Here is a 144,179-nt window from a genome sequence, read left to right as displayed (position 1 = left end):
CCAAATAGTCATTAACGTCAGTAACAGGTATCACTTCTACACAAACACAATATTCATCCTTGTGCAGATTTTGCCCTCTGGTTCATTGTTCAAATATGCACTTTATTTTTTCTTTCTATCAGAAAACAGTTTTTTTCCAGATCGTGTTACTCACTTGTCACTGTAAACTAGCATCTGTAAGGGCTTATAACTTCTTTTTTCATGGAGAAAGAGTACCTGACAACATGGTCACAAATGACACATTACAAACAGAGTGAAATCCCACAGCAAATTACCTAAATATTGAGTGTATGCAGTGTTTTCAAATAACTTTTATCTTTTTCCATTAAATGTACATTTTTTTTATCCAAGCAATTTTGCTTTCATTTTGTACCCATGTGGTTGCTGATGATGTCTTTCAATACTTGAGTTGTTCATGCAGTGACCACATTGCACCGCTCTTTCTTGACCAAAATATGTTTTACTCCCATGACAGTCATCCAGAGAAAACTTCCAGACCTTTTGTATAAAAATACAAAACTCCCCATGTTTCCCATTGATACCAAGGTTATATAAGAATATGAGAATTAAAACAACTTCATTAGAATTTTGTTCTTGTTGTTGATATTTTCCTTCTTTGGCATTTATTAAACTGATCACTTTGAAATTCTAAGAATGCTTCATATACTCTATGAGATGCATGAAAAACAAGTTTTACAGAGTTAACTGACTGTTGGTTCAGCACAGCCTGGTTTATGGTAGCCGGGGGGAGGCACAGGGTACCTTCTGTGAGAAACTGCTAGAATTTTCCATCATGTCTGACAGAGCCAATCTGATAGCTCTAAAGATGGACATGCTGCTGGCCCAGTTAAAGAGGCTGGTAATGCCTCTGTGATGACATATTTAAGAAGAAAATCAAAACAGAGCACAAAGAGTTTTTTCCAGAAGTCAAGAAGTGCCACCATGAGGAGGCATCCCCAGCGCAGTAATGGCAATGCGCTGCTGCAGCCACCACCATCTCAGTGCAGTCTGTGGCTTCTCCTTGCCTGCCTGGCTGCCCCTAGCCAACTGTGCTGTGGGCGAAAGAGGAGGGGTGGTGGCAGTCACTTCCCCTCCCCGGTGCCCCACATTGAAGAGAGGTGTTAAATAGCACCAACACCACAGCAGCCACCACTGCCTGTGCAATGGCAACAGGGCTGCCTGGCCAGCAGCAGAAGGATAACAAGTGATTGCCTGACAAGGAACCTAGACAAAATCAACTTCTCTGCACCGCAAGATCTTGTGAGAATCCTTGAATTAGTGGAACTTGTTGACAATGGTGCCTATAAGCAGCCATTTTTCCTCTAGTCAGAGAAGAGGAGGAAGCGAGGACATGCGAAGGAAAAAACATGGCAACACCAAGGTCAGTGGAAAAGAAAGAGGAGGAGGTGCTTCAAGCATCAGAGCCGAGTCCTCTGCAGGCCATGATGAGGACCATCAAACTAAACTATAAAACAAACTATTCCCTTGTAATGCACAAAGTCTACAGGGGATGCAGAGATCCACTCGCAGCCTGTGAGAAAAGTGCTCCCACCAGAGCAGGTGGATGTTAAGAGAAAGCTGTGGTCTAGTGGGAGACCTGAAGAGAGAGAGAAAGAGCTCCTGCTTCCAGAGATAGAGAGCACCCTTGCTTTCAAACTAGAGCAGCCTATTCTTTGAGGACCGTACCCGGTCCTCAACAGTTTTGAAAGGACTGTTCACCAGAGGGAGGAACTCCACAGCGTAGCAAAGACTTGTCTCCCTGAGTGAACAGAAAAAGATCTCAACTGATGAACTGCCCCAACCAACCACAACCTGTCTCCCTGCACTGTCAGTAGGAAAGAGGGAGGGGCTGACAGAAAAAAAAATGTTTTAAAGGCTTATTTTACTTCTTATCCTCTGACTCTGTTAATGATAAATGGACTTTATACCTTTAAATTTGAACCTGTTTTGCCCTGAGTGTTTTTTCTCCTAATCCTTATCTCAATGCATGAGCCCTTCATTAATCTTTTTTCTCTCCTCTGCCCAACTATAGCAAAAGAGGGTGAATGAATGACTTTCATGGATACCCGGTGTTTGGCCAATATCAAACCACAACAATGACTTAACAGAACCCTTGCAACACAATAAACTGCTATATTTACTTTGGAATTGAGGTAGGAACCCTGACATAAAGATACTTGAGATAATGGGAATAGAGACAGAACCACTCTACTTTTCAAAATGTTTTGTAAGAAGCTTTAGAGAATCGTAGATTCCTAGAATGGCTAGGGTTGGAATGCACCTTAGAGGTCTCCTAGTTCCAGCCTCCCTGCCCTCGAGAGGGATGCTTTCCACTAGATCAGGTTGCTCAGAGCCCCATCCAGTCTGGTCTTGAACATTTTCAGAAATGGGGCATCCACAGCTTCTCTGGGAAAACAGTGTCTAACTACCCTCACAGTAAAGAATTTCTTCCTACCATCTGTGCTAAGTCTATCCTTTCTCAGTTCATTCCCCCTTGTCCTGTCACTATATGCTCTGGTAAATAGTCTCTCTCCATCTTTCAAGTTCCCTTCAGATAGGCCACAATTAGAAAGCCAAAGCCTTCTCTTCTCCAGGCCGAACAATCCAAATCCTCTCAGCCTTTCCTCATACGAGAGGTGCCCCATCCCCCTGATCAATTTGTTGACCCTTCTCTGTAAATGCTCTAACAGGTTCATGTCCCTCCTGTGCTGGGGACCCAAGAGCTGGACACAGAACTCCAGGTCAGTATCGGAGACTGAAATGTTACAATTCATGGCTCAAACATTGTTATAAAGATTTTTGCCCATTATGGCAAAACTGTATAATGAAGCTGCACCACCAAAGCTGACCCTGAACAGGTCTCCTGACTGAAACCCTGAACTATGAGTTAAATCGCCTAAGGCTATTCAAGATAAGAAAATAGATACTTTTGTTCAAAGCACCTCAGGCTTAGGAAGTAATGGATAAGGCTGAGAAAGCATTCACAGAAACACCAAGCCCAGCAGCTTCGGAGTGGAGGTCATAGCTCCAGGCTGACTTGTTGCCAGGTTTGCACAGACACCCCACCTGGAGGGGAGAAGGAGGGGTTTGGGTGCATGCAAAGACCTCTGGTCAGAGGTAGTGAACACCCAACCTCTCTGTGCAGACTAACTCAGCTGTGGGACCCCTCATCCCAGGAAAGTCATGTGAGGGGTAGCTGAGGGGAGGTCAAGGCCCGTCAACAGCCCCCCTGAAGGATTCCCCACACCCTGCACCAGAGCACTGCATGTGATGCAAATTACTGCAACTGATCCGAAGTTGAACCTGGCCATGTCTCTTTTTGATAGACCTCTTCACACCTGATCCACCTACTGATGCAGAGGGAAACACCTCTGCCACGCCTTCCTCCCCTGTACCTTCTGAACAGCCCCTAGGCATCCACAGCTGCACTCCAGTCACAGGATTCATCCCACCGAGTTTCAGTAAGAGCAACAAGGCCCTAACTTTCTACAGTACAGTAGCTTCAACTCCTACTTATTGCCCATGCTGTGAGGATTGGTGTAAAGGCACCTCACCTGAGCTGTCAGCAGTGCCACCTTCCTAGAGGCGCAGCCCTTAACTCTTTTGAGGTATTTCCCTGTTTTTTCTCTGTTGGCTCCTCTTACCTCAGGAGTCTCTGGCTCGTATCCGTAAGATGGCAGGTGTGCTCCAGCTGAGGGCCCTTGCCAGCACCCTGTCCCTCTAACATTTGCCTCTCATCCCACAGCTTGCCAGGACAAGCCTGATATTGTCCCCCTCCCCCATCACAGCTAGTTTAAAGCTCTGCCAGTGAGCCCTGATAGTCGCCAAGCCAACTCTCCTCCTTTGCCAGGGAAAGTGAGTCCTATCTGATGTCAGCATATCCAATGCTGTGTGGACTTTTCCATTTTTAAGAATTAGCTCAGTTAGAGGATAGTGTTAATAACACTATGGTCAAGGGTTTGACCCCCATATAGGCCATTTGCTTAAGAGCCGGACTCAATACTTGTGAATCCCCTTCTAGTCAGAATATTCTGTGTAATTTTGTGTATTCTGCGCTCTCCAAACAGACTGGGCTTTGTAAAGTATCAGTGTCACAGCGGATTTCCCATAAGCATGATCATGGCTTACCTTTGTGTTCCTGGATTCTTTCTAACCTAAGAATCTAAACAAATTTCAATGACAATTACTTTCCAGTAATGCCTACAGTTATGCTCTACAACCAGGCCAAGCACTCGTCTTTACCTCTGCCCACAATTCATTCTGTCCAGCCCATGTGCACAGCAACAAGAGGAAAAAAAAAAAAATAATAACAGTGTCTGAGACTCCAGACTGTTACCAACTACTCCATATACCTCCCAAGGCAGGATCAGCAGTGTCCATGTCCTATACCAATGCCTACAGCTTCTCCAATTGCTCCCTAAATACCTTTCATGAAGAGATAGATACTGACCCTCCACAGTCTACTCCTATGTTTCCTGCACCTACCCTTTCCTAATGCCATGTATCTTTGCACACTTCCTTCTACATACTTGCATCATGTTCATATTTATCTCAAACTGTTTTTTAAGGTAAGTCTCTTTCTCCATACACACCATTTGTTTTTTCCAGCTGCTGGTAATCCTCATTGGTACTCTCTGAAGGAAAGGATTTCTTTCTGTTTTACAGGATTTTTCAGTATGATTTTGGGTTTTTTCTTTTTAATGAGGTGATGTCTTATTGTATCGTATTTGGCTCCTAATGCACACTCATCCTTCAGTTCTTGTACTAAGAATTTCTCCTTTTCTAGTTATTCTGCATCCAGCATCATCAAAAGTAACTATATAGGTTTAACACATTCTTACTCAATTTTGTTCTTGGCTTTTTTTTTTACAATTCAGCCAACTACCTTCAGATTTTAGACTTCTTTCTCAAGGTACCACAAATCTTCCCAAACTTTTATCAGCAACTTTTATGTGGGCACTGCTGGGCAATTCAACAGAAGGCAACCCAGGAAGGACTTTCTGCTAAGGTCTACTTTTTTCTGATTTTAAAATGGATCACCTAGAACAGCTCAGGAACAACTTTTATGTGGGCACTGCTGGGCAATTCAACAGAAGGCAACCCAGGAAGGACTTTCTGCTAAGGTCCACCTTTTTCTGATTTTATAATGGATCACCTAGGACAGCTCAGGAACAACTATCCAAACAATTTTACACAAATCCACAGGCAGAACTTCTATCAAACACAGATTTTCTAGCACTTTTATAACAATGCCCTGTCAAACCAAGCTAGATTGTTTATGTGTCAAAATCTAATAGCAGAGTTTCTTCTACAGCCACAGGGACAGCAAATACCATGTTGCAGAAGAAAACTAAATTAGGTATACACAACTTGGTTTTAACCAACACCTACTAACCTCCTCACTACATGAGAGAAATTTACGAACAGGTTCTTATGGTGTCTTCGTTTTGAAAGACAGTTGTCTGCCAGGGAAAGCTAGAGCCTGCCTTAGTATGCAGAATGTAAACCCCCCTTCCCTCCAATTTATTATAATTTTGCAATTAGGGGCTTTCAGGCAAAGATATTGGAATAAGACTAACAATTCTTTACTAGGAGTATTAAAAAAGGAAAATAAAAATGTAGTAGTACAAAACAAACAAACAAACAAAAACAACAAACCCCCCCCCCCCCCCCCCCCCCCACACACACACAAAAAAAAAAAAAAAAAAAAAAAAAAAAAAAAAAAAAAAAAAAAAAGGCAAGGAAGCAAACAAAAATCCCAGAAAAAACCCTGACAGTCAGGGATATGACCTGGCACCCTCTTCGTCAGGGTATTGGAAGCAGTCCAAATAAGTCCTCCTGGAGTAACAGATGTGGTTCTGTGGAGTAGAGATGGACCTGTAGAAAGTCCAGTGGTGACAAGATGGGTCTGGTCTTCCTCCAGGATTCCAGTGGAAAACCCAGATACCTTGTGTCCTTCAGTCCCAGTTTTTATCTAGCTAGGAACAGTGACTCCTCCCCCACTGTGTGGAGCATCTCACAATGGGGTGATGGAATGTGCCATGTCATTGGTGGGCCCTAATGGCCCATTATCAGAAGATGTCCCCCTGGAGGACGGAGGGGTGGTGAAAGAGATAAGAAACACTGTCCCACCTGGTTTTAATGGCTGGGCCATTATCAGAAGGCATCCGCCCCTCTCCCCACTGGAGTTACAAGAGAAGGAAAAAACATCTCCCAAAAAACAGCTTTCAGCAGATGAAATAGAATACAAATTTTTTTAGGTTACACAATCCAAGACATATGGTTCTTGAGTTTGAGGCATGCAAGTCACCTCCTTCAAACTGCAGTCTTTCTCAGCATCCACTGTGTTCAACCAACACCCTGGAGTACAGCAATACAAGACATTGCCAACCAACATCTCGGGGGAATTTCTGCCTTGTGAGTTTGGAGAAAACATTGTTGATCTTTGCTACACAAGAAAGTAATTCCTCTATTTCTGGAACAGAAGCATGTGAAATTCCTTCCATGTGTAAGGATCTCCGGATGCTGTAGCTGGTACAAGCCACAGGGAAAGTGAATGCAGAATCTGAGCACTGCTTTGATTTCCTTCCTGGTTAAGTTCCCTATTATTTTAACAACAGCTTGTCTCAGAGGCCTGGCTTTTCTACCTGACCATCTTTTGCACAGTTTGTAGAAAATTACCTCCAAGGCTCTTGACTCTTGTCAGATTTAGACAAAATAAGCATGGAGCATCAGGGAAATGCAGTGGTATGATGATGCTCTTCTTGTTGCCATGGGAAACCATGTCCATAAATTCCAGAGAAGAGCAGACTGAGTGACACAACAATAAATGAGCCAACCCACCAGCTGTTTTTTAATTTTTAGCAGCTACAGACATTAATTCTGAGTGAGTAACATACTTGAATTATAGCTATGCTTTCACACAACAGCTATTTCCAGCTTGATTATAATTGCTTATGAAGATCCATGAATGTCTCAAAAATGGTCTTTTACATAAAGTGAGAGGAATCATGGTAAAAGGGAAGCAGGAGGCGAAGGGCAGGTGCAAGGCTACTATATAGCCACAATCTCACTCTCTTACATTGGAAGCACAGTCTTAGATAACATACACTGAAGATCCCCACTTTGTTCTCTCAGATGTACTCACTCTGACGCAGTTTTGTCTATTTGTGGAAATACAGGCCACTCATTTTTAACCATTCTTGCTACTTGTCTTTGTTGATTCACAGGCTTGCACTTTTCAAATATTTGTTATAGTTGTAAAAACAGTTTGAAATGCAAAGTACTCACTATCTCATTAATTAATTGTATTCTCTCTAATGCAGTCTCCCTCCTCCTAAGAATCAGAATTGCTGATAACTGTGTAAGGAAAAAAATATCCTTATAGTTCAAGACATTATACTCGCAGCTGCATTCTTCTCCACAAACATGATGTATGCAAAATCAAACAGTATTTATTCTAAATACAGTTTAATGCTGCAAAGTATTACATGTTTTCCACAAACATTTAGTATACACTTAAATAGAGAAGGAAGAAACCCCCAATCCTACACAACTCCTTACACAGTACATCTTGAGTTGCTAGTGACTGTGAATTGGGTGTCTGCTACCACTGAAAACTAACCATCCTTTCTTAAAACCCCTGAAGTTTAACATTAAAGAAATTATGAATATCGCATGTCAGTATTTACATGCCAATGTTTACCATGCCACTAAACAGACTAAAATACTAACTGAACCTAAACACTAGGAACTAACTCGCTTCCTGCTGGCAGGGAAAGCAAGCATTCTGGGGCTTTAAAACCTGCAGGTGCATATAAATAACTTTATACTGCAGTGTAATATAGGTCCTTGTGCATACTCTTATCAATCTGTATGATTCAGAGCACAAACCCTTCTGCCATTCATATACTTCTTTGGGTACTAATATTATTGTGTAGGTGCAATCTGTAAAACTGTGAATCTTGTAAAAAATGCATGGTTTTTTTATTTTTTAAATAAGTGTATCTATTTTCAGTTATGTAAGTTAATACTAATTTAATGTAAAGTGCAATAGCTAAATCTAAAAGTGATGAGCTGCTGCTACAGAGGAATACTCCAACCAGTTCCCCAGAGAAGCTTTGAACACATAGTGATCTTTGTTCACAAAATCTCTCACTAAGGGTAACAAGGCTAGAGATTGGATAATAAAAATACAGGAGACTATTCTTGGCCTGTTATCTGCATTAATTTACTTCTTCAATAGCTGAATGACCTACTGAGATTTTTAAAATTACAAAGTTACTACTTCATGCGCAGTCAGACTCCGCAGAGTAGAAGATGGCAACTGACAGCAGATTTACTAGAGCCATTTGAGTCACAGGTTGCTTTCAAGCAAAGTATTAAGTAGAAAGGCTCCAGTCATTTTAAACAGTACATTATGTCTGCAGTTATTAGGTTCCCAAGCAATACTGAAAATAACTTACTTACCATAACATAATAATTTAGCAAACACTATTAAAAAGTCTTACTCAAAGTAGGGCTATGTTAGGCATCAAAAAACTTAGCTGGGTTCCAGCCAGCAATCCTCTCTGTAAAAGGATCTAATAACAGAACTTTTAATACCTGAGAAGCGTTTGAAGATGAGAATTTCATAAGCAGGGGGAGAGGAAGGAAAAGGAAAAAGCACTTTGTTTCAAAGAGTAACAAACATCACTACATAAATTTTTACAAACAGGTCTCATACAAAAAATTGTATCACTTTGTGTCCAAAAAAAAAGATGTTTCAAACCTACTAACAAGTGTAAAATATGTAGTGTTCCATTGGAAATGTTTTATAATGCTTTTATGATTTGGCAGTCATCTGACAGTAGTCTACTCACCTGTTTTGAAGGTCTCATGAAAAAGTCATATCTCCCACTAACAATCTGCTTCAAGAGTATCAGCATACACCTTACTTCTTGCTTTCTAAGCATAAATTTTAATATACAAGTAATAAAGGTTTTTAAATGCTTGAAAATTAATTCAACCCAAAGTTCTTGCTAAAAACCACTTTCATAGAGATGGTACTTTACAGAGTACATTTTTGAATGGATAAAAAACAAGTACAACATAATATGTGAGCAAAAGAGAAAAACATATTTCATGGTCTAATACTAAAAAAGGACATAACACTTATTAATAAAAGTGTACATTCAAAGCCTTATCCTGCTTAGAGTTCTGAGGAATGTGAGAACTTTTTCCTCCAAAACTGCAGCTATTAGCAGCTACAATTGTTCATACTTGAAAAACATGCCTGCACTTTGGACCAGTTTTTTAAACAGACCTTATATTAAATGCTTGCAAGAACTTTAGCCATTCCTGAACCTCAACACCATTCCTGAACCTCAAAGCCAATAATCTTAAAACTAAATGGATCTAGACATCCTTTATCTTTACAAAATGGAGAAAAAAAACCTGAAAATTGAAATCTGTTGCAAGAGTGCACGACTCAATATCACATCTCTTTGCTCACTGAAATCTAAGTCTTCAGCTTGGTTTTTAAGCAGTTATCTGCTTTTTTCCTAAGTATAAAGAGTGGAGCACTGGACTATTGTTTGTATCACTTTGTAATGCGTTAGTGAGAAGTCAGCTCTCAGATTAGACATGCAGCTAGGCACCTATGAGTTTTTATAGTTTAATCACACTGTCGATCAATTGCTGACCTGAGATCTTACTGAAGGCAATGTTCTCACTTCTGTGAGCACTTCAATGCCAAATTCAAGACCAAACATGTCTCAAGAGGTAGAGAGGGATTTCTGTGACATTTCTGCAAGAAGGAAATGTTCAGCATACAAGTATGCACAGGACAGTGGAAATAAAATAAAATTCTTGAACTCCTACCTAGTTTTAGGGACCTCTGTCAGCTCCCTCTGCATTTACACTGCCTAAGTGCACTTACAGAGTAATCCAGCTGCAAACACTCAATTCCTGTTGTACCTAGGAAAGCAACCATGTATTCTGTGATCCAAAGCAATGCACAGCCTGGGTGCCACACCAGGCTGGGAATAGCATAGGCTTCGAGCACACTCTTGTGGCCGTGCATAAGCACAGCAAAATCAGAGCTAAGAAGGACACAGATGGCATGTAGGCATCTCGGACTGCCTTCTTTCACAAAGAAAGTTGCAAAAGAAGTGAATCAACCACCAGTAGATCCCTACTACAAAAAGATCATTCCTTGATCCTGGTATTTGAAAAGAGCTTTTATCAAGAGAAATGCTGCATAAAAAACAATGCAAAAACCAAAGAAGCTATTTTGTTACTTTAGTGTTCAAGTGCCCCCATGCTTCTGCTTCCTTTTCTTCATAGAGGAATGAACACACTTCCCTCCTCTTCCTATGACACTTGAAGTGCTGCCTATCTTAGGAAGAAGAGAAAACACAATACTAATCATTTATCATTATATAAATATTGTTGGTGCTGGAATATAACTTGAAAATCCATCCCCATTCCATGGCTTCCAACTTCATGTAATCTTCACAGATGTTTTTTTGTGTGCGCAGAGGAGGGTGACGTAGGGAACTCCAATGAATGCCCACCTTTCACTGGGCCAGAACTTTATGACAGGGCCCTGCTCAGGGATCTCAGAGGCAGCATCAAAGTAAGCAAAGCAGACACATCCCAGATACGCCGCAAGGCAAATTAAAATGTGCCTGAGAATAGCCACCCACACACCAAGAAAGAAACAAAAAAGGAAAGAAAAAAATCATCAGTAACACAAATTCAGTAAAGAATCAACTGCATCACCATAGTTTAAAATCAGTCTGTCTTTCACTATCTTCTCACAAGCTCCCCATAGGACTGCTGTCTGTCCTTTGTATGGAGGCAAAGAATATAAGGGACAAGGAAAATTGCAAAACTGTAGTTTATCCCTGGTCTAAACGGACTCCAGCTTTTTGGCTTCTCCACATCTGGGAGATTTGTGCACAAAAGCCTGAGATATGGCACCTCAGGTAAGCAACCATGATTTGCTCGGTGGTAAAAGAGAAAAGTCATAAAAGCCCTTCACTTCTCCTCCACTTAACCATCATTAATTAACCACTAATCCTCATCCATCACAAGGATTATCATCATTATCAATGGCAGTTTAAGTTTTCATAGTCACAGCTATGGTCTTCAGTAACCAGTATGGCAAGGAATTCAGTTACAGTTAATGAACCTAGTGGCTTAAGAATACAATCAGACCAAAGAGACTTCTAAATCTGCCACCCTGAATGGCACAAGACTTGTTATAAGCTTATAAAATATTACCATTAACTCTGTCTAGAACTAACCAGAAAGAGCCACCAAGCAGCAGAGAAGGGTAGTGTGGTGAGGATGGATTACATTTGAATCAAACTCTTGACTTTATACACAACACTTACCATACACAGTGCAAATAGGGAAAGTTAAATGAGGACCAGATCTCACAAAACACTTTGTCACTGATCCAGCAGAAAAGTGCTAATGTCCACCAAAGACCTGAAAAGAGACCCAGTTTGTACACACGCAAGTTTTCACACCTAAGGAGAAAAACATAAATAAATAGTTATAAAACAATGCCAGATACATATCATTAAAATGACTCCACCATAAATGTACTTAAAAGATGAACTTCACTTACAGCGAGTCTGGCTCTGATGCAAGGCAGAGGTGAGGTAACAAAACAAATCTTTTTACCAGTTGCTGTGTTTTGGGTATCATCTTAAATACTAGTGTACCAATGGTGGGCAAATGTCAAATTATTCCTATACCTAGGGCCAGGTTTAACTACTGATTAGTTACATATGCTGTTCATTAACAACCAGCCATGCAGCAAATGCTCAGATTTGCTCATATTTGTTACTGTATAAAGACTTCTGTTAATGCTAAGGCATTTATATTCCTCAGTGAGAGGTACTACTACTCCTTAACAGCACTAAACCATGTATCTAAGCAGATACGCATATGAATCTATTTTGTTTATTTGACGGCTCAAACTAGACTACTGAGATGAGTACTTGTGTGTTCTGACAAAGGAAAGGATGTGTGTATTGAGAATATGAGGCTTTCCTTTATTTCTCAACAGACATGGACACTGATAAGAACTAAACCAGAACTTGTTAGCTGAGGGTCTAAGAGCCACCCCGATCCTATCCTACTCTATTCTGAAAGAAACTGGATCCCACAAATCATGCACTTCTATATTCCCCTTTCATCTATACAATGTACAATGTTTTCTGTTTAACAAAAACCAATTATTCAAGTATTAGCATTTCTGCAAACAGCTGAGACCTCCAGTCATTTGCTATTTAAGGAACACTTTAAATACACACTTCCAGCAGCATTCTCTTCTAAAGTCTTGAAACCCTCGAAAAAGCATTCCAGCTTTTCTTTAATCCAGTGCAATGCTGACTGATTGAATTTTACACAGGTATCTCCCTTTCTATCCTAAGAAATATTTTGAACTTTTAATTAGCTTAACCTTTTAGTCAAGGGAATAAAGGAACCTGCAATAGTGAAGCAAGACTCCCCCCACAATCAGATTTCTAGTAAAAGAATCTAATAATAATGGTCAGACCAGAAACTAGGGTAAACTTTCACTGCCCAAGGCTCAGAAGTCAGCTAAGCAACAATATTCTAGCATCTATCTGCACATGGAGGAAGTTTTATGCCTGATGGTAACTCCCTAAATACCTACTAATTTGATGACATTATAATCTCAATGGCTTGGACTACTAGGCAAATCAAAGTATACACATCCATCTTCCCACTGATATTATCTTCTAGTAGAGCTGAGGGGGGGGGGCGTTGCTGGTTTGGTTTGTTTTGGTTTTTTTAAGAAACACAGGAAGGGATTTGGTGTGACAGAAATGAGAATAAAGTTTAACAATTTCTTTGTCTTTCAAGGACATTTGACTACCTTCTGTTCTTTTGATCACCTGCAATACTTCCCAGCCATACACTTGACCTTACCAGATCCACATCTAAGGATGTAATACTCTTTTGTGACAACATTTTCTCCTCATCAAAGACAAACACAAAGCAGAAAACTTTTGTTTAAAAACACAGTAGTTCTGATTCCCCAGAATTCTGTACAAAATTGACACAGCCTAGAATAGAAACAACAACAAGGAGTTTTGGTCTAAAATATCAAAAACTTCAGCAGGGAACAGAAGCAACTTTTCCCTTCTTCCCCAAATACCTATTTCACAGAAAAGTTTCCACTGCAGGCTGCCAGATTTGGATATGAAGTCCTCTCCTGGCTATGGTTGCATAGAATGGAAAAATAGTAAACCTTTTAAATAATGCTTGGATTAATCTTCCCCCCGCAAAAGGGGATGAGATGACTCCTTACCTCTCAGTTTACAAGAATGTAACCCTTTATATTTCAAAAGGATCAGCACAGCTTAAAACAAAATCTTCTTATTTGTCTTTTCCACTTAGGACTTAATCCACAAATATCAGCAGTATTAAACCACCCAACGCACAACCAGAGAGGTCCCTATGTCACTTCTGGTCCCTTTTTATTCACCAGTTGAAAAATAAGATCTAACTGTGACCTTAATTCTCTCTCTCTAAAAAAAAAAAAAAAAAATCAGAAAACTCTAGACATTTTAGTAGCAAATGTTACTAAACAGTCAGTAGTTCCTTCACGCTGTCATCAAAATGAAACACCACCAATATTGTTCCACTACTGACCTTGTCCGCAACTAATCTGTGTGCTGTTTCCAAGTGTCTTTGACCACAAAAATACATAGAAGGCTGTCTAATGAGAAGACGCATTAACACCTTTACAAAACATTGTTTGGATAGGCTTCGATTGTATAGCAGTGGCAGATCAGGGTAATGTAGCAAACAGAAAAATTTCTATTCTAACAGATGCAATCAGAATTAAGACATTTTGTTCTAACTTGTTTTGATGGACATATGCAACATATAAGAGCAAGCGTAAGTTGTAAAATCTTTCTCAGACACTGGAGAAGAGGTGAAAAAGGACAAGTTCAAATGCTAGTACTCCTCTGATCCTTTTTGCAGTGGGTGAAGAGATGAAAAAAGTGTATGGACTGCTGCTGGCATCACTGTAACAGAAGAACTCTGTAAAATGGGGAAATCAGTCTCAGGTTCTTCTCTATTTGCATTATGGTTTTATGATTTCTATGGCCTTGACTGACACCTATCCTCCAAAATGTATTGATTAACCTTACCAGTGTCACTCTGACTCCATCATATTTTTCATATCAGATCAAATGAAATCAATTCAGACAACTTTCATATCAAAGTCATGCAAAACTCATAGTACAACTTTGGGAGTTGGAATATCGTCCACGTGAGCTCGGGCCTTGCTCCGCATTCCCACTAGCATCCAGACTGCAACCATACTATCACCTCACCCTTATGCACATTACACAGAAAAAATGTTTTCCATAAAGTGAAACCCGGGCCCTAATTTTGCAATAAATAAACAAATTTGAGTTAAATCAGGTTGTAGCAAGAGGTATGTTGCCAAGAACCCAGAAAATAGCTGACCTACTATAAAGTCCTAGGGAAAAGAAATCCTTGTCAAAAAATGTTTGAACTGCCAAGCAAATTTATACTAACTAGATTTGCTCTTGCATGTGGTAGAAGCATTTCTGATCTGCTGTCACAAGCACTGAAGCCCGATCTATTGTATCATCTCATGGTGTCCTAAGGATCCGAGAAGGCAATGCTGCCTGCATTCAGGAAAATTGTACTTACCTCTTCAATTCAGCAATGAGCAAAGCTGTGCAGGGAACTCCCAGCGTCATTAGCGAGATGTTGTTAATGGCAGGCTTTATGAAGGCCAGGCAGGTAGTAACTCCAGACAAAACACCCACAGCAGCTTTAAATCGGGTCCTGAATAGAGTTTATATGAGCAGAAAAACTGCTTTTAATCAAAACCTTTTAATTACTAAACCCATAAATTTCAACATTATTTTTAAAATGTAGCAAAATTGACATCTACCTCTGCACACAGCACTGTACTTCCTCAAAAATGTTTTGTCTCATCATTCTTCAAGCTTTTAACATGAATTTTTAGGATATTTTCTTCTTATTAATGTCCCAACTTCTACAGCTATGTTACTTAAGTCTGCTTTACTTTCCTTTATCTCTTTAGAGCCTCCAAAGATACTGAACCTTACATGCTAAGTTAAAATATTTCCTTAATCAAAGTCAACAGTAGGTGAGAAATTCCCAGACTTTTTTAGAAGGCTAAGATTTGGCATACTCTTAGCAAATATAAAATCACTATTGTGCCCTATGTAGACAGCCTGACTACTTTTAAATTAAATATATGTTAATTGTTGTTTAAACTTCAGGTTTGCACTTCAAACAATCCACATCCAGTCTATGGCTGGGCTATGGCAGGAGGAGGATCACCATGCTGCCTTTTAACTACTGGCCCATAGCTTTTTAAAACAATTGTTGTCCAAGGATGGCTTCTGTGTTTGAAGGAGGGTCTCAATATATTTGTACAGTACTATTCCAAGGCCACAAGTGTCATTACCCTCACCTAGGCTCAATCCATTTGCCTTTTGCTTTAAAGTTTTTCTTTCTGCTGGAAAGCAACAAATAACTTAAGTAGGAAGTTCTGATCTTACATGAATGTCTTAATGAATAAATACATCATAAATTGGTTATGACAGATCATAACATTTTCAGCATCATGAGGATGAAAAAAGTGAAGAGTACAGCTGTGAGCACACAATAGACGTAATACTAGATAGTCAGGCAAAGCAAAAAACTTAGAAGTATTAACCAAACCTATTCTAGGTTAGGGTTTTATCTCAGATTACAATTGCATTCTATCACCACCTATGGCACCTTCTGGCTGTTAATGGTCAGTCATTTGCAACAGCTGCCCAACGTGCACTCAGCCTGAAGCAGGGCCATCTCTGCTCATGGGACATCAAGGACACCCCAGAATGAATCACAGAATGACATAATCCCATTGTGAGATGCCCCACCCTGGGGCGAGGTATTTAACATTCTTACCTGTATATAATCTGGGGATTGGAACATCATGATAACACCACTTGATTTCCAGAGGACAGGAGCTCCCAATAACCACCACTGGACCTCCAGAGAAGGACCTGACCTTTCTACAGGATCACTGCTTTGACAAGACCACATCCATCACTCCAGTGGTACTGCTGCCATCACTCTACCAACGGGGTGTCTGGTCATATTCAGACTCTGTCAGTTTAAACCAGTGTTCCTCTACTATTGCCTTTATTGCAAACTTTTCCTTTAAATTGTAATTCTGACTTGGAATCCCTCTCCAGGTATTTGTGCGGAGTTAATTTCTTCTGCTGGTTTGCCTTCAAACCAGCAGAGGTTTGCTACCCAAAGTGTCTGCATACTTCAAAAAGAAATCAAAACCTACTCTAAAAAGTATTTGTCTTGACACATTCTTTGAGAAGTGGAAGGACACAATAAGATCTTTCATTTCAGTATTTATAGTTTAAACACAAAGTTGAACAGAAACAGTATTTCACCCCAAAAGTGTTCCTTTACAACCCAATAGTTTAACATCTGGGACCATACTATGAACCTACCCTGCAATATCAGAAGACACTAGCTGATAAAATATAACATAGCCTTCTGGGGGCTCATTTACAGAGTTTACATACATTTCACATTAATTTGGGACTCTGAATTCTTCTCTTGAACTGGACATCTAAGAGTCACACAATAAACCAGAAGATACCAGTAAAGCTTGTTGATGATGTTCTATAATAACAGTATATTGTTATTTATATTGTTATTAAATGCAGAAATACTAAATTTACACCAATGCAACAAAGCCATTAAACCACATAGAATCATAAAACATGCTGAGTTGGAAGGCACCCAGCAGCATCAACATCTCCAATTCCTGCATAGCACTATCCACAAAAGTCACACCATGCACCTGTGTCATGGGTTAGTACAGTTCGGTTTTTTAGTTATAGAGGAATGTAGAATCATTTTTCAGGTCAGGACCTGGGAATTGCTTTAGAAAGGACAGGGACCTAACAGAGAGTTAGTTGGAATATTAGCATCTGTTTTGACCACTGAAAATTGTTGGCTACGACTTTGGGAAGTACCATATAAAACCTGTTGATTTCCTGTAGGTGGGCCTTTACCTTTTTCATTTAGCCAGAGAGAGACAGGTAACATCGAGTTGGGCCTACACTGCTCCCCCCTTTTGGGGGTGAGCTGGCCTGAGGCCTGGCCGGATTCCATCGGCTCCTGGAGTGGGGGGAAGGAGAGGTTGCTGCTTTACAGCAACTACTTTCTCTAAACTTCCCTGGAGCAGGGAGAGATCTCTGCTGGGCCCCTAATAAGAGCTATGGACACCATTTAGGCTGAGGCCACCCTGATTTACACTGAGAGGTGGGCCAAAAAGGCATTTATGATCCTGCCTGCTTTTTTTGTAATTCCAGACTGCCCAGGTGCTCTGATCGCTGGTGTTTCTGTGTGAGTTCTTCCTCCCTCACCAGCGCGGCCTTGAACATCTAATATCTACCGCAGGAGACAAAGACTCTGGGCAGATTTAACCCTTTCCTAGCAACATGAAGCTTCCAGAGCTTGGCCCTTCTCTGAGAGAGAAAAGAAAGAGACTGAGTGAACATAAAGAAGAAACAGCATGAAGTCAGTAGAGTAAAAGACTATCGGGACAGAGGTTGGAGAGTTGGTTGTTCCATTCTTCCTTGAGCCATGGAAATGAACTCTGTATTTAGATTATTCCTTTAAATCATGGGAAAGATAAGCATTTGGGGAGATGATTGTTTAGATTTGTGTGTGCATTTGAGCAAAGGTGTTTGTGATGGACTAAGTAATATTAATCCTACAAGATGCTTGAACAGAGGTAGAGATGAGAAGCCCTCTGCACCAGTGAAGAAGTGAGAAGATATCTCTGTACTTTGAGATGAAGAATCCTTTGCTTTGGAGTTATTCATCTTTAAAAGGTGACACCCCAGTATGCAAAAGTCTAAGACCCATGACCCATAAGCAGCTTGGGAACCTGCTCCTGGGAGGGTCACAAAGGCAGGTTTCTCTGGGCGGTTGTTTTTGTGACAGTTTAAAACCCACAAGAGAACTGTCCTAAGTTGTCAGTGGGATCCATGACTCTAAGAGAGACTCTTTTCCTAAAGAACTGATGAAAGACTATTGTCAGATGGTGAAACTGACTAAAAAGTACAAGTTTTGTCTCTTTACGTTGTTTCATAGGAAAGTTAACAGTTTGTAAGGGGAGGGAAGGGTGTTTTTGGAGTTTCATTCTGTTTTGTTTTAGTTTTTTTCCCAACTTTCTTTTTTCCATTCTTTTAGAGTGTGTTAATAAAACTATTTTTTAATTTTTAAGGTTGAGCCTGCTTTGTTTTTCTCCTAGTCTCTCTCCCACAGAAAAAGAGTGAGTACTAAGACCAGAATTTAGTGAATGTGAAACCACTACAACCTGAGAACACTGTCTGAATGCTTCTTGAATTCTGTCAGGCTGGTGCTGTGACCTCTTCCCTGGAGAGCTGTTCTGGTGCCCAACAACCCTCTGAGTGAAGAATTTTTCTGTAACATCGAACATAAACCTCTCCTGATTCAGCTTCAAGCCATTCCCTCAGGTCCTGTCACTGGTCAGCACAGAGAAGAGACTGGTTCCTTCCCCTTTTCTTCCCCTCATTTTAGGGCATTTCAACGCACAGCAGAGCAGTGAAGTCTCCCTTCAACCTCCTCTTCACCAAATTTAACAAACCAAGTGACCACAGCCACTTCACACATAGCTTCCCCTCCAGACCCATCACCATGTTTGTTACCCACCTTTGGATGCTCTCTAACAAGTTTCATGTCTTTCTTATATTGCAGTGCCCAAACTGCTCCCAGCACTCGAGGTGAGGCTGCCCCAGCTCAGAGCAGAGCAGGACAAACCCCTCCCTTGCCCAGCTGGCGATGCTGTCCCTGATGCACCCCAGGACAGGGTTGGCCCTCCTGGCTGCCAGGGCACTGCTGTCCCATGTTCAGCCTGCCACTGACCAGGACCTCCAGGTCCTTTTCCAAGCACCTAGTTTCCCAATCTGTCCCTACAACTAGGGTTGCCCCATCTCAGAATCCAGCGCTCTCCCTTGTTGAACTTCACCTGATTTATGATTGCTTTCATTTATGGAGGCCTCTCTGCCCTCCAAGGGATTTAACAGCTCCTCCCAATTCAGTGCGGTCATCAAACTTACTTAGTATTCCCTCCAGTCCTGTGTCCAAGTAATTTATGAAGATGTTGAAGAGAAAGGGGCCATGCACATGGACTATATACAGTAACTGAAGTACATTCTACCCAGTGTAAGCTACTTTGAGGTATGGTGAGTCTAGGCACCAAACTTCTCTCTATGCATTAGCAACTTCTAATGTGGTATACTGTCTAGAAAAAAACAAATAAACCCTCCAACAATCAAATAGACGAACTCAAAAAACTCCTGCAGAAAGTAACACTGTAAGAGGACAAAAGGCAGCAGTGTTAGGTTTCTTTAGAAATTTAGAAATTTAGAAATTTTTCAACCACTGCCTTAAAAATTCAGTTGAACGTTCAACTGACTCCCATAGGTTCACTTGTATATACACTCCAGGTTATACAAAAGGAAGAGTGAAACATGGCTTCTCCTACGTTAGCCATAAGTTGTAAAAACTACTCAACATGAAAGTCTCCCTAGAATCAAACAATTCCAGAGGCAAGTAATCTCATCTAATCACCTGAAGTTACAGGACACATTTCCCACTACCAGCAGCTGCTGACTCAGGAATTTGGAACAAACTGGGCTGAAAGCAGCTGGAAGAGAATGGAATAAGAAAAAATAGCAGTGATAGTGGAAACATTGATAACTTGGCGCTATTATGTGCAGTTTTCGGTGTTAGCGCCAGAAGTTTCAAAAAACAAGAAAGCATACATGTACCATTGTGTGATTACCTGTCATTTCGAAAAACTCTGGGCAAGTATCTCCTAGGGAACCACATAGCAAGAGCACACATCAGAACCCAGAGAATAGCCAGCTCATCCAGCATCTGGCCCAAGAAACTGAGGGTGGCATGAAAATAAACAGATCCAATCCCTGGAAGAATGAATCAAGAGACAGTATTATAAACAGTTGCAGTACTGTAATAGACTGAAACACTCTGCTCATTCTCAGGACTTCACAGGAAATGGTAGCTACTCTTTGGTCTAGAAAAGGTCATAAAAACCACCAACTTTATTAAGAGGCAATCCAAGTCATCCTACCCTCGTTAGTCATGAAGAAAAGTACATTATAAAAGTATATTACAAAAGTTGCAGCTAAAAATGTTAGCTCCTATAAAAGATGTGCATGAAGAAACATCAGGGGGAAAAGTATAAAGCAAAACCAATTAAGAAAGAAACACCAAATGCTGCTTTGGAATTTTCTCAATAGCACAAGAATGGGTAAGACAAAGAGAAAAAGCAGCATCTGATGACTACTCCAGGATATAGATTTACAGGTGGAAAGTGTCACACTACCCCAGAGGGCTCTGATTATCCCCTTGTAAGTGCCTCCAGAAATGAACAAACTTCAGAATCTCACACCTACATGTTTGGGCCTTCTCAGTAAATGAACACCCTGCTCTGGTCTTGAGTTGCACTAGCACTTCGGCTCTCATTTAGGCAGAGGGTCAGCACTGCTGTAGAGTAAACCCAAAACACACACACAAAAAAGAAAGTGTGCAAGGAAGGATTGGAAGGGAACAGAACTATGGTGAAATTTCCCACCAACCTCAGTTTGCAAAAGCCATTTTCCCTCCAGAAACCATGGCTGCTTCAGCTTTAAGCAAATATAAGCAAATTCTTCTCTAGATGCCAGGATTTAAAAAACAGTCAAGCACGAGCAGGAAAAACTGATGTCCTCTCTCAGTTCACATATGAGCTGGCAAATACAGACTTACCAACCACGACTAGAAGAATCCATATTAAATATATTCCACTGTTGAAGCAGATTGCATATTGACGGAACAAGCACATACATATGGGCGGTAAGACGAAAAACAAGACGTTGCTTATCTAGGGAAAAAAAACCAAACAGTCTCACAAACACAGAAAATAAACAAATCTTAAATATCCACAGGCTTTCTATAGTAACGTTTTGTAATTCAGTGAAGCCCCAGTTCAACAAATTATGACCCCCTGTTTCTGCCTATGCTGAACTGTTTTTGCAAAAGCATCAACTTTTTTTAACATCATTAAATTAGTAACAGCATAAAAACTTCTGTCAATGTAAAATGTGGTTAGTCACAATTCAAGTCAATCCCCAAAAGAGTTTTATTGAGAATCTGCATTCAAGACTGTGGCAATTCAGAAGGTGCACAAGATCAAGCTACTGCGGACCAGTGACCTGTCCCCTAAATGGCTATCAAGCCTAGCATGGAAAAAAGCACTAGAAGTACTGGCACCAGGCAGAGCCAGACAAGCTTTGAGGAAGTCAATTTATTGAGCAATAGTAATTGTCTGGAAGGTCTGAAATACAACTCTAAAAGAGTTAGAACCCTTTTTGTGAAGGGTAAAGAGAGCTTGGAGCTTCATATCCTTTTACACTTCAATTTTTTCCCTTGGTTCTCCATACAGAACATGATTGAAAACTAGTTATAGGAAGATGGAAAGGCTGTAATTCAGACCACTGCTAGTGGTTTTTTAAAATTTAATATGTATTATTTGAATGAAAGCATGGTTTCAGTTTTTTCTTGCTTATAAACAGCCTAAAACATGATTCTGTAAATACTGAAAACACTTTACTATCAATTAGCAGGAACTGTCATGGTAGCAGTGATCACCTGGTTCTTCCCAGGAGCCGCCAGTGCTGAGGGCCAGCCATGGCACAGTAACTGAGCAGTTATGAAAAGAGACTATCGCTGCTTCACAATGGGTCAAAGGACAGGAGGAGTCTCCAGCCTCAGCTTTTCATGTTTGCCTGCTTAGCCCAAGCACAAGAGAAAATCACCCCCAGCAGTACTCCTCTCAAGCTGATGTAGAAAACAACTCTGGGTCAAGAACTTTCCTTTGGGACAAGATCGCCTCTTCACAGAGACTTACAAACTTGAACTGACAATAATGAAAATTTAGTGGAGAAATAATTCAAGAGTAACATAGGAATTTTTTCATTCAGCTGCTGTTGTCAACCTCTTAACATGGTCTGAGAACAGATTTCATGAGGCAGAACAATTTGTTTTAACTCATGTAAAGCAATCTACGCATTCAACAAAACAGGTTCCCCTGAGCAACTTTCATTAACAAAACCCCACCCGGTCTCCACGCTGCAGAGACTGTCAGCAAAGTTGGGAATACAGTCATGGACTGGGATCCCAGTGCAAGATATGCTGGTACATATGCAGAACAGGAAGACTTCCCTCACTCCAAAGCAGGTAGGATGTATATACAGTGATAGTGACGATGATGGAATATGAATAAGTCCTCTGGGGGCTGGGGAATGCTCTATGCATTTTAGGCTTTTAGACACAGTTAGGCCAAAAGGAAGTGTCCAGGGGTGAAAATAAGTGGTTATAAACCAAGTGGTTTGGAAGTAAACTTTTTCCATCTCCACAGCTAAAACCAACCAATGAAGAAAATCAGAACAGGCAATCACAGCCTATCAGAATTCAGCTAGAAAGTCCTTATTCCACCTAGGAACAAGATGGCAAAGGACACACTAGGTCTACTTACCACAAGTGTAGCAATGTAGACTTATACAAGTGACTAGCCAACAAGGGAGCAGTTCTGTACTATGGTAGTACTTCTCTGGCAATGAACTCCCACTCATGCTAAGGTCCTGCCTGCAAATGCAAGAAACCCCTTGGAACCTGACTTGTCCTCTTTGCAGTGGCCATCAGGAGGATTTCCTAACATATCAGAAGCTGAAATAACTGTAGTACTAAAAATTTCAATTAAAGTATGGCTTCAGAAAATACGGCTTCAGAAAGTATGCTGCATGTGCATTTTTTATATTAATACACAACTGGCCTCCATGATTTGGTAATGTACAATTCAAATACTTTAACAGTTAATTGAGTTGAGTGCAAAAATTTACATCACTAGTACGGAAGATTTCCTTCAGCATCTGCAAAAGGCAATGATTAAATGTTACAGTTCTGGAAAATAGGCAAGCGGCCTTTCAGTAACAGTCCATTCTTTTGGCTTTATACAATTCTGAACCTTTACTATTAATTTTCAACTAATTAATTATATGATAGAAATTCAGGACATAGCTCTGTAGGACAGAGAGAATGGGCTTGCTTAGATCATGATCACACAACTTCGCTCATATCTGGCCACTGTCTTGATATAGTATGTCTCCTGCAGTCCTACCAAAGCTCATGTATCCATCATTATTGATTATATCTCCTAGAGAGCAGCTTCAGCATCCCACTACCACAAGAAAACCTACTGCACCATGTCTTTTTGAGCAGAAAAAACTGAACTAAACTAGCTCTCAGTAACATCAGAGGGTGCATATCCTCCATATCCTGGTACCTAAACATGAAATTCACATACACTGTAACTCTTCAGTGGTAAAAAAAGATGCTGTAGAAAGAGTACAAAGCATTCTCTCACACTTTTAAGACTACCTCATAACTTTTTAGAACTTTTATTTCCATGCCACTGGGGAACAAAAGAAGAAGAATAAAACCCTGGCAATTCCCTTCATAAATATAAATTTCAAGTACAACTAAATGCAACATATTGAACTGCTAAGTACTGACTTTCCCAGCCAACAGGAAAAGAAAATACACTGTTTTCAGGTATTTAAAACAACAACAAAAAATCTTTCACTTTATAAATACCTCTTCACAGAGAAAATTATTGTGATCATGTGGAGGCATTTGTTGTGGTCTGGAGTCAGGTTACACTGCATCACAACACATTACTTTATTCATTTCAGAAAAAAAAAAATATACATATATATATTGGGGCAGCCAGTGAGCCTGCCTCTAAGATTACATATGTTGACCCTGGAGGGGTAAGAATAAGTAAAGAGATGTGCTTTTATTTTAAAGTGAGAAAGGCTTCTCTCCCATGGATCCTTACAGCAGTATCTCCTAAGTGCTGCTGCTTCATTGTTTTATTAAAATGATGTAATCTTATGTCACTTCTGTTCAGCCCCCGATTTTCCAAATAGGTTCATTCCCCAGAATGTTCTCCATTTCTTGTACCCTCATTGGTTTCTATAACCCCGCCTATCTACCCTGGCACCCTCTATTGGTTGTTACCCCTTACCCCACCCATGTACTACCCCTGTACCCTCAGACCATTGGTTCTGATGCTCTGCTCCATCCCCACTTCCCCTGTACTTAAACCTGTACCCTCTGTTGTTCTTTGTATTTCTGTCCCTGGAACTCTTTGGTGCAACTCCAATAAACTCCACCAGAACCCCACACAGAAGACCCTTCCCGCCTCTCATTCGCCAGCTTCTCTGCATTGTGTATGACTGTGTGGATAGGGTGATTGCTTGTGTGCCTGCCCAAGTGGCTTCGTGTAAGGAGACGCTTCTGGGGAAGGTTGCAGCATTTACCATCTGCACTTGCAGTCCACAATATAGATATATAATCTATTTTTAATATATATATTTATTTTTTTTTTTTTCACAAAAAATATACTTTTTAAACTACTATTCCTTCAATTTGAGCTACAGAGTTTTGTGGCCTCTTTACTGGAAAAGTGTAAGACCTGAATCCCTTTAGCTAGACAAAAATCATGTTAAGTCTAACCTGTGTATGTTTTAAAAAATTAGTTTGATCAATTTATATAAAACCTCTGAACAGATTTCTCCTACTGATTTAATCTTGTTGAGTGCTTTGGTTTAAGTCCCACCAGAATAAATATTTTTTTAAAAAGTACATTTCAGATAAGCTGCTCCAGTTTAGTGCTTACATGAATATTGCGTGAGACCTCAACCGCAACTCTGACCTCAGCCAAGGCAGTTTAAAATGTGGATTAACAAGGTTTTAATCTAAAGCTTAATGACCCAGACGCCAGATTCAGGTCTGCTAAAGAGTGCTTCCTGGAACTTCAAGGGAGTTTGAATCAGTCAGAACAAACTCTCCCTAGAAGGAATAAAATTTAGAAAATCAGAATAAAAATATTTAAATAAATGCCACATAAGGTACTTTTTAGAGTAGGGCTGAAACTCCACAACTGTCCTGTGATCATCTGTGGGTTTTTTTGAGGATACAGTAGCACAACCCCATCAATCCACTGCAACTCACTGTTTTAGTTTTCCAAAGTTGCTAATACAGAAATCAAGCCCTAACGATGACTTTGTGTAACGAAAGAGAGCATAAACATGACTGCCCTCAACACTGCTTCTTTTTCTCTGTTCCCTTTCAATGTACAGCTTACTGCTTTTTTACATAGCTGCCACAACACAGCAGGCTTCGAGGCAAACTTTCTTCTGTGTCTGTCCACCTGTCTGAAGCCTCAGCTATTCATCTGGACGCAAGTGCAGCTTCTAGCATTTTGGCAAGCTTCATATCACTGCTAATCAGCTCAGTACAGTGTTGTGATTTAATCCCACACAGCAACTAAGCACAGCCCAGCTGCTTGCTCACGCCCTTCACAGCAGGATGGAGGAGAAAATCAGAAGGGTATATGTGTGTGAGAAAACTTGTGGTGGTTGAGATAAGAACAATTCAAGCTGTTCACACAAGCAAAGTGAAATAAGGAATTCATTCAGCACTCCTCATGGACAGGTAGATAGATGTTCTCCATTTTCCATCCCCAGGAAAGCAGGATGGAATTGTGACGTGGGAAGACAAATGCTACCACCCTAAAGGCCTCAATTGCTTCCTTCTCCTTCCTCCAGCTCTATATACTGATCATGATGCCATATGGCCTGGGAAATTCACTGAGTCAGCTGGAATCATCTGTCCCAGCTGTGTTCTCTCCAGAAGCTTTCTGCACCCCCAGCCCACTTGCTAGCTGGGTGAGGTGAGGAGCAGAAAAGGACGGAGTTCGCCCTGCTCAGAAGTAATGAAAACATGCCTGAGTTATCAACACTGTTTCCAGCACAGAACATCACCCCATACCTATGAGGAAAATTCAGTGTACCCCAGACTGAGCCAGCACATACAGTAGGAGGATACCCATCCCCCTGCACAGCTGGCTAAAAACCACATTTGCTGTCTTTGATAACTTGTTTATCCTGACCTTTTCCTCCCTTTGTTTTTGGTTCTTGCACAGTGACATCAGACACACAAAAAAAGCTGACAGTTTCCCTCACACACCCTCAAAATTTGTCAGTGGCAAGGACCAGCCACTGTCTTTAGGACTTTGGCAGCTAAGTACAAGAAAAAAACCAAGTTAGCAATGTGTACAGCACACCATGGAATTACTTGCTGTGTATGCAAAACCTCCCATGATACAAACTCCAGCAGGGGAAACTCACCTACTTCTTCTTCCACTATGTGTTGGCAGCCAAAGAAACTTGGCTTGAAAGGGAAAGACAGTTCAGACAAGGATGGAATTTGGGAAAAAAAACCCTGCCCCCTTTAAAGCATAAAAATGACAAAGCAGAAGCTCCAGCTACTCATTTGTGCACACATCACCTCCTATAGAACAGAAAACAGACAGCGTTTGCAGGTTTGTCCCTGGACAGATGGTTTTCATGGAAGGGCAAACAACCCAAAAGCCCACTGGATTATCTTACTCTGTGGATCTGTCACTCTGATTCTTTACATCAACAGAATGTCAGGAGCACTGCTCCCTTTCCAAGGTGCATTGTACAGGGCAGTCCGGCTTTTCTGCTGTGGCTGTTTATTTAAGGTCTCTCCAGCAGCTGAAAGGTATTGGAAAGCTGCGAGAGGACTCGGGGGTAACCCATGACTAACTGGAAGGAAGCAACAACTACATTATTCCTCTTCCCTCCCCTTCCATTCTTCAGTTGCTTTCTTAAACAGGTATTTCCTCCTCTTCCAAAAATACACTCCTCACTTCATCCTGCAACCTAAAGGCAAACTCAGACTCTCCATGAAAGCTTTGCCTTCTTGGAGGAAAACACGTTGGGGACAAACCCAGTTTTGCCTCCGAAGATCAAGGTATTTCTTAATCTTGACCCATCACTGCCGTGCACACCCATTAAGGCGCTGACACCTGTTTATACAAATGATAATAGATCAGGGCAAACTAGCATCAAAAATTCGGTGCTTGGCCACCACAAGTCTTGACAAAGACGAGGACAAGGGCCTGCTGCACACTACCTGCCGGTAGCAGCATGACTAGTAAACCTCCCCATTTTATACCTTAAAAACTAGGTAAAAAATCCTTAATTTTAGGCATGCCAACAACGGGAGAAGGAAAAGAAGTCGACAGTCACATAAGGGCATGCTACAGTCCCACGAAAACCCCGCAGGAGGTGGAGCTGGCAGGCAACAGCAGCCTCCCCTGCCCACCGCCGCACGCTCACACACCCCCAGCCCCCCGGTGCCAAGCCAGCCGCAGCCCCCGCTCCGCCGGGCACCGCCACCGCTACCCACCGTGTTGTAGAACTCGGCGATGGCGGGCACGATGGTGTAGTTGTCCTCGCACCAGTCCACCTCCGAGCTGCCGGCCCGCAGCGGGTCCCACCACAGCACCGCACCCATCGCGCCCGCCCAGCCGCCGCTCCGGCCCTGCCCGGCGGCGCTGCGGGCGGTGACCGCGCCGCCGCCGCTGGCTCTCCTCCGCGGCCCCCGCAAGGGGCGGGGCGGTCCCGGGTCGGCCCTCCACGGGCAGAGGGCAGGGGGTTCTGCATGTTTTGGGGTTCTTGCGCCTGTCCCGAAGGTCCCGGGCAGTGGGCGCGGTAGTTCCCTGCTCCCCGGCGGCTTTGAGCAGCCAGCTGCTTCACAAGCGTGGACAGCACGCCCGTCTCCCTTGTACGCTTAGAGATAATCTCACACAGAATCACAGAACTGTTATGTGCGGAGTGGACCTCTGGAGATAATCTAGGCCAAACTCTCTGCCAAAACACCTAAAGCAGGGACACAGGTGCACGTCCACGTGTGTTTTGAATGTCTCCAGAGAGGGAGACATTCAGAAGCTCCCCAGGCAGTCTGTTCCAGTGCTCTGCCACCCTCGCTGTAAAGAAACTCTTCATGTTAAGGGGAAACTTCCTGTGTTTTTGTTTACGGCCATTACTCTATGCTGTGCCACCGGGCACTACTGAAATTTATCTGGCGCCATCCTCTTGGCACCACCTTTAAGATATTTCTATGTATTGATGAGAACTCCTCTCCAGACCAAACAGGCCCAGCTCCTGCAGTCTCTGCGTAAGAGAGATGCTCCGGAGCCCTGATCATCCTTGTAGTCTTCCACAGTAGCTCCTTGTCTCTTTCGTGCTGCGGAGGCCAGAACCGGACACAGGACACTGTCAGTTCCAGCCGTGTGATGGAGAGGAGCGGCCGCTCCCCGCACGCCCCTGCTCCCGTGCGCAGAAAGTGCTGGACACAGCGCCGACAGGGAACCGCGAAGCCCATCCCGGGAGCCGCTCATGCCACACAACGCGCCTTCCCTTGAAACCCTGTGTGTCGCGCATTGATGGCGCTTCGTTTTCCACGGGCCAGTGCTCCCAGTCCCGGAGCGCATGCGTGCTGTTCCACGGGCCGTTCTTAAGGAACACTTTTCTCCCTGGCGAGCGGCACCCCAAGGAACCAGTGACAGGCCGCGGCCCGCCCTGGGCGAGAGTCAAGTGCCCGAATCCGGGCGCGAGGGAGGGCCGGGGCCTGTCACTCACGCAGCTAGGCCACGCCCCCGACCCGTCCTCCCGGCCACTCCCCTCCCTGACAACGCCTCTCTCGCCTTTGGTCAGCCCCGGTCACGTGGGGCGCGGGTAATATCGCTCTCGCGAGAGTTTCTCGGTGTATGTAAGAATTGCGGGCGGAAGTGCGGCCTTTTCCCGCGGCGTCCGGCGTGAGCAGGATGAAGGTGAGGTCGCACCCGGCCGGGGCCGCGCTCGGGTAGCGGGGCTCGGGCTCCTCCGCCGTAAATGGCCTCGGCGCTGCCTGCAGAGCCGCCTTTGGTGGCCGATGGTCCGTGGTGGCGGGGTTGGAGCTCAGCTGCGAGGCGGATGGGATTGGATTGGATTGGATTGCAGGCAGGGCCTGCTCCCTCGGTCGGGTTTCTGCTTCCGCGGAGCTGCGGAGCAACGGGCTTGCGGAGCAGTCGCTTTGCTCGGAAGGGCTCTTGCGCGTGAGAGGCCTGTGCAGTCCAGTATAGGGCCTGGGAGAGAGGTGCCGTATACGCTGTTCCCGCAGCAGTGGTGTCAGGCGCCCTTGCAGCGCTGCGCTTTGCAGCGCAGGCCCCAAGGAAGCGCAAGTGATCCCGCACAGCAGGAGCTGTTCCCCTGCAGTAACTTGTGCATCTGTCTAATGCGGCGTGTGTAGGAAGAGGAGAGCACAGCTGTCTGCTGCTCGCATTCTATGATTGATCTGTGTCTGCGATAAAGTTAGTTTTCTGTGCGACTGAACTAGTTCTGCAGCCCACTGTGGCCGTACATAGACCTCCCCGCGTTGGCTCTCCCAAGTGTGGTGGTGGTGGTGGTGGTGGTGGTGGTGGTGACGGTGACAGGTTTTGCTGGTGAGCATTTGTGTAAGCAGCTGGGAAGTTCCAGCTTTGAAGTGCCAAGCTCACACCATCACTTAAATTGTGATTTTTTGGTTAAAATCTTTCCGTAGACGTTTCACCCAGATTGGTTTGGTTTTGTTTCTGTTTTTCTTCGTTAGCTCAACATTTCTTTCCCGGCTACTGGCTGCCAAAAGCTCATTGAAGTAGATGATGAGCGTAAGCTCAGGACGTTTTATGAAAAGCGAATGGCCACGGAAGTGCTGGCTGATTCCCTTGGTGAGGAGTGGAAGGTAAGTAGTGCAGAAGGATAGGTAAGAGTTGTATTTGAGGAGCTTAAAATACAGAGTTTCTCCAGTATGCACTTGTCCCGCTGTAGTGCTTGTATGATGGGCTTTTGGCAGTCAAGCTATATATGTACTGAATTTACTGGTTAGGCTAGCCTGTTTTGGTACTTACTCTGAGTGGAGGGGTTTGGTTTTTAAGGCCTTGTGTTTAGAGTTTCTTGCTCCCCTTTGCAGTAACTTACTGGTATTCAGAACAAGTTAGATATGCAGTATAAAACTGCTGGTCTGCTAGAAATTGACTTTGTTTAAACTGCTGGTAATGTATAGGGAAAAACACATTGGGCTTGGTGGATGAAATTTTCCTGTCTTGGAATAGCTAATTGTTAACATGGTCAGTGCAGCTGAATTTAAAGTGTGTGATCTTTTCTGCTACATTTTCACAAGTGGCCCAACCCCCGCTTCTATGCTGTGTATCACTACTCTAGACACTCCTGTGTTCTCTGCAGATTTCCAGTTTGTCAGGATAACTGGGCTTAGGTACCTTTACAATTGTAGGAAAGCTAGACAATAATCATAAAAGATGTTACACTGTGTTACTTTCCAACAAAGCTTCAAAGGGATGTGAATCACACTAAATGTAAATTGTGGTATACACAGGTATTTTTTACATTTCTTGAGTAAAATTTCTGAACTGGTCCAAAGGTTAAATTGTTTGCACTAGCAATAACAGTTACTTATGCCAAACCATGGACATGGTGCTCCATTGTTCCGTGCACTCTGTTGCGGTATCTACTACTTCTTGAGGTAATAAAGATAGGATAACTCAGAAGTGTCCCTGTTTTCATAGGGATATGTTGTCCGGATAAGTGGTGGCAACGACAAGCAAGGCTTCCCCATGAAGCAGGGTGTCCTGACACACGGACGTGTCCGTCTCCTGCTCAGCAAGGGCCATTCCTGCTATCGCCCCAGGAGAACCGGCGAGAGAAAGCGCAAGTCTGTCCGCGGCTGCATTGTTGATGCAAACTTGAGTGTCCTGAACTTAGTGATAGTGAAAAAGGGTAAGAGTATGGATGAAACAACCAATAGGTAGACATACGCACGTAGAAGGAGCCTGCTTGGTAGTGGTTGGGAAGTTGCATGGAATGGAAATGGGAGTCCCAGTTTCAGAGTGTGAATGTGTCTTGAGAGTTCCTCTGAGCATTGATTGCATTCTTGTAATGCTAAGACTGGTCACCGAAACATTTCTTGTTGCTGCTAGCAACCTGATCATTTCAGAGCAGCCAAGGGTAGCTGGGGTGGTGCAATTGACAGGTGAACCCTGAAGATTACCTAGCATTACCTTGAATTCTTAGGTATTTTAAACTTAGTGTTTTGGTGCTGAACCTGGTGCTCAGTAGTGTAGTAATTGGCACGTTTAAACTTATATTCCCAAAGGTGAAAAAGACATTCCTGGGCTGACTGACACAACTGTGCCCCGTCGTCTTGGTCCCAAGAGGGCCAGCAGGATCCGCAAGCTGTTCAACCTCTCTAAGGAGGACGATGTTCGCCAGTATGTTGTGAGGAAGCCTCTGAACAAAGAGGGTAAGAACTCCAATTGTACAGCTCTTCAGGTTTCTATCACTACTGCCGAGGTGTCCAGCCTGCTGCACTGAATAGAGCACAGTTAACAGTGCATTTGGGAAGTTGACACTCAATATATTTAAGCTTTGTCAGTTGTAACTTGCAGGGAGAAGAGTAGAGTTTCTTGGCTGCCTCATTTTCTTTACTCCTCTCTGCCATGTTTTGTCATGGATTGTTCTTAAATGTTTGGTACAATCTGGAGTAATTTTTACTGGTGTTTCTAAGAATAACCCAAAAGTAGTTGCTGATAAAAGAAAGTTAAATACAAGCTGGAATGTTGTTAGAACTTGTGTGGGGGAAAAGGCAGTGTAGAGAGAAGATGTTAAGATTTTTTTTCCCCATATGGGAGGCAGTCTGAAATGGGGTTTTATTGGCAGGGCACTGCTTCGCTTTACTACCTTTCTCTTTCAGTGTAAGATTTTAATTTTGGGGTTTTTTGCTTTTGGTCAGGGGGAAAAAAGTGGGTTTTGAGAAGAATATGATAAGACTTGGATACTGTGGAAGTTTGCTGGGGGAAAAAATCACATCATAATAAACTTTTCTCCCTTAAAGAATATGATCCTGATGGACATCACACTGTGGTGTATGACTGCTAAAGTCTGTCAGGATTGCTTAGTAAAATGTTACTTTACAGATGTGTGTAGTAGTGTTATGTTTGGTCATTGTGGATTAGATGTGGGTTTTGGGATAAACAATGTCAAATTGTAAATTTGTCAATGAAAAATTGTAGATGGCTTTTTATGCTAGAAACAGTAGCTTGTTCTGGAAGCTATATCATTAATTCCTTTATTACTAAAAAATCTAGGTCTACGGGGAGTTACAAGAGACAGGCCTGCAGAGAAGCTAGGAATTCACACTTCATTTCTAATAACAAATCACGAGCATTAAGACAGTATACTGTTAATGCTGTATGCGGTGATAATTGATTCTTTTATTGTAAAATCTGTGAAAATGTTGAACTCTAGTTGCTGTAATACGTAGTATGCTAAATAATGTTACCATAACAGTAAATCAGACCTACTCTAAAACTGACAAGATGAGGCCTGTGGCCTCTTTAGAAAGTACTTTGCCACTTGTGCTAATCCATTATGATTTTTAGGCAAGAAACCCAGAACTAAGGCTCCCAAGATCCAGCGATTGGTGACTCCTAGAGTGCTGCAGCACAAGCGCAGGCGTATTGCCCTGAAGAAGCAGCGCACTCAGAAGAACAAGGAGGAAGCTGCAGAGTATGCGAAGCTGTTGGCCAAGAGGATGAAGGTATGTTTGCCACTTTAGCTCAGCTGTACAGAATATAGCTCATCTCCCAGATTCAAGGGATTTGGTAAACTGGACTGTATGCCTACGGCTGCTCTGTACCAGGTCATTTTGAATATAAGTGACCAAATGTGAGTATAAACATAGCTGGTCAGTTGGGGTTTTTGAATACTTCTTTCAGTTTCTGCCAGTTGTAGAGCAATAGAAATTAACCAGGCTCATTAATTTGAGAGCTTTTTTTCAAGGAAATCAAGTTATGGCCTCCAAGGATATTTTTTTCTGTAGCTGTTTTAGTTCAAATGAATTCTGGTTTAACTTCAACATGCCCAGGTGGTTATGGGATTCAGCAGTTGATCTTGAAGGAGGATAAGTTGGCAAGAAGCTATTTGTTAGCACGTGTTTGCCCTTGCTCCTAAAACGGCAATGACTGCTGAAGCAGTACTGTAAGCAGTAATAGTTGGAATATTTGGCAGAGTGCTTCCTGAATTTCATGATTTCCAGATAGAAACGGATGCACCTTTGATGTGTTGAGAATTCTGCATCAGTTTCTTAACTACTGTGCAAAGACAGGTTGTGCTGGTTTGGGTACTTGGAGACCTGTAGAAGGGAAATTATTTTGGTCTATTGACTTACAGAATCCATTCCGTCAAGTTGCATTTTCCCTAGTTTGTTCCTTGATCGATGTTTTGAAGTGTTTGATGATACATAACATCTCCATGCTCCGTGCCTTTCAGGAAGCCAAGGAGAAACGCCAGGAGCAGATTGCCAAGAGGCGCCGGCTGTCTTCTTTGAGAGCTTCTACATCCAAGTCTGAATCAAGTCAGAAGTAAAGATGTTGTACACGATGCTAAAAAGACGTACATTTAATTACGAATAAACTCCTTTGGTGGCGAACTTCAGTATGAAACTTTGTAGTGCGTGTTACTGGCAATTTCTTAAAACGAGTTCAGATAAATGCATCATGTACACCAAACTGGAACCACAAACTGTGGTCTTGATGCATTTCTCTTATGAGGAGATTGTGTCGCTTTTGATACTGAGTGTAACATTGGTGAAACTTTAAACCTTCAGCTGATAATGGGCAGAGTTGAGTGCTTACTGGAACAGGTTCCCCAGGGAAGTGGCCACAAACCTGCAAGAGTTCTGGGAATGTCTGCATGATGCTTTTAGTCAAAAGCTTTAGTGGTAGGTAAGTCCTTTGAGGAGCCCTGGTGTTGCTCTTGATGATCCTTATGGGTTACTGCAAACATAAGATATTTGTGATTCTGTAGGTATTGCAACATTCTGCTCTTTAAATTGGTACTGAGTATGAGAAGGCACCTTTTAAAAGGTTTGAAAATTCAACTTCAGGATTAAAAACTACAGTAGCTTTAAAGCCTGTATTACTGAATGGGAATTCAGCTCTAGGTTAAAAATACATGTGTTGGATATTAAAATGGTCTGCAGATAAATAAATTGTTTCAGTTCTTAAAATAGCTATTTGGATCCACTTCTACTTCTGTTGAGATCAGTTCTGTTTCTAGTAAATTAGGTTTCATCACAACCTAAGAAGTTGTGAAAGTTTTTATACTTCCTGTGTGTATCGCAAGGCTCTTCTAAGTTAGGGCCCCACCTGGCTTGAGGCAGATTTTAATGCATCAGATGAAGAATCAAAAGTTACAGTAGGCAAGACTGGCAGTATATTAGGGGCATGGAAAGATCAAACCTGAAGACCTTGAATTTTGGGTTTGTATTAAGATAATTGGATACCAATCCCTGACGAGGACAGAATTTGCCATGAAGCACTTTGTGTGCAGTGGAATCTTGGACCGAGACTTGGCCAAAGCAGTTACCAAGCTTTAGGCTATCCTTCACAGCTTAACTCAGATCCTTTATGAAGGACAACTAACAGAAGAGGTGAAGAGGGCTAATAGTTGTCGTTACGCATGGGTTAAATAATGCTGGCTGGTTCAACAAAATTTTTAAAGGGTACCATTTTACAATGTTGTTTCTATATTCATTGCCTACAGTTTAACAGTGAAGATCCATAGGTCCTGTTAAACCTGACCTTCACTAAATATGGAGAAAATGTAGGTAAGAAAGAGAGTAGCACTTGCCAAATTAATCTGGGAAATAACACTGTGTAACCTTTCCACCCTATGAAAATGTACTTGCACAGAGTTACTTACTGGGGTGAACTAGGGGTTACTACAGGGTGAACAACCACTGAGGGGTGTGTGTCCTGGACGAGAACAGGAATGTTCTGAACAGGCTACTACTGAGTGGTGTGGTATAGGTTGTTCTGTATGACCTATTCTGCTGTATAGGCTGAATATGTCTTTCTCTGAAGCAGTGCAACTAATACCCAGTTGTGTTAATGTGTGAAAAAAGTCAGTGGGGTCCTAGTTATTTTTATCAGGCTTTGCAGATGTGTGGCCTTGTCAGAGCCAGGAAATACATGGCCTTATCACCAGCAGCAGAAAAATATTTTCTGCACTCTTCACTTTTTCCTGGAGCTGCCTTGGTAGTTCATCTGTTGCTTCCTTCTGCAGTCTCAGGCTTTCAAGTGCAAATGAAGCGTATCATGACTTGTAGACTCAAAGAACAGTCCTGGCTTGAAAGATGTGGTCTGGCCTGTTTAGGTCTGTGAAAGGTGGCTCTCCTTGCAGACATGTCCACATCAGTTTAGTGTCACATTGAAGGTGTTAAGGGTGCTTTTGGTCCCATAGTCCAAATTATTCATGGAGATGTTACAACATGATCTCTGGGGAGCTCCACACGTGACAGGCTGACAGCTTCAGTAAAACACATTGATCACCTGTGAGATGACTCCTGCCTATCTTGCAGACCACCCCCATCCAGTCTGTATTCGATGTTTGTCCAGGAGGAGGCTATGGGAAACAGCGTCAAATGCTTTGCCCAGGTCCAGCTAAACAATACTGCTCTCTTGGTATGCTATTTTCCTGTAGCACTTACCAAGTTACCCTGGTGTGATTTGCCTTTGGTAAGCTCATACCGAGTTTTTCCAGTCACCTACTTTCACAATGGCTTTAGGTCATGGATGACTCAAATCCCCAACTTGAAAGAGGCTGATGAAGTAAGAGTATACGCACTTCTGGCTTTACTGCAATAGAAACTGCAATAAAAGCACAAGGCCAGTTGCTGCCAAAGTCCCTTAACAGCAGTTCAAAACCTGTGACACTAAACAAAATGCCAAGTGCTATCTGGGAACAGCAGATTTCCTTGAATGTTTCAGCAGGATTGCTGCTCCTTAAGGGAAGTTTTGTGCAAGTCTGAAGCTTGGCTGCAAACTCAGGGACCACCTTAAGCTTCAGGACAAGTAATGGACCCTGGTCAGAACCTGACAGATTGCCATTTTAACTCTTCACAATCAAGGAAACAGAATACACATAACACCGACATACATAATGACTTCTAACCAGCAAGGTCTGAATTTAGGCAGCTTGACACACAACACAAATGAGGAAAAAATGTCAAAGGAAATAATCTTGAAGAAAATCTAAACAAAAATGTTGGAACATCCCTCTGAACCCCTTGCATAACTAGGTTGTTGAGGCTCCTCTCAGCCTGTTATGAGAGTAACACCGAACTTTCTTCCCAGCAGTTTCTGTCAGCCAACCATCTCCATGGAATCACTGATTCCTCCAGGCAACTCTGGGAAACAGTTTGCAAACACCTGTTGGTGTGGCTGGTAAAGTCTGAGCATTTTTAGGACTGTCTCAGGGTGAGGTTGGTGCTCACTGGGAACACAAGGTGTTTCCTGCTCAGCTGCTCTTCCGCCTGCACTGGCACATGTTGGAGAACAGAGATGGTGCTGAAGGCACTCTTGCCTCTAATGTGTTGCAGCTATGTTAATTACCAAAGAGTGGGAACAGCCTTGCCCTCACAGCTATGGGTGATATAAGCATGAGTTAGTTGGTGGAGTAGACAGTTAGTTGGAGTCTGCTCATCATGCAGTGAGGAGGAAGGGACAGTAGGTCGTGCAAGGGTCAGACAGGGTAAGGCAGCTGTGCCAGGAACAGGAACCAGCAAGCTAAAACTGCAGAAGAGAGAAAGAAAGAGCTAGAGCTCTGTGGAGCGACTCATGGAACTGCAACATAGCAAAGGTACAGAAGACCTTTTAAATAACATGGGACTGCAATGTAGAGGAGGTATTTTAGGTAACGAGGTATTGATACTTGAGGCCCCCTGAAGTTTTTAAAGAAGCACTCTTGAATGCTGTGCTGTGGCCATCTTGACAATGACGACAACAAATGGTGACCCCAATGCGATTTGCAACACTCCGAATGACATGATACAACAGTCAGAATGACATACCCGGTCTGGACTGATACGGGGTCCTAGTGACTGGAAGCATTGACCCACTGGGAGGAGAGTGGGGAGGCAGCGTTGGTGATGCTGAGAGTGGTGCGTGGAAGCCACAGTGAGGTTTGGACCTGATTCTCTCCTTTCAAGACACCTGAAAGCAGGTGAGCCACCAACTAGTAATAATGGGATATAACCTATCTAAGGAGTGCCGTGCCAGCCTCCACAGTGACATATGGTGACACTGGACATGATTTGCAATTGGGCTGCAGGGTGAGGTGCAGTGGAGATGGAGCCCAGCGAAGCTGCCGGTCCTGACTTGATTTTGACACCTGGAGTACAGGTGAGCTGCTAGGAGCATAATGATGAGGACTCAAGTATCAGGAGAAGAAAAGATTATTTGGCTATGAAGCATAATGGGAAAGCAGAAAATCTTCATGACAACCAGGAATCAATCCAACTACAGCTTTCAAGTTTTCCTAGCTTACAAGAAGAAGATAAATTTAGTAAAGATGCCTCTGAGAAAGAGAAAAATAAAGATAAGAACAGTGAAAAATGCAACAACAGAATGCTATCAAAAGATTGCAGTCAAGAGTATACAGACTTGGACAGCTCAAATTGAAATTTGAAGGCAGCCATAACAAAGACAACCAATTTTGGTGGGATAGCTGTCCTGACAAGAGGAGATAGCTCATCAAGTGACAGAAGTACCAGCAAATTGTCTAAAACAGATTACTAACTTGATCTACTGACATAGGAGAGCAGATCTCAGATCTTTCAGGGATGGCATTTCAAAGCTGTCAGCGTAACCAATGTGTAGTGAGAGCTTCAAAGTATTTTCCACTGCTTCCATGTGATTTACTCAGTAGAATGTGTTTATTTGCTAGTAAAACATGTGTTGTATTTAAATACTTATATAACTTTTAGTTTTAGGAGAAATATGTGAATATGTCATAATGTGAATTTACCTAAGCATGTTTTTCTAGAAATGCTCAACTTTATAATTAAAAAAGAAAGGGGGGATTGTGAGAGGACAGAGATGGTGCTGAAGGCACTCTTGCCTATAACATGTTGTGGCTGTGCTAATTACCAGAGTGGGAACAGCCTTGCCCTCACAGCTATGGGTGTGACAAAAGAGTGAGTTAGTTGGTGGTCAGTTGGAGTCTGCTAGCCATGCTGCGAGGAGGAAGGGACAGGGAGCAGCGAGCTAGAAATGCAGGAAGAAGAGAGAAAGAGCCAGAGCTGTGTGGAGCAACTCATGGAACTGCAACATAGCAAAGGTATGAAAAACTTTTAAATAAGAAGGTACTGATACTTGAGGCCCCCTGAAGTTTTTAAAGAAGCACTCTTGAGTACTGTGGCCATCTCGACGATGACAACAGGCACAATTATTCCTACACATAGGCAAGACCTTTTGCATTACCTGTGGACCCCATCAGTTCTCCAGCCTGGCAATTTAGTTGACTTTTCCTTTACTTTTCTTTGTAGACAGTAGAAGTTTGTCTCTACAGAGATGGGAGTAACTATCACTATTAGTAGGGAACTACCACTCAAGGTGGCTCTAAACACATGAAGGATGAGAGCTTCCTTAAGAAAGCATCTTCTGCTATTTTCTTTACCATCACATTCCCTCAAATTTCACACCAGATTCTGGCACAGGAAGTAGTAGTTCTCTCCTCTCTACAGTTTCAAACCCAAACTCTGTGTTCATGCTTCTTTGGGGATTCCCCAAATGGAAGCATTTGTTCCTGCACAGCATTATCCCTCTTTTCTGTCTTCTCCTTCAATACTCCACATGAAGGGTAGGAAATGCAAAGACAGAGTAACATTCTTAGCATTCTGTCTAAAAATAGGTCTGGAAATAATAAATATGGGTTTATTATGAATCTTCTCCTCAAGATAGCAGTCTGTGCTATGCATATTAGTCTCATCAGCAAGAAAGTTCTTTAGGGTCTGATATTGTTACTGCCAGATTAATGAACTGACTACCATACATGAGGGGGGTTGAAAGATACTCACATGTGGAGGTGAAGGCCTGAGGCACTGGCAATTTCTACTACTTAAATTTCCTTTCAGCCTCACTCCTATCCCTGCCCCATAAAATACTACAACAAAAACCAACCAACCAACCAAAAAATATACACACACCCCCCCCCCCCCCCCCCCCCAACTATGTTATGAATCAAGTATTTGCAAGCTAGGATGCATCAGGTGAAAGCATCACTCTGTGCCCCTATTATGAAAGCATCAAAGAACTAGAACTCCTGGGAGGTGTTCTCCCAAGTAAAGCCACAAATAAGCTGGAGAGAGCACCACCTGCCCTCAGGAAGCCAGGAGCCATGCTTTTCCTACAAACAAGAGTTTTACAGATTCTATCACATTGAGCCTGTTTTTCAGCTGTTCTTAACCTCTACTGATGCCCAGTGCTTGCTGAAGGTGCCAGAGAGCCATCCTCTCTAGAAGTCACACCTCCACAAGTAAATCCCATTTTTTTCCCCTCCCCCCCTGCCTCTGCTCTTTACCACCATTCAGAAGCCACTGAGGTACTGTGAAATACCCAGAAAGACAGTCAAAAGTCTTTTGCCCAACTATGGGCTGAATTTGCACTTCAGATTAAAGTGTCAGTCACATAAATTCCAGTGGTGAAAGAAGCTGAACGATGGCCCATTTTTACACAGGATGCGTATATATTTTATTCTGGGAACAACATTAAAAATTGTTTCTTAGTCTAGAATATCTATACAGAATTCAGGATATAGAGTGCCCTTTTAAACTCAAATTTTTGTCAAATGTACAAAAATATTACAGAGAAACAATTATTAATCAAAGCACAGTAAATGGATGCCATTTTTCAACAGTTCAAAGCAGTCTCTGAACCAGTGCAAATTTTATTGCATTAAGCTTCCCAGCTCCCTTAATAGATTCATAATTTATTCATACTACATCATTTCATCCTTGTTACAATATAGTTTATTTTAAGCTCCTACTGGGAGTTTAATGTGCTTCTAAACAACAGCGAACAATCCCTTTTATTTGCACCATTGGTTGGTGCAGACTGAAAGAACAAATAAAAACACCATCCGATCCTCTCATGTATGCATCATGATGTACAGCACAGGAGAGTACAGAACTAGAGTCCAATTCAACCATTCAATTTCAACACTTAAAAGAGTGGTTGTTTTTAAAAAGATCCATAGTGAAAAGCTGAGATACAGAATGCATTTTAAGATTTTTATTAGTTGAAAGAAAAAAATAACCCTTTTGTTGAAAATATACAATTATGTGAATAAAATTACCTGCTTATTGTTAATAAAATAGGAGTCATCTGCATTGCAGTAATTGTTGATTTAAGAGTTTTAAAGAGAAAGCTACTGAGTGGACTCTTCTGTTCCTTACATTTTAACAATTTGTTTTAAAAATATAATTTCTATGATCTAATTTAATATACATTTTGAAAATATCCCCTATGTTGCAGTTATTCAAGGAAAGCAGTAAACTCAATGAAAGGTATATTCTTTTAGCTGCAGCAATAAAAAAAGCCATTAATTCACAGTTAAAATAGAATATTACTCATTCACAAGTGCAATTTAGCTTGAGCTTAACCAATGTGAAATTCCACCAGGAACAAGACTAAGTTACTAGCAATATTAATTTAGTTTGAAACACATAGTAAACAAAATATTTTCCATTATAATTGTATTGTCTAAACTTGAGTTATATAAAATGTGAGGACAGGATATAAGTAACATACAGATGCTTCTAGTAACGTGTAAAAGCTGGTACCAATTACTGCTGTGCCAACACTGCAGCCACATCAGTCTCCTAGACTTAAAGGATTTTCAAAATTGTCAAGTTTTGGTGATGTGCCAGAATATAATTAATAAAAAAAAGCTTTGTAACTTAAGAATCCTGATTTTAAACATTTAAGACCTTATTTGTTGTTTTAATTGCACACACACACACAAACAAACAAACAAAAAAACACCCCAACCCTCCCCAAAAAACAATACCAAAAAACCACCGACCCCCCACAAAACAAAACAAAACAAAAAAAAACCACAAAAAAACCCAAAAACAAAAAAAAACAAAACCAAAACAAAACAACACAACCAAAACAAAACACAAAACAAAACCCACCCCACCCCCCAAACAAAACAAAACAAAAAACAACAACAAAAAACCCCACAACACCACAGCAACCCACCAAACAAAAAAACCCACAGCAACCCTTCTCATGTGAGGACAAAAGCTATATACATAACCCATAAATAGCTGGGTGAAAGGTGCAAGATAGTATCTTAGCACAACTGTCTGCAGTTCAACATCCTTAGCGAAACAATTTAAGGAAGCTTCTCTTCGATAACTGTTCTTCCAATACAAACTTTGAGTTCTTGGGCATAACTGAAATTCATTGTTCTCATCCACTTCTGTTACCAGGTTGCTTTACACTCTCATTTCATGCACATACTGCATATTTTGAAGTTAATACTGATCTGCAAATATTTTGTTCAGGTTGTATGTGGGAATTACAAAATATACGCAGAAGAACCATCTCCTGAACACTAGTTGTTGAGATACTAGAAAGAGTATGTGGAGGCAAGAGTTTCACAAGTGAGCAAAGTTCTAGTTCTTTTGTTTATATTGACAGAAAAACAGAACCAAAATCTAGCTTATTCTCATCCCTCCTTCACAACACTTTGCTCAGATCAATAATGCTTACAAATTTGGATTCAGATAAATTTGGGTTCCAAGGAGCTGGGTGTCAAACAAGTTAGAAGCATTTGTACGTAACTAAGTCATCCCCATGTAGCAAAAGAAGTTCATCCAAAGTCAACTAAATTGCAGAAGTGTGCCTTTAGTGCCTAATTTTCAGAAGAATAAAAGCGCTTGCAATGCACACACAAAAAACTTACGAAACTTTTCCCTGGGTATTTTTGGCCAGCTTTGTGAAACTCTTACTTTTCTTCCCCCCCAAAAAGCATCTGAGATGAAAACAAATTGTTTTCAGAGATCTCCCTTTTCATCTGAGCAATGGAATACATTAAAAAACCAAAGGATTAACTAGCTATTCTAACACCTAAGCATTAAAAACTCCCTATAGAAAGGTAAGGTCTTCCTTTTTTATTTTATATTAAAGAATCAATTCAAATATGCAGATTCAAGTTTTTAAGTGGCTACATGCAGGACCTACCATTTTGAAATGCAGGTGTCTACACCAGAAATAGCATTTAATTTGTAGTGTACAAAAATGCCAATATGCAAGAGCAAATCAAAACAAGTTCAATCCTGCAGCTGTCCTTTCCTCCTCTGGCTTTTCTTTTGTTGTTTTTTTTTTTTTGTTTGTTTGTTTAGTGTATATAGCTGGGAAAGATTTAACAATTAACACTAGGTGTTGTGACACAATCTGCTTTGCTGTCTTTACAACACTACTATCTTATTAATCTACATTTTCAGCAACAGATGAGAAAGTTGTTTGGAAATAAAGATGATATGTTTATAGAAACTAGTTCATAATAATGTTATTTACATGTTTTAAAACTGTTTGGATGTCACATATCTAAAACAGCACTCACTCATTAGACAGATTTTCCTTGCCATTTAATGAGCTGGAAGAATTTAAGGGCAACTAAAACTTGATTCCTTGCAAGTTGCATCACATAATCACATGGTTTGTCCATTTAATATGCAAAAAATGGTCTTTGTGTAGCTGTCTGCTGAAAAATAATGTATAGAGTTATACAGAAAAATTAGCTGGCTTTGATTTGTAGAAATGAAGTTGTTTGGACCAATGCTTGATATAGACTTTAATTTCAGAAGGATGGAACCATGTCAATTATCTAACTGGAGAAGAGAGAAAAGATGAGGAATCAAGGACATTCTTTAATTGTGATGTAGGTCAGATATCAACAAGCAACTATGCATAAACCCAAAGAATTAGAAAAAAAAAAAAAATCATTGTGTACTTTCTTGCTTTTAGCTGTTAAGAAAGCACAGTTTTTTTCATCATGAGAGAATCTGTCCAGGTAATATCCCCATATTAACTTAAGATCAGCACTTTTAGACAAAATACAAGGCATCAGTCTATCATGTAAATATATTTTGTCATAAATAGTGCAAATCCCTTGTTTTCACCTCATGAAAAAAAAAAAAAAAAGTTTTATTGTTTTATGTAAAAAAAAATGTTCCATACAGATCTTCATCCCTCATCATTTTGAAGAATGAAAATTTTTAAAAGTAGTATCAAGTAAATACATTCATACCCAGATGCAATTAATATTTTAAGCTATCCTCCTTTTACATGCTACAAATACCTTTTTTCTCTATGAATTATTCCATTGTAAAAGCCATACCACTAACTTTCAGCAAGAACCTGGAATAAATCTTATCATATTCTTCAAGTAACAGAAACACTTAAACTGTTGACCAGTATCCAGGCTCTCCTTGCCAAGACTGTAACTACTGTAGTCATTTAAATACGTGAGTGAGTCTTATCTACTAGAAGCAATACAAACGATGGATACATCTTTTCAGATCATACACATAAGCACTTCATTTCTGCTAATATACACCTTGAAGACCACCTTTATAAATACATCTTAATTGAAATATTGAATCTGGACTATCAGTGCAAAATAATTAACCCACAGGCTAGTATGAAACCAAGGGAGAGGGTGATAAAGAATTCAGGGAAGACACCTCTCAAGCACACATGCAAATAGTATAAAGCATAATTTTTTTCAGGCAGTATCTGTTGACAGTTCTTGTGTGTATTCTAATACCATTTGTGCTTCCTACATAATTTTTAGAAAACCATCCATTTCTGAGCTGCTTTGTTGTAGAAGCCTATTCTTCTTTGGAGAAAGCAGCCACTACATTTACAGGATCTTATAGTTTATCAGATAAAGAATACAGGAAAGTTTAGAATAAGTCTGTTTTCTCACAGCTGTAGACACTCATTTTGAAAAGGTCAGCAAAGGTAATTCAGAATACTGACTGGGACAAGAGTCAGGAAAAGGGTAGCAATTTAAGGTACTGTGATCTAATGAAAGCAATTGTGTTGCAGCTTCCAATCCAAGGTTTCAAATACTTACATTCATACAACTATACCATATACTAATAAAGGGATCCCTCTCTAGGTAAAGGTCATTTTAAAGAAGGATTGAAGAATCTGAGCACTGGAAAAGTAGTTCATTGAAATAGGCTAATATTGGTGGCCCTTAAGGAAGTCAGAACTATAGATTGCTGTTTTGTAATCAGCTTTTTGAACAACTTGATATGATGGAGGAAAATTTTGAGGAAATTAAAGGATATATATGGGGGAAAAGCAGATCAACCACTGAAACAAACTCATAATTTTAAATATTTTGACATACTTTACAATGTGCTTATGAGATGAATGAGAAGAATATATGTTGCAGCTCAATGAAACTGGTTTGACAAATTGCTCAACACCTCTTGAGACTCAAAAGTGTATATGTCACCATGCTCTTGGGTTTGTTCACCTCTGCTTTTGTCTCTCCAAAGTTTGGTGTGCGTCTTCCTTGTTTTTATATTAAAGGTGCTCCAAAGCACTTCCTGCAACACTCAACCCTGCTGCTTGGTGCAACATCTATTCTCTGCATCTTTTCAAGAACTTCCTTTGGTAGTTTTTTAAGTGCAAGTCTGTATTCACTATCAAAAACCTCTGAAACAGAAAAAAAACACAGTTGAGGTTATTTAAGAAACACTGTGCAATGCACACTACCATTCCTACAAAATGCTTTTGATGGTTTTTATATAGTAACAAAATTATCTTCATTAACTACATGCTGCTTTTTTTTTTTCAATATGCACCTTCTCAGAGGATGTGAAAAGCATCTCCATAAGATGGTGTGGCACCACAACACATCAAAGTGGATGCCCATTGCTTCTTTCACAGTTCCATTTTCCTGTTCCCAATGTATTTCCCCTATCACATTCCATATGGGAGTCACTTTGATTGCATAGTACCAAATAGAAGACAGGATAGAAGATATCAGGAGAGGGTGGGAAATCAGGTGTTTACATAACATAGGTCTGTTATGTAGGTTGGATAAAGATGGACAAGACTGAAAACAAACTTTCAGATGGGAAGAATTAAAATTTCAAGCTCTTCAAATACTCTTTGTTTAAAGTAACTCATTAATGGTTTCAAACAAAGTCAAAATTAATGGTTCCATCAGAATTATATTCACATAGAAGCAGCACCTGACTGACAGTGCAGTATTTTTCACTAAAACACAACTGAATCTTAGAGACAGATTTTATACAATAGCTTTCATGTAAAATATCCACAGGGACTATGCATTTCACAGTATTTTTTACTTACCAATGTCAATGTTTTCTCTTCCAAGAGACACCAGAGACAGGAAAAGAATTTCCCTGTAAAAACTCCTAGGGGAATATTTTGAAGGGTGAGTTAATGAAAGCATCAACTATCCTGTTTACAAAGCTATTATTGAAGACTTCCATTATGTAATTCCAACAAATGTTCTATTAACCTTGCTTGTGAAGAAAGTGCTCAATCTATGTGACTAATAGCTTAAGGTTTCCTAATGTCTGAATATTTTTACTTGATGCAGAAAGCTGTATTATTGCCAAATACTAGTAGTTACATTTTCTATGAAAAAATTCCTCTGCCATAGAAATGCCTAACAAACAAGAAATATTAAATTAACTGCCACTTTTTTATTTATTATGAATTCATTCCTGCCTGACCATGAAGGAATGTGTGGGTGTAGGTTTCTTTCAGATCACCCATGCTTTTGGTTTTTGTTTCAGAATGTCATAGTCAATCTCAAAAAAAGGTATCATTAAATAATCAGATATTATTTTTCCCCTTGTGGAAGTCATAAGGACACTTCTCTAGGCAGATCAGTTTCTTTTTAGTCACTACAAAACACAGAAACAAAGATGACTTAGCATGACAGACTTCAAACAAATCTTGTATCTTCTGTAATTTACTCCAGAGTCTGTGCTTTTGTGCAAAGCCTTCCGTGAACTGCACTGCAGGTTACAAAATGTACCATAAAAGAATTATTTACACATCTCCCTCTCTTTGCAGCTCATGCTGCATCCACTTTTCATAGCCAGTACTCCAGATTGCTAGAATTTCAGAAGATATAACTAGGAAGAATATTCCACATGCTGCAACAGGATGCTGCACACTTGTATTTATCAATGTGCTAGATCTGGAGCAACATCAAAACCTGTGTAATTAATACCTGCATTTTTCTTAGTCATTGTAAAATATCCATTTTTATTAAAGAATCATATTCATCCATTTGATCTGGATGAACTATACATCTAGAGGATTTAGAGTGTATCTGTTTGTAAACACTGGCATAAAAAAAATATACATGGTTTTTGATGGACACAAATGAAAGTGAATCATCCCCAGAGGTCCTTATGAAAATTATCACTATGCAATGTATTACAGTCTGATCTTATTTAATTTTTAGTGGCGAGAAGCTAAGAAGAGATGATGCCTTTACCTCTGTCGTTTCACATCTGGGTTAACTTTCTGTAGGAGGAGGTTGATCGGCTTAATAACATCATTGTGTTGAATACTTAGTTTGATGTTCTCTAACAAAGTGTTTGTTGCCTGCTGATCTTCTGCCAGTGTGGAGGGTTTCTTTTCAGAACAATCTGGGAAGTGGAACCATACAGACTATTAGAGCAGTAATGATTTTTTTTTTTCACTTTAATAAGCAGAAATTTCCAAAAGTGAGATACAAATAAGCTCTACTCAATCTACAGAAATTTGTTATAACAGAAAGACCTTGTCTGCTTATAGTCTTCACTCAAAAGTAACTTCACCCAGAAGTTACAGGATGCATCAAGTATCTACGTGCAAGAGGTCCCACATGACAGAGAAATACAAGTGACTGAAGAGTACCCAGGATCAGATGTTGCCTGTGGTGGTTAGATAGTTCAGTTTTATGGCTATACTTAAAAACTGGGTTCACTGCAAGAAGATTATCGTTACACAAGGGAAAAGAAATAAAACAGAAGTGACACTTCTCTTAGCAAAGAAACTTTTTTTTATCAAAACCCTTCTTAAAAGCCACCTACAATTAACTGATAACTTTGGGATACATATTGAAATAGATAATGTACAGTTGAATCAAACAGGAAATTACCATTTACCATCATGATTTATTACTTTAAATGTTACACTCAGAATAACACTGAACTATTATATTTTCTGTAAGACAGTGACTCATGAGGGAATAGTAAGTTCATGTACTGGCAGAGAAGTAAGTTTACAGATTAGGCAGTGAGTACATGGTGTGTAAATGAATTGCAGACCAAGCCTAGTAATCTTCATCACATCAACATGATGTTTTCATAAAATTGATGCACACGATGCTTTACAAATGTAATGTTGTGTTTTCAAAATATTTTCTGACACAGCTATACGGCCTGTCTATTTTTCTTCCACATCTAAAAGAGGCCCTTTGCCCCTTTGTTTACATAAATATATATATATTTATGCATCTTCATTCATGGCTAGATGATTTGGGGATGCTTTTCATCTGTTAAGGTTACATGAATATGCTTTCTAGAATCTGAGGGAAATAACCCATGTTGTTCTGTGCTCTTGACTGTAATTTTCTAATCAGTCTCTTTATTTTTAGGACATTTTTTAACAACCCCCTTTTAATTCCTTAGAACCAAAATTAGCATGCAAGATAGCTTTTAACACACTTTTTACTAGTTAAAACATGGATTTAGAAGCTTAGGTCAACAAAGTTTTTTTCATGATCAGAAGTAAGGAAACCCTTAAGTTCTTATAACCAGTCTGCCTGATTTTATGCCAGACAAGCCTTTCTTTGATCTTACTTTTTGTCAGTCAAGAGGGATGCCAAATGCACCTATTAAAGGGACTGGTGATGTTTCATTCATGTTGGGGAGGTTGAAGCCAAAAAGCCCTATAAATATGATAGCCTATATTCTGAGAATGAGAAACCTGTAAGTGAGATAGAATTGAAAGTAAGTTTTGATGTTTGAGATGTATTAGCTACTGGATGTCTGGGAAAACAGTTATGTGACCAGCTGAAGGTTACCTGCAGCCAGACCCAGGTCAAATGGAATGTTCTGTCTCACCCCCCAATGGTTCATCCCACACCTGTACCCCTCCCCTGAAGTATCAGGTATCTGTAACCACATTGGCACAAGTCCTGTTCCAGCCCACCCTGAGACCCCTTATCAGGTGGCTTCAAGGGTGGGCCGGTCTCTTGGCCCTCTTCCTCTCTGCTCCTTGCTTTTTGCTCGCCCCCACTCCCAACCTCTTCCTTTCCCCACCTTCCTAGGCCTTGCCACGAGCTGCAGCCTGGCAGCTCAGAGCAAGGCCTCACATCCCTTACAATAAACCCCATCTTCTAAAACCCAACTTCAGAGATCTCTCGTCTACATTTATCTACACCGTCCTGGAGTCCACAGCAGCAGCAGTGAAGCAATTTCTACACATTCATTTACAGAAGTAAAAGATACTTTTTTGCAATACAGCCTTCTTGTAGATGCCTGCATAGCTATTACCAGATAATGCAGTGAAGCATTCAAATCAAGTGAGGTTTATTTGGCACCATGTCTTGAGCAATTCCTCCCATCCTGTAAGTGTATGATATATGTTGAGCAGATCAAACTTATTTTCATAACTAATTTGATACCCAGACTATGTGAAGTACCTAAGGGATTGCAGATGCTTTACATGCTAAAAAAAATATTGCAAATTGATGGGCTGTGTACACTTCAGCCACTATAAACCAACAGTTTCTTTCAATAGTCTCTTCTCCCTCTGTTTTCTGTAGCATTTGTTTTACTTACTGAGATTTCTCCAAGATATATATAGGGGCTCCCCTGGCTCTTGGTGGAGGTTGATATTGTCCCATAGAAGATGGATGTATACTAGCTTGCTATCTTGAGCAAGAGATGTCAAAGGAAGCTAAAACACAAGAGGAAAGGGATTATGTCTTAAAAAAACCAATACAGTGTTACATTATCTTAAATCCTGCTCTTTTACTATTTTTGCAAAGAAGATTAGCTTTATTTAACTTGAATCCAACAAACAGTAGCAGATGTTATCTTCTTCAGTGAACTGCACTCAACCGGAGCAGTCACAAGTACTGCAACATTTAATTACCTTTTTTAGTTTATCCTAATGTATGAAGACCATTTAGTTTTCTACAGGCATCTGAAGAAAATATTTATGAGTATATATCTGGAAATTTCTTTTGTGCACCAGACACCATACTTGACCTGTACTACTAATCATATCGTATTGCAATATCTTCTGGCCTGATGAACATTTGGGTATGCATGTCTACATGTTGGCCTTCCCAAAAAGCAGAAAGAATCTTCCTAAGTATACAAATATGAACTATTTGTTTCCATTAAAAATATATGTAGTAAAAACAACACTTAAGTAATTATCTTATAAAATTAAGTGCCTCTGGAATCACTAATACAATAACAATTACCAGGCATGAAAATCTTACCACTTAGTGCATATATTTAAATAATAATTACATGATATTATGTCTCATCTTGCTGTTTTCACTGTTAATGCATTGTAGTTTTCCAGGATGCTTTAGATTTCATTAGTATTGTCTTCAACTACATTTAGTGGAAAATTTTTCTCAGTTCTAGGTGGGTGTTTTTTTGAAAATTGAGGGGAAGAATTTTAAAGTTGAAGTGCGTACAAGTAGATAGGCAAATACTACTTTTTTGGCATGCATCAGGTACAAATACATATTTAATTTCAATTTGTACCTACACATAAAAATTATATCGGTTTCACTCTACTGGTGTAAATTGGAAAGGCAAGATACTCAAAAGATAGATCTGGTCTACATTTTTTTGTTCTAGTCATATAGTAATGAAACTCAGTGGAGTTTGAATAGTAAAACCTATTCTCGGAAGAGAACAAAAAAATACTGTCCAGTAACTTTAAAGATTGTAAACTCGTGTGTAACTCACCCTCTGTTTATTGCAATATATTACAATTTTTGAGTTCTTCACAGAAGAACATCTTGTTTCCTACTCCTCAATGAATCTTACTCCCTGGCTTCCTAAAAGAGACCATCTTGACTAGAATTTGAAGACTCTTTTCACACATTTCCCTTCAAGAATCCTTGTGGGAAACAAACCTATCTACATGTATAACAAAAACACAAGAACTTATATTCATTTATCCAGGAATTACTTACCCAGTCGTTTTGAACCAAGCTCTTCAACTTAACGCACTGTAATACCTGCTGATCTAACACGAGGAAGCCATTTACCTGCATTCCCTCATTGCAGTGTTCAGATGTTAGAATGAGTCCAGGTAGGTTGCTGGGCAGATCCAACCGTTGGAAATACCAGACTAGGTTCCAGAAGATTATGGGGTGCTGATTGATGAATTTGGATGTATGGATTACTTGCTCTCCCTCATTCTCCAACAGTGACTCAAGCTCCTTATGCAGTACCAAAGGGCTCAAATAGGGTACAGATACAGGGGCAGGGTTACATTGTTTTATTAAAGGATCCTAAAAACAGAACATGCACAAAAAAGAGAAAAATAGTTTTGCTTTTTTGGTTTTCTTTGTTTTGGGGTAGTCTTGTTTGTTTGTTTGTTGTGGGATTTTTGTTTGTTTTTGCTTTTGCTTTTTTACTAAGTCAAAGAAGATTTTTCTTTCAGAAATACTTTTCAGGAATACTTGGAAACCTTCATTCCAGAGTTTCTTTTGACACTTGGAAGAAGATTCTGGAGCTAGTGAATACACAATAACATCAGCAGTTTTGACTGTTGGGGATTTCTTAATTTAAAGATCAATCACCTAGGCTTTCTCTATTATGTGAACAAGAAAAAAAAAAAAAAAAAAAAAAAGCCGATTTGCTAGAACTTGTTCCTGATTCTGCAGTTTCAAACTATCTAAGCTGGTAGCCAGTACCAAGCCTGCAGCAATGGAAATTGAAGAGATATGTCAGTAATTAGATCAGCTGTGGAACTGAATCATGACTTCACATGATAAGGCAGCCTCTGGAAAATACCAAGTACCAAGAGAGAGGAGAAACACTTTTTTTTCCCCCCAGGAAAGGTAAGAGTCTCAATACTGCCTCTTACCTTCTCCCATCCACTCAACAGGTAAGCCTAATGGAATATACAGTAGGAGTGTAAGTAAATGCACAGAAATGGAATAAACTTTTGTTCTTGCAATGTTTTGCACTGTTGTGTTTAGCTGGCTCTCGGAGTTGCTTTACTGTTGGACTTACAGTTTTAGAAAGACAAAGACTAGCTTCATTCTGTTAGACAGAGCATTTCAAATCAAGTAGAACTTGAGTATTGGAAAAACAATTTTAGATTAACTGAACTTAGATTGTAAGAAGGTGAAAATATGCTTGGCCATTCCCATTCCTCCAACGGACAAGAATGCTGGTAGTAGAGTATTATTAAGTTCACTGTCTTCAATATTTTTCTCTCAACTGAATATGCAGCTTCTAGACTTACCACAGATTCCTGCAAACTATTTGGAAGACTAACTGTTGAAATGCCATGAGACGGTCTCTGAGAGAGATCAATGTTTTGCAGCGGCCCTCCTACACTGTGGCTCCGAGTCAAGGACACTCCCCTTTTTGGTGGATTATTGGCATGTGTCTTCATGGCTGTGGGATCTGTAGTCTGTTCTTCCACCAAATCACTGTGTGAATTTTAGAAAAAAATATACTAATATTTCAGCATTTCTATGGCAACAAGAAGGAAGCAGAGAAAGGCTGCCAAGTGAAGATCCCAAATGAATTTTCTCTATTAATAAGAAGCTGTATTTTCCCAGTTAGCTCCATCGTTTAGGGAACACAGAATAAAATGCCTCTCAGTATAAACATCCCTTCAGAAAAGCAGCTAGGTATAACTTGAAATATGAATCTGAAAGCACTGCAGTTCTGTACAGAAACCACTGCTCTCGTACAGCTTTACCTTGCTTAAAAAACCAGCAATTTGCAGTTTTGCCAATCTATGGAGATTATTTTCTTTTTACTATGCTCATCTTTACTTCCTCTTCCCTTTATGTTCTAATATCATAAACAGAACAACAGTATAGCACAAAGCAATTTGAAAATTGCATGCAAAAGTAATAATGAAGAAAAATATGTCAAACTCATCCAGCAAGCTAATTTAAGTAAACTCAGGCTTGTCAGATTTAATGCATGCAATCAAGGCATTTGCAGATCTGGGAATATTTGTTCTGTGCTCTTTATAATTACAATGGATAAAACTACAGCTTCAACTACAACACAGAAGAACAAACAAAACAAAGTGTCTGCTTCCATACAATCTATAGAGAAGGTGGTTATTTACAGGTTACTTTTGGTGTTAAATTTTACTTTGATTAAAAATATACTGTCATCAAAATTAAGATGTTAACATAAGCAACACCACCTTTAATTTTTAGTGTATTAAGACTAACTATTATTGCATTGATTTAAGTTTTAGTTGTCTGACACAGTCATTAGCTCATTACTCTCAGGCACTAGTACTCTGGAATTTCAAACTGAATGATGATTAAAAATCCCCAAGCAGTTACAACAAAATATAACTAATCCCAGCAAAAAGGTTACAATTATTTCAGTTCTTCCCTTTGTCCAGCATGACACATCTTCCTTAATGTTTGGGGTTTTTTCCCCTCAAACTGTTTCAAAAGTGGTATTGGTTTTTTCAGAGATTCAGGGGTTTTGTTTGTTTGTTTTTGTGTTGGTTTGTTGCTGTTGTTGTGGGGGGGGGGGGGGCGGGTGTTGTTTTTTGTTTTTTTTTTTCCACAGAATACAAGCTCAGCACAAGTCTTGAGTGCTCTATTTTCCCAAACACTTTGCTTGAGAGAACTTTTCTCTCAAGCAAAGTGTTTCAGCAAATGGACTTATTGTTTCCCACAATGCAGTGTCCTTCTTATTAAACCATACGTACGAGGAAAGGAGAAGCACTGTTTGAATTTCTGTGTGAGTTTAAGCAGTGATTGGGTATTATTAACCACACTGAGTAGAGGTTTTATCTATTGATCAACAGCAGATGAAGTGTCATTTCTATAGCTGTATCTCTAGAAGGTACTCACTTGGTGGACTGAGTTTACTTCAAACTGATAAAGGCAAGCTTAAAACATCCAAAAAGTGAGAAAGGAAAGAGATGATCCTCAGGTTACAACTGTATTTCATGGTGTTTGGTATTAAAGCCAACCTTAGCCCTGTAAGTGTAAAAGTGCTGATGCATTTCTGACTGAACTAACAATCCTGTTTTACCTACCCCTGCTCAGCTGCAGAGCTGATTTCTTCAGCTATGGTGTGGCTGGACTGCAAGTGATCTGAAAAACTGATCAAGTCAGCAACAGCTGGACTGGTCAACAGTTTCTGCTCCAGAGGATCTGTGGTTAATGGAAGGGTGCCACTCTTTAAACTATCTCCTGAGGTACTTTGCTTCAGGAAAAAGCTAGAAGTACAATAAGAATGGGAAGGAGAAAAATACAAAGGTAAAGATATAAGCATAAAATCATAAAGTTATTATCTTCTATATTTACTTTTCAAAAGTAGCAAAAAAAGGAAACAACATTAGAAAGCTTGACAACAGCTGGACAAATTTCATCTTACTCTCACCCCTGCAACTTATACAGGCAGAGTAAATTAACACATAGAGAGATTTGAACTGCAAAAGAAGACATCCTACACTGGACATAAATCATTACCAGTGACCTTAGTCTGTCATGGTTTCAAATCAGCACCAGGTGACACGTCACGGAAAAGGGTTGCTTTTGTAATGTGACATTACAGACTACATGATCATACACCCTTATAAGCACATGGCAACCCAAATATGACTTGCTTTTCTAAGTACACACTCTACAGCTAATACAGATGTTCAATTTCTGCATTAGAAAACACGAGTGGAACCTCTGTTACACAGCAATAACCACTACAGGGAGAGACAGAACTTAAAATTAAGTTCCATTTTTCACAATGCAACTAAAAGTGGTTAAAAACAGAGAAGCTGCTAGCAAGCTTGGTCTGGAAAAAATTCTTTGTTGACAGATTTAAAAACCTCTTCATATGCTTTCATAAAGTTTAAAGTCCATAGACTTTGTTTTAACATCCAAACAAAATAAAAACTGACTGACACCATCTGTACAGTTATGCTTACAAAGAAAATAGGAAACAAAAACATGATAAAAAGACAACCAGTTCTTTGGGTTTTGGCTGTTTTACAATGCAACTTGATAGTTTACACTACAAGTTTCACTTTAAGTTTACACAACTTATTATTTCCTTCAGTACAGTCATGACCAGTCCCAAATAGGCAGTAACATTCTAGTGTACATCTAGATGGGGAAAGATACCAAAGATATCCTCTTGTGAAGGATCAAGGTACAGAGGCAGAAATGGAGCATCTCTAAAATGCACTGACCTTGCAGAGCCACGAAGGTCTTTAAATTCAACATTAAGCAAAGGTAGGAAAGTACTTTTACAGAAAGGGCAGGTAGTGTTCAAATTTGAGTCATCTGCTGTCCATCCAGCCATGATTTCTTCATCATAAACCAAAGCATCACAAGCTCTACATTGAGAGCAGCTTGACATCAAAACCTAGAACAGCAAAGAATTAATATTGTTTGGATTCTTTAACAATTGTTTTTTATAGGCTTAGTACCAATAGAATTTTAACAGGTATCAGAAGGCCAACGGGGAGAAATTAGTGAGTCCACCACTTCTTTTTCACCATACTCAGAATTATCTCATCCACATATAAGTTTTACCTATGAAATGAAGATATTAGTAATTTATTTCTGCCTTGAAAGAAGTGTTACCCTAAAAGGCTACTAATTTAGCATTTGCAGTTGCTTGCTTCTATGAAGATTCAGCATATACAAATCGTTTTGAATTGTATGAGTAGATGCATGTCTACTTATCTAAAAGAGGAAAGAAATTCCACAAAACCAATCAAACACAAAAGAAACCTCATTTATAAAAGGTTTATTGACCCTGGCTGAATGCCAGGTGCTCACCAAAGCCACTTTCCCAATCTCCCTGGCGGAGTGAATAGGAGAAGAAATATATGACAAAAGGCTTGTGAGTCGTGATAGGGACAAGGAGATCACACATCAATCACTATTACAGGCAAAACAAGCTCAGCTAGGGGAAATTAATTTAGTTTACTGCCAATTAAAAGTTCAAGTACAGTAATGAAAAATTACCCCCAAATTTTAAAACACCTTCCCCCTACCCTTCCCCTCTTCTCGAGTTTCACTTTAATTTCTGATTTCTCCACTTTCTTCCCTAAAATAGCAATGGGAATGGGGAATGAAGATTAGAGTCAATTCATCCCACATTTTTCTGACACTCCTTCCTCCTCACACTCTTTCCCTGCTCCATCATGGGGTCCTTCCCACAGGATATGGTCCTACACAAAGTTCTCCAAGGTAAGCCCTTCCTATAGGCTTCAGTTCTTTACTGGTTGCTCCAGCATGGATCTCTTGCAGAGTCATGAGTCCTGCCAGCAAACATGTTCCAGCCCAGGCTCCTCTCCCCATGGGATCATAGGTTCTGCCAGGGTCATTGGCCCTTGTCTATAGGGTTAGCTTCCTTTGAGCATTCACCTACTCTAGCATGGTTTAGATGGCTGCAGGGGCATGGGGCACTATGGTCTTCGCCGCAGGTTGCAGGGGTCTTCTGGTGCCTGGAGCACTTCCTGTCCCTCCTTCTGCACTGACCTAGGTATTTGCAGAGGGATTTTCTGTTACATTTTCACTCCTCTCCTGCAACTGCTGTTGCACAGCATTATCTTCCCTTTCTCAAATACACTCTCCTAGCACTGCTGCCACTGTCACTGATGGGCTTGGCCCTGGCCAGTTGTGGGTCCATCCTGGAGCTGGCTGGCATTGGCTCTGTCGGACACAGGAGAAAATTCTGGCAGCTCCTCTTCCACCAAATCTTTATCATACAAACCCAGTACAAATGGAAAACTTGTAGAAAGACACAAGAATGTTGTGTCATTACCTAACAGAAGTCTCACCACTAAACTAGATAGAGAACTGGAAGAAAGATGGCAAAATTTATCCTGTACTAACTGAAGAATAGACAATACACCTTGTTCCTCTTCATTGTTTCAGTCACAGGCGTGAAAAACCACCAAAACCCAGCATCAAACGCAGCTTCTAATAAATTTTAGAGGTAATATAATTTAGATATTCATTAAAATGACATTTTTTTACTATGCTATAACCTTTATATAATGCAGTGCAGAAGCTCAACAAGCCTAGATGTACAGAACACCAAATATAAATGAAAATGACATAAGATCTAGCAAAATAACACTGCAGCTGAGAAAGAAGCAACCAAGGCAAACACAGAGACCATTGCCTCTGTATCTGAAATCTGAAAGTATCTACAGGTAATAACTGAAACAGAGAACCATACTAAAACATTGTTTCATTTGGTTCAGCTGGTACAGAATTAATTTCTTCTTAGTGTTCTTTATAATCCTGTGTTTCAGACCGGTAACAAGCTCCATGTTAATTGACAACACTCCAATGTTTTCATTATTCTGGCACAGGGCTTTATACATCATCATGGACTTTTAAAATTATTTGCACAGCTCAGCCAGGAGGCTGTGAGGGGACACAGCCAGGACAGCTGACTTCAGCTGACCAAATGACACTGTGTAACATCAAGTTCAGAGATAGAACTCTGTGTTTTTTGAAGATAGCTCTTTCTTGAGGTGTCAGGAGGCTGACTGATCTTTTACTATTTTCTTTTGCCGTGTCTCCCTATTTTTTATCTTTTCCCCAAAATTCATGTATTAAATTGTCTTTATCTCAACCCTCAAGCTTTGCTAATTTTTTTTCCTCCCTTTCAATTCTGTCCCGCACTTAAAGGGGATTAAGCAAATACATGTGTGAGGGCTTTGGTGCTGGCTGTGGTCAACTCATCAAAATTATTTGGTAACAACACAATTTTAATAAGGAAAATAAAATCTAAAACCTCACAAAAGATCCTGTTTTATCTCTAACTCCTCTTTCACTTCAAGTTTTGATCCTTCCTTCAACATCTTTATATATATATATATATATATATATATATATATATATATATATGATGGATGCATAAAAGTATTTAAGACACTCTTCTTTTTTAAAGTTGCTGTCACACTCCAAAGCTACAAGTATTAAGCATCTCTGCAGTAGAAACAAGGAAAAAATTGTTTTTTAAAAAAAACAATCACAATGCAACTAAACAGGTAATTAATGCATACAGCACTAGTGACTAATTATAGCTTTCACCTATGAGTTTATTAATCTTACCTCCATTGCATAGTTCTGGAAAATGCTGGATAAACTAGTATTATGTGAAGAGCTGTGCTCTGATTTCTCAGAATCTAGAACTCTCATACTTTTTGGGAATGAAACTTCACCTGTACAAAAAGAGTCATTTGAGTTTTGTATTCAAGCAAAGAATAATTAATCCATCCCCAAAGAAAACAACTGCTGTTCAACCAAGGCAAGAAAATTGTACCAAAAGATCTTCAGAGACAGGAGTATCTGTAACTCACTGACATTACAATTACAATACAGATAAATATAATGTTCATGATTAACATGTCAAGGTTATTTTTCTAACACAATATATCACAGATACAGTAAAAGAAAAACACAAACAAAAAACCAGACAAAACCAAAAAAGACCAGTAAGATTGCTCAATGTACATTGACCAACTCTAAAAAGTTAGTAATGATTTCTTGAAAAATACATCCATACTATTGGGGATTAGATTTGTTCCTTTTCGTCTTAAAGAATTTTTCCCCATAAGTTACTAGGAAACAAAGTGCTGATACTTAGAGGGCACTTGACTAACACAAAAAGACACGGCCAGGAGGGAGACCCGATCACACGAAGTTTTGGGGAGGGAAAAGGACAGGGCTGGGGGGAGCTGAGTTTCTTTTTTCCTGCTCTTGGTATCAGAGGGGAGGCACGGTCAGGCTGCTGCTTGCTGCGTGAGGAGTCCACTGTTAACAGAGGGTGCCATCCTGGGAATTCTACCACCATCCATCATCTGCTGGAGTGCTCAGGAATTCGGAGCCCCTTCGCCTGCCCTGCTGGAGCTGGGCCAGCCCTGCCCAGCCATCGCGGCTTCTTCAGCACTGCTCACTTTGCCGGGACACCCCCTGCCTGCCGGGACATTCCTCTTGTACCTGCTGGGGACATCCTGCCGTTCCATCCACCAGCCCGGGAGTTTCCACCATTCCAGCCTGGTGCTCTCGGGGTCCCAAGGGATCAGACTGCCCCAGGCTTTGTGAAACAAAGCCCCTCGAGGTTCCTGGTTCTGTTTATTATTAATGCTGTAGTTGTTGTTGTTTGTTTGTCCTGTTATATTTACTAGTAAAGGACTGTTAGTCCTTTCCCCATAGCTCTGACTGAAAAGCCTCTTTAATCTTTTAAATTATAATAACTTCGAGGGAAGAGATTTGAATTCCCCGTTCCTAGAGAGGCTCTTCCCCTCCCTAGCAGATACCTGTCTTTCAAACCAAGACACATTCGTACATAAAAAATGTAAGGACAGCACCAAGTGAGGAATATGGTATCAAAAGTGCCATTACTGCACTTAGATTTTCCCTGATTAACACTGCACTAAAACAAATAGACTTTCTTTGGTAATGCTAGGTTTTATAGTTATGAGCCATAACCTTGGTCATGGTTATGAAGAAAAAGGGGAAAGGAATTGGAATACATTCATCAGAAGGAAATGGTTAGAATCACTCCAAGAAGGTAAAATTATCAAAATTATTTTTTTACAAGCCAAATTTCTTCTACTAAAAAGATCACCACCAATGTTCCCTCATCATAAAGGAGGTTCCTCTGTTTTTTTAGCTCAAGATTACAATTGTGAACAAATTTTATATACCCTGTTGGCTGCCACTCTTTATAGTTGCCTCTTATAACCCTCCTAACTAACTGGAACTAGAAGATATCTTGTCAAGATTTTGTGATACAGAGCCACTTCATCTCCAGTATGCAGATAGTTCTTCCTCTCTTGATGCAAACAGCTTTACAATATTTGCATCAGTGAAGAATTGTATTGGAAAGAGACCAAAACCAACCCTACAGCTGGTTCAGACACATCCTTTTTTTCTCAAAGTAAGAATCAAATCTAACTCAATTAAATCTGAACTAAAAATTACTAGACTTATTTAATCCAGTTTTACATTTGGCAGGGAGGAGGGAAGGACAGTTTGTAATAGGCTCACAGTCGTCAGCTATTCACCTACATAAGTTCAAATGAAGTATGTATCCAACACCTCCCATTCCATGCTGGAATAGAACTTTTAGTGTGTATTGCTTTAGGGTTTTTGTGCACATCCAACTATGGGGGTGTTCTGTTGGTTTGGTTTCAGTTAGTTTGCCTCTTTCCTCCCTCAAATGATCTGTCTCTTAGTTATGCAACTAATTCTCAAACTGCTTAGCTTTTCTGCATTAATATTCCACTACTAATACTTTCAAGAGTCTTAGGACTTTACACGAATGAGCAGGTGTTTCTTGCTATAATTAGTTAGCAATCTTCCTATCACATAAAAGAAGTATTTTCATGGTTAGACACCAACATATTGTATCAGCTTTTTATACGTTCAATGAAGAGAGAAGCATTAGCTACTTGCTACTGCAAGAGAAGAGTACAGAATGGAAGTAAAAATTTGCTTGTAATTCTCTTAAGGGCTTGAAATAATTTGACGTTATCATAGCCTGCACTGTTCTGAGTGATTTCACATATAGCAGTTTTCCCTGTTTGTTGTATTATAATCAAGTTATCAGGGGAAACAAAACCAAATTATCTCACCTGCACAGTAATGCTGTCTTCCGACATCTCCACCACTGCTGCTACTGCCAAGACTAGTAGTGCTTTGTGCAAGCTCATTTGCAAGTAGGCCTGGGACTCCAGTTCTTGATGACAGATTATCTACTAAAATATTATCTTCAAAGCCCACAGGGAAGTTAAAGTCTGGTTGATGGCTTTCTTCCTTTAATGCAAGAAAAAAAGTAGCATTTTTTAGTACATCTGTATCCATTATCTGACTTCCACCTTTACCCTAAAGAATAAATAATTAAACTAGCAGATTGAGATAAATCCTGATGTAAAAAAAGATTATCAGATGTAAGATAAATCTACGTAGCCTCAAAAAAGTGTAGATATTAGACAAAGCAGGAAGATATTGAAAAACTGACAAACTGAGTGATATAAAACTGACAAAACAATAGGGATATAAATTTCCTCATTACAGGAGAAACAGAAAAAAAGATGGAGAACAACAATTTGTCAGACATTACACAAAATTAAGTAACTACCAGAAAAAAGGTTCAAGTTAAAGTCTTATTTTCAGAATTGAAGACAGGAAGGAAACATACCAGGTGAAATGATGCAGCAATAACTGAATCAACAAAACATAAAATGCAACAAAGTATCATAATTAGGATATTAAAAAAAGGTAACTTAAATAAATAAAATAGGAGAGAATGGAAGGATGCTTGAAGAAAAGTGAAATAAGTCCCATCCTTGGAATTATGTGCCATTAAACAAAATTCTATGCAACAGGTCAGTCTAACAGAAAGACACAGAAGAAAACACAGTTCACAGGAAAAAACCTCAGGAAAGAAAGCAAGGCAGCAAGATTTCATTGTCACAGGCAACATCTGGTTCAAAAAATAAGAATTTATTTGTATTTATTTATTTAGGACTAGAGACCCCATTAGTAGTATCAGTTAAATTTCTTTCACATAGAAGTAAAGTCAGTTATCATTCCCCTCTCTACCTTTTATGATGGCTGGGCAAAGAGAGGAGAATTTGAGAAAGGCAACAAGAAGCTATTTTAATAGCCTGAAGAGGAGAGAAATAAGATCTTTAAAACCAAACACCAGATTGAGGGATTAACTGGATCAAGGAGATGCTTTTCTAACTGAGAAAACTGTGTTTGATGGCACAATAACAAGACATAACAAGAAAAGAGGAAGTTAACAATATTCATCCCTGTATATCCTCATCCATTCTAGTCATTACTGTGTGAAATGTTTCACTCTGAAAAACACCTTGTTAGTCACAGAAGAACTATAACATTTGGTTTTAAAATTCCCTATAACTAAATTTACTAGATCTCAGGCTGTAATTTATTACTTTCAACTTTGACCCTAACCTGACTTCCTGAATTTGTAATTTATTTTCACAACATAGTTTTCTAAAGTATGACAGGGCACTATGGCATCATTTAAGGTGACATAAATTTTTACTTACCAGTGTTTCTTGGTATTTTATCTTTACATATAAATAAAAAGATTAATAAACAAATGGGGGAAATGTTGAGGAAAAAAAGCTAAAACTTAAGTGCGTTGAGACCATCTAATTTGCTTTTGCCTGAAAAGTTTTGGGGTTTTTTTTAATGGCAAGGAAAACTACCATAGATAAATTATAATTTTTATTAGCTACTACAAGCAAATACTTAATAAAAAACACCACCTAGAGAAGCAATCATCTGGACATAGAAGTTAGCTGTCTAACTTTGTGTCCCCTAGTTTTTTATACTGAAAAACGCTTACCTCATCATCTGAGTAACTATATGCTGATGTTACAACTTCCCACATCTTACTGGCCACATTGGCAGCTTGCTTCATTCCTGATTTCAAAACATCAATTTTTGGTCCAGACAGTATATTGTCTAACTTCAGATTGGATAAAGTTGTTACAACAGTTCCCAATGAGCCATGTGGAGAAGAACGACCCAGTCCTGTCAAAGACAAAGACCGCTCCTTTTGAACTTGTGGATGAGTTTGTTGCTTTGATCGTCCAGTGAATGTTTTGGATCTGGAGATGGAAGGACTTCTTCGATTTTCATAGCACTTGGAGGATGGCAGGATGGGATCCAAAGGCAGGCTTGACCTCCTTTCTTGGGAGTGAACAAGTGTACCAGAAGCTTCTGTTTCCTTATCTGGCTTGTGCAGTTCCATGCTGGGAAACTTACTACCCAATGGGTTCTTCAAATTCATATAGCTCTCTATTTCATCTGCCAAATTACGTGCTGCAACTGGTGACACCAACTTTTCCCGAGGTTCTGAATAACCTGGTTGTGTGCTGTCAGTAGCTAGCAAAGACAGAGGATCCAAGCCTACTTCAACATCTTCCCTTTCGATAGGCTTAACCACTCCATAAAAGCTATTTCTTTTAGCAGTTGCATCTTTGGATTCTGGTTTCTGGTTTTTAGACTCAGCTGACTGTTCAAGATTCATGTCTTCCACAGTGGTCGTATTTCCATCCCTTCCATTCTCCAGATGCTCCTGCCCTGCCCCAGGTTGTTCCAGCACTGACAAAGACCTATGTTCTAGGTCCCAATCACTCTTAGTCACACCACTCCAAGTGCCACTTATGTCAGAAACCTGCTGGTCAGTGATATTTTGAAAGCTGTGGGATTTACTCATATGAGAGGGTGAAGTTTTGGCCCCAGATAAAGCTGCTGTTAGGATCTTGGCATCTGCTCCCATCATTATTGCTATTTCTTTAGAATGCAAGTCCAAGCTGCCTTTTTTCAGCAGCATTCCAGCTTTGCTTTCACTGCTGAAACTGCAGCTTCTCTCTGAAAACAGTTTTTGCCTCTTCTGTCTTTTTTCACTTGTTTTCTTAGGAGAAATGTTACCAAAGACTGTATCTTCAACTGAATCCTCAGTTATGAACAGTGGGCCAGAAACTGTTTCTAAAAGAGAAAATGCATTAATAATATGGTACTCATAGCCACCAAAAATATTTATTTCCTGAAACCACCTAAAGTCTCCTTAATCTCCTTACATAGAGAAGACTGGGAGCACGACAGTCCCAAGATATCAATTAAGAAGTTACACTAGCATGAACACGTTAAAACTCACTGCAAAGTCACTGCAAAGACATCCTGCAGATCAAAAGCCACCTACTCTTCGGAGTCAAAGCTCTTCATAGCTTCTACCTCTTTTCCCTGTGCCAACACCCAGAGAGTAAGTACTGTATCCATGAACTAAAGCAAACTCCAATTTTAAGTAAAAGTCGCTCAGTTGGTCTTGAGTATTTTTACCCCTAAAAGCTACATTCACCAGATTTAAACATCAAACTCCATAGTTCATTCTGGTTCTGAAAAAAACCTATTATGTGTGTCTGCCCAATACAGATGTATTATTTCATTTATGACACAGCTGTATATTTAGAAAATGCTAATTAAGTTTAGCATGTGGAAGACATAAACTAATCTTGTAAGTGCTCCTATTTCCTCAGGGTAATTGTGAATATTTACTACCTAGATAGCTGTGTATCATGGGTTGGCACAATTTTTTTTTCTGGATATAGAGAATGTAAAATGTTTTTCTCTGCCCTAACCATAGCGTAGGTTGAGGGGAGGAGGACAGGGACTTATTAGGAGGCAGGCTGAGGTACTGGCAGCTGAGTTGACCAATGAGAACTGTCAATGCCACTTTGGAAGGAACATTTAAAACCAATCTGCTGGGAGCACCTTGCTCTCTCGCTTTAGGATCAGCAATGAGGTAACATCATGGGTGGCGGCAGCCTCGGGTCGGGCTCTGCTGCCCTTTTGGGCGGCCGGGCCGGGCCTGTGGGTGTCTGAGGGCCGCTGCCCGCACAGAGAGAGCCGGGGCCGGCTGAGCCCCTTTCCCTTGCCTGCGGGCAGGGGAGAGGGGCAGCGGCAGCTCGGCAGTGCGGGGCCGTGTGCTCAGACCACGGCACAAGGGGCCAAAACATGGCCCAGCTTAATCACCGCTGGCAGCGGAGAAAGCAAACCTGCAGCTCTGTAACAACTCTGAGCTGGATCGCCCTAGATGAGACTGAGGGGTGGAAAAAAGGACTTTTACTAGCTTCTTTCATCAGCACGGCCTTGCATTTTTTCTTCAGCCCTGCAGTCCGGTGCGTGCACGAGGCCTTTGCAAGCCCGGGCAAATTTAACCCTTTCTTAGCAACACGGGACTTTTAAAGCACAATTCTTCTTCGAGAGAAAGAAAGAAAAACAGAAGGTACATGGAACAGACACTGCATGAAGTCAGTTAGATAAGAAGTGAAAGAACTAATAATATTAGAATAGGATTGAAGAAGTGGGCATTTTTAACTGGACTTTTTAAAGGTAAATTATGAGGAAATTAACTGTTCTTTGCAGCACCTTAGTATTATTTGGGTAGAATGCTATTCTAATCAAAATTAAGGACTGGTGTAATAGAGATTTATTTGGGAACTTAGAAACTTCTGCTCTTGGGTCAAAAAAGAGGTCTCAGCCTTTTGAGACAAAGATAATTTTAGATCAGAAGAAGTATTCGTAAATAATACCCCAGATACACTGAGAAGCTCTGTGCATAGAACATCACAGTCTGCGAAAACTCCGGGCGGCAGCAGATGTGTGTCAGAGCATTGGACTATTTAATCTTACAGCAAACGTCTTCATATAAAGATCTCAGAAAGACTCTTCTCCTAAGTAACGAGTAGTTATGTCTAAGTGGTGAAACTGACTGAAAACCTTAAGTTGTGTCTTTCTGTGTTGTTCAATTAGAAAGTTAATAGTTTGTAAGAAGAAAGAAGTGTGGTTTTGAAGTTTCATTCTGTTTTAGTTTTTTTTTCCCCCAACTTTCTTTTTTTCTATTCTTTTAGTGTGCGTTAATAAAACTATTTTTTGTTCATTTTTAAGCTTAAGCCTGCTTTGTTTATTTTTCTCCTAATCTCTCCCTCCCACAAAAATATTAACACTAAAACCCCTACATTAATTAGTGTTTCCGCCCAGTTTTATTAAATTCAAACCATTACACTAGGTTAAAACCTCTGTAAGTATGGAAATTCGACTATATTAGGACCTCAGGAGAAGACATGTTGTACCATATTCACCTGCTTGAGGATGTTTGAGTTTCGCATCAGTGCTGCTTCCTGGCTAGTCATCAGTTCTCATAATTGCTGAAATGTTCCAGGCAACTTCTTACCTAAGACTCCATTCTATGGTGCTATCAAGCTACACTGAAACTGGACTATCTTGTCTTATTAAAGGACAGACACAAAGGCTGAAAAAAAAATTGATCCCCAAGATTTGACTTTTCTATATCCGTAAATCTTCCTCATCACAAATCTTGAGACAAGTAAATAAATTTTGTATAACAACAAGACAACACACATTACTCCTGCACGATAGATTGGCAATGTCAGCTGCAGGAATAGAGACTTGTCCAAGATCAGCAAGGTTTAGATGAAAAAATCAGGAGCGGAGACACTAATTCACTTTGTTTCTTAGTGTATTACTGAAACACTCTCAGTGCAGGGCAGGGAAAAATCTTGATGTCAATATACAGAACAGTGATTTTCAACCTCAGAATCCAGAATTTCCTTCTTGTCAATTGCATAAGATAATGGTGGAAAAAGCAAACATTGTGTGAGACACCTGCACCTTGAACAGAAGATTTGTATCTTTTCATAACACAAAACAGATTGCAAAACACTACAGCACAACAAGATTGGGACTTCAGCAAGCTCTGTTTCACCCAGTGGCTCACCATTACTGCTCTTCCTTCCACTGCTATCAAAAATGCCTGATGGAACTTTCACTATACTGTTACCCCAAGCAGGTGGATCAGCTGGACTTGGAGTCTCTATAGTCAGCTGTTGCTTTTCATAAGATTTTTCTGTAGAAATCTCTGCAAGAAAGAGAATGTGAACATTAGTATATCTAGATAGAGATAGAGATATAGAGATATAAAGTTAAGTAACTTATTAACTATTTGCACTGGTACGTAAAATATAAACTTCAACTGTCCCCTTTTATGTAACAACAAACTAAAAGATCACTCCTGCTAGGTACTGAGCATTTCCTGGAAGCAATACCCAGAAAGGTTACAGCATTATGCAGAGAGTGTTTATCTGTTCACAGGGTTATAGCATTTGCCAATTTCTCTCCATGCTATTTTTTCAACTAATCAAAGCAGAATAAGAACAGTAGTTCACAGATTTTCATGCAGAGCTATTTGTTTAATGAGAGTCTTAAAAGCCCTAACTCACACAAAGGATCTCATAACCCAGATATGAAACAAATTCAGTAATGAAAACAACAAAATACAGAAAAGCTAAAGGCAAAATTTGAACAGAAGACAGGAGATGACCATTATGCTGTCTACAGCTGGGAAGAGTTTGTAAGAAAAAGTAGCGCCTTTTATGAGGTCAACAGGTGCAGCTAAAAGATTGTCAAATTTTCAAACAGATAAATGAGAGTAATGCTATGTAAATTACTGTGTACCCCAACATTTGTCCAATTTTTCCATCTATATTAAGTTAATCTAATAAAAGGCTATTTCTATCTATACACATTCCACTGCTATAATTTAGGACGCAGAAGTAAAATAACTATGAAATCTGTTGTATTCTGAGCCTCGGAACACTATTAATTCAATACATTGGGTGTCTGTGGTAATCGAATGCACGAAATACATTTATTACCAAAAGCCTTCTCCAACATAAACATGCATACTTAACCTCCTATTAGATCTTCAGTGTTAGAAGAAATATCTTTGTCTACTTGTGTTTCAGCTGCAGGAAGACTATCGTCACCATCTCTCAAAAGTCCGTCCTTGGATCTGTAACCCTGGTCTGACTGACCACCTGTTAGAAAAAATACAAACACATGCTTCAGGTTCATTTTTCCTTCCTAAATTTGTTTTTCAATAAGGAAATAAAAGATCTGAAATTTATTTGTTTCACATGTTATCTCTCCAGAAAAAGTTCATAGTAAGATCTCCAAAATGTCTAATTTGTGGAAAGATCTACTCAGTGATGATAACACCAGAGATAATTTGGCTATACCAATCCAAATTTACTTTTCTAATAAAATTAAATGTGAGTTATTCCCCTATGGTGACTAGGGTGACTAACTTTTTAATGCACTCTATCTGCTCTCATTCCTTTCCTATTGCATTAGCATGAAATATTTAACTGCTGGGTAAGCTAAATTCTCAAATGCATTAACAAAAGAAATTTAGACAAGCACAGCCATAATTGAGCAAGCTTCTAACATAAATAGAACCCTGGAAAAAACCTGTACTATAAACTGTGCTATACCTTTTGCTGTATGCCAAAGCATATATAATATTATAATTAAAATAGAAAAAGAAAAAGTAAAACGATGAACTTTTTTTTTAAAAAAAGTCTGTTCCTCAGTTAAACTTGCCAGCAGTAATTCACTAAAAACCCCAAAAGTTTCCAGTAATTAAATAAGTTTGTCACATGAAAAATTCCAAAAAGTCTCTTTTCTCTGTTATTTTTATCTGAAGTGCTGCTGCATGTGAAAAATACTAAATGGACATATTTCTCTGCAACATGTTAAACAGCATTGTTTATATACTTCAGAGTATCTATTAGCCCTCATTACTATAACAAAAAAGATCAAAGCAAGCTATTGAGTGTGAAAAGTGTAAGGAAGCGCCATAAAACCTGGGTGACAGATAAAATTCATCTACCATACATATCACTGCTATTTATTTTACCAAAAAATAATAACTATGTTAAAAAGAATTAAAAATTTGAGCAGCCATCAATTAATACATTTGGCTACTATATTAAAAAAATTATATATAGAAAATAAAGTTCTGATATTCTTTGGTGTTTATTTTCTCTATATCAGACCTTTAATAATGTTAGTATCCCTGCCTTGAGCAGTAGTGCCAGTATGCCATCAATAAATGGGTCAATTACCTGCAGGAGTAACATTCAAGAGTAGAAATAATGCACGCGTGCATCCAAGGCTTCACACCATAAGTCTGCACCCCACACCGTGATAGCCAAGGACAAATGCGGCACCCAAGAGACAGCAAAGAGCAAAAAGCAGAGCAACAAAGAGCAGAGAGAAGGGAAGTTCAGTAGTCTAGGCAGACATATCAGGTGAAGCATAGGAATCAGACTCAAACTTCTCTTTACAGACGGGCTCAAGATATTAAAAATATGAAGAGTGTGCAAGAATCATTTTGTACATTAAGTTTTGAAGTACACACAGAAAGGAAGTTTAGTTGAGACTGCACAGGTAGGGTGTGATCAGTACTAAAGCAGATAAGAAGAACCATGCATTTTGTCTTGCCATCTCAAAATATTAACTTCCTGTGCAATCTTCTTTACTTCAGTTTGTCAGGAGGTGTGCACGCTATGTTTAACATGGAGTTTTTCTCCTGCTTATAACCTGCCTTTCCATTCCCATGGTGTCTCCTAAAAACTGTATGATAAAGTTCTGACAATTTCTGTATTTATTTCAAAGTTTAGCAACTACTATTAAGACAATTGAGGCTTTAAAATCACAGTTTACCATACCCTAACATAACACACTAATTCCATGAATGCAGCTTAGACCTTCCTGGAATATGATAAAGGAAAAACCTTTTCAAGTGTTAACCTCCTAATCACCTTGCCAAATATCACTCCTTTCACAGAAAGATTTTACTGACAGAGACTACCACTTCTGTGAATAAATGACAGCATGCAAAAACTAAACAGCCTCATGTGTCAGAGGCTTCATACCTTTTCTGAAGGTTAACAAAAAATGCAGGGTACATGAGACCACAACAAAACATTTATTTTACTTTAACAGTATTTCTGCTATGGTACATTCTGAAATAAAGCATGATGTGCAGTACAACAATAGTGTACTTCTTTTTCTGCACAAATTAACTCCACACTAGTCTACCACCTCAAGAAGGGAAAGCAGTAGTTGTGAAGGAGAAATCAACAGGAGACTAGAAAATTTAGCCTTTTGGGGAACTGTTAGAAGTAAACCCAGCAGAATCTAGTACCTGTACTAGAGTGATTATCAATGGAATCAAGCCTGACTAAGTCACTGACGAAGAGGGTGTGCTCCCCACTGTTAGCATCATTAGAACTATCCACGCTACCATGGCTCACCATGTCCCCATCACTTCCACCCGTGGGACTCTGCAGAGCTAAAGACATGAACGAGAGCTGGTTAGTAAGAGAGGACTTAACTGTTCAGGTTTTTAAACAAATCTAACCTCTTCAGACAACAGTAAATACTTCAGCTTGCACATATAAAATAAGAGTATGAAATTCTGGCAACAGAAATCAAGATAATTAATTCTTCAGTATGCAAAAGACATTATAATCCTGTTACAAGAATCAAGTTGGCAAATACCAATTTTTATACATTTAAAGACAGATTTTCCACTTTCAAAAGCCACTATTTTAGCTGCAATCCCTCAGAAAGCACATCATGCTTCTGTTAACCAGGAATAAATCTATTTCAACTATCTTATTACCTGATATCACAGGCACCCGTGGGCTCTGCGTTGATTTCTTTAAGCACTGCCTAAACTGCGCTGTGCCATGAACTACATTTCGTACCTTTGTCCACAGGAATATGCCACTGCGGTTACCGCTGGGCCAAGAAGACTCTAAAACTGCCTGCAGAAAAAGACATTTTTGCAATAACGAAAACAGTAAGGAAGTTACATTAAAAAGAACAGTATGGTGAGAAGCTTTCCCCAGCACCCCCCGCAAAAAAATTACTTTCAACCATGTGAAGTAGGACAAATACTTGAATTTTTATGAGCTCTTCTCTTTTATTCCATAGCTCAGTACACAATAGCTGTGTAAAACCAAATGGATCAAAATTTATTTAATTAAATAAGGTGGTATTTTTTCTTATCTATATATTTTGATAGCTACAGAAGACCATAGTAGCATTTCCTTTCTTCTTCCTTTATATAGTTTACCATGAAGTTTCATCAGGATATTACAGGAACTTGGAAGCAAAGAAAGAGGGGGAGTCTACTTCAACTAGCTTAATTCCAGCCTTCATCTGTCCTGGATCTTAAAGAATACACCTCAGAATAGTTTTATCTGACATGGAAGCACTAGATGGTTCCAAAATTTGCAAATGGAAATAGTGTAAATATGTATTTCAAGAGAACTTTTGGTGAGCCAAACAGCATGGGAATGCAAATTTAACAGTGTAAAACCATTTGGTGTAGATTCAGTCATTCTGTAAGCATGTCCGAAAGGATTGCGTGACCAACAGTATCAGCAAATCCTAGTGAAGAGCTGCAAGAAACAACCTTAAAAACATGCTACCAGACATTGGGCGTGACAACTGCAAAAGACACTGGACCTTTACCTTATTGTAATAACCATAGGTGATGGCATTTGGCTGTATTCCAGCATTTTTCATTTCAAAAAGGACTCTCACAGCCTGAACAGGCTGACCCCATAGTCCACAGAGCTGCATCACTACTCTGTAACAGACCTGACAAGATACAGAAATGCGTAAATGGACTAAGGACAAGAATTTTGAAGCATCTTAAGGTCTTTTCTGATTTCCAACTTTTACACATGTAAAAGGGAAAACAGTGAGAACAACCAGTTAGTACATAATACGCTACAGCCAGAAGAGGGCGCAAAAATTAAACAGCAAGTCACAGGACCTGAAATAATAGGACTGGTCACACTGTTGAGCACGCAGATTTTTTTTTTTTTTTTCCACTGAGCTCTTCTGTTTGAGAAATAAAGGAGGCAAGGTGCCCATGTGAAAAGCAGGATAACTTGCTGCTGTGTGCCTGTGGATACTACTGAAAGACTAGTATGCTGCACACAAACCCATCATCCCTTCAGTGCAGTAAGGCTGCAAAACATTAAGGAAAGTGCAATAAAACCCAGGGATATTCAAGAACTTTCTTCTGGAAATCATCTGTGAGAAGACTAGCAACACTGACTGGGAGTACTTGACCCAGCAGACACTCAGCTAAGGATAAAATAAGGAATTAATTTCCAGTTGCCATAATTAAGCTGACTTCAGATTATTTTAAGGTGGCTTTAACACAGGTCTAACCGTAAGTATGCATAACCTGGTGGTGTCAGCAAAACACACTGCATTTGCACAGTCATTTGTCTTCTATTTCACAGCTGCAACTTTTTTTGAATTTGCACTTGCCTCATCTAGTGGTTCCACATCGGTTTTCCTCATTTTAATCAGAACATCATATGCCTGTTGCAGTGCTTTGACCTTGGGATGTGCAACTCTGACATAGGCTGGCAGACAAATAAACCATAGGCTGTAACTATGACTGAAGAGACACTTAGCCCATTGGGAGGGGCTTATGTAATACTTCTTGGCTAATTTATGGGCTGTTTTTATCTCCTGTAAGGGTGAAACAAAATAAAAAAGGAGACAAAAGATGTAACATCTTGAATCTAGAACTCAACTCAGATACCAGCTTCTTAAGAGTAAGCATTTAATAATAATAGACACACACTCAGCTGAAGATCTCTTTTTATCATTCTCTTACTAAGATTTTTTGCAAGCAAAAGGATCAATCCAGGATCAATCTTTTTTTCCCACACTAAGCATTAATTTTAATTTAATTTTATATTACAGTCTAAAGCTTAAAAATGCATTTGACAATAAACTGTGATCTCAGATGATAATTTTTAATCTCTTTGTTTCTTTTATTTGTAAGTGTTCATTTTGAATAGTTACAGAGAACAAACCTCTAACAACATTAATTTATAGTATAAACAGGCAGTGGCAGTTTTACCAAGAAAATTTATATCTTTCAGTGATCACATAGTGATTACAGTGAGACTCATCTGACCTGTTTTGTCCTCTTTGCCATGAGTGCTGGGCTATTTGAAATGCTGCTTCCAGCTGGATGTCTGCTGAAGGAGAGCTTGAGCTCCTGTGGCCTGTCAAAGAGCTTGAAATCTAGTCGTGGGAAGTTCTTATAGCTATAGAGATGATTAAAAAAAAAACCAACAAAACACAGAAAATAAAAGTTTTTCACACACCTGCTCATAGTAGGAAAGCCATACAAAGAAAATGGGTATGGAAAAAAAAGTGACAAAGAGGAGAATAATGAAACCAGGAGATAAAAAACAAAAATCCTTTTAACCTTATTCACAAAGATATTACAAGAAGATGCCTTGGACATTAAACCTCCAGCAACAATGGAAACAAGAACCAGACAGTTAACCATGAAGGTCAGGGAAGCACAGACAATGATTAACAAGGACAACAGCAAAAACCAGAACTCTCATGATCTCCAAGAGAGACTGGAAGAAACAAATCATATCCAGAGTGTCTGAAACTCCATACTTCATGCACAGGTCTGAAAAAGACTGAATGCAAGAAATCTGAAAAGTGGAGTGTACGTTTTGTTCTTTTGGTTCACTGTCTGCAGATCAGTAGTACTGGGTAGACTCATAACCCACCTTTCATCATTCCCAACATGGAACAAAGAGAACTGCATTCACTACAAAATACACACAAATGGCTCAAACAGGAAGGACACTGAACACATGCAGAAAAGTATTACTAAAAAGTTGGCAAGAAGTTATTGAAAAATTAATACCCTAATCCACATGCCCAAAACACCGACTTCTACAGAGAGGTTCAGAAATTTACAAGAATCTGGGCAGTTCATATCTTTCAAAGAGTTCTTCTGAACACTGTATTAAGGCAAATTGCACCATCATGGAACACCTGCCCTGCTAAACATCATAAGCACTCTAGTTTCACTCTATGTAACAGTCTAACCTGTACCTGTATTTTGGCACTTGGTCCTGTCCATCATCAGCAGGTGGTTCTGGTGGCATTATGAAGACGGTGTGTTCACTTTTTTGTGACTCATCAAGCTCAATCAAGCGTGCATCCTCGACAGAATCTACATCAACCTGAAAACAGAGTTTGTACGCTAAGTACAATTTGACTTTGCAACAAAATATCATTTTCAATGTCAATTATGTTAGAATGTTAAAAAATATTTAATATATGCTGTATTTGATTGGCTATATATATAAAGTATACTTCTTCTAATTACTCAAATATCAAGTCCACATGCTTGTCTTTCCATTTTTATTTCATGATCAGATATTCTTAAACATTTTCGAGGGCAACGTACTTTCTCTCCTTTTTCTGTTCCTTTATCTGGAAAGAGCTGGGAAAAGAAAAAAAAAATAAAAATAAGAGTTTCTTCTCAACTCAAAACCAAAATCCTAAATAATTCTATTAAAGCTTTGTCACTGGCTGAAATATTAAAGAAGAAAGAAATTTTCCATATTACTGTAGAAGCAATTAAGCTCTTTTTCAAATATTTCATTGAAGAATTCAGTAATCAGCATGCTTTCAATCTGCTCATTTTCTACTAAATACAAAATCCTTAATCTATCAAAGGAAAAGCGCTTTTATTTTGTTTAGTTGAGAGAAACTCCTGTTTTTCCAGTAATCTCCAATATGACAACCTGCTGTAACAACAAATTATTAACAAAGTATCCTCTAGATGCATACCCTACATTTAGCAGAGAAAAGGAAAGGCAACTTAACTTTTGTCCATTCACAAATGTTAATCTGATTCAAATCAGTACTGAATCAAAGACTCAGTCTATAAGAACTTGTTATGAAAATTAAGGTTCTGCCCAGAAATAATCATATACATATAATTCTTTGAAAAATAAATACAATTCTGTGGCTCCTAACTTAAATATTGTGAACTTGGAAACTCCACAATCTATCCAGACCAGACCAATCTATCTAGAACCATACTGATGTGACTTCATTAAAAAAAAAAATAATAATCTTTCTCCTATAACATGCATGTAATGAAAGGGGAACTTATTCACATTAACCAGTCCTGACCACATCTGAAGCACTAGGCATGTTTAAAGTTGAGATTGTGGGAACAACTACAACAATGTTTTTGGTCATGGCAGATGACCACTGGTAGAAATTCCACATTAGAAGTAGGAAGTTAACACTTAACGGGAGGATATGGATGGTATTTAGCTAAATTGTCAGGTACTGGTAATTCTCACATTATCTTATAGAATGAAATCCTACAGGCCTTTAATTAAAATTTCCTTCAATAACACAGAAATTATGACCATGCAAGAAGATGAAGAAAGGAAAATGATTCAGCAATAACCACCAAGAATTCCAATCCTTCTGAATACTTCCTGCAGAAGTTATGCACCTTCTCAACTAAAGGACAGGACGGTAACACAAAGTGAACAGAAGAATATTATTTGGTAGCATATTTTTCACCTTTTCTATGCAGTCATCAAAAAATGCCAAGCCAGTATCCTTGTCACTCACAAAACTGCACTCTTCAATAAAGCGGCTGAATATCTGTGTTTTGGTGAGATGGGTGTAGAACTTTGTATAGGCACGGTCTCTGCTCTTTAAAAATCCTGGTTATAAAAGGGAACACACAACTAAATATCAGTTAAAAGTCCCATAAGAAATTAAGACATGAAGTATGTTAATAAACATAAATCACATAATCAATAAAAATTACTTAAGATGCTAATACACTAATGCAATATTTGCTTTATCAATAACAACAGCTACTTATATCTACTTGCATTTGGAAGATTAAAATAACAGCATTTTTAATAGCTATTTTTTTAACATCCTTGTCAATCAATGAAAACCCATGTAATTCCTTCTCACTCTGTGATTCAATATGCAAGAAAAAGATGACCTTGTATAAAAGCATTCAACAGCTAAAACAGTAATTTAAAAAATAAAAATTACATTATTCTAAAAGGTGATGGGCCTGATAAAGTTGAAAATTCTCCAAATGATTACCTAAAAATCTCCTCTCAAACCTCTTATCCAGTAATTAAAAAAAAAAAAAATAAATCAACAACCCCAGAAGAAGAAACAAAGCCCAAAACACTGCCACAGACAAAACCCCAGTGACATTTTATGTAGTGTTCAACTCATGAACAGATCCAAATAGTTAACAGTGATGAGAGAAGTGACGTTTGCTGACTACTGTTTATTGCTTTGCCATATTTCTGATTTCTGCCCCATTCTCTACTATTTTTCCATTTCTATCAAGACCATTACTTCACTTCTCATTACTGGGCTTTTAGCATTTTTGTGTCATACAAATTAAGAAATATTTTTTCATTCTCAAGAGCTGCCCTTGCAGAATATGCCATGATGAGAGGGCATCATGCTATTAAAAAAATTTCTTTTTCTAACACTGGACCTAGTGCAAACCTGCAGTTCTGTGTGTATGTATCTGCGTTCCACTCAACTCTGAATAGCTTAGACAACTGCAGTTTTAAATACTGCCAAGAACTGTACAATAGGCAAATTCAACTTTTTAAGTTATGCACCTCTTCAGCTCTAGTTGTAACACTGCCAATGCTATCAGCAGCTTGTTTGCCCCACCCTCACCTTGATGATCAAACAAGGAATCAGCAGCAGTTGCTTTATTTGAAGGTGCCTGTGTGATTGGCTTGAGGAATGTTCTGTAACCCTTCAAAATAGATGCCATGAAACGGAGAAATGCTTCCTGGATCTCCATCTCAAGTTCTATCATCTTCTTCTGCCAGGAGAAATCTGCTTCTATAGGAGTCATTTCCACTGCAGAGCCTTCTTGAGTTTTCCTGTGAACTAGCAATGAGCAACACATACAATCCTTTAATAAAAATTCAGTGCATTCAAAATTTCTTTTCTTTTTGACCATGTTTATAAGTGGTAAGCACTAGAAATCTCATCATTATTTTCCAATTGAATTGGTTTTACATAAAAGGCAAGTTACCGTGAAAGTGTATTTTTCTAACTCATGTAGCAGTCCATGAAAACAAGGATGTCAGCTCAGTTAATGTTACTTCCTACTCAACTGAATATAGTCCTTCAACAATAAATCAGCCCTAACACAAAGCAGCATGTGTGGTAGTTTTTTTGCACTCCCTACCCCAACCCAGCTCCTTTTGGGCTGCTATACAATATCCAGTCTCCTCAAGCGTTCTCTTTAGGCCATGGCCTTGATTGATGGCTCCTGAGCAGTTAAAGGTCCCCTTCAGCTGATCAGAAATATTGTCTGTTCTCGGGAATCGCTTCTACCTAAAGAACAGTTCTTGCCTTATGGATAGCCTTTGAACACTATTTGCCTGAATCATAGCTCGAACAAAACATTATTATTATTATTACTATTATTATTATTATTATTATTATAGGACTTTTGAGGAGAATTCCAGTAGTTTTCAGTCTATGGGATGAAGACTGACAGATGACTGAATATAATAATTTTGTGACAAGACATTATGAAGACTTGTCCTAAGCCAGGCCCTCTGAGCTCTCCTGGGCAGCTATGACTGCACCAGCACCTCATTTTCAGTGGGACCTCTCAGAGCTCACCAGCTCTCCAGATTACCAGACTCTGAGGACCACTGCTGAAGCCTCCTGACAGGGTCTGGGCTATCCCCCAGTACCACCCTATCCTCAAAGCTCAAACTGTCACTCCCTGGGTGTTGTCAAGGGATGGGAGTATCCCTCTCAACCCAAGGCGAATTTTTAACAGGTGCATATCCCTTTGCATTTGCATGTGTGAATGGATTTAAACACCCAATGGCAAGTGTAGTATGAATATTTCCATCTCAGATCTGTAATAAAGTTACTGTGGTGCTCACAGTAAATCTTATTAAATCACTTCGTAAATGTTATATCAGTCTATGACTAAGTGCTGCTAAATCCTTTAGACAAACCTGGGGCTTAGTTTGGACTTGGCCCCTTAGTCTAAGGCTAAGTTTGGATTCAGTCACACCTAGGCTCCATCAGGAATTTAGAAAGCACGTGGGTTCTCTCTGAAACTCTTGACTCTACAGAAGGGTCTCCCCTAGCTCTTTATACCCTTTGCATCCACAGACTTCATTACAATCATTCTAGCTTGATTCTAATCTGGTTTTCCTTTCATGCTTCATCCATGTAGCCAGTGATAGCATGAATCTTGCTACTGAACTTGGTTGTGCTTTTGCAAATTTATATGAAACCTTCTTTTGCTGATATCTTTGCTGCTGATTCTTTAAGTGACTTAAACCACTCATATGTTACACCACGTTTCTCTTGTTCTGAAGAATATATATCTGAAACTACTTTTCTAACATCAATCCTAACATTTGAGTGCACCAAACGGTGGAAACAAGTAAATGACATCTAGAGTTTACTCTTGCATTCTTAAAAAAACAGCAGCAGGTATTGCTGAAACTGACAGTTCCACACTTATAACAAAAATATTAGTTATAATAATAAAAATACCTTTACATAAATATAAAAAAAATTAAAACATAGCTATTATAATATTGCCAAAATAGAAAAAGTATGTAAGAGAGACCACTGGGTGTGCTCAAGATACAATTAGGAAGTAGTTCCTAATGAATGATACACACCGTGAATAAAAGTAGAAGTTGACATTTTCTAACAGATGAAGTAAAGGCTATTTGCAAGAAAAAATCATAGAAAACTAAGACAGGACCACCTACCTCTTAATTAATACCATTGTTTGCTTTTGTCATTTATGAATTTAATGTATCTTAGGTACATAAATCATAGTTTCTTTTCCCTTAATAATATAACCTTACATACTCTGAACCATTTTACCTGAAAGAACCTATCTACAGTTAGAAAGAAACAATACTGGAAATCTGTTAGGTCAGTTACAACTCTGCTCTTATCTGTCAAAGACATTTAGCTGAAGATGGTCCATCTTTTGACAAAACAGATTGTCAAAAATTAGCTACTCCATTATTGTGGTAGAAAAGTCACTATCTAAGATATTCACTAGCACTGGACCCTGGTAACTACCACCCTGTCAGCTTCCCCTCTGTGCCTGGGATGATTCTAGAACAGATCCTCCTAGAAGCTGTGCTAAGGCACAGAGAGAACAGGGAGGTGACTCTAGACACCCCAGCATGACTTCATCAGAGACATCTCTTCCTGACCAAGCCAGTGGTCTGTAATGGAGTGATTACATCAGTAGACAGGGGAAGGGCTATAGATCTCCAGAACTGTGTAAAGCCCTTGACAGAGACCCCCACAACATCTCCTCTCTAAACTGTATACGGATGGGTTTAACAGGTGGACTGCTAGATGGATAAGGAATTGGTTGGATAGCCCCATCGAGAGGGTAGTGGTGAATGGTTTAGAGCCCTGATGGACGTCATTGATAAGTGGTGTGCCTCAGGGGTCCATATCGGGGCTCGTGTTAATATCTTCATCAATAACACAAAGGGACTGAGAGCATCCTCAGCAAGTTTGAAGATGACACCAAGCTGTGATGCTGTTGACATGCTTGAGGAATGGGATGCCATCCAGAGGGACTTGGACAAACTCAGGAACTGGGTCCATGGAATCTCATGAGATTTAACAAGACCAAGTGCAAGGTGCTGCACCCTGAGTTGGGGAAATCCCCAGCATAAACACAGGCTGGGGAATGAACAGATCTCTGCCCGTGACTTGCGGAAGCTGGTGGATGAGCCGTTGGACATGACCATGAGTAAAGGTTAAAAAAAGAGATTAAATACTAAGAAGTCACATTAAAAAAGTCTAAACCAAATATATCACACTTCATGTGATAGAAGGAAATAATTACATTTATATATTAATTTTAAGTTTTTATTTTATCTATTTCACCTGCTGCCAGCTGTGGGTGCAGTTTCTTTAAGGTGCTGAGAAGGCTTTTACATGGCTTTTTAGGAAATTGCTTCCAGTTGGTGCTCTTCTTATCATCTGATCTAAAACACAGGAGAGACAAAAAAAGAACATATAAAATACCGACAGTATAAAAAAGAGTAACGTCGACAGCCTTAAGTCACTTCATTTACAGAAGACAGTACCTTCAAATTATTTTGAAATCTTGTAACTGTACCTATTTGTTAAAAATTAAAAAAAAAAAAAAAAAAAAAAAGGGACTGACATAACTCAGAATTTCATTTCTTCAGATACAGAACTGTATATAATGAGTAAAATTTTCTCCAGCCTTCAAGGAGGATCTCTCTTCAGATTTGATGTAGACTTTATAGACAATTTCCCCCCCTGATTTTTTATCAGCCTTGCTACTATGATTTAAGCACACTCTTCTATATGTGATTACTATACCAAGTCTATTCTAGCATAAACCTGCCATACCACTGCTGATACAAATAAAGGCAGTTCTGAGTCCTGAAAGAGGCCAGATAAGTCTTGATCATCAGAACATGATGGTCGTACAGTACTTTGCTACTTGCCTGTGGCAGCCCAGTCCCATCTTCACAGTCTAAAAGGCACCAGAAAGACTGGGAATTCAGTTCACAGTTGGAAAATTATGTAGTTGATTAAACAGTGGGGTAAATTGCCTAAAGGGATGCTCATCTTCTTTAAGAACAATGGATACAATGCTAGACCTTCTTTAAGCAGTTGGATGTAAATGAAGAGTAGGGAATAAATCCTGAGAACTTCTATGCCTCTTTCTGGAAGGCAGAAGATAGGAGAGAATTGCTCTTACAGAGACCATAATGAACCTCTTTGCCATGAAACCAAACCAGTTATTACCACCCAAGCTGATACTGGGCATTAGTTGGTTTTGCACTCTGCAGCTGTGAAATATTTGTTCCCTTATTATTTGCTTTATTGGCATGAACACAGGGATATCTTAGGAAAGAAACCAAAGTTTCTGAAGTGAAAGAAAAATTCCTTCCTTTGGATGCCTTTGACCATTCTTCCTCCACAATAAAGCCATGCCTATAAACAGTACAGGCAGTGACAGGGAAGAAATCCTGCTTAGAAAATAATAAAACTCTCAAGTCTTTGCCCTAAAAAGCCTAGTTAACAATAAAAGCGAGATGTATCACAAAGAGAGTTTAAAAAAATTAAAAAGCAATAAGGAAGATGCAGAATGAATAAAAGTTCTTTAATATTTTCTGGTATAGCTTAAGAAAGATAGCAGCGTAGTTGCACTAGAAAGACACTAGACAGACTGATGTACCTGAAAATATCTAATTTTTCAGAAGTTATTTTTCTATTAAGCAGTCTTTCCAAGTCAGCAACAGTGCTGTTAAACGCTTTTATACCTAAACAAACAAACAAATCCAGCACTACCGCCCTTTTTTATTCTATTGCCATAGAATTAAAAAGGGGCAGTGCTGCGGGTTAAGTTTTCCTGTAGAATTTTTCCTCCCCGTAAGTTGCTAAGAGACTAAATATTGATAGTTAAAGGGTGCTTAACCCGGACAAAAGGAGTTGATCACTTAGTTTAGGGGGAGGAAAAGGCTCACAGGAGCTGAGGGTGGGGGTTGTTTTGTTTTCGGCTCTCAGTTTTCCGGGAGGAGGACGGTCGAGCGACAGTGGCTGCGTGGATTCCACAGTTAACAGAGAGGTTTGCTCCTGAGAATTCTATCATCTGTTGGAGCGCCCAGGAATTCGGATTTTTTTCACCTGCCCTGCTGGATTTTGGGTCAGCCCGGGTCCAGCCGCCGCAGCTTCTCCAGCACTGCTCCCTTCGCCTGCCAGGACACCCCCTGCCTGCGGGGACACCCCACCACTTCCAGCCATCAGCCCGGAGCTTCCACCGTTTCGGTTTGGTGCCCTCGGGGTCCCGAGAGATCAGACTGCCTGGGACTCGTGAGACAAAGCCCCTGGGGGTTCTTGGTTCTGTTTTACTATTACTGTAACTGCCGTTGTTGTTTGTCTGTCCATTTACTAGTAATGGACTGTTATTCCCTTCCCCATAGCTCTGACTGAAAAGTTTTGGTTTTTTTTTTTAATCTTCCAAATTATAATAACACAGAGGGAAGGATTTGAATTTCCCATTCCTAGAGAGGCCTGCCTCTCCCTAGCAGATACCTGTCTTTTTCAAACCGAGACAGGCAGAAACCAATGTGGACAAAATTAAATTTTAAAAAAAAATCTTTATTCACTAATAATACAGTATTTTCATAATTCTGTATTATCATCAATACAAAGTGCTTTATGGAGATTTGGGCTTACCTACACACCTCCAAAACTGAAAGATACATTGACCGCTTTCTAAGAAGTCAGCCATTAGGAGATTATTAGTTCAGCAACCAATCCAAGTAATGTTGGTACTTTGTCTTTCCAACAGTTGTAAAAGCATCTTGACATACTTATGTACCTGCAAAATCTCCTGGGTTTGTCTCTATTTTTCTGCAACACAATCCTCTAGTTCCACTCTACTTTTGAACAAAAATATGGAGGTATTTTTCCCCTGCAAGTATCTTCAAATGAATAAGTTATCTGTCATGACTTTCTTTAATATGCTCTTCTTTCACAACACCTATAATTATTCTCTTGCTGTCATAATCCTTTGTTATAAACTGAAATGCTTTTTTTAGTGTTTTTTCATGGAGACTAAGGGGAAGGAGAAAAAAAATCCCAGATAAAAAATAAACACAATTTGCTCCATTGTTTACCTTTTCCTGTGATGCTACTAACAAAACAAAGAATGTCAGTAATGTAGAGGAAACACTGGCATCAGAGTAGAGGAAGGGTCCTTCTGAGACAGTAAAAATCAAGCAAGCATTTCACTGATCCACAGATCAAATTACTAACTCTAATTCAAGTGATAAAAAAAGGTCAAGAGTTAAAAAATGACATGATAAGTAAAACTAGATTTTCACAGGGAAAGGATGTGCACTCGATTTAGTGATGATCACCCTCATCTTGAACTAGCTTAGATATGTCTTTCTATTTATGATCTAGTTAAAAATGGAAAGGTAGTTACTAAACACCTGAAAAAACTGATTTTTCATTTCCGTTATTTGTACTCACATTATAGAAACCCAGAAGAATTATTCTGAATTAGCCTCTCCTCAAGAAGGTGCAAAGAAACTGTTCAAGGAATACTTCAACTTAAGAAAAGTACTAAAAATACAATAATTAAGATATTTTAGAATTAATGTAGCAAAGACACCAAATTTTGCTTGATTGGTGTCACAAAAAATTTGGTCCTTGTAATTTCAGAAAAAATTCTTTATAAACACTAACATAAGGCAGCCCAAGTGCAAGACAGTATCAAGAGTTATTATGAAATATCCTGAAGCATTAGTGTTCATCTAGTTTGGAAAAGACCTTTAAGATAATCCAATGACTTATGTAACACTGCCATGACCACCACAAAACCATGGCTACCACTAAACCAGGAACTGCATCTACACTGCATCTTTTAAATACCCCCTAGGGACGGTGACTCAGCCACTTCTCTGAGCAGTCCATTCCAATGCCTGACAGGAGTGAAGAGTTTTCCTACTATCTAATGTAAAGCTCCCTCAGGGCAACTTGAGGCCATTTCCTTTTGCCTTGATTCTTGTTACCTGGGAGAAGAGACCCATCTCCACCTGGCTACAACCTCCTTTCAGGCATCTGTAGAGAGTGATAAGGTCTTCCTCAGGGTCCTTTTCTACACACTATGCAACCCCAGCTCCCCCAGCTGCTCCTCACAACTCTTGTGCTTCAGACTCTTCACCACCTTCTCTGGACATGCTCCAGCAGCTCAATGTCTTTCATGTTGTGAAGGGCCCTGAACAGAACATAGAATTTGAGATATGGCCTCACCAACGCCCAGAACAGGGGGACAATCCTTTCCCAAATTACTTACCCTTGTTACTAAATTTATAGCAAGATCTGCATCACATTTTTATAGGAATTACAAAGTGTTGATCTTTGACTTACAAAATTTTAATTTACTTTAAAGCTTTAGAAATGAGAAATAAAAAAAAAGGGACAGCAAGAAACAAACTACGTTGGATCAAACAGTATCTAATAATTTTGTCTTCTGAGCATTTCAGCAATCTCTTCATCTACAGAAAAACGTAAAATCTCCATAGAACTTACATGTAGACCATGTTTGTGTCTAAGTCAATGCACACAATATCCTGTGGTGGATCGTACAGATCAAAGTATCGTGAATCAACTCCAACAATAAATGGAAGAGGTGCACTGAGTACGGTGGCCAGAGACAAAGGACAGAGGGGGATATATGGACATTGCCACTGAAATGGAAATATCATCTGAAGGAAAAATTAAATTAAATAAATGCATTAAAACAAGACAGCAGATACTGTACAAGAAAAAACAAGAAGTTACATGCAGCACATTGAAATGAAATTACTAAAAGGTTGGTAACAGTATCAGAAAAAAAGTCACCAAGTTCGTCACTTTAATACAGTATAACTCTCAGTTACCTATACAAAAAATTATGACCTTTCTAAGAGTTACTAGCTAGGGAGATTGAACTAAATGTTATTGCTGGGAAAAAAGACCATTTAGTACACCAGTCATTTTAATTACTGTGGTGTTTAAATCAATTTCTCTCACTGCTGTACAGAACACTTTGTACTTACAGCTACCACAGCTTCAGCAACTCCTGTCAACACAGCTGGTCTAAGGGAATGGAGGAGGATCTTGCCTTCTAGTAATACAAAGAGTAACAGAGTGGCACAGTTTTCTGGTCCAAGATTCATGAGCAGTGTGCTAAAGTTTGCTCCACTAAGGAGTGGATGGGAAGCGGGGAAAAGAGAAAAATGTTACAGGGTTAAAAAAAAAAAAAAAAATCATTACTATCAATCTTCTGACAACTGTCAATGTTTGGGATCAACTAGTTGATCTAGTTGAATGGTGCTAATACACATCAAATACCTACCTATCTAACTAATAACCATCATGTCATTTTAAGTCTTGTACTACCCCAAAGATACCTAAATTTGAATTCTGTCACTAGAGAAACATACACTAAATCATGCTCTTGCTAAATTTGTGCTGTTTACAGCACTCTCTCTAAGAGATGCACTGGCATCTTGTATTCACAACAGTAAAGCAAATCTAATTGCTAATTGCAAAAAAAAAAAACCCCAAACCATCAGCAGTTTCATATGATGAGTTACCCCACACAAGAATCATGAACTAGAGTATCCATTTGATCTTAGAATCACAGTACCAAATTCTTGTATGAGTCAAAGTAATTCCATCATTCTGATGGCAACATGCTTATAGTTTCTACAGTTTAGCCTCCATTTAATTTGTTGGGACTGTATGTATTTAGGAATTGAGTACAAGGGTGAAAAATCTGTCCTTTAAAAAGTTCTTAAGTATTACTTTGCAATTTAGTGCCTGGCTGCAAATTTTCACCTAAGTGCCTGTATAACAAATGGGATTAAAGATGGGATTCTTCTGCATAATAAATATTATACAATAATGTTTTGGGGTGGAGAGAATAAAAAGGGAGAAGATTTTGGGTTTTAACTTGAAACAATGAACGGACACGTTGAATAAGACCATGTGTCACAATCGCAGGGAGGTCTAACCCAGAAGATGCAAGCAGTATCCACAGAGACTGCATCAACCTTCAAGCACAAATAACAATTTGTAGGTATACCTTTGAATTCCCAAAATGTTTGCACACTTGTGTATTCATGGATTTCACCTAAGTGCTTGATGTTACTGTCTCTCTTGAATCCAAAAAGAGAGAAAAAGCAAGATAGCAGTCTCCATGCTATTAAATTTTGCTTACTGCACTGGTTCTGAAAATACAAGATCTTTAAATACAGGTATTTTTTTTTCTCCTTACAAATGCCTTATTATTCCTTTAGAGTTCCTGCAATAATCTGGCAATTCAACTTTATTTCAAGATAATTAGTGATACGATACTTCCACAAGGGGCACACGTATAACATGTGTAACATTATAAATGCATATTGAACTACCTGTTTAGAGTACCTCTTGATACTGCACTAATATTTGACTTCTTTCTACAACTGACTCCTGCTTCCTTCTGATTTTTTTCAAGTAGCATACATTTAAAGCATTAATAATGATACCTTAATGGCAATGGTGTAGAAACTGGCTGTGACAATATTAATGCATCATGGGCAGAAAGCTGAAACACATAAAGTAGTATGTGACTGACACGAGCAACCCCAAAGGCAATACAGTATAACATCCCAATATAAATATATATCCATAGTCTCATAAACTGCCTGGCACACAGACACAGCGTCTTTGGGACTTGGGTTCACTAAGTGAACAGAGCTCGTATTAGTCACTGAGACAATTCTGAGAATTACAGGAAATGATCTGTGACTCAGTGTTGAGCATGTAACTGCTGCTAGGTGATTAAACAGTGCAGCAGAAGAGACAGTGCCCCAGGGGACTAACCTCTGACCCACAGCAGTGGGTGGACAAGTGAGGGGAAGAGAGAAAACAATCCTACTACTGAGGTAATGCAAATGGTGCCTACAAAATGAAAGCATAATACATGGCAGTTATTTCATAAGTGCAAGTAGGACACTTCTGCCATCCACACCACCTGAAGTATGAAATTGTTTCCTTTGCTAAGTTGTCCCAAGTTTGTATCAATGAGAGTGAAGGCCAGCCCATCCATCTCCTCCCCTCTCCCTTCCAGGAGGTGTATATTCAAAGCCAAGTAAAAAAAATAAAGGAAGAAACAAAAGGCAAGAGAGGGTTTGCTGTTGCTGTAGCTTAAAATGGATAAAAATGTTTTGCTTACCTGCACAAGAATCCTCGGCCTTTGTGGTGAAGGGAAAGGTATATTGTGCATAAAATGGGATATATGCCTGTAAAGAAGACAAGATATTAGAAAAACAGCACCAGAGAGTAAAGAAAGGTTGAAAACAGCATTAACCACATTTTAGAATTAATATAGTTGCATGTTTTAGAAAGAGCGTTAAGATTTCTTTACTGTTTTGATAAGTCTAAGATCCTATTTATGCAAGTCAAAATAAGAAGCTTCATTCACTCAGCTGCATGCCTGAAAATTAATACTGGCACCTTCAGATATGTAAGCAAAAGATAAGGACATATTGGCATTTAGGCAAGCCACTTAAAATCCCAGGCAGCCTAACCCCGTTCTATAGCTTCTAAAGAGATTCTGCTAAGAGAAAGTATATACTTCACTGCCAGATGTCTTAACAGTTTTGAAGGTAACATCATTTTTCAGCAAACTTTCAGGACCATAACAAGTATCATCTGCAGAGTTTGCACACGTATTCATAGACAATCTGAATTAGCTGCAGTGCTTGGAAGCAGACGCAGGTATTCACTACTAACGTACAGCATTCCTGAGCTTATATTTATTAAGCTAAAACACAGGACTGCAAATGTAGCATGTATCCCAGCTCAGCCTGTTCTGTGCTTGATGTAGCTGAAAGAAAGGTAAACAGGCTTGACATATTCTAAAAAAGACCCAGACTAAATCCAGCTTTGCTGGCACTGCATGAGCCAGTACCATAAGACAGAAGCAGCACTAATTTCTATCAGTACATCATAAGCTGAACAGGGCGAACAATATGATGGATCAACTATAGTAACTGAGTAACTGTGACATGCACAAACCACATGATTTCTTGAGCTTATAACTACATTCCCATATCAACTTGAAAAATGTTTTACATACTTCTCAATGGGAAGAGGATGAGGTCCAGAAACAGAGAGTTTGTAGATGAACATAAGAAATTTTCGAAATGCTTCAAAGAAAGGCCAGTGTGAGAGAAGACAGATGCATTTGTTTGCATTGATGGACTTGGAAGTAATCACTTTTCTCTCTACAGTCGTCAGAAGACCCAGCTGCGATTGCTGTTTTTCTGTTAGCAGCTCCCGGGGATAAGGCTCGTAAAACTGGATAGCAGCACCGTAAACCTACAAGATGAAGAAAAACAGCTAAGCAACCCCAGTAATTAACAGGAATATGGGCTAGAACTTTTGATGCATCTTTAAGTCTTTGCAGTTTGCACATGCTACAGTGCTTTTGCCGGTACCTTAAGAAATTACTTTATTTATGTAACATGCACAAAGCAATCCTATAAACAAAATGCCTTGAACTCTCTTTCTCATTTTCATTGCACCTTCCTCAACAAAGCACTCATACTCAATTGAAAGGGAAGGAACTAAACCATCATTTTATGACAAAACCTTATCCACTAATCATCTGGGTCAAAAACATCCCCAAAATTTCAAACCCAAACCCTCAGGAAATGTTTCTGTTCAGTAAATTCCCCTACCATTGCCAAACTAAACAATAAAAATATTTTAGCTTTGACTTCCCTCATTTTATCAAGTCAAAAAGACACAAACCTTTTCTAATATTACTTCCCTCTGTGTTTCATAACTGAGTTATTATGGCAAGCTTAGGAAAAAATAATAAGGAAAGAAAAACAGTAGCAGCTACTGCATTCCTCCTTGCAAAAGAAGTATGAATATTTTGGAGAAATGTGGGGGGTTTTCTGTTTGGAAATGGAGAATTATGTGAATTTTTCTGTTAGGGGAGTGAGACAGAGTGGAACTTGAGCTGTTATCACCAACGGAGCCAAACTGCTGTTTATTAGAGAGCTTATCGCATATTTATACAGAGCCAATCACACATCGCAATCACTCCCTCATACAGTTCACACACACACACAGTTGGCGAGCTGAAACAACAGCTGGCAGACCAACCCTAAGTAAGCAAAGGCTCCCTTGCTTCATCAGGAGTACCTCTATACTACCTTCCCGCCTGTAACCCAAGACGTACAACACGTTTTTGGCGTCTTTATGTGCTGACGGCCTTATACAGATTCAGCAGGCAAATCTGAATGTTAGAAGATAGAATTCAGATGTCCTGAATCTATCCCTTCATGCAAATTCAACAAGATTACTAGGTCTTGGAAGCTCATTAGACTATTTCACGTCCTACCTCTCAAGCACAGTTTTACTCTCCTTGCCTTCCTGACTCCTGGTAACTAGTTTTCAGTGCAGAGATATGTACAGAGCCCTACTACATAAAGTCACACACCCTGTTATATAAAGTCACATAGAAGTGTCTTTTAAGGTAACCATGTGAAAACTGTAACAATTTGCTACTTTGCTAACTCGTGTTCTCTTTAATACATAGACTACATTTCCATTCTCATTACATGAAACAACAGAGAAAGAAAGCCATGTGCTGTGAGATTTGGTTTTGCTTAAGTGTATGGGTCAGCCTACATAGGAGTAAAGAGTACATACTGCTCCAGCTGCTTCCTGTTTTAGTTCAGTTTCATCTTACATGAAGGGTTAAGAAATATAATTTTATAAGGGAAGTATTAGAGAATGTATTTCTCAAACACAGAAGAAACAATCCCTGTCCATAACAGCCATCTGAAATAAAAGCAAAAACACACTGTGGAGCCATACCTTTTCTGCAGAAGAGCAGGTCAGTACAAATGTTGAGAACACTGGTAGTGGATATTTGGTTTGAGGGTCCCAGCACTCAATAGTAGCTCCCATAGGAAGGCAGAAGAGAGGTACAGAGTCTGACAGAGGAAACGATTCATAGTTCTCTTGAGGATATCTGAAAATTAAGCCTCAAAAGCAGAAAAAATAAAAGTAAGCACATGTGCCTTGTAGACCCTAAATACTGCAAGGAATCTATTTTCCACAAAATACAGCTATGTCTGAGTTTATAACTTTTTTACTTGAACTTCATAACTGAGAATTACAGCTGCAAAGAGGCAGCTGCTCATTTGACAGTAAGACTAAGCCATCCAAGTAGCAATCATTTGAAAATAGCATATGAATACTGAAGTTATCCTTTGAGCTATTACACTTTGAGTAACTGCTCAAAAACAGTACATAATGAAGATTTTTATATCAAACCAGTTGGGAGGTACTTGTGATATTTAAATGTGCCACTGGAATAGATTTTAATAGAAAATACTGTGAAGAAACTGATAATTTACTGTAAAAACAGCAGTAATACCTTCACTGAAAACAGGATGAACTAGCTGTCTGCATTCTCTCCTACTTTGTACATCTAACTTGCTGGTGGAAAAAAGGCACACAACCATGGGTTTACTACTGCTGCTCATCTTGCTTGTTCTGCAGTACCACCAACTTCATTATCTATTCTTTCAACTCCTACTCAGTAATTTAATCATTTCAAAGTAATTTGGTGCAATTACTGTTCAACAGAAATACTTCTGAAAGTGTTTTTGGGCTTCTTCAGAGACAAAAAATAATCTGTAGCAGTTCATTAAAAAAACTTTTAAAAGCCAAGTTGTTATTTATTGTTCAGAATATTTTTCACTCTCCTCAAATAAGGAACAGGAAAATAGTTGTGGAATTGAAGGGAAGGAACACATTTAACTATCAAATTAAACAGAAGATATTTAGACATAGAATGAAATACAAGTAAGCTTGAACAGGATTTTAATTACTCCTTCTCTGTTATCACCAACACAAGAAATATGAAATCTTTTCTTACATCTACAATGTTTGCTAAGATAAAAGTTTGCTAAAGCTCCTCAGTTAGCAAGCCTGTCATGATAAGAACTAAAATAGTAAAGAAAAATGCTATTACCTTTTTTTTTCCCCTGTGGAAAAAATAAGGAGAGCAAAGAAGGCCTAATAGAAGCTGATTTCAACTGACATCCTCCAGGATCAATATTCTGACAGATACCAGGTAAATTTTAAAAATTATTATTTTATTTTAACAAGGTGTTTGAATCCTTTTGTTTAAATGTTAAGGCAGCTTCTAAAATTACTTACCAGCTTTATATGCTAAAGAGTTAGAAGCTGGCACAGACTTCTTGTAACAAAGGTATACACTGGAACCCCACTGAAAGACAAAAGTTTCATCTCAGAAACAGAGAAGATGAAAACAAGCAAGAAAGATCAAGCATTTTAATATACTCCCTTTACAAATAAATCAGACATTTTAACGAAAAAACATTACAGAGTAAAATGACCAGCTGGCTGCTGAGTGCATATAAATGACAAAAATGAGAATTCACCCTTCTGTCATTTTTTAAATTTCATTTTTAGATTCCATTTTTAAGGATTTACATAAAATAACCACACCACACACCACCACACTACTGTCTGACCTATTCCAACAGAAGAACAGGCAAAAGTGAAGCAGATTAATTTCCACCTTCATGTCTCCTTGGTTATTTAAAACAAGACTCTTATGAGGACCTCAGTATGGGAAGTCAAGTTCTAATCATATCTCATAATTTGAAGCTTTTATTGTATTTCTATAAACTGGTTATGGACATAGTGTTTTTGTAGTTTGTCTAAATATACTCTGCCATTCAAAAAAACTCACTTATTCCACTGCAAGGAAACTAGATGCAAAACAGACTAAATAAAAGAGAACTAATTAGACCAAAGCATACTCAGAAACTCTAAGCAGCAATTATCATCCTTAAAATGCCTTAGTAACACAGGCATTATGAATAACTACGAAAAAGGTGTTTCTGATTCATCCCAAGTGTTAGCATCCCGAAAGGGTGTGGGAGATATAATTTAAAACAAAACAAAACAAAAAAAAAAACAAAGAAAAAAAAACCCCAAAACAAACCAAAACAAAAAACAACAACAAAAACCCCAAACAAACAAAAAACACCACCTAAAACTTCATTGCACTACTCATAAAATGTATCTAGACATGAATATGCAAACCGAAGTAGTGAGTAATCAGTATGAAATAGTAATTTCCAACATGAAAGGAAATCAAAGCAACCAAACCTACAAACCTGACATCTCACACATGGTATAAAGAATGAAGGAATTGTGATGCAGTGATAGAACCCAATTACAATAGTGCTAAGAAGAGTTCAACAAGCTTCTCCTTTAAATATATGCATTGGATTAAAAAAGAAAACAGACAGAAAAAGAAACTTAAGCCTACAGATACTCACCATACCACAATTTAAATTCTTATCCACTTTACAGAATGTGTGAGGAGGGGTTTCCCCTTTGCTGGTAACAATAACACAGATATCTGTCACTGCCAGTGAATTCTGAGGTCGCACAGGAGGGGCCCTTCGGTAGGTGATGAAGATACGTTGTGAAGAAGCCGAGCTGTTGTTAACGTTAGCACAACGACCGTATGGAGTAGCTTGAATCACCTCACAGCCCGAAATTATGCGTTCCTTCCCCTCATAGAGAACTCTGCACATGGGAAGGAAACACTATTATGTGCATTCAAATAGATAGAAAGTTACTTGAATGAATTTGGAGAAAATATCTGTCCTTCAGCAACCTAGGTCATCATTGCAACATTTTCATATGCATCTCTTATGCTGTCTTTCATCATGCAGCACTTGAGGTTGAAGAAACTGCTCATAAATATTTAAAATTATACTGAATTTGCTGTGGAAACAAATCAGTTACAGAAAAATAAAACCAAGCTACGGTGAAAAGGATTTAGTTACAGAACTAGTTGGAATGCTGCACTATCAATGAGAAATAAAACAAATTCCACTTTAAATTGCTTGCACACATGACAGCGAATAATTTAATCATTAAAAGGCCTGCTAAGTCTTTTAAAGCTTGTATTTTTCCTGTGTTTTTTTAAAATATTTTTTGGCTTTGGGGTTTTTTTGTTTGTTTATTTGGTTTTCTCTTAAATAAAGATTTTTGGAAAAGCACAACAGAGGACAGAAGTCTGCTTCCCAGATGACTTTTTACAGAAAAAAAGATCCAAACCCAGTAATAACTGACAGTCACAGTTTGAAAAATAGCGCTTAAGACAATGAGGTAGGAAGATAGATATTTTGTCCACAGTAAAGGAAGAAATAGTAAGTACAGTTGACTGTACTCCTAGAAATCCGAATATACCTTACATGGCTGTACAGCAACATTCGTGTGGTGCATGGCTTTTTTTCTTTTTGCAAGATCACTAACTTGGATCATCATATTCTTAGGAAAAAATGAAAGATCCTTTACAGCTTCACAGCAGCTAAATAATCTATAACATTTCTTTACCTAACATGAAGCTATTAGAAAGTCACGGTGAGAAAAAATGTGGAAGTTAAAACACACACCTGAACATTTTTAATGTACAGATGCTATTACAGGGCAAGCTTTATCTCCCATTCCACACCTAAATAAGCAATGGCTCCATTTGCTTGGTTCTCTGCAGTATGTACTTAGTGCTTGCCACCTTCAAATCACTTTTTATCATAACATGATTTAGGATAAAGGTAACACATTAAACCTTTGTACTTTGTGATCTCCAGCTTCTCACTCATAGTTCCTCACAACATTAAAATAAAAAATAACCAGACAACATATATTTACTGTCCCAAAATACCTTTGGTTAAATGTTTGACAGACTAGTATTAACTATGTATTTGAAAACTTCAAAAAGTCACATGTCTAAGATAAATAGTCTTTTTCCATATCCAACAATCCTCAGAGCTTTTAAAAAAATGATTAAACTTCCAAAATTACTTAAAGACTATTTCCATCATTAAATTGGAATACACAAATATTCCTGTTTAATTATGATTCAACAGAAAAAAATATGTATGTCATAGTCATAGTACTGATGACAGACATGAATTACAGTCACAGAATACTTTAAAAAAGTAAGGAAATCACATGAGTAGGGAGCATGCTGAAGCAGCTGCAGGGCTGCCAATTTATTTAACTAGTTCATGGAGGACAATAATATTCAACAATCGTTTCAGTTGTAAAGACTCTGACCATCAGACTTGGTACACTGAAAGCAATGGGTACTCTCAAGTGCAAAACCAGCCTAGTACCAGCATTTCCAAGTTGCAACATTAGTGTTAATAAACTACTTACTAGTTCAAGATATTTACAGAGAGAGTACATGTAAGTGAACTACTTCTAAACTAAGTAATGTTCTGGAAGAACATGTACTTTGTTCTTTTTATTGGGTTACCTCCTCCATAAAGTTGAGAAACCTCAAACAAAACAGAATCCAAACAACTACAAAGGCAGCAGCTCTCAAGACCACATCCATTATGCGTAAGGAGTTTATATGAACTCTTTACATCACTGTCTTACATTAATCAGAATATGAACAGAGCAGTCTCCAATAAAAGTTTCAGATCAGTTTTATTTCAGTTTCATGTATTTTAAATAAAATAAAAATTATAAATTTACTACAGAAACATTTGTCAGCAGTCAGCTTATGATAAGGAACACAGCATCAATCAGACTGTTACAGCAGTCCAATTTAATAAGTTTACAAGTATGCTAAGAAAAATACTTTAAGTGTTCAAGACTTTATCCGTGGGGTCACCTCTCACCAAAAGAAAAAAGAAAATGAAAGCAACATGCACCTCTACATGTGCACCAGAGAAGTATCATTAAACCCACACCATTTCCTAACCTCATGCATAGTTCTGAACTTACAGCATGATACTGTACCTGCAAGCAAACAGAAGAAAGCCACCATCCATGAATCACTCAAATTAAACAATGGTTTTAATGATTCAGAGAAAACATTCAGAAGTGATGCATGAAATACTGAACATGACACCCTGCCTATACGATGTCCTCCCTGACAGGGTAAGTTTACTTCTACTTGTTTCAACTTCCAAGTGTCTGTCTTTGATTAATTAGTACTGATCACGGTAGGACTTGTTTCCTTCCTTTTTATATTTATAGTTTGGTCTCAATCCTAAGTACACATTATTTTCTACATTATTCTATCAATGCCAATGGAGTTTCACTTCAAGCAAAATGTAAACCAGTTTCCTCTAGATGCTAGGTCCTTTGCAAGAAAGACCAAAAGAATCTTATCTTATTTTAAGACTGTTTGACACTGTACGTGGAAGTTTCCTCACACCCAGTTTTACTGATTTAAAAGTATACTTCAATGCATCAGGTAACAGAGTTTAGAAAGAACAAATACAACCTTGTGGCTGTTGAGCTAAAACCCTTAAACATAAAAAAAAATTTCTTCTGGAAAACCATTTCAAAACAGTCAAACTTTCGTGAATTGCATTCATCTAAGAATGCATTCCAGTTTGACTCTTCCTTCTCTAGGTCCAAACACAATTCTGTCTGCCACAGCTTTTAGGCAAAATACGCCGTTATAAATAACTCTTCTTTCTCTCGTTTTGCAAGTACTGAATAAAAGACCTTATATAAATATTGTAAGATCAGAAAGGTGGTGGATCAAGCAAAGGGAAAAGACTGATCCACTGATATATCTTTTACTTCTACTGCCATCACTAGTGTTATTTTTCTGAACAAACAAGTTTTATTACCCTACACTGTTCCAAACACCCAGCTGCAGCTATCACAGTGGAACATTAAGGAGCAATTGAAGATGCTGGCTGTTAAGAATATCTTCCAGTTTCTTTAAATTTCTTTAAATTTGAATTCATTCTCTTTTTTGAAATACATCTCTAATGACGAGGATCATTTGTTCAATTGACATGCCAGCAGACATTTTCAGAAATCAGGCATATAGAATCACAAGGGTCCTTAGCCCAGAAACCCTAAGCAAACAAAAGCCTCCAATATCACTTTAAAAAAAAAAAAGACAAAAATAGAATTTCTTTACTTGCATAATGGAAGTTACCTAACTTTTGCATTACTTGGCATTACAAGAACCTCCACTTCAGACAAGAAGTCAGATATTCTTTCTTTTCTATACTAACTATTATGCTATTATGAATTTCAAAACCACACGCACTTTTAAAAAAAAAAAAAAAAAAAAAAAAAAAAAAAAAAAAAAAAAAATCTGTCAGGTTTTTCTTCCAAGTAAGAAAGATGTGCTGGACCTCTAACAGATTCCTAACTGAAGTGTAAAACAAAGAGGTGAGATTTTATTTGAAAATCTCACTGCACCTAAACCAAAACAGATCTCTAATCTCAGTTCTTGTCTGTTTCTGGAACATCAGCAAAAAAACTGTGAGGAAAGCAACAGAATGACAGTAACTGAATTATTTCATAGACATACAAGCTTAAGATATTAAATTTTACAGCTACATGTAGGAAAAGGATCTTAGAGATCTTTTATCCTAGGAATGAACCTTTATTTTTCCAACTAATATTTTTTCCAACTAATTAATCTAATTAATTCTGGGAAATGTAACATCCAGAGGCATGGCATATGGACTAACTATATGCAAGTAAGTAATTGCAGCAGGAATTCACTCTAGCAACTTAGAGACACTTGTATTCAACAAGCAGTGGACAAATAGGAAAGGAATGAGGACGGACGGCACAGAGATACCAAACGCAAGGACAGTGGCAGACAAACAGTACAGCATATACCTATCTCCCTCTTCACCAAAGAGCATTTGTTTAACTACTTGCCCCAAAAATAACACTGAAAGAAATACACAGACACAAACATTCATCAAGAATCACTTGAATGCTCCGACTATGACATAACTCAGTTTTATACACACACTAACAACCCTGACATTAGAGTACACATTTCACTCTTTCAAGGGTTGTACTCCTCCTTACACTTCCTCAATATGTACAAGGATCACTCAGCATGTCAGACAGGCTCAAAGGTAATGTTTTATTTCACAGTGGTTCTTTAATAAAATAATAGAAAACAGCAGAAAATAGCCTTCAGACTGTACATGCATCTCTTGCCTGAACTCTACTTTTATCTGAACACAATGGAATTCACAGGGAAAAAAAAAAAAAATTTGCTCTAACCATCTCTTGCACTTTGTTGCAAAGCAGGAGGAACAGCAGGGGGATAATATGCATCATTGCTCAGAGAGAAAAGACTGCCACGATGTGTTACATGTAACACCCTAACTAGATCTGTCCACAGCAAAATACAGAATAAATACTATTTGCCAAATGTGATCGTCTTAGCCAACAACTTGCCTATTTCGTTCACAAAATCTCCCGAAGCATTCAAGCTCCTAAGGTCGTGGGAGACACAAAATAAACATATGCTACCCAAATTGCTTCCTTTCAGGCACATGCTGAAGACTGATTTTTCAGGAACTCCTTTGAGGAAACACTCCCTGTAGAAATTCTTCCTTCTGTAAGAACTTAATGAAGTTTAACAAATCAATAAAAATATAACTTCACATTTTAGTGTCTCTTCTTGCAGTGCCAGTCACACACATGGGAAGAGATTATGCTAAAAATCACAATTTCACTGAAGACTACTGGAACGTAGGTTAGATGATGAAAATGAACAGAAGTTAGAATGTACGCACTTAATTATACAACTTGAATTATAACATTTAAAAGTGAACTGTCTTGCCATGATGCTGCTTTCTTTACTCAGATTTCACTACCAGTCTCCTGCTGACTGGACACCGTTTGTCAGTAAGCACGCAAATTGTAAGTCAAAAAACAGAGTATGTAGGCTTCATGCCCAAGCATTTAAGCTTATAAATGAAAATAACTGAATGTATTATAGCATATATATAGATGCAGGATTTTTACTCCCCACTATTTGTTTAATAACTAAGCAGGAGAAAAATACACGTTCTTTATTTTGTCATAGTTGTAACAGCACCCCACAACCAGGCTCTATTTTCTTTCTCATTATATCCCCAGTAGTTCTACAATGTCCTTATACATTTTTAAGTTGTACCTTTTACCATAAGCATTAAAGCGAATTCCACAAAGCGGTAGTTTTTGACTTCTGAAGTCATAATTTTCAGATTAAGCATGCTAATATTTCTGGATTTGAACTACATATTTTCTATAAATTAATTTCGTGCTATTCTATCATCTTTCATAAACCTTCAGCAAAGAACTTGATTCTCATATTTTACCAGCTTCATCTCTCTCTCCCATCTTTTAAACTAAAACATTATCCTTAATTTTAAAAAGACAAGTTCCTTAGAGGACTGACACATTTTTTGACATGCTCTATAAAGAAATACACATTAACCAAGAAAGATTCAAACAGAGTTTGAGTTTTTAAGAAGTTTTCTCATATCTGCTTTCACCCTCATCTACGAAGAGTAAGATTTTATCTTTATTGAAGGAGGAACTGAACTGCAATAGAAATCTCACCCGATGTCAGTAAGAGGTGGTTTGTCCCGGCCTCTCCTGTAGCAAAGGAAAAGTTCAGGACTCTTTAGACTTCCATAGTTTAAGTTGGCTTGGAGGGCTGTAGGGGTAGCCTCAATACAGGTATATCCTTCTGGGACAGTTTCACCAGCTGATTTAATTATCACAGCAATGTCAGTAATTGGAGCCTTGGGACCAGTTGACTTTGTTTCATGTCGGCTGATTTCTTGGTCCAGGAGGGTTGCCGTGTCTGTATCAGTGAGCCCTGCCACTACGAAATAGTCAGCCACTCGTGGACCTTTGTCTTCTATCATGGTTATGTCAGTACTTCCTGGGGAAAAGAAGGACAGAGAAATCAAACACTCTGCTTTCAAACTCAAACCATTCTCTCAATAGCTATGAAAAAATCCTTTTGGAAAAGATTTTTGCAAATAGAAAAACTCTTATATACAAAATTCATGGAAATTCTATGGAAGCTGCAAAACAAACTCTGACTTTCACTCCACAAAAAAGATACTGACAGATATGGCGGGTAATCAGATTTCAGTCTTAGCACCACAGCAGTAATGCTTTAGTGCAAGGAAGTTTAAGTGAGATATAGGATAACCCAAAGCTCTTCACATAGCAGCTACACAGGAAATTGCTTCATGTTATCTATTAAACTGTCCAAGCTCTTGACAGGCTATATGTTGAAGAAGGTATCCCAATCTATAAGCAGCCATATTTTTCTGCCATTGCTCATGAGCAATTTGACCACAGAATCATATTGTCTTTGCTTTGGTTTTTTTGGACAGAGAAAGAACAGTTGCAAGTACAGGCTCACCACTTTATCTTCTGCATAATTCATCCATTTTGTTTTATAACACAGACCTCACAGTGCAGTCTTGGGACATTCAGATGGCAACTGAAGCATCTGGAAGTTATTTATAAAAATCACACATCCAAACCCACATTTCGTCAGCTGATCAGGCAGTACACATCACTGCTCAGCTGCACATTCCAGATCTGGAAAGAGCTGTTCTTCCAACACCACTGATGTTCACTAAGCATATGATGTTAAAGCAGTGAAAAAAGTTTCTATTAAGAACAAACCCAACTGACAGCCTATGCTCCAGTATCTCAACTACAATTTCAAGTACCCAAATCTCATTAAATCTTTTATTTTTAGAAGATGAGTAAGACATATTTAAACAGTAGCAGCAAAGCAATGAACCTGAATACTGTTATACCCCTTCAGGAAGCTAAGTACGATATTCTTCTAGATATCCTTGTTTCCATCACCAGATTTCTGGGAATCCCATATAAAAAGCCAATGAGTAATTGAAGTACAGTTCCCATCTCTGAAAACAAGACTGCCATGGCTGCCAAGGTCCCACCTACCAAGGAGTGACGGTTCATGGGTATTACCACCAAAACAATTAGTGCATCAATATTGCAAAGTTTCTTGTATTCAGAATGCCCAAGTCTGGTAACTGCAGAAACAGTGGCCTCTGCTGAAAGGTGGTTTGGTGAAGGCAGTACAATCTTGTTCCTTGCAACCTGATTTACGCTCCTGTTCTTATCCTGCTCTTTCTTACTGACATTATATTCAAAAGGTATTTCCGATTTTCACAGCACACAAGACTTTTAAGACTTTTGATTGTAAGTGTACTAAGTACTCATCTGTGGCAAAAGTCAGTTAGCCATCTTGCCTATTTGCTAAGTAATTTTAGCATAAGATTATGCAACTGGGATGCCAAACACTACATTCCAAGCTACTGCAGCATGAGATCAAAGTAGGGAGAGGAAGGGAAATAACTTCAAGTAAATTTGCTGTACCTCTATATTCTGACTACGGTTTTTATTGTCTTACACTGAAATAACAACTTTTCAAATCCCTTCAAACCTGAAAGGAGACGTACCAGCACCCTTTAAAATATTTTTCCATAACACTTTTCACACTGTCACTACAATGTTCTTTAAACACTATGGCTAACAGCTTTGTAGGGCAATCCATACAGAGACACAGAAGAGTTTGGCTCCCTTGCGAAGGTGAAAGCCATGGGACAGTTATTTATGTGACTGAATTTATGCCTGAAGCATGTGGATGCCATATCAACAGGAACAATAAAGTGTTTATTCAATTTACCAGGGCATAATTTCCTTGTTCTTCAAGTGCCTAAGTCTCCAGAAGAACGAGGAAATTACTCCAGAGACATAGCTACCTGTGATCACCTTTAGGTGATCTTGCCTCAGTTTACTTTTACTGTCATAAAAAGCATGAAATCAGCAATAAAGTGCCTTACAGCTAAGCAAGTCAGCAAGAAACATGGGGGGTGTGGCTCCAACTCCATCTCTATAAACTGGTCTTCAGTTAAAAGATACCTTCTCACACTGCCACTGCTCGTTTCCACCTTCGCTTCTGTCCGGAACTATACTCTGTGCAACCACATAATGAACTGGAACAAGAAATTGCTCTGGTTGAATGCTAACCTGGCGCAGACTTAGTGTTCAACCAGAGCAGTTCTCCAGTGATTGCCTGTGTCAGCACAAAAGCAGTAGCAGTATGACCCTTTCGGCAGCAGCACTGACTTACACTGGATTAATCATAAAACTGTGAAGTCTAAAATGTTTCAGTTTGTCTCTCAGATGCTTGGAATTGTTCACAGAATTATAAAACTAAAGAAAGAAATAAAGAAATAAATCAACCACTCTCTGCTCCTCTTAAAAGAAAGTCCTGAGCTAGAATATCTTGCAATCTGTAAAATATCATTTGAATTGAAATCCAATTACTGGAAAAAGCTGTTAAAAATAGCAAAATGGTTAGCATCCTATATTTTTTATTTTTTTTTTTAATTCCAAAACATTTGTTAAATGTTCCAGCCTTTTATTAACTGGGTCACATTCACACAACTTAGTATCATGTTCTCTAAATGCAACATTAAAATCATGGCCTACATTTACTTTTATCACAGCAAGAAAAAAAACAAACAGTAACAATAATAGCATACATCAAAAACCTCACAAGAGTTTATATTTTTAATCACAGCTCAAGTTTCTGGAATTGCACTAATGTTATCCTCAAATATGCTTTAAAGGGAGAACTGTTTTCCTGGGAAAACAGAGGGAGAAAAATTTAAAAGCACCTGAAAAAGTAAACACTAAGATTTGGAAAATTTGAATGCAAATTAAGAGAGTCCATTGCTAAATTTTCATCAGTGGGGATCAATAAAACTGTAGCAATTAGTTGCAAGGTGCATAGACTTGTATCTCTTTGTGTACATTACACTTTTCTCTTAGACATGGCTATGTTTTACCTCATAGAAAGTCTGCGTAATATGTGGCAGGCAAAAGTCAGAGTCACCAGACAATTCAGCTGAGATACTTGGCACAAAAGATTTGTATGTCAGCACAACATTTAGTGAGTTTTGCAAAATGTTCTGGGTCTCTCAAAACAGTTCCTTTTCCACAAGGATAAGTAAGGTTTCAAATGAGCACTACAAGTCAGCTCTTCAGGAATTTGCTCTCCAATTTCAGAAAGACTTTTAAGTCTTTCTGAACAGGATCACTCAAAAGAGACTTGAAACTAATAGTTCTTAATTAAGCCATAGTGATCTTCACTAATGCAACATTTTTAGTTTTAGAAACATAATTAGACAAAGAATTAGCAGATAGCCACCAATACAAATAGAAACAGCAGAATTCATCAAGTACAAGGATACTCTGCCGTCTGAACTGCAGGGAAAAAAACCCCATAGGATTTGTGGGGAACAAGATGAATCCACCACTATTTTCCATTATTTTTGTGATGACTCACACAAGAACAAGCTCCTCTTAATAGACAGGCGAAGAAACATTCTTATAAGAGCCCATCTATTCTAAGTTTTATCAAAACAACTTTTCCAGAGAAGAACCTCAAAAGCTACTGTCCTCTGTCCATTTTCTATGAGCACAGGTCTGTACATCACAATACTAAGAGAAAGTCTCAACATTTAGAAAATATTGAGATTTCTATTGTAACACACAATAGTGTGTTTCTTTGCAGGAAAATACTTAATTAAAAAAAAAAAAAAAAAAAAAGTCCAAAATTAAAAGCTGATATCTTTACGTTGGACAATGACAATGCATGATGTATTAAAAAAAAAAAAAAAGTCAGCATACAAGTTCCATGACAAATCTTGTTTCTGAAGTCTACAAAGATACTTAACTTTAAGCCAAATAAACTGAAAACAAAAACTGGGAATTCAATTTTAAGAACATGAGCAATACTGTTTGAGGAATTACAAACCCCAATGTCTATATAGACCCACACGGGCTATGAAAAAACTGTTTAAGGGAAGTTAGTTTTCCAATTCATTCACAGTCCACAACTGGAAAGTTTGCTGTGAGCAGTTTAGGAATAAAATCACTTCTTTAAATGAAGGAAGGGAAAAAAAAAGAAAAAAAAAAAAAAAAAAGAGAGAGAGAGAGAGAGAGAGAGAGAGAGAGAGAGAGAGAGAGAAAATAAATAGTATTCAGAATAAAAGAATAAAAGATGCACTTTTAACCTCTCCTGCTCGCAATGTTTTTTGAAAAGGAATTCCCATGGGCAGTAATTAGTTTTGTAGATGAAAAACAAAAACAGTCAGCACAAAGCACACTTTAAGACACTTAATACATCCAGCCTAAGATGAGACTTGTTTATCAAAAATATGCAGCAGTGAAGAAAATAACATCTTTTCAATACTAAATGCCAGAAACATGACAAACTGTTCTCTCCCACAGTTCACTTAAGGTTGGCTGCTTTAAGAACATAATGGTCTTTCTCACAATCAAAATGCAACTTTATAACTCTTCACAAAATTCTAGCAAAAATACAGTTAAGTTGTTATTATCTTTAAAAAGGTCAAAGACCTTTCTTAAGGAGAGGTTTCATAGGGAAATTGCCTTAGCGAAAAGGATTCCATTTTTATAAAAATAACTTTTATATTTTTTGAAAAAAAAAAGTTAGAAATTTCTTCAATTATTTACTAGTCTCTAAAGCTCCATTTAGATTCTAAAAAGGTGGTAATTGTCAAATTATTCTCTAAAATTAGGCTAGAAAGTCAGCATAAGTCTACAAAGAAATGGTACTGTTAAATGCAGTTTTTGACAACTGTCCTAAAGAAAAGGAAGCATAAGCTTTGCAAAACTGCATACAGAAGCAACCAAGGGAAAGGGTCTGTTACAAACACTAATGTGATAATTTGTATACAAATAATAACCCCTTCTACTAAGAAGAAGGCAGCATACTTGGAAAACAGTATGTATATACTCACTTCAGAGTTAGAACAAGACCTGGATTCAGAAATAGCTATTTTTAAGGCCTATGTGCAGGCAAATGCTTGAGCATTGCTTAATCCTTTCAGCTCCTGGAAAGAAGTTCACTCCTAACTGGCAAAATAACTCATATCTAGAGTGTGTGTGGATATCAAGGGGTATTTTTTCAGTTCACTCCTAACGGGAGTGCTAACATTACGCATTCTTATGAAAACCCAGCACAAGGCTCAGGAGGCCAGAGAGCATAGCTTTACTCAGAAAAATCAAATTGGTCTTAAAAGTCTTGAATTTCCACTTCAGAAGGCACTCTATTACCTGAAAAGGTAGTAATGTTATTAATGGCTAACACATGACATTGCAATTTATTAAACCTGCATCTTCTTTCACATACTGACATTACACACAAACTACAATGTGTGGAAACAACTACTTAGAAAGTACTTGCATGCCTATAACATGCATACACAGATGAGTGAAGAACACAGAAGGATGAGTTCTTTCCTTCATAATAGAAATATTTTTGTAACCAGAGTGCACAGGAAATGAGCTTTACTCCAGACAAATAACTTCAGCACTTTTTGTTCACTGGAGTTGAAACATGTATTTTGTAAACAGCTTCTACAGTTAGAATTTTAAGCAAAGTAGATGTTAAGATTAACTCAGGACTTCTGTACAAATCTTTAACTTAGCAAGTGAATTATACTTGGCTGTTGAAAGCAAAGAAGTTTAAAAAATGCACATGCACTCTGCTCTGACATTTACTTTTAAAAAGAACTGACCTAAAGATCACTGAAAACACTGAATTTACTATGCTAATTTAAGAGAGAAAGACATCACTGGATAGATAGAAGATAGTGCATTAGGAGGTCATCTGCAAGACTTGGAAAACTTATTGGCTACAATCTGAGTAAGAGAGAAGCCTTGTTTCTCAACCACTCCCCTAGGCAAAACTCCATAGACAACACAGTGACTACCACAGGCACCTCACTCTTCAATACAGAAATACAGCTCTGTGTACAAGTCTTTATAGGGGCAAGTTCTCTATTTTTTCCAATGAATTAATAAGAAGAGAAAAAGGGTATACAGATACTGAAAATACAGAAACTTTCCCCGGAGTGCTAAAGAAGGGAGATATCTCATTCTTTCTTCACACAGACCATTGTTTATCTTGCACTGAGATTAAATAGCACTATTTGGGAAGGAATGGGAAGAACAATGTTTTCCCTTTGTATAAAAGAATCTTCATTGATGCCAACTAAATCTTTATTTTATAACAAAACAACCAGTGCAGAATTTCTTTAATCAGTGAATTTGGAAGTGTGCCTTAAAACACAAAAAAGTATTACACAGTATGCACATACACCTCGGAATGGCACATTAAGTAACAAGCAAGAGCTAGTTCTTGAGATAAACAGCATCAGCTATCTGTTCAAGCTGAAAAGAGAAAAAAATTAAAACAAGATTTGTAGCTTCCTTTAAATAAATGTTTGAAGAAGTCAAATCACTGTCATACCCAGCAAAGATATAGAGCTGGCTGCACTAAGCCTTCAGTTTGTCACTCTTTCTTCTGCACACATTTAAAATACCAGAATCACAAAATCATTTGGATTGGGAGCAGAGCGACTTTATACATCATCTAGTTCCTCCCTGCCACAGGTAGGGACACCTTCCATTAGACTAGGCTGCTCACAGCCCCATCCAACGTGTCCCTGAACACTTCCAGGGATGTGGCACCCACAGTCTGGATACCCTGATTCTCTAGACAAGCTGTGCCTCACCACCCTCATTGTGTCCTATGTACAACCTCAATGGCTCTTCTTTAACTTTAAAATTGTTGCCCCTTATTCTGTGACCTACAGGCCTTGGTAAAAAAATCTCCACACAGAATTTGACAACAGCGGTGAAGATAACAGCATGACAAAGCTGGTGGCAAGAAACAGATGATGACAGATGGCCAAAAAAGACCAATTTTTGTAGAAAATTCATTTTTTAGGCTCACTGGAATCAGAAAAATGAAGTTTAATCACACGGGGCAAGAGACAGTAGAACCTGAAGGCCTGAACATAGCAAATTTGATGAGCAGTGAGGATTTAGACACTAAAAAGTTTTGTCTCTAGGACTGCTAATAAAAATCAAATACAAATACAAATGCTAAAGGGCTATATTACTGGATATAGTGGTTGGTATTAATACTATGAATACAATTTTTTGAAACTTCGCATTAGTGAAACACAGCAACAGTACTGCTTCCTTTGGGTTTTTTTTAACTCTTTGGCTTTTTTTTTTTAACTCTTTCCTAGCAGTATTCCACAGCAACAAAAAGAACACAGTGAAGGTGGTTGTCAGTGTTAACTGTATTCAATAAATCTGCATGACTGTTCTTGTTCTAGTTGCCTCAATTTTTGTCCCTAGATTTCAAGGCCAGGAGATCAATAGTTGAAATCATTCTGAAAAGCAGTAAGGAATGCAACTATAGACTGTACCTGGCAATAAAAATATTATATACTGTTTTGTTTGGTGATTTTTTTTTCTAGACACGAAATACAGTCACAATTCTAACACACTCATGTACCCACACGGGCCTAAATGTACAGAACAAGTGCAAACAGTCCCCACTGTTACCATTTAACAATGAGAACGTTCTGCAGCTGGCACTGCAGTTACTTCTCTGTTTCAGCATACCTTCCACTGCCACTGCTCACATCATTGTGCTTGTTCATATGATGCTCACTTTTAAGCAAACCCATTTCTACTCAGATAAGTGTGCAACTCCAGCTTATGCATTTCGCAGAAATCAGATCTTCCATGTGCATTACGGGTAACTTAAAATTACAACAGAGCAGAACATTAAAATCTAGACCATCCTACAAAGTTAAGTCAGTTCAGGAGGAATTAGTGAGCAAGGAAGTTATCAAACATTAAAAATGGCACTTGCAGCGCACAGGAAAGTCACACGGAATATCTACATATAAGTCCTTTGAAGCATATTTTACCATGTGTAAGATTATAAAGTGCATCTGTATACACATATACACACCGTAACGAAAGACAATGAAAGGCAACATTACATCCAGCATACCATTAGCACTGAACAGGATTAAAATAGAAAAAAGTAGTCCACAAATTATTAGCCAGTCAGTCAATGGCAAGAGAAAACAACTATTAGAAATATTTTAAATACTTTCTTTTTTGGATTGCATATCAGATTATAATGAAAATTATTAAACAAAGTAACAGTTAGAGTCACTTGACAATTTAGAGATGCACTGCCCACCTTCTACCTGCTTTAACACAACAAGCTGTGGAACAGCAATGGCTGGATGTCACCCGCATTTTGGTCTGAACATGCAAATATGCAAATACAGGACCATTCCTTCCTAGCAGTTTTCAAGTAAACATTTGAGACTATTGTAATTACACAGCTGAAATATATTACAACCTACATTGTGATTATCTTACAGAGGCCTCTAATTTTATTTTTCACAGGAAAAATAAACTTAAGGACAAGGTGAAAGATAAAAAGCTTGCCCATTACATTTTAATGAAGCATTCCTACAGAATGACTTAGGACTGAGTTAATTGAACTTCATACAGAAAATAACCTGGATCAAGGTCTGGTACTGAAAACAATCTAGAGTAGCTTTTTCCATCAGATAGCTAAATTCTTGCAAATTTAAATATAGACAAAGAAAGAAAATGCTGACTCTGCAGCTGCTGTTTGTGTATCAGATTGTTTTCTGACTGCTTATGGACACAAAAATCAGGAAAAAATGCATGTAACCAGGCTTGATGGTGAAGATTTCTAAAGCATTCCAAACAGAATACAGACCACTACAGTAGGAAGTATCACAGCAAATCACCTCAGGTAAGCAACTCCTATGGAAGCAAAGGCACCAAGCCTGGAAAAAACCTCATGACACAGCAGGGTTTTTTTTTCCCTCCACCTGTACAAAAAACAGAGCAGAGAATTACCATAGTTAGAACCCAAATACCAAAGCCTAGAACATCACAGGTAGGAAATGCAAAGATGTTCTTCACACTTTACCTGTTATTCCCACAATCACCAAATAGAACCATTGTTTCTAAAAACTAGGATAGGTATATGCTGTCTATTTTTGGCAATTTGTTACTAACATTTTCGTGAGAGACACTAAAAAATACACTACTCATATAATGGGAAACAGGTGTCTGTGTTCTTCCAATGTAGACTTCCTTTCCAATTTGCTTGGAGATAATGCAAAAGTGTACATCACAGGAAGAAGAGGTGAAGATTAAATAAACTGACTCTGCAAATCCAGTATTCTAGTAAGTGATAATTATATAGCAATAAATATCTAGTTTTCTCAATCATACACATTTGCCACTCATGCAAATTTTTTTTAACTGAGAAGTCTTACAGCTTTTCAGACATGTTTTAGAAAAAATGGAGGGCACTTCAGCCTTAAACAAAATATATTACCTTGATTTTTTTTGCATTTGCATTTGCTATGTTTGCCTGTCCTGTGCGCAAAGACTATCAAAGAAATTGAGGAAACTAGCCAAAAATTTTCAGGCTTATATTTAATAAATTAAAATTAGTTAGAAAAGCAATCTACTAACAATTTAAGGTTCTGTCTTAAGAAGTAGAACTGTGCTTTTAGTATGATTTTTTTTCTGATTGCCAGAAAAAACAGTTATCATTCCTACAAAACAGAGGGGCGAAGACGTGATGATATAAATGGCTGTATCAAAAGTAACAAAACTTTCAGAAGCAAAGTTTTGTGATAGCAAGTTGAATAGCTACTTATGAATCCAAAATGGCTGAAAATATCACAAAGTTAATGGATCCTGTAATCCAGGACACTGAGGGGTCTGAAAATTTGCCCTTCAGAAAAAATCTAAGTTGAGAAGGAAAAAAAAAAAAAAAAATCCCTTAAGTTTAAGAAATACCCAACCTACTCCAGACCATCCAGGCTACTTCTACCATATTAATATTCAGCAGTTTAAGTTCTCCTAATGAAAAGTAATTTCAAGTTGTCCAATGGTATAAAAGTTGGAGCAGTTATAGATGTGAGAGGCCAAAACTCAAATTCTGAACTGGCCTACACAGTCTTGAGAAGCAGCTGGAACCAATGTAGGCAAGTTTGCTGCTAGTAAGTTAAGTTCTATTGCCAAGGACAGAAAACAGAAATGGAAAAGATATGAGACAGGAAGGATGACAATCAGCAAGCAGTCCAGCTACACTCATTTAATAAACCAGTTTAATCTTGTGTCATCAGTGTTGTAACTTTCTTTCACATTACAGAAGATGGCAACTACTCCAAAGACTGCAAAGAAGACAGCTTAAAAGAGAAAATTTTACAACAGTAATAACAACAACATAGTTCTCAGAGCAAGAGGAGTACTTTATAAAATGCACTTACTGCCCCAGTTGAAAGCTTTAAAGGTTAGCCATGCTCAGTATTATGTAATGAGTGAAACATCTGCTGCCCTGGAAACGTTCTTTGTTAGAGAACTCTTTCTGTAATTGGAAACTCCTTTGGAAAAAAGCCAAATATAGTAGCCTGAAACAAAAACAAAACAGCAAAGAAAAAGTCAAAAGACAAAAAGTCCAGTGGTTAAATTTCTTCTGGAACCACAAATCTCCAAGATTGCTTTTTGTAGTTATTTCAGTGCCTTTTTTTGGTTAGGTTGAGTGGGGACTATGATTTGGTTTTGGGAGGTCAAAAGAGAGAAGAAAGAATATTGTTTCAAGTTCGTCTGAGAAGTTGCTCCAAGCAAGCCATAAGAATCAGATATTTTCTTTCTCGTTGCTCTCTCTACTAAGCACTGAAATAGTTAAGTATTAACATTGAAATTATTTTGCCAGAGTCTCTACAAACAGATTTGCCAGATCATAGATTCATGGTTTGATTTGATTTCTGTTAGCCATCTACAATAAGCCACATGTCACTTGAAATCATCATCTAAGGGGGTCTACAAAACCAGAGTGAAAAACCCACTCACTGGTTCTGAAGAACACAATTTTCCTCATTTTCTGTCTTTTAGTAAAAAAACACCACAGCAGGAATGTGTCTTCTCTGTAGGTCTCTTCATTGACAGCTTCAACACACCAAACACAGGCTGTTTTACCGATACATTCCAAGCCCCGCGGCTCATCCCCACCCCACTGAACTCTTGTGCCTGTCAAGAGCTACGATTTTCATTTCTGGTTAGCCTATGATAACCAGCCTCAAACCACAAGGCTTCAGCATTTTCGTTCTTTCTCAGCTGCTGTTCAAGCTTGGTGTGAGCTTATTAACACTTCAGAAGTCTGTCTTTTAATCCCCTTGCCAGCTCCTCATTAAGAAATTCTCATTTGCCAAGATGTCTTAAAATTAAGTCCAAACCACACACTTGACAGCAGTTAGAATATTCATGCTTTTGGTCTTAAGCTGCAGCAGTGCACTACTTATACAGACATATGTGTCAATAAATATTTTCCTCAAACACGAAAAACAGCTATCAGGGGTAGCAAGCTTGAGATTCTCTGCCATGAAGTCCTAACACACACCAGACATGATAAATGTGAAGTCTGATATTACACCTATTTTGAGCCTTCTCTAAATATCATCATATGATACTCAAAATACTGTATTACTCAACACACTGTGGAGTCCTCAGACAAAATAGTTACAATGAACTTGATTTCCTGGGATAAACTACACAGATTTTAGGCAATAGATGAAGTCAAATCATTGCCAAGAGCATACCATGAATTTCTGTCATAATTTAACACATCCCATTGTCTTCCTATTTAAAATATTGTTCACACTTATTTTTTATGTTTTTGTGGGGTTTTTACTGTTTTGACACACAATATATTTCTGGATCTAGTAACTGATTTAGTAATGTTTAAAATAAAAAACCTGGTTTCTTAAAGCAGGCTACGACTATCATGAATACAATGTGCAATTGTTAACATTCCTATTTCCAATTTAACCATTTAGGAATGAATTAATCTGATTTACTTAGAGAACTGATCTCAGACTTCTCCAGATTTTTTTGAAATACCAAGATTTGATCCCACGTGACTAATAAAACAGGACAGTCCCAATGCTCATTTGTTGTAGCATGCACAAAACGTTTGAGATGCCTTAAATTCATTTTTCTGCACAGGGTGGAGTAGAATTCACTATTTCCTCCTTTGCAAAAAACACAAAACAAAACAAAAACCCAAACCAACCAAAAAAACCCCAAGCCCCAAAACAACAAAACCACCAAAACAACCACCTCAAACCCCCAAACCAACCCTCTCAAACCCTCCCCCCACCAAAATAAAACCCAAATAAAAAACAACCAACCTAAACCACTAAAAAACCAAACACCTATCCCAGGCCTTGCAATGTACTCCCAAGTATTCAGCAGTGGAACATCCTCATTGTCCTTCGATAATGCTCCACTGTACACTTTACCATACTAGGTAAAGGGGCAGGCAGAATGACAATTTGGAGTCAGAGGATTTACCTTAGAGATGGGCTACCATCATTTTTGTCCCTGCTCAAAAGAGAGAGCACAACCCTGTCCTCTATGATAGCTTTAATCTTTTACATGCTTTTTTTAACCTCTGCCAGGTCTAGGGCAGTATCAATTGTTCCATATAGAGAAGGGGAGTAGGAATGTAAAAGGAGTGATATTACTCTTGCACTTAACAACCTAGACAACTCAAATGCAAAGTATTTCAACTCAGACATTCAAATCAGAAAGCATGCTAGCTAATGGTGAGAATTTTAGAAAGCTACAACAGACAATTAGACTTGAGAATCAAAGGAGTTTCCCTCCTCAGATCTGTGAATCATCTGGCTACTAATATAACTAGCAAAACAGTTCAAAATTAGAGGAGTGACTGCGTAAATAAGATATTTTATTCCTAGCAGAATCAGTTGGATCAAAAAGACTAAAAAGAAGAGGTTTGAGATGTACAGTGTACATCTGATATAGTGTATATGTGAATCTCACAGAAGAAAAAAAAGAAAATCTGTAAATGTCTTTGAACAGGATTTGTTCTGTTTTCTTTAAAATAAACTAAAAAGTTACATTAGTCAGTACATTCACAGTGAATGAGTCATCATAATCCAAAAGAACTTCCGGCATTCACACAGAATTATCTTATGAGTAGATTTCTACACACAAAGTTCAAAGCAAAAATACAGGAAAGTGTATGTACCAGAGTTTGAAATGACACTGCCTTTTAAGAAAATATGTGTACCAAGAAAATTTGTGTACCATGCCTTTTTTTCAGAGGTGAACTTGATATTTTGTCTACCCAATCCTGAATGACATACTTCTCCCTTTATTGTGTGTTAGGTACACCTGTTTTATTCCCAGAATTGTACTAGCATAGCCAGAAGGCCACAAAAGAATTCTGCTCTACAGAGTCATATAGGTATTCCGATACAAGCCCCCATGAAAGAACACCACCACTAGCAAAACAAAATTTTGGTTTGCAAAATCTGTTCTACTTATGGCTTGAGATTTTCTTATACCAGTACAATTCTAGGTTTGCATACACTGTTGATTAGTATTGGAAAACTTTAGTGGTATGTCTCTACTTTATTCACAAAAAAAATGAACAGTCTTGTACAGGGAGAATTACGACTGACTTATTTACTACTAAGACATAACAAAAAGGGGGGGGGGGGGGGGGGGGGAAGCTAAGGAAGGATGTATCCTCAAGGTTAAGCAAGAATTTAAGGCAAGAAAAAATTCAAGTCTTTTACTGATTATCCTAATTGCAAGAATTCACTTTGAGTCAAATAAACACCATACGGGAGACATATGCACTTGCTTTTTCTGGTTTCAGCAAAACTTTGAGAAAATAGTAACACATTTATGCAGTTACAATGTTTGATCTTTTATGTCCTGTTGACCTTTGAATATACAGAACTGAAAACAAACCTGGATGTGACCTCTAAGAGGCAAACTGCTCCCAAGCACTAGCAAACCACAACACAGTGGTTTCATGACTTTGAAACTTTATAATAAAAGTACTTGTACTCTTTCTCCTCTGGCCAAATCCAAATTTTACTCTTAAATGAATGTGGTACCTGTTCAGAAAACTAAACTTCAGAGGGTTAGCCTTCCCATATTCCTTCTGCAGGAAGGAGGAATTTCAGCTGGTAATTGAGGGCACCTACAGTTAGGCTTTTATTGGGAATCACTCCCTAAAAAGAAGGTGGTGGATAACAGGGGAAGAAGAAAGCCTAGAAACTTGAGTCTCCCTAGGCTAAAATTAACTTCTGTCAATATTGCTTTTCAGTCACATCTTTGGCAGCTTCAGCACCTTAACAGAGTCAAATGTGTTTTATATATATTAAATATTTGTCAAGTTACCTATGTCCTTGAAAGCATATCCTCTGGCAAAGACACAGCTTATTTTTTAGGATTCTTTCATGAAAACCTGCAAAAGGTACTATCTATGCCACAAAAAAATCAATCTCAGCATACTTAAGCTCATATTACCTGCAAATACAACAATTTTCTGCCACATCCAGCTAGATACCTAGAATTTTACATTCTCACTAGGATCATTAATTGTTTGAAATGTTATTATGAGATTTCATTCTCAGCAATGAAAACACAGGTAAAATGAGTCTGTAGTGTAGGCAAGCTGCTGCTGCTGCTATTTTCAAGGACAGCTGACTGATCAGCTACTGAGAACTGGCCACACTGGTTTCCATGTATTGCAATAGTCCCTTTTGATTATTAGAGTGACCAAATGAATAATCTTTTGCTGTGACCCAGCATTTTACTTCATATTTCTTTTCTGTAACCTTCTCTTAGACCAAGATGGATATCCTACAGAAGCTTCAGGGCTTAACTATACAATTACAAGTGCCTTGAATTCTTGAATTTCCTGAAACATTAATTAAGTCCTTAAACTTCTTTTTCTTCATATGCTGCTCATAGGTAGCTGTTCTCTAGCTGTGTTCTCTTTCTCCCAACTTCAACCATGCTTTTATCTCTTCCTGAAGCAGAAAAATACACACATTATATAGACACAGCAGGAGTATAGTTTAATCACAAGACTTCTATCTATGTCAGGTTTCTTATCTGGGTGAGAGTATAGTTTCTTCCACAGAGAATAGCAACAAGGGCTGAAGCCACCTTACATGACACTAGGAACAGCAGCATTGGGTTGCTTCTCAACAGAGAAGAAGAAAAAAAAAAAAAAAAGAAGTCTTGCTTTCAGCAGTCAGCTCCTCCACATTGAAAAGACTTGCAAAAGGGAACAGCAGCACTGAAGAATGCAGCAGTAGAGAGACTTCAGTTTATGCATTACTGATCAAAGGCTGAAATTAATTATAAAGACAAAAGCTATCACTGAAATGTGCTGGTTCAGAGAAAAACCAAGAACGTTGTGGGTTTTGCCTCTCTGGTGAAAAATGGTTACATTTTGTTGTACACCTGCCCTTTGTTCACAACTGGAAAACACTTTCATTTCAAGATGATGAAAGCTTCTATTCCTTTGGACACTTGCAAATTGTAGCAGCTTTTGGTGCTAGAACTGAATAACTTAATTTGCACATCAATCCTTGATTTGCACTATTTTTAATATCTTTTAGGCAGAGGAACACAGGCTCTTGGTTTTTGCTTGAAAAGCATCAAGTCTCTTTAGAGACTTTTTGAGAATAAAGGAAAGGAACTGAAGTGTCACTAAATGCAAAGATGAAAGCAGAGTAAGGCAAAACTGGCTCACTGCATTTAACTGAAACAAAGCAAATGGAATGTTTAATGACATGCAAGCCAACATCCACCAAGAAACTATGGGTACATTTTTACTGTTCTCTCAATCAACAACTCTGAGAATGCTGTTTAAAAAGGGAGAAAACATTAAAAAAAAAAAAAAAATCAAACTGAGACCATAATCATAATCTTAGTAATTCTGAAAACTCTTTTCAACTTTCCTGTCTGCCAAAGCAAACAGTAAAGATCATACTTTATACCCTCAAAAAGTCTCTAAGCAGAAAAAAGGGCTAGACTGAGGTACTGACCAACAGAATGCTTAAGCAAAGCTTGGAATGCAGAGCACAGTGTAACTGTATTCCTGAAACTTCAGAATAAGTAAGTCTACAAGCTCTCATTTTGTGACAGATGCACAAGAATTAAGTGAACATGAAACAGTAACACTGCACCAGAAACTGTGTTGCACTCCAGAAACTGTCCTAAACTAAGCCATTTGATTCTAAGAACAGAGATTAGAACCGTGAGCCTTTATTTCCACATATTTGAAGAATGAAACATTCTCATTATCATTACAGGGGTGTAGCATTTCCAACAACACTACTTTTTAAATCAAATGGAAAAGAAGCAGCATCACATTTCTGTACAACCATGTGCAACAACTTTAATAGAGGGATTATTTTTGTAGCAAACCAGAAATTCCAAAGCAGATAAAAAAACCCTAAAACATTCAGTTTACTGTTTGAAGCACTACAGGAGGAAACCAGGTCTCATGACGCAAGTGCAGCAAATGGATTTTCATTTTACAGATCTGAATAAGCAGTATGGACAACTATCTGGCAAGTCACATGGGAAACAACTTCGTAACTGCAACTATGACCCCCAAGAACTATTTTACAGGTCACCTATGCCAAGATCTCCAGTATCTTGAATATCATCCAAGAAAGCAGCCTGTTGAAGGTGGGCAGTCCTTGCCTCAGGATGACTAGCAAGCACAGGAAGAAAAAGATAACCCTCAACAGTGCAAGTTACCCTTAGACTAAAAGACCTGATCTAGAGGTTAGAGGTACTTTTTGTTGTTTTTTCAGTCAGAAGGCCATGAAACTAGCCTTTACGCACACTGCTCTATACCTACAGGTGCCACTGAAATTTATCTGAAAGCTGAACAGTAAGACATAATAGTCAAAAGACTATCTTATCTTCTTCTTACAACTTTGTCAATATATCTTTCCTATCTTCCTTTCTACTGAGACTTTTCCCCTGTTGTATTTTTAAGCAAACCAAGATGGTGTGCCAAGATGAACACCTGAATATATTGTTCCTTAAAGCATATTTGTTGGGTTCGTTCTCCGAGATTCAGGTGGTTTTAGAGTCCTTTGCCCCCTTGCACAGCTCTTTGCCAAACCGATGAAAGAGACGGAGTCTTCACGTCTAGATTTTTCAAGGTTGCATGCTTCGTTTATTGTTCTTATCTTACAGTTCTCTCAGTCCAACAAGATGTTTGCAGCTGCTTGGACTTCTGACGACTCCTCCTGCCCAGGGCTGTCCCTTATCTTTTATACTAATTGCTACATATTCTTTATTTACTATTTCTTCCAAATGTCTATCACTAATACTGAAAAGGTCATCTCTACTCTGACCCAGTCCTCACAAACTACCTTGTGCTAACGTCACTGCCGAAGTGGAGTGAGGGAAGAAGAAAAAAGAAGAAGGAGACAATGCCCCAAATTCTCCATCTTGTCCCCATTCACTTCAATGCTAGAAACCCAAATACACTGTTGTTTCACCCTGTGATAAGCTAAACTACTATTTTTCACACTTTTGTGGCCTGTAAACCCTCTCGCAGTGTAGGAAGTTTTTCCCATGGACCGAGATCAAAGCCAGTGTCTCTCTGAGCTCTGGGCTGGGGTCCCAGACCCCCTTGCCCAGGTCCCTGACCCTCCAGGGCAACCAAAGAAATGCCCTGGACTCCAACACATATTGAGATTGAATTCCAAAATCAGTTCTCCACTGGTCAAACGCAGACCTAAATAAGAACTAAGCTTAAAAAGATACCACATCTGTATTGGAACTGTATTCCAACAATTGTAGCACTGCCACTCCGAATGTAAATTTAATATATGTTGAGTCAGAGCGATGTTATACATACCAATATTTAATATTCCAATTTTGCTCAAGTTGGTTTTTTGTTTTCAAGGAAAACCACGTAAATGTTGATTAAAGAAAGAAATCACACACAAGTAAGAAAATAAATATGTAAGACATGGTCCAAAAAGATGTCATTACTTTACTTTGGGCTATGGAGGGACTAATCTTAATTGAAGAACAAATAGCAAAGTGTCACATTATACTTATGGATAAGTACTTATGAAAATGCCCATCTTAATTTGTAAGATTTCTTTTTTTAAAAGATCCAAACATTAAGACTTTAATGTAAATCAGTGTCAAGTTGTGCTAGTAACTGTTTTAACACAGAAGTCACAACTCATGCAGACAAGCTAATATTTACATTTCTGGTTTCTACTAAACTTCCTTGGACTGCTCAAGACAGACATGCACTATTAGCACTTCATATCCACTGGAATGATAAAAAGCAGCCTGTCAGCCAATTCTTTAAAAATATTAATAATTTTTTTAAAAAAACATTTATAGTCACATTTATAATATAAATATTCACAAACTCTCTAACTGTTGTTATGGGTTTTTTTAGTTGGTGTCCTTTGTGCAAAGGATTTGAAATATGTATGTCAATATGGCTGGTTTGTAGTCTGGTTAATCACTTAAGTCTGGTCATGACTGCTTTCCAAGAAAAGAAGAAGAAAAAAAACAAAACAAAACAAAACAAACAAAACAAAACAAAACAAAAAAAAACAACACCCCCAACCCAACCCAAACCAACAAACAAAACCAAAAAAACCCCAAAACCCAAAACAAAACCAACCAAACATAAAACCCTTCCATTTTCCAAGCAGATAAGAAGTAATTTGCATTCCACCATTATTTTTTTTTCCCACAGGAACAAAACATTTACAGCCTTAACTCCTAACACACCACCTTAAAAAGAGTAATGCAAAAACTTTTACTAACTTCACGCTTGGTCCACACAAAGCAGCAACCAACAAAACTAAGAGCAAAAAAATTGTGCAGGCTCAAATCTACCTAAATTTTAAACTACTAAGAAGTTTAAAAATTTCATAGCAAGCCAAGAAAAATATTACAGAAGTCACATTAACACAACTTACACGGGGAAAAAAAAAAAAAAAAAAAAAAAAAAAAAAAAAAAAAAAAAAAAAAAAAAAAAAAAGAAGTCAAATGAAATGTCCTATTTGTTGTTTGTCTTGTCCTCATACAGAAGTAAAAGTTTAGCCACAGGCATTGTTTGACAGCAGCACAACAGTCCATGTCTCTGCAATGTGTTTGATCTGAACAAGAGAAGAGGACTTAACTTCATTAAAAAGATTGGTACAGAACTGACATTAAATTTAGAATTAATATAATGTTGTTCAGTTTTTGCATCCCTTCAGAGACTCCAGAATCAACAACTGAGTTGTGCTCCAACACTTTTGAGCACGGTGTTTGGCATTAACAGCGTATTTAATTAGCTTACATCAAATTTAAAGCTTCTGTGAATACTTTTTCACTATTTGACACACAAAAGCCCTAACCTATCACCAGATCTTTCCACTCCACAGGCTGTCTGCGCAGCAAAGACACACGAGGTATCTTCAGATGACGATATAGATTGATTAAAAGTTATGCATGTAGCTTTTCCTTGTTCTCACATTTTTCAGTACTTTAAGTTTCTCACTGATATGACCAGCTTCCAAAATATCAGCGTGACTTAGTCAGGACGATTCCTGTTATCCTAACACCCTTTCAACAGCCGGTGACGATCTCCAGTTCGGCACAGATCCCCGCAAGGGTTAACCCCCCTGACGCCGGAGCTGAGGGGAGGAGCCGGGGCATGGAAAAGGAGAGGAAAATGGAGAAATATAGGAGGGAGCTGCCTCGGACTCACCTGCAGCGCCTGCCACCTGCGCCGCTGGAGAGCCCCGCAGTCCCGTGGGGCGGCCGCGCCCGACGGGAGCAGGGAAAGTAACAATTATCATGGTAATAATTATAGTGAAAAAGTCCAGAAAGCGCCTCCGCCCTCCCGGCCGCGCAGAGCGTGTTAAGGACGAGCCCCGGCGCAGAAGATCTGCCGGGGCAGGTCAGGGCAGGAGCCCTTCCCAGGAACCGAGTAGGCGCCGGGGAACACTCCGAACCTCCCTGCCTGTCCGGCGAGGAGGAGAGTCTCCTCCGGACGTGTTAGAGGGGAAGGAAAGGGCCATGTAGTCGGGGGTAGGTAGGAGAGGGGCTCTCGGCCGAGCGCCGCGCCCCGAGGCGGGAGCGGGCGCCGGACCCGGCGGCTCGCCCGCCTCCCTCCGCTCCCGTCTGTCAGGCCGCCTCGTCTCCTCTCTGCCTCCCTCCCTGCCGCGGCCGCTCACCTGCCGCCGGCCCCGGCCCCTCGAGCGCGCTGCCGGCCGCGCCGCCCCCGCCCCGCCGCTTCGCCCCGCGCCCGCCGCCGCCTCAGGAGCCGCCGCGCCCGTCACCGCTCCCGTTTGGGGAGGAAGCGGCCACCATGTTACTTTCTCGCCCTCCAATGCCTACAGGCGGGTCCAGGGCCCGCCCCGAAAGAAGGCGGTGGCGGCGGCGGGGCCGGGCAGCGGCGCTGCGGCGGCCAGGGGGCGCCGGCGGGAGCGGCCGGGGCTCGGGGCTCGGGGCTCGGGGCTCGGCCCGCGGGGCGGACACCTGCGGCGGCCGGGCGGGACGAGGAGCGGCGCCTTGCCCCCTCGGGCAGACAGCTCGGCGAGGTGCGGGGGGTGCCCCGGCCCCCCCTGCCCCCGCCCCCCTGCGGCTTCGCCGAGCTGTTGGGTTGTACTAGGAAAAATAAAAAAAGTAGTAAGAAAGGAAACTTGGCGATCACAGAATATTCTGGTTTGTAAGAGACCCGCAAGGGTCATGGGAGCTTCAGCTTTTAGTCCTATACAGGACAGCCCCAAAAATCAAACCAAGGACATTGTCCAAATGCTTCTTGAACTCTGTCGAGCTTGGCGCAGGCTTGGAGAGCTGTTCCAGTGCCCAGCCACTCTCGGGGTGAAGAACCTTTTCCTAATATCCAGCCTAAACACCCTTTGACAGACTATCATACCATTGTCTGGGATCCTGTCACTATTCACCAAGGAGGAGATCAGTGCCTGCCCCTCCACTTGCTCCTCGTGGGGAACCTGTAGAGTCTGATGAGGTCTGTCCTCAGTCTCCTCCAGGCTGAACAGACCAAATGACCTAAGCTTATCCTTGCATGGCCGTGATCATTTCAGCTACTTACCCCAATTAGACTATGCATTTCATAGATGACTCTCATTAACTAAATAGTGCTTGTCACATTTTTTGAAAAATACAAAAGGGTAGTGGTATAGACAAGGTCAGAGGAGCTTACCTTGGGTGAACAGAAGATGGTAGGCACAGTTTTTCAATATTTTAGTGAGGTTTTTGGTATTTGCAGCATCCTCCTGGAGAAGTTGTCCAGCTGTGATTGGAGCAGGCTCACAAAGCAGTGGGTGAAGAATTGGCTGAAGGGCAGAGCTCGAAGGGCAGAGCTCAAAGGGTAGCAGTCAATGTGGCTACATCTGGCTGGCAGTGGCTCATCACCTGTGTTCCTCAGGGTTCAATTCTAGGGCCAGTCCTGTTTGATATTTTTATCTGTGATCAGGAGGCAGGAGTTGAAAGTACATTTAATATGTTTGCTGATGATACTAAATTGGGGGTTGCTGTTGGCTCTCTTGGGGGACTCTTTGGATGCAGAGCAATCTGTCTGTATCAGAGCATTTGGAAAATAATCAGTGTCATGATATCTGACAAAAACAAATACCACATTCAGCACCTGGGCTGGAGGAACACTGAACACAAGTACAGACTGGGAGAGCGGTGTGTGTAGAGCAGCCCTGCAGAAAGGGATCTGGGGGTGCTGGTCGGCAGCAGCTCAGGGTGAGTCAGCAGTGTGTGCCCGGGCAGCCAGGAGGGCAAACCCCATCCCAGGCTGCACCAGACACAGCAGCACCAGCTGTGGTTGGGATCATCCTGCTGGGTTCAGCCGCGGTGCTGCCTCGCCCTGAGTCCTGTGGGCAGCGCTGGGCCCCGCAGGTTGAGAAGGGTGGGAAGGTCCTTGAGGTGAAAGGGCTGGAAGGAATGTCCTATGAAGAACAGCTGAGGACTCTGGGTTTGGCTAGTTTGTCTAGTGGGGAGGAGAGGAGGCTGAGGTGTTATATTGTGTTAATTTGGTTAATAGTGAGTTTCATTTGAGTTGTAATGTTTCCCCTGTTCCCCTTGGAAACTGTATCATGTGGTTTGTCCGCGCTCGGCCGAGCCCATCCCCCACAGTGGAATGTAACCCAGCTCTGTTCCACTCCCACCTTGTCCCTGATTGAGCAGTGGCTTGTCCCTGCCTCTGGGCCCTGCCCCCTGGGGAAAAGCCCCGGCATGGGCGGGGCCTCAGGGACTCTGGCGGCGTGGATGCAGAAGGAAGTCCGTCCGGCAGGAGCAGGACTCCAGAATAAAGCTGTGATATCACCCTGGTGAGGGAGCAGGCTCTTTCCTTTTGCCATTGGCAGTCGTCTGGGTCTCGCTAAAGAACCGCAACGCTGAGGGGTGACCTTCTTATCCTGAACAGCTTCCTCAGGAGGGGATGTGGACAGGGAGGTGCTGATCTCCCTGGGGCCTAGCAACAGGCTGAATGGGAATGACTCAAAGCAGCACTAGAGAAGTTTAGACTGAACACTGGCAAGCATTTCTTTGCAAAGAGGGTAGTCAAACACTGGAACTGACCCCTTAAAAAAGTGATCAATGCCCTAAGCTTGTCACTGTTTAAGAGGGTTTTGGGTGTTGCCATCAATGAAGGACTTGACCTTTTAGTCAGCCTGGGAGTGGTCAGGCAGTTGGACTAAATTATTGTTGTAGGTCCCTTCCAAAAGGAACGGTACTATAATACTCTGTTTGGTTTTACCCTAAGCTGTCTTCCTTTCTGGCTGCAGATTTCTACCGCCTCTCAGCAGCTCTGACATCCATCAGATGTTCCGCTATTCTAGTTTTATTCAATAACTGGCTAGGAAGCTCAAGGGGTGTTTTAATATGTTCTTCTCTTTTTATTATTATTTTTTTCCTGAATTATTGATTGAATAAAGTACCCTGAAAAGTCACTGCGTAGTAGATCTGCCATAAAAAATGAGATGACCATCCTTTTGGTAGCACTTAGTCAAGGTATTGCTCATGCCATCCTTAAATTCCACCCACCCAAAACAAAGAATGAGGCTAAGATAAAGGCAGTTAATTTATGTGTTTTTAACCAATTTCACCCAGAGTGGTTAGCTCTGATCCTTGCCTCTGAAGAAGTAGTGGATATGGGATTTTGTTTTCCTGGAATACCATGAGTTTCTAGATCCATTTTGCCCTCCTCTAAATCATGCATATGTCAGGCAGCTTGTTACTGACCCCCCAAACCAATAATTTAAGAATTTAATGTTATAGCAAATAATTTCTATCTAAGTTTAATTTCTATCTAAGTAGCAAAAAAACCAACCAACAAACAAACAACAAAACCCCCCCTCTGTTCAATGTAGTTTTGGATAGTTTTCAAAAATTGTCTTGACTTTGATTAATCACCAGTTACCGAAGTTATACTCCAGGTAGGTCTGATCCTTTAAACTCATTGGAGCAAATAATTTGTTTATTTTGAATCCTTGGGAATAAAAGTACCTTCCCTTTTCATATTTCTGACAGCACAATTTCAAATTTCTTCATAATTGCTGGAAGATTTAATTCCTTAATCCTGTTGTTGTCTCTTCCATTGTCATATGAATTATGGAAATGACATCAGAGACCACGTCATCTTCTCTGGCTTTTGGAACTGACAGACGGAGTAGGAGTTGGGTCTATAAAGGTGGAAGTGAAAATTAATAAAGGGATGGTTGCTTGCTGCCCCAGGGAGTTTGGCTGATAGCAATCTGTTAGAAATTGTTTGAGTAATATGTGGAAGATCACTGTTATCATGGGTTGGCACAATTTTGTTTTAGAAATGTGAAATTTTTTTTCCTGCCTTGACCGTGCAGTGGTTTGGGGGGGGGGGGGGGGGGGGGGGGGGGGAGAACAGGGACCTATCAAAAAGCTGGCCAGGATATTGGCAGCTAAGTTGACCAATGGGAAATGTCAATGCAATTTTGGTAGGGACATTTAAAACTAATCTGCTGCTGATCGGTCTCTCTCTTGCTTCAGAATCAGCCATGAGGTAACATCACGAGCAGCGGGCTGGCCCGGGTCAGGCCTTGCTGCCCCTCTGGGCGGCTGGACCGGGCTCAGCCGGCCTCCGAGGACCGCTGCCCGCACAGGGAGGGCCGGGGCCGGCTGAGCTCTTCTTTCTCTGCTTGCCAGCAGGAAAGAAAAGCAGCTGCACTTCGGCAGTGCTGGTCATGTGCTCGGGACCGTGGCAGAAGGGGCCAAGCCATGGCCCAGCTTAATCGCCACTGGCAGCAGAGAAAGAAAACCTGCAGCTTCATAACCACTCCAAGCCGAGCTGCCCTGGATGAGACTGAGGGGTGGAAAAAAGGACATCTACCAGCTTCCTCCATCAGCACAGCCTTGCATTTCCTTCAGCTCATGCAGCCTTGGCACTTGCACGTGGCTTTTGCAGGCCTAAGCGGATGTAACCCTTCCTTAGCAACACAGAACTTTTAAAGTTCAATTCTTCCTTAAAAAGAAAAAAAAAAGAAAAACAGAAGGTACATAGAAACAGACACCACATGAAGTCAGTTAGGTAAGAAGTAAAAGAACTAATAATATTGGAATAGGATTGAAGAAGTGGGCATTTTTAACCGGACTTCTCTGGGGTAAACTATGGAGAAATGGACTGTTCTTTGTAGCATCTTAGTGTTGTTGGAGAGAATGCTATTCTAATCAAAATTGAGGACTGCTGTAATTGAGATTTATGTGAGAACTTTAAAGCCCCTGCTCCTGGGTTAGAAGGAGGTCTCAGCCTTTGAGGCAAAGATGATTTTAGACTAAAAGAAGTATTTGTAAATAGTACCCCAGATACACTGAGTACAGTGTAACAGCCTTACTAATAGAACATCACAATCTGCAAAAACTCCGGGCGGCAGCAGATGTGTGGCATTAGGAGCACTGGACTATTTTGTCTTGTAGCAAGTGTCTTCATAAAATTTTAGAGAGGCTCTTCTAAAAAGTTATGAGTGGTTATGTCTAAATAGTGAAACTGACTGAAAATCGTAAATTGTGTTTTTTCTATATTGTTCAATAAGAAAGTTAATAGTTTATAAAAGGAGAGAAGCATGTTTTAAAGTGTAATTCAGTTTAAATTTTTTTTTCTCAACTATTTTTTCTTTCATTCTTTTAGTGTATGTTAATAAAACTATTTTTGTTCATTTTTAATCTTAAGCCTGCTTTAGTTTTTTTTCTCCTAATCTCTCCCTCCCACAAAAAGAGAATAAATGCTAAAACCCCTACATTAATTTGTGTTTCTACCCTGTTTTATTAAATTAAAACCATTACAACTGTTTACTTTTGAACAGGTTTAGCTGTGTTCTGCAATTCCATATAAGACAGAAAGCTCTGAATCTGAGTGTTTCTCCTTATTGTGCAGCTGGTTATGGTTTCACAATTTATTTGCTCCGACTGTATGGTATGGGTGGGAGCTGAAGATTCACAGGCTCTCTCTGGCTTTAGTAATTTAATCAGTGACATACAGAGATGGGATAAATATAAAATCATTGTCATATGTATCTTCAGCTTAAAACTGTAATTTGCAACTGTATTTCAGCAAACCCATCTGTTGGAAGACCAGCATATTGGCTGAAAGTGTCATGATTTCAATCCACTATTATAAATTTTTTGCTAGTTGTTACTGTGTTATGAGATCAAAACCTAAGTTAGGTTAATCTTTCTGGAAAGGTCTTCATGAATACCAGCAGGGGAGGATAAGGATCCCTTTCTATATATTATTTTTAAATTAATAATATATGCTGCTTAAAATACAGGCTTAAATTCAAGAATACTTTGAGATTATTAATTTAAAAAATCTGGTTATCTTGATCTTTTCTGCATAAGATGTGTCAGGATTTTTGAGATACTTATCTTTCAAAGGCTTTCTCAGTATATTTTTCTGAAAAATATTTTTCCCTTTCCTTGTAAAAGCTCTCAGTTGGAGTCTCTCTGTGTCCCGCTTAGAAGGCAACAGGTCTTAGAATTGTTTTCAAAATGCTTATGATTCCCTCAAGTATTATTTCTTATGTAAGTCCTCAGCATTTAGAAAAAAATAGGTTATTCCTGGTAAAAAATAGTGAGCACGATACCTCTTGGTTTTGGCTGCACGTGGAAAGTGGGGGTTTCAGAAAGCACAAGATTGTTGCAATGTCTTTTTGCTAGGACTCGCTTCTGTCTGTTTTTTGCTGTTAGATTTGGCTCTGCATTTTTTTAGCAGGTTCCTGGGTTAGCTGTCAGACAACAGTCACTTCTTTATACTCACAGAAGATTCTGTGTGCTGTTGCATGTTGAACCTGATTAATCAGTCCATGTAAGCAAAAAAGCACAAAAGATAGTAATTTTTAAGTACACTCAGATTTGTGATTTATGTGATTTTTGATCCCACTGTAATAGCTGAGATAATTGATCCTATCCTGATAGGAGTGTCTCTGAAAATAAATTGTATTTTAAAGTTCAGGTCAGTTTATGCTGACTCACTCTGTCCTCCACTTACCTACCTCTCTTCTTATCTCTAGGTACTTACTTAGGTATTAATGGCTGGTTTTAGTAACATAACCTCATTTTAAAATTTATTTTCCAAGGAAACTTATTTTTTGGAAATGAGAGAACTCTCTTTCTTGAGCAAAAACTTGCTCTGTTTATCAAAAGATCTGAGTTGACTTAATTGAAATAAATAGGTACTTTCACAAAGATTAAATAGGACCTTTTGATTTAGAGAAAATAAATAAAAAATAATGTTTGGAATATAATGCCATACAAATTTCATCTGGGATGGGGAACCCCCTGGTATAAATGCAGGTTTGAAGATGAACAGGTGGAAAACAGATGGATGAGAGGCTGGACATGACCCAGCCATGGGCACTCATAGCCCAGAGAGCCAAACGTGTCCTGGGCTGCCTCCATAGCAGCGTGGCCAGCCAGATGAGGGAGGCGATTCTGCCCCTCTGCTCTGCTCTGGTGAGACCCCACCAGCAGTGCTGCATCCAGCTCTGGGGTCCTAGCACAGGAAGGACATGGAACTGATGGAGAGAGTCCAGAGGAGGTACGGAGAACCTCTCCTAAGAGAACAGGCTGAGAGAATTTGGGTTTTTCAGCCTGGAGAAGAGAAGGCTTTGGGGTGACCTAATTGCAACCTTCCAGTACCTGAAGGGTGTCTACAAGAAAGATGGAGAGAGACTATTTACAAGAGCATGTACTGACTGGACAAGGGGGAACAGATTCAAATTGAGACCAGATTTAGATTGGATATTAGGAAGAAATTCTTTACTGTGAGGGTGATGAGGCACTGGCACAGGTTTCCCAGATAAATTGTGGATGCCCCATCCCTAGGAGTGTTTATGGCCAGGTCAGGTGGACCAACCCATTCTAATGAAAGGCATCCCTCTCCACAGCAGGGCATTTAGAAATAGATGATCTTTAAGGTCCCTTCCAAGCCAAGACATCTTACCATTCTGTGAAATTCAGGTGTGAAATAAGACACAGTTTCTTACTGTGTAATAAGTGATGGAACCCACTGAAAAAAGGTGGATATTTAATTTCTAGATGCTTTTTTGAGGCAGCATTGTTTATTTATGTGTAGTCTAAAGAAGGCAATATGAGCTAATAACTTTTCTTGGTTTCAATATCTATGATTAAATCCAATGTTTAGCTCATTTATTTTATGAAATAGATCCTACCCAATTGGTCTTTAATTGGTCCTCTGAGCACTGACTGGAAATGCGTAACACTGAGCCAAAATAATTTGTTATTTTATCCATGCTTAACAGAAAGATAAAAGTTAGACCTTGTCAATATTAATAGTATGTTCCTTGTTCGTTGTTGAATCTCAGAGATATTGCTGGAAATGGGCATGGTCCTAGAAAGCTGAACACGAGACAAAGAGAACACTGGAGAAAAGGAATTGGAAGCAAGTAAACATAAACGATATTATTCTATTTCTGTTTTCATTTAAGAATTAGAGAAGCAACAGTTCTTACACTGGGGGAGTGCAAAATGCTTTCTGAGAAGAGTGTAGGAATGTGGCTGGGGACTACTGTTGTGAGGATCTTTGGCTAAGAATGTAGGTGTCTGGGAGCTACGTGGCACCAGTTAGCCTCACTGGGCGTACATGGGGGTTTCTTCCTGAGAGTTAACCACAGATCTCTGTTGCTTGCCTGTAGCTTTCTCAATACTTTGTCCTCTGACTTTACCCCTCCTCTAGTGATTTATTCCCAGTTAACTCCTGTTCTCTAATCTCAGTGGCAGCTGTATGTCCTCAGTCATCTCACTCCATGAGGATACATATGAGGAGGAAAACTCCCTCCTAGGTAAGGATAAGCAAGGATATTATCCTATTAAGCAAGGATATTATACAAGAATCCTTGACTATATACTAAGGAAGACTAAGTTTACTATGTCTACAGAGACGGATGTCTTAATGCAATCTGAGACCTATTAACTCAGATTATGATTCTACAAAAACTTCAAGCCAATGGAGGAGGCCGAAAAGCACAGGTTTAGCATTCTTGTGGCTCCACAGATGCACTTCCTTGCAAAACAAAGACATCAGCAGGAGCATCCCTTTCCCAAGCCACTCAGCCTGCTTAAAGGGTTGTTCAGAAAGTACCTTCGAAAAGTGATTGGAGACTCATAGTAGTTCTAGTCATAGTCAAAGCAGGTAAATACTGTTTGAGGTGTGGGACAGCCGGTAGAGTTGCCTTATCCAGACCATTTGGGTTTCTATAAAAAAAACTATTTACGTTTGGTGTAAGTGAACTTAAAGCTAAGTGGATTTAGTAAAGTCCACGCTTAAGACTTTAATCCTGGAAGCACTTATCTGAGACCCTGTCTCAAGGGGAAAAATAATCACATAGTATGACTAATAGAGTTTGGTCCCATGTTACAGAGCATATGTAAATACAGCAAATGGGGGTGTATATTTGGGGTTGTTTTTTACCTTTCACAGTTCTTTTTTCATTTATTAGGTGCTTTACAGGGAAAAGGATGGGAAGTGAGATGAGACAATACACTATGTACAGAGGCTGGCTTGTATACAGAAATAGGATATTTGATTCTGTTGGAGGGTCCCAGAGCATGGAAGTGATTCTCTTTCAGGACTCCACAGGTAAACAGTTAGCTACATTATTGCCTAGCCCTTTTCATTCCTGAGCTAATGGTGTTGTCTTTTGAACACAACAGACTTCAGCATTCCCAGAGGTGTCTCTGTTCAAGTTTTATATCTCCTGCTTGAAAAAGCTGGAGTGAATGACCTTGTAACATATTTCTGGCATCAGATGAGTGAGAAATGAGATAGGATATCACTGTATGCTACCCTACCCATTGGCTCAGCAGTGACTCAGCCTTTCATATTTCTGAAGTAAATAAATAGAGCTCTCTGCAGCGTACCATGGGTGGTGGTTTCAGTCATGACTTTGTGTTCTCTTTGCTCCATGTATTCATCTTCACTCTTTTTAGAAGAGTAACTGCTTATTGTACATTTTTCCTGAATCTTTGTTACAGTTCTCCACTTCTTTCCTAAATTTGCTACATATTGCATATCAAAGAGAAAGCCTAGATATATGATCAAATCAGTGCTATTTGATGGTAATATGTGCAGATATGTTCCAGATGCATGCTGTTCATTTATATTTTTTCAGGAAAGAGGAAAATCTAGTAGCCAGAGTGTACCACAAAGGCACAAGTAATATACACAGCCCCTGTATTTCTACTTCTTCCCCCAGGAGTTTTAACTACCTTTTAGGAATTCCTTAATCTCTCTATGCTATTCATAATATTGTGTAAATAATATTTTCTGTAGCATTGTGTGAAATCAGGATAAAAACATATCAAAATTGTTAACTATTGTTATAATTTTATATTACTGTTATATTACTAACTAAAACCCCTAATAAACAGAAAAACATTTCTCTGCTAGAACAATGTTTTCAGACTTCATTTAACTGTTGCATATGTTTATAACTATGGAACATTGCAAAATCCTGTGAAAACTTTGTTTCAGTCAGAGATAATCCAAACAAACAAGATTTTCCTCAAATTGTCTGAAAGCAAAAGGTTATTTTAAAAACAGAAAGTGTAACAATAAATGTATAGTTAGCACTGGGTGAAAAACACTGACATGAATTAGTTCCAAAACAGTTGCCTGATGAAGTAGTCAGCCTTGCTAACATGTTGCCCAAGCACAGCTTGATGTAACTGCGAGCATGGCCTGTTACGCTATGATTTTTGTTATTTTGACTATATTTAAAACAATAGAGTGATTAATACTTGATATAGAGATTTAGTCTCATAACTGGATACTGTTGCATAGCAGCAGAAGCTGGTTCTCTGATCTTTTACGTTACAAGCATATATAAACAGTTTAATATGTGTATACTAGTATTAATATCAATCAATTTCAGAATAGCTCTGTACTGTAGCATAAAGTCAAAAATTGTGTATTCATACACTAAAATACATACATTTCCAAAATACTATTTGCAAAACTGTAGCAATAGAAGGGTTCCTTACCATGTTTAAAAAAAAAGTAAAGGGGCTTGACTGGGATTAGAATCTGGATCACTAGATCACAAGTGTCTTAATGAGAAACCAGTATTGTGCATTCCATACATTCATGTATTTCTATTATGAGTTTTCTAAACATGATATTTTGCAGAATAGTAAATTTTAAAGCAATATTATAAAATCTAAAAAGTGATAAAAAATAGATAATAAATATTTTTCTTTAAAAATCGAATAAAAATTTAGTTGGAGTAGCTGATTTAGGTACAGCAAGAATTCTTCTCAATTCTGAGCAAACTAAGAATTTTTAGTGGTGTCATGGGTTGGCACAGTGTAGTTTTTAGTTAGGGAAGATTGCGGAGTGTTACCCTGTCAGGGTAACAATTCCAGGACCTTGGAATTGCTTTAGAGAGGACAAGGACCTATCAGAAGCTAGGTTGAGATGTTGGCATCTGCTTTGACCACTGAGAATGTTGAATACGATTTTGGGAAGTACCCATATAAATCCTGATTTTGTTCAAATCCACCCTTTTCCTCCTGGCCAGCGGAACTGGTAACATCAAGTTGGGGCCTGCTGCTCTTCCTGCCCCCTTTTGTGGGAGGAGCTGGTCCCGAGACCTGGCCGGGCTCCATCGGCTCCCGGCGGGGGAGGAGAGACTGCAGCTTAACATCAACTACTTTGAAAACCTTCCCGGAGCAGGGAGGGATCTCTGCCGGGCCCCAGATAACAGCCACGGGCCCAGCTGGGCTGAGGCCGCCCTGATTGTCACTGAGGGCTGGGCAGAGCTCCCTCCCGCCCCCAACCCCTCAGGTGATTCCCAGGTAGAGAGAAAAAAGTGAGGGGGAGAAACCCAGCTGATCGGAGGTGCAGCGGCAGAGAGCCTGCTGCCCAGCAGAGAGCACATGGCCACTGCAGGCCTGGGCGGATTTAACCCTTTCCTGGCAACACAAAGCTTCCAAGGTGTTGGGAGTTAGGTTTGTTCCTTTTTGTCTTAAAGAATTTTTCCCCATAAGTTGCTAAGAGACTAAGTACTGGTGCTTAGATGTTACTTGAGTAACACAAAGGAGGGGGAAGATCCGTCAGGTTTTGGGGCAGGAAAAGGACAGGGCTGGGGAAGCTGGGGGTCTTTTCTTGCTCTCGGCATAAGAGAGGACAGGTTTGCTGTGGGGCAAGTCCACGGTCAACAGAAAGTCCGGTCTTGGGAGATTACCATCATTTGCTCGTGTGCCCAGGAATTCTGAGCTCCTCTGCCTGCCCTGCTGGAGCTGGGCCAGCCCTGTCCAGCCATCGCGGCTTCTCCAGCACTGCTCTTTGTGCTACGCTGTAGCCCCGCACCCCCTGCCTGCTGGGACATCCCCCCTACCTGCCAGGGACATCCTGCCACCAGCCCGGGAGTTTCCACCATTCCAGCTTGGTGCACTCGGAGTCCCAAGAAATCAGACTGCCCCAGTTTGTTTCACAAAGCCTCTTGAGCTTCCTGGTTCTGTTTATTATTAATGCTGTAGTTATTGTTGCTTGTTTGCCTTGTTATACTTACTAGTAAAGAACCGTTATTCCTTAGCCCTGCCTGAAAAGCCTCTTTAATTTTCTAAATTTTAATAACTTAGAGGGAGGGGATTGTAATTCCCCATTCCTAGAGAGGTCCTGCCCCTCCCTAGCAGATACCTGTCTTCCAAACCAAGACACAAGGCCTAACCCTTCCCTGAGAGAGAGAAGAAAGAGACAGAGTGGATATAGATAAGACATTGCATGAAGTCAGTGGAACAAGTATGAAAGAACTGATAAAGATTATTAGAAGGAGGGATTGAGGATGTGAACATTTTTATCCAGACTTCTCTGGTGTAAACTATGGAGAAATGGACTGTTTCTTGTAACATCTTAATGTTGTTTGGGGGAATGCTGGTTCTAGTCAAACTTGGGGATTGATATATATGAGATTTAAGTGGGAATCTTAAAGCCCCTTACTCCGAGGGTAAAAGGAGGTCTCAGCCTTTGAGACAAAGATAATTTTAGCGAGAGAGTGATTTGAAGCCCTTGGCTCCTGGGGTAAAATGAGTCTATTTCTTTTGAGATAGAGACAATTTTAGAGATAGAAGAAGAGAATCCTTGTTTTATACTAGAAGAAGCATTCTTAAACAGTACCCCAGACACACTGAGAGGTCCATAAGTAGCCAGGGAAAAGGCTGCTAATGGGTGGAACTGCACAATCTGCAAAAACTCCAGGTGGTTGCAGATTTGTGACATTGTGAGCCACCAGACCATTTTTGTCTTGTGGTGAATGTCTCCATAAGACTCTAGAGACTCTCCTAAAGTGACGGAAGAAATATGTTTAAATGGTGAAACTGACTGAAAATCACAATTTATGTCTCTCTATGTTGTTTGTAAGAAAGTTAACAGTTTGTAAGTGAAGGGAAGAGCATTTTGAAGTTTTGTTTGTTTGTTTGTTTTTCCTTTGGTGTTTTCTTTTTTTTTTTCAACTTTTCTTTTCCATTATTTTAGTATGTGTTAATAAAACTATATGTTTATTTTTTAAGCTTGACCCTGCTTAACTCCTCCTGATCCTCTCCCACAAAAAAGAAAGTAACCACTAAAAGCACTGCACTAAATTTGGCAAACAGAATTTGGCGAACGTGAAACCACTACATTCAATTAATGTTTCCACCCAGTTTTAACTAAAACAATTACAAATGTCCTATTAATTCTGTTAATCTACTTTTTAGAGTCTTCTCATTCCTCTTGTCTATTTAATACTGGTTTTCCTTACATCTTTGTGCTTGGAGGGGTGCAGTTGTTTGAGGGTTTTTTCCTGTTTTTACATTAGTTCCTGAGGAGTTTCCATTTTGGCTGTTGTAATAATTTGCCAAGCCAAATTCAGTAAATCAAAATTTAGAATTTTATTTTGAGACTTAAACACAGTCTCCAGTAGCCACAAGTAAAAGGGACAGTGTCGAATCCCGGGATTTTGGCACTGGGTGAACACGGTAACTGACTCTGTCAGCCTGTCACCCCCTCTGTTCACAAATTGGGTCCAATACCGCTGGTTTTTATACAGTCTTCTGCTGAGAGCGAGCCGAGACTGTAAGACTCTTGCTTCATGGTAGCTTTATTAGATATTCATGATCATGTCCGGGGATCCGTTGAATGGATTCTCAAAGCAGAACAATGTCATGATTGCCCTGTCCGGAGAAGGTTTGGAAATGTTAACATCGGGCCGGAATAGAAAAGATATCGATTTGATTTAATCATTCGGTGGTCAGGGCACCCATCTCCCTTTTCCGTCCTTTTGTGTCTTCCAAAGCGGTTCCCGGCAGGAATTCCTTGTGTCCCTCTGTGCAGTTTTAGTCTCAGTTAACCCTATACACACCTTTAAGTTTACTGATCTTAAACCAAACTTAAAGTAGATCAATTTTACATGGTATATTATTCCATTTTACAGTGAATCAATTACATATCATATTGCTTAACAGGAATTAACTTTAGGATATATATCACAGCTGTGTTCCAGTCTTCATAGTGTGATATGTAATATAAAGTTAATTCGTGTTCGGTCTGAATTAAGCTTTGTAAAATATAAAACGTACTTGGGGTTTGAAAGCGGAATGTGAGAGGGGGACACGAGGATTGAGAAACAGGGAGGGTCTCTACTGGGAAGCCATCAGAACACTTGTTCACTCAGTGAGTGGAAGAGATGATTAGATAAGACGTGTCTCCCCCGGAGATGGACCTGCTAACAACGCAGCGATCAACACCAGATGAGTATCTTACCTGCTCCAGCCGAGTTTAACATTTCTAAACACCACTCTGGAGTAAGCAATCACGACATTGTTCTACCTCAGGAACCTATTCAACTGACCGGAGACATGGACATGAATACCTGATGAAGCAAAAAAGGGACAAGAGTAACAGGTAGCCCTCCACTCTCAGCGGAAGACTGTATAAAAGCCAGAAGCTCAGGACACACTTTGTGAACAGGGGAGATTTGGAGTGATAGAGTCCGTTTCTGTGTTCACCCTGCGTCGAAACCCGGGGTTTGACCTGTTCCTTTTAATTGTGGCTGTTAGAGACTGAGTTTAAGTCTCGAAATAAAACTCTATATTTTGATTCACGAAATTAGGCTTGATCATTTATTACAATAGCAACTTTTTAACTAAGACCAATTCTGCCCATAGTTGGTAACTTAGTATCTAGAACCAGAAGCACATACTGTAGGGCTAAAAGGTGTACTATCGAAGGTAATATGTGTATCTTAGTAAAGGTATGGATGATTTGCATATTATAAGTTTGAGAACAGAATTATTTTTTGGGAAAAGACAAACCTTCTTTATTTCAAATCTTCCGTAGTAATTTATGGTGCTTTGAGAGAATTTTTTGTAGCTTATTATACATTGCAGTGTTCATAGGACAATTCAAACTGGATTACTTGCTATAAGAATCCTTCTTATCCAGCCTAAGGCACCTTCACATTATTTTTCTCAAAATGTGGAAGAAAGGTGTTTTTAATTATATCCACTGGAGTAAATACATAGTTTTTGCGTATCTGCATAAGGAAACCCAAAATCAGATCCACAGGTTGTCACTGAATTGGCCTGATTGTCTGTGCTGCGGGTTCATACCTAGTGGGGGAAAAAAAAAAAAAACCACCAACAACATACCACAAATACCTAATGAATTAGTGCATAGATCTTTGAGTGGCATGTAGGAAGGAGTTTGGTTTTCTCTGGAGAATGCATGTTACACGAGTAATTGGTACAGTATGGAACAAAACTTCAGCAAACATAACATAAGGATCAGATCTTCACCAGTGTAAGTTCAGATAGTTCACTCAACTGCTGCCAGTCTTTAAACATAAAGGACCTTTCCCATTAATTAATGTACAAATGCAGCAACACTCAGCACATTCTCTGTTCTTTGGAAACTACCATGATGCCATTGATCTAGTTCCAAGAATAGCAAAAATCCATTAGCTGCTGAAAACATGAGATAAAATTGCTGATGTTTCTTAGTTATTGCTGCCATAAATCTTACTTATAGTGTTATTTTGATATAATTATGTTTATTACTTTGATCCACCCTATTCAGTTGTGTCTTCAAACAGTGATTGTGTAGCAAGTAAGTGTACAGAAAAACTTTTTCCTTTCTGACCATTAGGTGGAGCTAAAATTCTCTCCTCAAGGAAAGTTATTTCATTTATTTCCATCAAATTGTCCTCACCTCTATTTGGTTTTGTTGTGTTTTCAGTTTTCCATGACAGACTGTGGCAGTATTGTATAATCTTCTTTCAGGAGATTTCAGATACCGGAGCTGGTGTTACTTAAAAAGCTGAAAATTTTCAAAATTCAGCAATAAAATCATCATAATGAAGACCCCAGTTACGGATGTTGTCAAGCTTTTAGGTTAAATGAATGTTTAAGCACTTTACTGGGTTGTGTCTTATATATTCCTTATATGTCTGGATTGCTGCACTAAAATATTGGGTGAAATAAGCCTATTCATCACATGGACCCTAAATATCTAATTACATGTCTTTCTGATATCAATATTTAAAATTGCTAAAACCAGCTGAAATTTGTGATCTGGGAGGTCCTGATACTTAAACATAACTTGAAAGTGTTGTGTTACGCTGGTGTTGCATGGACTTTGTTTAGGCAAAGTTCTACTACACACAGATACAGTTAAAACTGGACTGCAAATGTCTTAATTATGTTTGTAATTCACAGAGCATGCTGCTGTCCTGACCTGCGTGAGGAAAGCAACAACCTGTGGTTTTATAGGATTTATTCTCCTTTGTAAAGATGAAAGAAAGCACAAGAGATTCTGAACACGTTAGCAATAGTGTGAATTTTGTAAGAAGAGAAGGAAAAGTATTCCAAATTATAGCTACTCCTTCTGAAAGGCTGTGCAAAACAATGACATTGCAATTACTCAGAGGCAGAGGTCAAGGAACAGCCACATAGAAAGGACACTGGACATTGAAGACGGACTCCAAAGAATCAGGTAAAGACTTCTGATAAGGGGGGGCACTATGGCAAATAAAGTCAAATAGGTGGGGATAGCTAATGAATATATAATCAGTGTATATTATAAAAACTCTGTTCACTTGATGCTCAGGGCTCTCAACTGGAGGAAGGGTCCCCCGAGGGACCAGCATGCTTTCTAATACTCAAACTGTGTTAGAAAATTTCTATCCAGTCAATTTCAGTATCAGACATACTAAGGAATTGGAAGAGCTTGGTGTTCCCAAGGATTTTGTAAATACTTCTTCTCCTGGTCTTCAGAATATTTGTTTGCATCCTGTTAAAAGTTAAATTCTAAACTTCATGATGTTATACTGATGAAAGTTAGCAAAAATACAGAGACTGCTTTAAAACTGTAGTCCTCAGTGTATAGATTTCTTCTTTATTCCTGCTCTTATGATTGGCAAAGACATCTCAAGGGTTTGAGAAACTATAAATTCCACTTAATACAGAAAAGATCACCAGTAAATTTGTGAGGCGAAAGTAATGGCCAACATTTACAGTAAGTTCCTGTTTTTTAAAGTAGACACGGAATGCCATTTTTATCTATATCTATCTATATCTATATCTATATCTATATCTATATCTATATCTATATCTATATCTATATCTATATCTATATAAAATAAATATTTAGCATATGGTAATGCTTTCATAAATGATGTGGAGTTTATTCAAGAATATGTTAGCTAAGTGTTTGTTCATGAGAAGATACCAAGAATCTTTTTATGAAAAAATTGAATGCATTGCTCATATCCAACTATGAATTTAGTAAATATATATATATAAAACTAATATTGTTTACTTATGAACAGCCTTGGATTGTGATAGATCCACTGCCTAAACAATTTGGCAATAGTACTTACAGGTATATTAAATGATGACTTGTTGCTGTGTGTTATTTGTTTTCATATATTTCATATTTCATTTTTATATTGGGTTTTATGTTATAACAGTTTGTTCCGTATTTCCCTGTTCTCCTGGAAAATGTTGTATCCCAAGGATTGTCCCTGCCTCTCCTCCCTGTCCATTCTCCCACACTCCTCCCAGTCCCCTCCTGCGGGCCCTGTCTGTCATTTGGCTGTTCCTCCCAGCTTCTGGAGAGTTCGGGTAAGGACATCGAATGATAGGGCAGGAGCCGAGGAGGTTCCTCCCTTTATGTTCCCACTGGTTTCCTTGAATGTCCCTCCAACCCTGTTCCACTGCCACCTTATCCCTCACTGGGTGTTGGTTTGTCCCCTCCTTTAGCCCCTCCCCTGGATATAAGCCCAGAGCCCATGGCTGGCCACGTGACTTAATTCGGGCTGCGGTCTAGGGCAGAAGCCCAAGTGGGACGGGAAACAGACTGGACTAAAGACCTTGGATTCACCCCCGGATCAAGTCTGACTCCTTTCCTCCACTGCCAATGGGGGAGTCTGTCTCTCGTGATAAGGGGAAAAACCCTCCACTGCCTCCCGGGTTTTTAGGACCCAGGGCAGTATTCCGGTCTTGTCGCTGTCTTGGGCTAGCCTGGGTAAAACGGAGCAGGTAGCTCCGACAGAGACAAGCAACAATGACTAGTGGAGGAAATTTAAGTGAAGTTACAGCAGTAAAGCAGTATTAAGATGCCAGCTGAATGAGGTTAAACAAGGCCAGGTGCCACGTCTCTCCCTTGGGGTACAACAGCCCCATGTAACACCACAAGCTGAGGTCAGTGTTCCTGGAAATCTTCCCGATGGGAAAGGACCTGCCAGTGCTGGTGACAGCAGCTGAACACAAGCCAGCTGTGCCCAGGTGGCAAAGAAGGCCAGTTGCATCCTGGCCTGGATCAGCAATAGTGTGCTCAGCAAGACCAGGACAGTGATTGTCTCCCTATATTCAGCACTGGTGAGGCTTCACCTCAGATTCTGTGCTCAGTTCTGGGCCTGTCACTTACTGTGGGACAGATACTGAGGTGCTGGACCATGTCTAGAGAAGGGCAATAAGGCTGGTAAAGGGTCTGGAGCACAGATTTTATGGGGAGCAGCTGAGGAAGCTGGGGTTATTAAACCTGGAGAAAAAGAGGCTCAGGGAAGACTTTATCACTATCTATGACTGTGATCACGACACGCAAAGCAACCACACGGAGACGAGAGATTTGCAGGGCAGAGAGAGCCCAAGGCTGAGCCAAGGCCAAGAGCCCCTCTGCCTGTTTATTTCTTATTTTTTATACATTTGTGGGTCTGGCTGTGGATTGGCTTCTGGAGTTATCACCTCCCAGCCGAATGGCCAGACCAACTGTCAGTTACAATTGTTTTCAGGTTAGAAATATGCAAACAAAGGACAGAGAACGAAAAACAACGGATTTGTATATGTTACATGTGTGAGAAAAGGCAGAAACTGCTCCTAATATTGTACAGAAGCTAAAAGGTCTGACTCCATCTTATGAACAGTCTTTAAAAGGCTTTAAAAAACTCAAAAAAACCTGTGTGACATCTCACCCTTTTAACTTTACAAAAAAAGAAAAACAGAAAAAGAAAAACTAACAAATTTACAAAGGGAATATATACAAATTCAGTCACTGAATTTGTCCCTGTGGAGGGATCAACCAAGTGATGACTGGAGGATTCATCCACTTGATGACTTTCAAGTTGGTCACGGCTTCCACCTTGCCTGTCAGCTGAATTCTGCCTCTGCGGTCGCAGGTCAGGACTTTGAAGGTAGCCAGTGTGTCCCAGTATCTGTGGACATACACGCATACCCACGCTCCATAGCGATTAGGTCATAGGGTCCTTCCCATTGCTTGGTGACTAAATTTTGGACCCGTACCTTCGCTCGAGGCTGTTGCTCACCGTCCGAAGCCTGCAACGACAGATGATGGTTCAAAATGACAGGATTATTTGAGTTCTGCGGCACCGTAAGGTGATTGATGGTGTACAAAGCCTTTGCCAACTGACTGTGCGGGGTCTCACCCTGCATTCCCCATTTCTGCTTCTGAAGAACATGCTTGACTGTACTGTGAGCGCATTCTACCATCGCCTGTCCCATCGGAGAATGAGGGATGCCCAAGTTATGTGACACACACCATGACTGTAGGAACTGCCGTACCTGCTGTGAGGCACAAGCAGGACCATTGTCGGTTTTCACAGCAGAAGGTATGCCAAGAACAGCAATGGCCTGCCTCCAGTGGGCAATGACAATGCGTGCTTTCTCTCCAGTGTGAGCAGAAGCCCACATCGCAGAGGAGAACGTGTCCACCGTGACATGCACATACTTGAGCCGGCCAAACTCAGCGACCTGGGTGACATCGGTCTGCCAAAGCTCCAAGGCTTTAAGGCCTCTGGGGTTAACCCCTGCCGGCAATGGCGCACCAAGGGCGTGACAGTCGTTGCACGACTCGACAATCTCACGAGCCTCAGTGGCCGTCAGTTGGAACTGCTTCTGCAGCGTATGCGCATTTTGGTGGAAAAACCCATGCGATGCCTTGGCCTGCGCGAGCACGTCAGGCTCAGGGGCTATCCACGCTGGATTAGCCAGCTTGTCAGCCCTTGTGTTACCTTCCGCTACAAATCCTGGCAAATTAGTGTGACTCTGTACATGCAGAACGTAGTATGGATGAACTCTGGCCTGAATTGCACACCACAGGGCATTCAGTAAATCAAACAAGGCAGGGCTACTGACCTCCTTCAGAACTGAATAACCCAATCGCTGTGTGATGTCGGCAACATAGGCGGAGTTCGTGATCAAGTTGAAAGGTTCCTGGGAAAATTTCTCAAATGCTATGACAGCAGCCCTTAGTTCAACCAGTTGGGCTGACACATCCTCATGGCTTTCCAAAACCTGCCACTCAGGTCCATCCTGCCAGGTAACAATGGCTTTTCCTGTTTTGCCCGAATGGTCAGTGAAGATGGTGGGTCCTTGCACTGGCTCTTGGCTATTTTTGGGTCGTAGAGGAAATTGAGTATTTTTCGCCACTTGCAATAGCTTGTGGCTAGGCAGATGGTAAGTGATCTGCCCTGAAAAAACCCTTGAGAGCACTTTGCAGCAAAACATTGTTCGCATAGCTCCAATCAAATTCCTCCCTCTGAACCGGGAATATGATCTTTGAGGGATCTGCACCCATCAATTGGAAACAGCGTTGCCGGCACTTGATTATCAAGCGCCGGCAATTCAATTTGATCAATTTGATCAATTCAAACAGCGCTGTCACTGTCTTATAAAGCTGATGAGGCAGGAAGACCCATTCCAAGATGTGCAGAAGATCAGTCCAATCATCATTCCATTGGCCGATGATACCTGTAGGATGTAAATCAGGAGTGGTAATGAACACAGTGACATCAATGGAAGGTTCAATGCGGTACACCTGGCAAGCCGAAATAGCTTGCTGAACCTCCTCCAGCACTTTTTGTGCCTCAGGGGTCAATTCACGAGGTGACTTTAAATCAGTGTCCCCTTTCAACAATTCAAACAAGGGAGACAGTTGTGCGGTGGTCAGTCCCAAGTAAGGACGTCACCAAGTGATAACACCTACCAGTTTCTGAGAATCATTCAGTGACTTCACTGATTGCACAAATTGCACCTCCTGGTGACAGATTGTCCATTCCAGAATTTTGACCCCCAAATATTTCCAGGGAGGTTGTTGTTGTACCTTTTCTGGAGCCACTTGCAGTCCATGTGAATGCAGAGCATTCAACAACTGAGGCTGTATCCTCAGCAGCTCATCCTGGGTGGGCACAGCCACCAAAATGTTGTCCATATAATGATAGACGTGAGCACCAGGAAACTGCTTGCAAACTCCAGACAAGGCACGGGCTACATACCATTGGCATAACACTGGTGAATTTCTCATGCCCTGAGGCAAAAATTTCCATTGATACCACTGTGCAGGCTCAGCATTATTTATTGTTGGTACCGTGAAGGCAAATTTTGGTCTGTCATCGGGATGCAGAAGGATTGTAAAAAAACAATCCTTCAGATCCACAATGAGGACTGGCCAGTCTGCGGGAAGCATGGTAGGCAATGGCATGCCCGCCTGCAATGTCCCCATGCCTTCCATCACAGCATTGACCTTTCGGAGGTCTTGTAGCAACCTCCATTTCCCAGACTTCTTTTTGATACAAAAGACAGGAGTGTTCCAGGGACTGGTAGATGGTTCCAAATGCCCCTGGTCCAACTGCTCCTGTATGAGTTCACGAAGGGTGACTAGCTTGTCATGAGGGAGGGGCCACTGGTTCTCCCAGATGGGTCTGTCCACCAGCCACCGTAAAGGAGGCGTGGGACACTCCGCGCCCTTCATCACAGTGGCCCCAATCAAAAATCCGTTCCCATTCACACCCCCCACGAGGCCAAAACATCCCTACCCCAGAGGTTCTGAGCAATCTCAGTAACATGAGGCCAAATTATGGCTGTCTGTCCCTCAGGGTTCGTGATGGCCATGGGATTCTGGCTCACATAGCATTGCTTCATTCCTCCTAAGCCCGCTATGGATGTTTTTGCCAGGCTCAAAGGCCACTGCGGAGGCCAAGCAGCCAGGGAGAGAATGCTCACGTCGGCCCCGGTATCTAGGAGGCCATGAAGGTGAATCTCCGACGGCGTGGCACCAGGCATGGACACGGTACACAGTGTCTCAGGACGGTCTTTGGTCAGGACAGCAGTCCAGCGCACCTGAGGCGGCCCAGTAGAGCCGAAGCTGCCGTCACCTTGCGACCAGTCCTCGGTTCTGGAAACAGAAGACTTAAAAGGAACAATTTGAGCAATTTGTGTGCCTTCTGGGATAGTCAGAGGCGAGGTGGGTGTGGAGACCATTGCGTGAATTTGCCCTGAAAAATCTGCATCAATCAGTCCCAGGTGCACCATGATACCCTGAATGGTGGCACTGGACCTCCCCATCAGGAAGGCACTCATGCCATCACCCAAGGGACCAAAGGCATCCAGGGGAACCTTGTGTATTTTGTCCGAATCAATCACGACAGACTCGGCTGTGCAGACATCAACACCTGCTGAACCGCGGGTGCTGGCTGCAAGCCTGCTGAGCACATCTCCATTGGTTGGGGCTGAGGCAGAGACATTTGTGTCGGCACGCGTCTCACCTTCACGCTCTGCGTTGCGTTTCCCGAACTGACCAACGAATGACCATTCATGTGCACTGTCGCCTTACACGCGTCCGCAGCGTGATTCGGCCATCCACACGTGCACAATAAAACAAGACAGCCATAGACTTCTGTGCCTTTCTGCCCTATTTCTTCCTGGCCCAAGCACCCCACTGCTACTGGTGCAGCCCCTGGGGAATGATCCAGGCAGGCTGCCCAGTAGCAGCCACAGCCGGTTGTACGGCCGCAGGCATGGCCGGCTGGACCGCTGTAGCCACCGTCAGTTGGACAACTGTAGTCATGGCTGGCTGTACAGCCGTAGCTACGGCAACCATCTGTTGGCTGGAAGGGGTTACCTTTGCACAGGCCCCAACCATGTCCGACATGGATGGTTCCCCAGGAAGCACCTCAATTATCCTCTTGCAAACAGCATTACAGTTGCTTCGAGCAAGGGACTGAAGCATGAGCTTCCTTGCCGCACGATCACTCACCTGCTTCTCAACCGCAGCAGTCAGCCATCCTGCAAAGCACAGGAAGGGCTCATCAATTCCCTGGACGATAGTTGCAAAGGGCTGCTGTAGAGTAGCCAGATGTAAGGTCTGAACCAGGGCTGCCATGCCTGTCTGCTGGCACTGCTCCTGGGCCAAGGGCTCAAAACCAGCCTGCCCTTCGGCCCTGGTACAATTGCCTGTTCCCAGTAGCATATTGGTATTAACCATATGCCTAGGATCACCCTGACCCAGTGTTCTATTCCGTTCCACCGCTCTGACTGCCAGCTGAATCCATTTATGCTCAAAGAAGTCATATTCAACTGGTGGGAAAAGGGCCCAAGCCAAGCTCCGAATGTCAAAGGGCATCAAAAGACTGGCATTAAAATAACAGAGAACCTGCATCACCTCAGCTGAGCCCAGACCATACTTCCTGACTGCATCACGCAGTTCTGTCAAGGCCTGCCAAGCCAAGGGTTGATAGGTGTTATGAGTAGCGCCCTGAAGAACAGGGAAGGCCTGAAGACCCTCAGATGAAGCAGCAGCACCTGTCATATCCTGCCCTGTGGGCCCCACAGGGTCAGAGGCAGGCCCTCGGCTGGGGACCGGCTGAACACCAGACACTTCATGTCCAGCACTAGGATCAGCACCATTGCTCAGTCCTTCAACCTTAGCTTTCACCTCCCCCCAGAATTGCCCGTGGTCTGTTGAGCGTTCAGACACCTGCCGGGGGGAAGCATCCACCAGGTTGTGGAGGAAGAGCCAATGGCGCGGGGCCCTTTGCTCTTGTCAGAGACCGGCCGCATTCCGGCCGTGTCCCGGTTCGCGCTGAACTTAAACACTCCGGCGCCCGCAGCCGCCGTAACGCTCGCAGTGGGAAGCGGAGGCGGGGTCAGGCCAGCCACTGGTGCTGGGCCCGCCGCATCCTCAGCGGGGCTGGAGCCCGCCAGCAGCGCCGCGGCACCGGCCGCCGGAGACCGGTCAGATGGCTCCATGGCGGGCACACATCCCGGCGCAGCTGGGGAGCTCGGGCTGTATTGAGGCGAAGACGGCGACCCCGTCGCCACTGCCGGGGTCACGCCGCTCCCCTCCGGCAGCCCATCAGAGCTGGCCGTGCCGGAGTCTCTCCCCACCCCACGAGCACCGCCCCCAGCTGCAGCCCACGGGGCTGGCGCAGGAAGCGGAGTGTCCGGGACCCCCCCGACAAGAGTCCCAGTGCGGGGGCGGAGGCCTGTAGGCACCGCCACCCCAGAGCGGAGCGGAGACCTCAGCCCGCCCGCTGGGGCGGTGTCCATCGAAGAACCGACCAGGACCTTGCCTCCAGCAGCGTCCCCACCCGGCGCCCCCTCAGCAGGCGGCGCGGGGACAGAAGCGGCCAACGCAGCCCCCTCCGGCCCTGGCCCGGGTGGCAGGGCGGGGTGCCGCTTCACCCGACTCCATCGGATAGGTGATGGTTGTGCGGCAGCACGGACACCACACAGTGACCGAATCCCGGTCAAACGACAGTGGGGGCCGCACCCCCGGGCCGCCCCCCCCACCAATGCCGGAAAGGCATGGAGGGGAGGCGGCCCCGCCCCGCTCCAGCGGCTCCGTGGCGCGGGGACAGGAGGGATCGGCGCCAGGCTCGGCGGGGTCCCGCTCCCCCACTGCCCAAGCAGCACCAATGGGGTCGGGACGCGCCCCTCCCCTCGGAGATCAGTGCCGGAGCCCAAGGGGGAAAAACCACCCAGTGCAACGATTGGGGAGGGAGGGGGAGAGTCCGTCTCACAAGGGAGCTGAAGTTCGGGCTCAGACAATACTTCTGGGTCTGATATAATGGCCCCACCCCGCTCCAGCTCCCCTTTCTGCTTCGAAATGGGGGAGGCAGCCCGTGAGGTCTGCGAGCTGGGGCGGGGTCGACCTCCACACAGCCCTCTCAAATAACTTCCACTGCAGCAACAAGCGTGCAACCTCCTCATCATATTCTGTTTCATGGGCCTCCATGAGACATTCCTTCAGGAGGAACCACACCTCCCGACTGAGCACAGCATCTGTCGTGGGAAAGAACCCACGCAGTCTGCCCCATGCAAACAGATGCTGAAGCCCCTCCGGGGAGACCTGAGCGTGTTTCCGCTCCAAGAGGTCCCCCCAAAGATCCAACACTGGAGCGTCCTGCATAGCAGGCACACAACAGGGAAAAAGGGGAAGGAAAAACCTCACCAGACTGTTTCTCTCACACGTCGAAGGGTCACCACTTGTGATCGTGACACGCAAAGCAACCACATGGAGACGAGAGATTTGCAGGGCAGAGAGAGCCCAAGGCTGAGCCAAGGCCGAGAGCCCCTCTGCCTGTTTATTTCTTACTTTTTATACATTTGTGGGTCTGGCTGTGGATTGGCTTCTGGAGTTATCACCTCCCAGCCGAATGGCCAGCCTAGCTGTCAGTTACAATTGTTTTCAGGTTAGAAATATGCAAACGAAGGACAGAGAATGAAAAACAAAGGATTTGTATATGTTACATGTGTGAGAAAAGGCAGAAACTGCTCCTAATATTGTACAGAAGCTAAAAAGACTGACTCCATCTTATGAACAATCAAAAGGCTTTAAAAAACTCAAAAAAACCAGGGTGACATATGACTGTCTGAAAGCAGGTTGTATCAAGGTGGGAATTTTCCCCTTCCCGCAGGCAGCTAGTGACAGAGCAAGGGGAAATTGCCTTAAGTTGCACCAGAAGAGGTTCAGGTTAGACATGAGAAAGAATTTCTACATGAAAGGGTTACCAAGCATTGGAATGAGCTGCCCAGAGAGGTGGTGCAGTCACCATCCTTGGAAGTGTTCAAAAATGACTGGAATGGTGCTTAGTGGTATGGTTTAGTTGTCATGGTGGTGTTTGGTCAAAGGTTGGACTCCAAGATCTTGGAGGTCTTTTCCAACCTTAATGATTCTATGATTCTACATCAAAAAGCAAGAAAAGAAATTTACTCATATTGAATTATATATGTACTTTGAAGCTTTGTGAGAAAAGCTTGGAATATCAGTTCTGGGTTAAGACTATCAACAGAAAAATGCTGAAAAGCTGATAAAGCCGTAGCTGTTAAGGAGGAAGATTAGTAGGCTTAAGAATTGTGTACTTAGTGACTATTACTGTCCATAGATCACACTCACTCATTTTTTATTCAAATACAGATACTCTAGAGTTTACCTAGAATCCACCAAAGCTGAGAAATTTGAGTAAGTCAATAAGGGCTGTCTTTAGAAGAGGGATGAGAAAGTGAACATGAGGGCAAAGTCATTCTATGAAAGCAAATACAAGACTCTGTGCCTGTTCCACCTGAGGGAACAGAGTGCATCAAAGCTATTAAGTTGCATGTTCTCTCATGGTTTACACTGATGCTCTGCTTACAAATACCAGCCATTTTACAGCACCATGCTTTATTTTTGTATTTTGATTCAGATCTGAATGAACCATTATCAGCCAATAACCTAGGAAAACAGGAACTTTTTTTGTCAGAAAAAAGACTGACATAGAAGAGTGTTCTCCAAGCCCTGAGAGATTTATTCAGTACTTGAACTTTTGTCTGCTCATTAAGGGATGTTAGACAGATCACTTGCATTCTAATTCAAAGTCTAGTGAAGTTAATAGCAAGTTTCTAATGAATTTTTTTAAGAGAATTTGGACTGTCAGAAGTGGAATGCTTGTTTAATAATAACAACAATTTTAAAAAACCCTTTTGCTCCTAACACTTTATTAATTATTGGAGCAAAATCATTCTGAATATCATTATTATTTAGTGTTATTGCCAAAATTTCCATGAGGAGCACATGTTTTGCACTTCAAATAATGTACATTTGAGAAGGTCATGTGGTTTTAGAAAGTTATTATTCTTTCTTTGGAATAACATTTTCAGATGTCACTGTTAGTGGTTCCAAAATTTCAAACGTCTTATGAAGCAATAGCACAGAGCTGGGTTCTTTTTTTTTTTTTTTTTTTTTTTTTTTTTTTTTTTTTTTTTTTTTAGTTGTTGTTGTGGTTGTTGTTGTTGGTTTCAGCTGCTGTAAGAAATATTACATGTCTGTAAAGGAAGATATGATGTCTGTTCTCTGACAGAAGCTCCATAATTTTGCACCTTTATCAGAAAGAGAGCTTTATAGATAGGCCATGCTGAATGGCTTTAGCAAAAAGTGAGGTACTGACATGAATTACTTAGAGGAAGAAATTAATGGATTTCTGCTACCTTACTAGTTCTGTCCTTAATATTTGTGTAAAT

The 144,179-nt window shown here is 39.9% G+C and overlaps 3 protein-coding genes across 7 annotated transcripts; 1 reads left to right on the top strand and 2 right to left on the bottom strand.

Moving 5' to 3' along the window:
- Nucleotides 1-5,743: 5,743 nt before the first annotated feature.
- ACER2 (alkaline ceramidase 2) lies at nucleotides 5,744-27,624 on the bottom strand. Its single transcript, XM_040090895.2, has 6 exons — nucleotides 27,490-27,624; nucleotides 20,917-21,031; nucleotides 19,931-20,072; nucleotides 14,716-14,853; nucleotides 11,382-11,519; nucleotides 5,744-10,670 (listed from the first exon to the last, which is right to left on the bottom strand). Exons 1-6 carry the CDS (start codon nucleotides 27,595-27,597, stop codon nucleotides 10,484-10,486), a joined length of 828 nt encoding a protein of 275 aa, XP_039946829.1. The 5' UTR covers nucleotides 27,598-27,624; the 3' UTR covers nucleotides 5,744-10,483.
- A 1,137-nt stretch (nucleotides 27,625-28,761) lies between these two features.
- RPS6 (ribosomal protein S6) lies at nucleotides 28,762-33,619 on the top strand. The gene is made up of 6 exons (XM_040090070.2): nucleotides 28,762-28,915; nucleotides 29,713-29,844; nucleotides 30,686-30,896; nucleotides 31,273-31,419; nucleotides 32,558-32,715; nucleotides 33,447-33,619. Exons 1-6 carry the CDS (start codon nucleotides 28,910-28,912, stop codon nucleotides 33,540-33,542), a joined length of 750 nt encoding a protein of 249 aa, XP_039946004.1. The 5' UTR covers nucleotides 28,762-28,909; the 3' UTR covers nucleotides 33,543-33,619.
- A 6,071-nt stretch (nucleotides 33,620-39,690) lies between these two features.
- On the bottom strand, nucleotides 39,691-117,106 carry DENND4C (DENN domain containing 4C). Of its 5 annotated transcripts, none has more exons than XM_040090064.2 (34): nucleotides 107,279-107,410; nucleotides 105,737-105,820; nucleotides 96,603-96,930; nucleotides 90,530-90,782; nucleotides 89,376-89,445; nucleotides 88,023-88,192; nucleotides 86,269-86,510; nucleotides 85,363-85,429; nucleotides 84,674-84,732; nucleotides 83,201-83,345; nucleotides 82,692-82,867; nucleotides 78,498-78,598; nucleotides 75,261-75,479; nucleotides 74,115-74,260; nucleotides 72,976-73,011; nucleotides 72,618-72,748; nucleotides 71,671-71,803; nucleotides 71,010-71,216; nucleotides 70,197-70,325; nucleotides 69,340-69,484; nucleotides 68,860-69,006; nucleotides 66,560-66,685; nucleotides 65,587-65,727; nucleotides 61,630-62,777; nucleotides 59,882-60,062; nucleotides 57,354-57,463; nucleotides 54,464-54,639; nucleotides 53,312-53,494; nucleotides 51,530-51,719; nucleotides 50,322-50,567; nucleotides 48,865-48,982; nucleotides 46,530-46,683; nucleotides 45,365-45,429; nucleotides 39,691-44,701 (listed from the first exon to the last, which is right to left on the bottom strand). In XM_040090064.2, exons 3-34 carry the CDS (start codon nucleotides 96,911-96,913, stop codon nucleotides 44,565-44,567), a joined length of 5,862 nt encoding a protein of 1,953 aa, XP_039945998.1. In that variant the 5' UTR covers nucleotides 96,914-96,930; nucleotides 105,737-105,820; nucleotides 107,279-107,410; the 3' UTR covers nucleotides 39,691-44,564. The 5 variants fall into 5 exon arrangements, with proteins under 5 accessions (XP_039945998.1, XP_039946001.1, XP_039946000.1 ...); XM_040090067.2 differs by having other exon boundaries at nucleotides 61,630-62,771; XM_040090066.2 differs by lacking the exons at nucleotides 105,737-105,820; nucleotides 107,279-107,410 and adding an exon at nucleotides 117,065-117,106.
- Nucleotides 117,107-144,179: the final 27,073 nt, after the last annotated feature.

Source organism: Hirundo rustica, chromosome Z (genome assembly GCF_015227805.2).
Source record: "Hirundo rustica isolate bHirRus1 chromosome Z, bHirRus1.pri.v3, whole genome shotgun sequence".
In the NCBI taxonomy this organism is placed as follows: Eukaryota; Metazoa; Chordata; class Aves; order Passeriformes; family Hirundinidae; genus Hirundo; species Hirundo rustica.
This window is presented reverse-complemented; position numbering and strand designations above follow the sequence as displayed.

Bases quoted from the DNA above. Each gene is read 5' to 3' on its own strand.
- ACER2 (XM_040090895.2), bottom strand. From the start codon at position 27,597: ATGGGTGCGGTGCTGTGGTGGGACCCGCTGCGGGCCGGCAGCTCGGAG. The intron at 14,854-19,930 runs GTAATCACACAA...AACTCTATTCAG, and splicing joins AGAGTTTTTCGAAATGACAG to GACCCGATTTAAAGCTGCTG. The intron at 10,671-11,381 runs GTAAGTGTTGTG...GGCTATTCTCAG, and splicing joins CCCTATTTGCACTGTGTATG to GCACATTTTAATTTGCCTTG.
- RPS6 (XM_040090070.2), top strand. The intron at 30,897-31,272 runs GTAAGAGTATGG...ATATTCCCAAAG, and splicing joins CTTAGTGATAGTGAAAAAGG to GTGAAAAAGACATTCCTGGG. The intron at 32,716-33,446 runs GTATGTTTGCCA...CGTGCCTTTCAG, and splicing joins TGTTGGCCAAGAGGATGAAG to GAAGCCAAGGAGAAACGCCA.
- DENND4C (XM_040090066.2), bottom strand. From the start codon at position 96,913: ATGATAGAAGACAAAGGTCCACGAGTGGCTGACTATTTCGTAGTGGCA. The intron at 78,599-82,691 runs GTAAGTTCTATG...CCTGTGTTTTAG, and splicing joins GACACAAACATGGTCTACAT to ATCAGATGATAAGAAGAGCA. The intron at 46,684-48,864 runs GTAAGTAAAACA...TCCACTTCCCAG, and splicing joins TATATCTTGGAGAAATCTCA to ATTGTTCTGAAAAGAAACCC.